The sequence below is a fragment of the Chiloscyllium plagiosum genome, unplaced genomic scaffold (assembly GCF_037043375.1).
Source record: "Chiloscyllium plagiosum isolate Xiang-an unplaced genomic scaffold, Cpla_swu_hap1 HiC_scaffold_27, whole genome shotgun sequence".
NCBI lineage: Eukaryota > Metazoa > Chordata > Chondrichthyes > Orectolobiformes > Hemiscylliidae > Chiloscyllium > Chiloscyllium plagiosum.
Genome location: NW_028270165.1, coordinates 9,485,279 through 9,629,457, shown reverse-complemented (window position 1 = coordinate 9,629,457; position 144,179 = coordinate 9,485,279). Strand labels below are relative to the sequence as shown.

Below are 144,179 nucleotides of genomic sequence, written 5' to 3'. Positions count from 1 at the left end.
TATTTGTTATAGACACTGCCCTGTCTACCTATTTTGTTGGAAATATAGGACCTAATCCAAACTGGATAATCTGGCCGATGGGGCAGGAAACCACTTCCTTTCTTAAGAGAGAAGTCTCCTGGAGAGAACTGGCTGGCTGACTGATCTACTGACCCTCAGTGTCCCACTGCCCTCAGTTATCTGGAGGGGTGTCCACACATTTGCCTAAGGTGGTGCTTGAAACCTTTATCATCTTTGGGATGGATCCCCATTCATTCCGTGCTATGGAGTCATGCAGCCTGGAAACAGACACTTCAGACCAACCAGTCCATGATCCCTAACTAAACTAGTGCCACCCATCTGCTCCTGGCCTGTATCCAGTTTGTTAATAGTTTTGTTCATTTGTTCACCATGAGAGTTGGATAAATAAATTGCTGATTGTTGATTTTAAAGTGTTGGGGATTTATTCTTATCACTAGAGCAGGTTACACCACTTTTCATGCTAATTTTATAGATTATTGGGCGACACTCTCCTCTGTTTGAGAAAGGTGGTGCTGTCAGCCTTCGCTTTATAAGAGTATTGACGTGATGTACTGCTGAATGCAATGGAGTCAACATGAATCCCAGCCTCTCACTGTGGTTGTGGGTGAATCGCTTTAATTTGGCTCTTAACTCAGAAACTGCACACAATTAACTGCTGAAACAATGATTTACACTTGATTGTATGCAGCAACCAAAAATAAAACTCAAGTAACCAAGTTCAACCTCACTCACAACTTGGCTATCACCCAATTGATGGCAGAATTTAACTGAGTTTCCACCAACAGTTTGTCTCTGGAAGTATCCAGGGATTCAGTGCAGCATTCTTCTTCCAAGTACTGCTGCTGCATCTTTCTGGAGTTGCATTCTGGTGGAGATTCCTCGCTTTCAAATCTGTGGTGTGATGCTTCTTTAGATTCTAACACCATCTCCCCACACTTCTGGAGATCTCCGGTCTGTAGCTTACCTTCTTATCCTCGAGGGTTAGTGGTTTGTTTGATACAGCCTTTCCTGCAAAAAACCCCTTTACGTCAGTGCCTTCCTTCCACAGACAAACTTAATTGTCCTTTTGTCATGAGGTTATTAAACACTTAGCTCATCGGTCCCAGGAAACAACTTGTTGTTTTGCGTCCTTCTACCCAGGGATGACTAACTACCAGAAATTAGGCCATTCAGCCCATTGAGTCTGCTCCACTATTCAATCATGGCTGATATGTTTCTCAACCCAATTCTCCCCGTAACCCTTGATACGTAAGAATGATTGAATGGTGGAGCAGACTCAGTGAGCTGAATGGCCTCATTTCTGCTTCTGAGGTCTTCTGATGTAGCAGTTTCTCAGTGGCCCTTTTGTTTCTTGGTCCAGAAAGAGTTACTGCTGACTCAGGGAGTTTGGAAAGTTCTGGAGTTTACAGGACCACACCACATTCCTCTCTGCCTCCTCCCGAGATACTGGCAATTCCCAAGATCCCTTGGTATCCCTGAAAACAATCGAGGTATCTGTAAATCTCTGCTGCTACTCAGGAACAGAAAGATTATGGGGACAGACTATGGAATTCTACTCCAGGATTCTCTCAAGGTAAACTTATAGGTTGAGTCAGTGGTTAGGAAGGCAAATGCAATGCAGGCATTTATTTTGATCAGACTTGAATATAAAAGCAGGGATGTACTTCTGAGGCTCCGGTCAGGCCACAATTAGAGTACTGTATGTAGATTTGGGCCCCATATCTCAGGAAGGATGTACTGGCCCTGGAACATGTTCAGAGGAGGTTCACAAGAATGGTCCAGGAATGAAAAATTTAACATATGAAGAACATTAGAGGACTCTAGGTTTATACTTCATGGAGTTCAGAAGGATGAGAGGGGATCTAATTGAAACCTACAGAATAATAAACGGCGTGGATGTTGGGAAGATGTTTCCATTTGTAGGACAGACTAGAACCTGAGTGCTCAGCTTTCGTGTCAAGGGAAGACCCTTTAGAACAGAGGGGAGAGAAACTTCTTCAACCAGAGTGTGGTGAATCTATGGAATTCACCGCCACAGAAGGCTGCGGAGGCCAAGTTACTGAGTATATTTAAGACTGAGATAGATAGGTTCTTGAGTATCAAGGGGGTTAAGGGTTACGGGGAGAATGGGGTTGAGAAACGTATCAGCCATGATTGAATGGCGAAGCAGACTCAATGGGCTGAATGGCCTAATTTCTGCTCCTATGGTCTTATGATATGCTGATGTGTGGAGGGGTGAGGAGGGGGGAAAAAGAGATGAAGAGAGAAAGACAGTTAAAGTGAACCTCGATAGTGATGAAGGAAATATAAGAATTGTATGATAAATGGCAGAACACATAGGAGCACTGGCATACAGAGGGATCTGGGCATATAGATCCGTGGAAGTGGTAATGCAGGTGGGCACGGTGGTCAAGAAGGCACACAGCACGGTTCCTTGAGTGTAAGAGTTACGTTACAGCTCTTTATTCTGACCACATTCGGAATATTGTGTGCAGTTCTGGTCACTGTGCTACTGGAAGGTTGTGGGTGCTCTGGCAGAGGGTACAGACAAGGTTCACCAGGACATTGCCTAGTCTGGAGGGCTCTCATTACGAGCAGAGGAGGCATAAACCTGGATTGTTTTCTTTGGAAAAACAGAGGCTGAGAGGAGACCTCGACAAAATGATGAGACACACAGATTGGCTGGACAGGGGTGGCAAGGTAGCTCAGTGGTTCGCACTGACGCCTCACAGTGCCAGGGACCTGCATTCGATTTTAGTCTCAGGCAACTATCTGTGTGGAGTTGGCACATTGTCCCTGCACCCCACCTCCCGTGTCTGTGTGGGCTTCCTCCGGGTGCTCCGGCTTCCTCCTACAATCCAAACGTGTATAGGTTAGGGTGGATTAGCGAAGCTAAATTACCCATAGTGTCCAGGGAGAGGCAGGTTAAGTTGGATTGTCTGTATGTAAATTGCCCCAATGTTCAGGGATGTGTAAGTTTGGTGCATTAGTCAGGAGTAAATGTAGATAATAGGGGTAAGGGAACGGGTCTCTATGTGTTAATCTTTGGAGGGCCGGTGTTGACTTGTGGGGCTGAATGGTCTGTTTCCACGCTGGAGGGATTCTGTGATAGTCAGAGGCGTTTTTTCCCTCCAGGGTGGAAAAGTCAACTAAAAGAGGGCACAGGTTCAAGGTGAAAGGGGGACTGTTTGGGGGAGAAGTGGTGGGGGTGGGGAATTTACACAGAGGGGTGGTGGGTTTCTGGAACGCACTGCCAGTGGAGGTAGTGGAAGCAGGCATCTTAACAATGTTTAAGGTGTATCTTGATAGACACATGAAGGGGAGGTGAACAGAGGAACAGAAACCACACATGGGCAATAAATAGCAGGTCTAAGTAAGGATTAAGAATTAGCACAGGCTTGAGGGGGTGTGTATGCCTAAACCAAGTGAGAAGAGCCTGTGACTGTGCTGTATTGATACAGCTTTCCCCCACTATTTGAAAGTAGAGTGTTCCTTTCATAAGCTGAAATGGGCCTAAAGCGAAGAAGCAATTACCATGAATTAATTTATATTATGTCTTTCTTTGTAAAAGCGACAATCCTCTTCCGATTTCTTTCGGTTTGTGAGAACAGGTATTAATGTAGGTCTTTTGTAAAAGTGAAGTAGTGTAAAGTGAACTTTCGAAAAGTGGGGGATACCCTTATGCTGATGGAGGGGAGATGGGAGAGCAATGAAGAGGGGTGGATGGAGGCTCATGTGGAGAATAAACACAGAGACCAATTGTGCCTGGCCATGTGCTGGAGACTCAATGGGACAGAGACAAATGTATCTATTTCAGGTATACCTGCAGTATGCTCCATCCAGGATAAAAAAAAATGTCCTTCATCTGCTTCAGCATACAGGGCAGATGAGCAGTTTCTCCACAATGTGGACCAGGAGGTGATGCGACTGAGTGAAGCCTTTCCTGTGCTGAATGCAGGTGATTGGCCGCTGCCCGGTATATAAATGCTGATGAATATCGGGCAGGCGGGGAAGGGAAACCGTTCCTACACTCCCTGCATTTTCATGATTTCTCCATGGTGCAGGTGTCCTCGTATTTCTCCAGGTTCAACAATCAGTTGAAACTCGCTCACACTTACAGCATAGGTGTGGTGTTACTGGTGAACTGGTAATTGGAGGACTCTCATTCAGTCTGTAAAGCATGTTCCAGTCACTACTCTGGTGTGTGGGTATGTGAGACTCTGAGTTTCCAGTCACACTGACATTTAAAACCTAACTAAGCAGACAGACCTTCTCCCCTTTGTTTTCAAGGCCATCAATATCCAAGTCCTGGTGAATCAAGCGACTGTCAGACTTCGATGTGATGTTTGGTCTGAGATTTCTGCCTCCAAATTCTTCTCTTGTAATATTCCTGTGGAAAGAGGTTGCAAAGGTCATCGCTGTCAGTCCACAATAGAAAATCAAAACACACAATTCTAGTTTCTGTGGAACATTCTTTCCTCTCTTAATACCCAAGATCTTTGTGCTGATCTATATGTAAATGTATACAGCAGGGTAATGTGGTGGATTGCATACTCCATGAAGAGTCCACTCAAGTTGCTGAATGGACATCTATCATGCGGTATTGACATTCTTACTGAAGATACACAATATTCTGCTGTACAATATTACGAGCCCAGCAACAACTGCAAATCAGGCTTTGAGAGCTATAAACATTCCATCAAATATGTAACATATACCCCAGACTTATCTGTCTTATATTAACGCACGGTTGTCTTAAATCTGAGTCTTCTGGAAATGTAAGTTTTAAGTGTGACTTTTTGTAAAAGAAGCCATCGTTTTGGACTCCTTCCATGCCATACTGACTCTATTACTGGAAATACATCCATACTACACCAGGATTCATGGATCAATGATGTGAGGCTAATCTTTACCCTCTTATAATTTTCTGTTACATAAATGTTTCGACGAATGCCAACGCTTTTCACCAGTCATACAGTCAGAGACATAAAGCACAGAAACAGATCCTTCAATCTAACTTGTCCATGCCAATCGGATATCCAAAATTAGTCTAGTTCCATTTGCCATCACTTGGTCCATATCCCTCTAAACCCTTCCTTTTCATATATCCATTCAGATGCCTCCACCACTTCCTCTGGCAGCTCATTCCATACACGCATCACCCTCTGCAAAAAATGGTTGACTGCAAGGTCCCTTTTAAATTTTTCCCCTCTCGCCCTAAACCTATGCCCTCTAGTTCTGCACTCCCCCTATCCCAGGGAAAAGACCTTGCCTATTCACCCTATCCACACCCTTCAAGTTTTTATAAACCTCTTTAAAAAACACACACTCAGCCTGAGATGCTCGAGGGAAAACAGCCCCATCCTATTCAGCCTCTCCTTGTGGTTCAAACCCTCCTACTCTGGCAACAGCCTTGTGAATCTTTTCTGAATCCTTTCAAGTATCACAACATCCTTCCTATAGAAGGGAGACCAGAATTGCACACAATATTCCAGAAGAAGCCGACTGAAACTGACTTTTGCAGAGTTTGCTTCCTGCTTGGATTCATACTCTCTGTCTCCCGTTGTTGCAAGTGAACAGTGCTTCCCCCTTTCTCTCTCCCTCCCAGGATAAGGAATGGAAAGGAGGAGACATTGCTTCACTCCCAGATTTTACCCAGAAGAGTCCCCCTATTGTCTGAATGCGCAAGTTGGACCTTGAGCTTCTGAAGCTACTGCTGCTCCTCTCTTTCTCTGAATGAAGATTGAGCTTCACCCCAGACTGCAACTCCCTTCCTCTGTCCAAACATCTGTGAGCACAGCACATTTTTGTTGAAGTAAGGCATCTTTCCTGAATGTTACAATTAAAGGGGTGTCTTCCCCCTGATATTCAAAGGGACGGTAAGTCAGAGACGGGCCACGCCTTGTGTTGTGTGGCATGTGTGACAATTGCAACAGGATGTCCCAACTCCTATGCTCAATTCAAAATTTGTGAGAAGGTTTGTAGCTCGGGTGCTCGTTGTGGTTCTGTTCGCCGAGCTGGGAATTTTTGTTGCAGACGTTTCATCCCCTGTCTAGGTGACATCCTTAGTGCTTGGGAGCCTCTTGTGAAGCGCTTCTGTGATGTTTCCTCCAGCATTTATAGTGGTTTGTCTCTGCCGCTTCCGGTTGTCAGTTCCAACTGTCCGCTGCATTGGCCGGTATATTGGGTCCATGTCAATGTGTTTGTTGATAGAATCTGTGGATGAGTGCTATGCCAGAGAACGGCCAGGGAATTCCTAAAGGCATGGCCTCTAGGCATTTTTACAGCGCCACATTTTTCAACTCTGGATCTGGGACAAGGTGTGTGGTGTGGGGGTGGGTGGGGTGGGGGGAGGGGAAATAAAGAAACTGATGAAATCTATATTGATCCTATGTAGTTAGTGGGTCCCAAAGCAGAAGACGAGGTGTTCTTCCTACAAGCGGCAGGTAGCTAGAGCTTGGAGGGAGAGGCAGCCGAGGACTTGCATGTCCTTGACGGATTGGGAGGGGGGAGTTAAAGTGTTCAGCCACAAGGTGGTGGGGTCGTTTAGTTTTGGCGTCTCAGAGCTGTTCCCTGAAATGTTCTGCAAGTTGGCGTCCAGTCTCCCCAATATGGCAGAGACCACATCGAGAGCAATGGACTTATAAATAAATCTTATAAACAAATTGTACAAATCTTAGCCTGCTAGAGTTATTTTCTTTAATTAAGTTAAAGAAAATTTTAATTAAATTGGGTGACTACATGAAACGATTTGTTGGTCAGACTCAAATCATCCTCCTCAAATGAGACAATGCCATAAATATCAGTGAACTGTTTTTTTTGTTCGAACCACAAGTTCTTGATTTATTTTCACAATTTATTGGTATTCACATCTGCACATTCAATGTCAAACTCTGACATCAGAAATGACATGACATCATTAATTTTTTCTTACAATAATCCAACAAACAAATTAATAACACAGTGAATACCAAGTCTCATTAATATGAAATTAAATTTGACCAAATAAAATGTAAAATCAAATGGGAGATAACAAATGGGGGAAGGGCAGAAGGCAAGAAATGCAGCATCATAGAAGGTGATCCTCCAGGGAGTGTATTTTACCAACTACAACTGCTCAATATAAACAAACACTCTGACATGACCCTCCGGTTTTAATGTAAACCATAGCCCCATACAGTAGGTACCATTTAAATAAGTTAATAGATACAAGCCTTGAGCAAATCCAGCCTCCAGCCGGGCCCCCCGCTTCTTGGAGCTCGGACCTTCCTCCAGCTCCGGGGGGTTGTTGAGCTCCTGGGCTCCGGCCGCCGCCGAAGAAGCCGCGGGCGCCGGCTCTCTCTCCTCCAACGCCGACATTTTTAATGTGTTTTCTCGTTCACCCGGTAACCGTCACCTCCCCCTTCCCGGGCCCCGGGAATTATACACAAATAAACAATAAACCCCACCGGGGACTGTCTCCTTTTCTTCACAACTTTTGTTTGAAAAGTTCCGGCTTTCATTTGAAATGTATTTTAAAGGTATTTTCTGAGGTAAACGATGCCTGTCTGCCCCCCTCCCTCCGTCAGAAACCGCCCGCTGAGTCGATGAGAAAACCGCAGCCTCGCGCCGCCATCTTTGTTTTTCTTCTTCTTTCCGTCTCCTCCTTCTGTGACGCGCGTCATCTGCGCCTCCTCCAATCAGAGCGCACCTTACTCCACCTGACCAATGGCAGCTGGCATTCCGTGTCGTGTTGGTCCCACCGTCTGCAATATCTCTCTCCGATTAGTCGGTACCGACCACAAGCTTTGGGATTGGTTGGGAATTTCACAATCACGTCAGTGTATCCGCCCTTTTCATTCCTTCAACAGCAGATGACCCAATTTACTGCAACGGGCTCTGGGGCTATAGCGGTAGTGTCACATATTCAGGGAGAAGATGTGATTTTTAACGTTATCAACCAATTCAACTGTGGCACCTCCACATCCATTCATTCAACTGAAGAGGGCTCAATTTAGTGTAATGGGCTCTGAGGGTATAATATTTGTATCCCATGTTGAGAAGAAACCTCTCCCCATTCATTCACTAGAAGAGGGCCTATTTGCTGCAGAGGTTTTTTAAGGCGCAGTGGTAGTGTCCCTATCTTCGAGCCCTGAAATCCCACTGCTATGAGGATGCGTAATAACAAATTTTTTAGTCATAAGTCACATGACACCAGGTTATAGTCCAGCAGGTTTGTTTGGAGGGGATCTTACAGAAATATATTACATTATGAAAGAAATAGAAGTAGGATGTTGCATTGGTAGGTGAGACTAGGATAAGAGCACATGGCCTCAAGATTAGAGGAAGCAGGTTTAAAACTGAACTGAGAAGAAACTTCTTCACCCAGAGGGTTGTTAATCTATGGAATTCCTTGCCCAGGAAGTATTTGACATTACTTCAGCAATCACTAGAAGCAGTAGATACGTTTTTGAAAAATAAAAGAATTAAGGATATGGTGAAAACGCAGATAAGTGCAGCATAGTTCACGAAAAGATTAGTCATGATCTTATTGAGTGGTGGAGCAGACTCGAAGGGCCAGAAGGCCGACTCTTGCTCCTAGTTCTTATGCTCTTATGTTGAAATCACAAGCTTTTGGAGTGTAGTCACTTCAGCAGATGAAGTCATGAAAAAACAAGTGCAGGAAAGAGAATTTAGATAAATGAAAGACAGAGCATCTCAACGGTCAATTACTTACTCCCATTCCTATTTCTGATGATCTTACTACATAGCAAGTTGTGTTTTCCAAACATTAATTTTATTTCCATTGTTTAAAATCAAATATTTAAGATGAACAGTTTGTTTTTCCTCACTTGGACACACTGTGACCCACAACACTGTAAATATCATAAACCCGCTCATGAGATATCATAGGAACAATTCATAAACTAGATTTGTCACTGAGATACTAGAAAGGAGAAAAATTCCCAGCATGTGCAGGATGCTAACGAAAAGTTAGCAACCTGAAATGGTAACAGGAACAAATGAACAGCCCCAGTCAGGAAACTCATATTCTGACATCCACTATAGTACCTTGCTTTCCTTTTCAGTTTAATGATCCATAATTGAATCTGACTCCAACATACTCTCTGGCAGACAGTTCCAGAGGTCAAAGTAATTTCAATCATTAACGAAGTAAGTTTTGGATCCATCCCAAAGACATTGAACATAGAAAAATACAGCGCAGTACAGGCCCTTTGGTCCTCGATGTTGCGCCGATCCAAGCCCACCTAACCTACACTAGCCCACTATCCTCCATATGCCTATCCAATGCCCGTTTAAATGCCCATAAAGGGGGAGAGTCAGGGCAGGGCATTCCATGAACTCACGACTCGCTGAGTAAAGAGTCTACCCCTAACATCTGTCCTATACCTACCACCCCTTAATCTAAAGCTATGCTCCCTCGTAATAGCTGACTCCATACGTGGAAAAAGGTTCTCATGGTCAACCCTATCTAAACCCCTAATCATCTTGTACACCTCTATCAAGTCACCCCTAAACTTTCTTTTCTCCAATGAAAACAGCCCCAAGTGCCTCAGCCTTTCCTCATACGAACTTCCTACCATACCAGGCAACATCCTGGTAAACCTCCTTTGCACCCGTTCCAGTGCCTCCACATCCTTCCTATAGTATGGCGACCAAAACTGCACACAATACTCCAGATGCGGCCGCACCAGAGTCTTATACATCTGCAACATGACCTCAGGACTCCGGAACTCAATTCCTCTACCAATAAAAGCCAGTACGCCATATGCCTTCTTCACAGCACTATTTACCTGGATGGCAACTTTCAGAGATCTGTGTACATGGACACCAAGATCCCTCTGCTCATCCACACTACCAAGTATCCAACCATTAGCCCAGTACCCCATCTTCTTGTTACTCTTACCAAAGTGAATCACTTCACACTTACCTACATTGAACTCCATTTGCCACTTTTCTTCCCAGCTCTGCAGCTTATCGATATCCCGCTGTAACCTGCCACATCCTTCCTCACTGTCAACAACTCCACCGACTTTCGTATCATCCGCAAACTTGCTCACCCAACCTTCTAGCCCCTCCTCCAGGTCATTTATAAAAATGACAAACAGCAATGGTCCCAAAACAGATCCTTGCGGAACACCGCTAGTAACTGCACTCCAAGATGAACCTTTTCCATCAACGACTACCCTCTGTCTTCTTCCAGCCAGCCAATTCCTAATTCAAACCTCCAACTCACCCTCAATGCCATACCTCCGTATTTTTTGCAGTAGCCTAGCATGGGGAACCTTATCAAACGCCTTACTAAAATCCATATACACCACATCTACCGCTTTAGCCTCGTCCACCTCCTTATTCACCTTCTCAAAGAATTCAATAAGGTTTGTGAGGCACGACCTGCCCTTCACAAAACCATGCTGACTATCCTTGATCACGTTATTCCTATCCAGATGTTCATAAATCCTATCCCTTACAATTCTCTCTAAGACTTTTGCCCACAACAGAAGTGAGACTCGCCGGCCTATAGTTACTAGGGTTATCCCTACTCCCCTTCTTGAACAAGGGAACCACATTTGCTATCCTCCAGTCTTCTGGCACTATTCCTGTAGACACTGAGGACATAAAAATCAAGGCCAATGGCTCTGCAATCTCGTCCCTTGCTTCCCAGAGAATCCTAGGATAAATGCCATCAGGCCCAGGGGACTTATCTATTTTCACCCTTTCCAGGATTTCCAACACCTCTTCCCTACATACCTCAAAGCCATTCATTCTAATTAATTGTGACTCAGTATTCACATCGGCAATAATGTCCTATTCCTGAGTGAATACTGACGAAAAGTATTCATTCAGTGTCTTCCCCAATCTCTTCAGCCTCCACACGCAACTTCCCACTACTATCCTTGACTGGACCTATTCCTACCCTAGTCATTCTTTTATTCCTGACATACCTATAGAAAGCCTTTGGGTTTTCCCTAATCCTACCAACTAAGAACTTTTCATGTCCCCTCCTTGCTGCTTTTAGCTCTCTCTTCAGATCCTTCCTGGCTACCTTATAACTATCAATCGCCCCAATTGAACCTTCACACCTCATCTTTACATAGGCCGCCCTCTCCCCTTTACCAAGGGATTCCAATTCCTTATTAAACCACGGTTCCCTCACACGACCCTTTCCTCCCTGCCTGACAGGTACATACTTATCAAGAACACTCAATAGTTGCTCCTTGAACAAGCTCCACATATCAATTGCGCCCTTCCCTTGAAGCCTACTTTTCCAAGCCACGCATCCTAAGTCGTGCCTCACCATATCATAATTTCCCTGTCCTCAGCAAGAACTCTTGCCCTGCAGTGCACACTTATCCCTCTCCATCACTAGAGTAAAAGTCACTGAATTGTGGTCACTGTCTCCAAAGTGCTCACCTACCTCCAATTCTAACACCTGGCCTGGTTCGTTACCCAGAACCAAATCCAGTATGGCCTCACCTCTTGTTGGCCTGTCTACATATTGTGTCAGGAAACCCTCCTGCACACATTGGACAAACACTGACCCATCTAACGAACTCGAGCTATAGCTTTCCCAGTCAATATCTGGAAAGTTAAAGTCCCCCATAACAACCACCCTATTACTTTCACTCTTCTCCTGAATCAATCCTTTCTTCTACGTCTCTAGGACTATTAGGAGGCCTGTAGAAAACTCCTAACAGGGTGGCCTCACCTTTCCTATTCCTAACCTCAGCCCAAACTACCTCAGATGGCGAGTCTTCATCCATCATCCTTTCCACTGCTGTAATACTATCTTTGACAAGCAATGCCACACCTCCCCCTCTTTTACCCCCACCTCTGACCCTACTAAAACATTTAAACCCTGGAACCTGCAACAGCCAATCCTGTCCCTGTTCTACCCATGTCTCCGTAATAGCCACAACATCGAAATCCCAGGTACCAATCCATGCTGCAAATTCACCTACCTTATTTCATATACTTCTTGCATTGAAGTATACACACTTCAAGCCACTTTCCTGTTTACAGGCACCCTCCTTTGAGATTGATGCCATGTTCCTAACCTCCCTATACTCAAGGTCCTGCACCCTAAAGCTACAGTCTAGGTTCCCATGTCCCTGTAGAATTAGTTTAAATCCCCCCGAAGAGCACTAGCAAACCTTCCCCCAAGGATACTGGTGCCCCTCAGGTCCAGGTGTAGACCATCCTGTTTCTCGAAGTCCCACCTTCCCCAGAAAGAACCCCAGTTATCCAGATACCGGAATCCCTCCCTCCTGCACCATCCCTGTAGCCACGCATTTAACTGTTCTCTCTCCTTATTCCTCGACTCTCTATCACGTGGCACGGGTAACAAACCAGAAACAACAACTCTGTTTGTTCTAACTCTGAGCTTCCAACCGAGCTCCCTGAAAGGCTGCCTAACATCCTCAACCCTCTTCCTACCTATGTCGTTTGTGCCAATGTGGACCACGACTTCAGGCTGCTCCCCTTCCCCCTTAAGGATCCGGAAAACACGATCAGAGACGTCACGTACCCTTGCACCTGGGAGGCAACATACCAAACGTGAGTCTCTCTCGCCCCCACAGAACCGCCTATCTGTGCCCCGAACTATTGCTCTGCTCTTCTCCACCCTTCCCTTCTGAGCAACGGGGACAGGCTCCGTGCCAGAGGCCTGAACCCCATTGCTTACCCCTGGTAAGTCGTCCCCCCCACAAGTATCCAAAATGGTATACTTGTTCTTGAGGGGAACGGCCGCAGGGGTCCCTGCACTGGCTGCTTCTTCCCAGTCCCCCTCACTGTCACCCATCTATCTGCCATCTTTGGAGTTACTACTTCCCTAAAGCTCCGATCTATGACCCCCTCTGCCTCCCGAATGATCCTAAGTTCATCCAACTCCAGCTCCAGTTCCCTAACATGGTCTTGGAGGAGCTGGAGATGGGTGCACTTCCTGCACGACCATGGCATCCCTCACCTCAAACATGTTGCAAGAGGAACATTGCACTGCCTTCACTGCCATCCCTCTAAAAGTAACCTTTTAAAAACAAACTAGGTCCAAGAATAGAACAAGCAAAATGCAGCACTTACCTACTTAGCACAACGGGTCTTATTATTAGGTTAGGCACCTCTGTAGTGCCTCGGGTTCCTCTCCTGCATGCTTTTATAGGGAAAGAAACCTACCCAGGTAAGCTTACGCTACACCACCTTCCAGATCCGCTTCGCGCTTTTTAAAAAAAAACTTTCAAATTTAAACCGTTAAACAAACGTCACCGAGCCTTCAAGCAGCCCCTGCCAAACAGCCCTTACTGCTCCGCTGACACTTCTATAAGAGGTGTTGGCTGGACCCAGATACTTCAGCGGGCAGTGTTCATTACTTATGTGTATTCTCTCCCCCACCCGCCTTAAACTAATCACCTGGGTTGTGAGTCGATTGTGCTGGCATTCTGGTGGCCCCAGGCAGTGTCTGTATCTGCTCTGCTGTTTCTCTCCATATTGTGATCCAGCGGCCATCTTGTGTGTCAAGTTGGCCAACTGATGGCTCAGTAGCCATCTTGTGTATCTGTGTGCCTAGTAACACCCTGCCCTTCCCCACCTCTCCGCCATGCCCACTCTCTCTCCCCCACTCAATCTCTCTATCAACCCCACTCATTCTCTCTCTCTACCCCCACCCTCTGACCGCCATTTTCTCTCTCTCTGTCCCCCATCCTTTTGGTCTCTATTCTCCCCAGCCCCCACCACACCCGTCCTTTCTCAAGCCTCGAACCATCTTTGACCGCTGTATCAAGCCCTTCAAAGGACAGAGAGAGAGAGAGATAATGGATAGTAATGACTCTACCTGGGAGTTGGGAGGGGTGAGAAATGGCTGATCTTCAAAATTGAGAATACCTAAAATGAATTTTGCAAGGTTTGTAGCTCAGGTTGAGGTTTAGGGTGTAGGTTTGCTCGCTGGGCTGTAGGTTTGATATCCAGACGTTTCATCACCTGGCTAGGTAACATCATCAGTGGCGACCTCCCAGTGAACCGAAGCTGTGTCTCCTGCTTTCTATTTATATCTTTCGCCTGGATGGGGTTCCTGGGGTATGTGGTGATGTCATTTCCTGTTCGTTTTCTGAGGGGTTGATAGATGGCATCTAGATCTATGTATTTGTTTATGGTGTTGTGCTTGGAGTGCCAGGCCTCGTAGCCCTACACATGGATGAAAAAAAAACACCATTTCGACTGGGACAACACATCTATCCTGGGGCAGGCTAAGCAAAGACTTGCCAGAGAATTCCTAGAGGCCTGGCACTCCAACCTCAACGCCATAAACAAACAAATAGACCGAGATACCATCTATCAGCCTCTCAGAAAACGAACAGGAAATGACATCACCACAAACCCCAGGAACCCCATCCAGGAGAAAGATATAAATAGAAAGCAGGAGACAACAGCTTCGCTTCACTTGGCGTCGCCACTGAAGATGTTACCTAGCCAGGTGATGAAACGTCTGGATATCAAACCTACACCCTAAACCTAAAATGATATCTTCAGAAACATCGTTAAAGCCAGAAAGCATGTTCAAGTTTTTTAAAAGAGCTGCTGAAATCTATCTGATTCTTTCACTGAAATAAACGCAGTCAGGCCACCGCTCAGGACAGGCTGGAAGGGGTGAATGGGCGAAAATGAGCACTGCAGATGCAGGAGATTAGAGTCAAGATTAGAGTGGTGCTGGAAAAGCACAGCCGGTCAAGCAGCATTCGAGGCTTTTGCCTGAAACATTGATTTTCCTGCTCCTTGGATGCTGCCTGACCTGCTGTGATTTCCAACACCACTCTGATCTTGAATGTAAGGGGTGAATGGCCTAGTCCTAGTCTTGTGAAGTTGGTTCCAACTATCTAGAAATAGCGTCACAGAGCACAGAAACATACCCTTCGGTCTATGCCGACCAGATATCCTAAATTAATCTAGTGACCCATTTGCCAGCATTTGGCCCCTTATCCCTCTGAATCTGTCCTATTCATATCCCCATCCAGATGCATTTTAAATATTATCATTGTACTGGCCTCCACCACTTCCTCTGGCTGACACGCACCAGCATTCTGTGCAAAAAGGTTGCCCCTCAGAAATCTTTCCCCTCTCACCCTAAACCCATGCCCTCCAGTTCTGGACTCGCGCAAAGTGGGGAAAAGACATACAAAAGTTGAGCAGCCAGACAGAATGCAAAAACAATACAATGTCGAATCACAGGGAAAAACAAATTGTAGCTCGACCCCTTTTTTGTCGTATTGGCATTTGGACTCTTAAAATCTGACAGGAACACCAGCATCCCTAGTGAGCATACTGCGCATGTTTCCCGGTGTCAGTAACGCAGTGCACATGCCCACCGGTGTCAGCTAAACACTGGGCATGCTCATCGCTTTCCGCAAAAAATGGCGCGCGACCTTCCTTTGATGGTCCAATAGGAAACCGTGGAGGACCAAAACAAAACTGGTCCTCCTGCCAATCAGAGCCACCCCATTGTCTGAATGCAGAAGTTGGACCATGAATTTCTGAAGCTGCTACTCCTGCTCCTCTTTCTGAATCAACATTGAGCTTCACCCAGACTGCAAATTCTTTTCTCTGTCTAAGATCTGTGAGTACAGCACTCTCTTTTCTCACCCCCTTTGCCATTTCTATTTCTTTCCGGAGTTCAATTGTTGACTTACAGCAACTGAAAGGAAAGGGATTGAACCCAGGGAGGGGACGGACTATGGAAAAGTGATCGAGGTCTGTGTCTCAATTGGCAAAATAGACAGACAGGAGGCTGGAAGGACACAGCAAATCAGGCAGCATCACGAGGTGTAGAAGTCGATATTTCGGGTGTAACCCTTCTTCAGGACTGGGGATGGGTGCCGGGACCGGGGGCTAAAGTGGGGATAGGTGAAGAATCGGTCAGATTAATCATTGGGTGGAAGAAATCAGGTTGGTGGCAGGAAGGAGTGGTAGTGAGGGGCATGGGGCTGAGAAGGGAGTCGGGTGATGGAAAGGGAAGTTATTTGAAATTGGAGAACTCGATGTTGGGTCCTGCAGGCTGTAGTCTGCCCGGGCGGAAGATGGGGTGTTGTTCCCTAATTTGCGGTTTGGTTCGTTGCGGCAATAGAGGAAGCCTATGATGTTCTTGTCAGAAAGGGAGTGGGAAGGGGAATTAAAATCGATGGTGACTGGGAGGTCTGGTCAGCCTCTGCGGACCCAGCTGTGATGCTCGCCAATCCGTTCCCCAAGTTTATGCTCAGTCTCCCCGAAGTCGAGAAGACCACAATTTACAAACACGTGGCAAATGCAGTATCTCAATGTGAAGTTATAGTCTTTGCTATGAAACAAAAAAGCAGGAAGGAGATTATTGTTTAAATGGTGATACTGTGGGATGTGGAGAAAGTGAGAACTGCAGATGTTGGAGATGAGAGTCAAAGTGTGGTGCTGAAAAAGGTGGTAAGTCAGGCAGCATCTGAGGACCAGGAGAGTCGACATTTCGGTACCGAGCACTTCATCAGGAATGATGTGTGGATGGACAAAGGGTCTGATTCGGTTCTATATAACTCTAATCATCTTCGGTGAGAGCAGAAGTGTTTCTGAGGACTTTTCAAAGATGTTAATGGGAGTAGAAGGTACAATGAAATCTTGCATTTGTGAGACAGCAACTGAGTGAGTGAGTAAATCCGAGGTTTTGGTGCAAAGTGGGAATTCATTGCACTGTGAGGATGAAACTCTACTTATTGAGTCATTTCTGCTGGTGAATGAAACCAGGCTCAAGATTAGGAGGAGTAAATTTAGGACAGAGATGAGGAGGAACTGCTTTTCATGGAGTGTAGTGTATCTATGGAATTCTCTGCCCCAGGAAGCAGTAGAGGCAGCTTCATTAAGTATATTCAAGACACAATTGGATGGGTTTTTGCAAAGGTAGGGGAATTAAGGGTAGTTGGGACAATGCAGGGAGGAGGATCTCAGATGGTGAATAGATTAGCCATGATCTTAATTGGATTTTTGAACAAGAGGAAGGCATGAAAATGGTTTCAAGACCAGTTTAGAACAGTTACAGAGCCAGAGAGCACAAACAGACCCTTCAATCCAACTAGACCATGCTGACTGTGTTCACAAACTAAACTAGTCCCACCTGCCCCATTCTCCCCGTAACCTTTGATCCCCTTGATACTCAAGAACCTATCTGTCTCAGTTTTAAATATCCTCAGTGACCTGGTCTGCACAGCCTTCTGTGGAAATAGATTCCACAGATTCACCGCTCTCTGGCTGAAGAAGTTTCTCTGTTCTAAAAGGTCTTCCCTTTACTCTAAGGCTGTGCCCTCTGGCCCGAGTCTGTCCTACCAAGGGAAACATCTTTGCAATGTCCACTCTGTCCGGGCTTTGAAGATTATGTATGTTTCAATTAGAACCCCCCCCCGACCTCCTCCTCCTCCTCCTCCTCCTCCTCCTCCTCCTCCTCCTCCTCCTCCTCCTCCCCCCCCCTCCTCCTCCTCCTCCTCCCCCCGAGTGTGCGCCTGTTAATCAGCATGAACCAGACCCTTCAGGATGAGGTACAGCAGGGATTAGGGTCAGCAAAGTGAGAATGAAGGGAGTGTGTGTGTGGGATGGAGATTTTCAGCTTCTAGGGAATGAGAGAGAAAAGTGAGTTCTCTATAAATTAGAATTGATCGGATGAGCCAAAGAGTGGTAGATGGAATTTAATTTGGAGAAATGTGAGTTGTTGCATTTTGGTCAAGCAATCCAGGCAGGACTGACACAGTTAAGAGGAGTGTTGCAGAACAAAGAGTCCTTGGAGTGCAGGTTCCATAGTTCTCAGGTAGACAGGATAGCCTTTGTTGGTCAGAGCATTGAGTAGATGAGTTGGCTGTCCAGGATGTTGGTTAAGCCACTTTTGGAATACTGCAGTTAGTTCTGTCTCCCTGCTGTAGGAAAGATGTTATGAAACTTTGAAAGGGGTCAGAAAAGAATAGGCCAGGGGCATTTTCCATGGAGCATCAGAGGCTGAGGGGTAAACTTATAGACCTTTGTAAGGGCCATGGATAGAGGGGAAACCCTAAGGTCTTTTCCCCAGGGTATGGCAGTCCAAAACTAGAAGGCATATGTTTGAGGTGAGAGTGGAATGATTTAAGAGATTGGAGGGGCAACCACTTCAGAGGGTGGTGCATGTATGGAACGAACTGCCAGAGGAAGTGGTGGAGGCTGGCACAATTACAACATTTAAAAGGCACGTGGATGTCTGTCTGTTCTCAGCTCTGCTGGATGTCTGTTGAAGCTCTGAACCCCCCCTTCTACACCTTCTGGGACAAACAAACATTTAGTCAATCAAGCCTCAATCCACAATCTCCCAGCCAGTCAACAATCCAGGCACAGTGTAGTCACAGCAGGGAATCAGCTGCCCTGAGTGCGGGAAGGACTTTATCCAGGCCTCTGCCCTGCTGAGGCACCGGTGGGTCCACACGCGGGAGAGACCCTTCAGCTGCCCCAAGTGCAGAAGGACATTCCGTGAATCCTCCAACCTGTTGAGGCACCAACGGGTCCACACAGATAGTGGAATTCGAATTTGGTCAGAAATCTAGAGTTCAGAATCTAACGGTGAAACCATTGTTGGTGGGGTGGGGGTGGAAGAAAACCCCCATCTGATTCACTCAGTTCTTTTTTAGGGAAGACTTGAGCAGTTATTAGAGCAGTCGTCCCAGCTACATCCTTTACCCGGTCTGGCCTACACGTGGCTCCAGCCCCACAACAGTCTGGTGGACTCTACGCTGCTCATCCAACTTGATTGGAATACAGGTTGAAATTGCTGAGTGAGGCAATACTTCCTCCAGGTTAAGGCTGTACCAAGGATGCAGTTACAAAGGGACGACTCAGTGGTGACCAATAATGAAGAAAGTGAGGGGTTGCACTTTGACCTTGAGCTATTTTTTAAAAATTGCTACTTTTTCTACGCCTTTCTGCTGGGAGATTCTGAAGCTGTAACAAAGTTGGGTCACAATAAAGATTACCTGAACTTCACACTGAGCTCAGACTCTCACTGAGAGCTTTAAACTGCAACAGGTTTTTGTTTTAAAACTGCTCATTTTACATGTGAAAGTGAGAACTGCTGATGCTGGAGATCAGAGTCAAGATTAGAGTGGTGCTGGCAAAGCACTGCAGGTCAGGCAGCTTGCGAGGAGCAGGGAAATTGACATTTCGGGCAAAAGCCCTTCCTCAGGTTTTTGCCAGAAACGTTGATGTTCCTGCTCCTCAGATGTTGCCTGACCTGCTGTGCTCATTTCTGACAGTCTCCTGTACTATGTTTCCAATGTTGTGTATCGCTTGCAGCAGTGAATGAGTAGCCAGCATTGTTAGAAATTGTAAAATTTTCAGGAGTGCAATGTCATCAGCATTGTAGTTTCCTGGCAGCACTGAGAAGTGTGTGCCTGGTTCACTAGACATGATGTGGAGGTGCCGGTGTTGGACTGGGGTGGATAAAGTTAAAACTCAACACCAGGTTATCGTCCAACTGGCTTATTTGGAAGCACGAGCTTCTTCATTGGGTGTTTGTGGAACAGGATCATAAGACACAACCACCTGATGAAAGAGCAGTGCTCCAAATGCTAGTGCTTACAAATGAGCCTGTTAGAGTATCACCTCATATTGTGTGAAATTTAACTTCGCACACCCCAGTCCAACAGCGGCATCTCCAAATCAGGTACATAGTTCTTTGAAAGTTGCATCATTGGGAGACAGGGTAGTGAAAGAGGCCAGTCAGGAGCCCTGGAGGACCGGAAGGTGACTGGTCCTCCTGCCAATCAGAGCCTTCCTATTGTCTGAATGCAGACGTTGGAACATGAGCTTCGGAAGCTGCTGCTGCTCTCTCCGAATGAAGATTGAGTTTGCTCCAGACTGTAACCTCCTTATTCTGTCAACCATCTGAGTGTATGGTACTCTCTTCACAACTCCTTTTCCATGTTTTTCATTCTGGGCTTCAATTTACGACTTGCAGCAACCGAAAGGAAAGGGAATGAACTCACGGAGTGGACAGAATCAGGAAAAGTTTGTTTCTAAACAGAGTGTTTCACGTGTGGAGTGAATGTAAAGAGGAAGTGGTGGATGCACATTCAGATGCAACGTTTAAAAGACATTTGGATAAGTATATGAAGAGGCACGGTGCGGACGGATATGGGCCAAACACTGGCAAGTGGCACCAGTTTAGTTTGAGAACGTAGACAGCATGGAATAGTTGGACTGAAGGGTCCGTTTCTGTGCTGTCTAACGTAACTGTTCTGTAGTGGTCTTAAAACCATTTTCTTGCCTTCCACTTTCAATGTGGATACTGTACCTGCATCCAACACATAAACCATTCAAAATAAAAAAAAACACCTCCTGCGCACAAAGAAATCCACACTTTATTGTTCAAAAATCAGATGAACTCAGCCTTGAATATATTCAATGACCCCCTAACTGCAGGAAGACATCCCCACTTCTAATCTCAGTTCAGCTTGCCAATATACCACTTGCCTTGCTGCACCTGTCTGACAACTGGCATTGACTGATGTAGAAGGATGCTGCTAATCAAAGCACTGATCACACGGTGGTCTGGTGTCAGCTCGGGTTTGAGGCCCTGATTTCTCTGTCCCGTGTTGATCCTCCTGTTCCCACAGACTAAGATGTCGGTCTGTTCTCAGCTCTGCTGGATTTCTGTTAAAGCTTTGACCCCGCCTTTTATAACTTCTGGAACGATAAAATATTCAATCAAGACCCAACCCACAATCTCCCAGCCTGTCAACCATCCTGATACAAGGTGCAGTCATAGCAGGGAATCATACTTGAGGAATTCTGTCACCCTTACATCTATTAGTACCCAGCTATGAATTACAACAACATTTACACCAACAGAAATAAAGCATCTGTTATCAAATAGACAGAGATATACAGCACGGACATAGACTTTTTCTCTATCTCATGCACACATGATAGATCATCCATGGTGGGAGTTTGTCTTTGTAGCATGATGTTTGCAAATGCATTCTACTTTGCTCAAAGACTGCACAGTCTGCAGGCAGTCAATACATGTAATATATTGTAATTTCCACTTTGAAAATAGATAATGGGCCCACTACCTTTTGGATGTGAGCATAAGTGGTAGAGTAAGTAAGTTTGCTGATGACACCAAAATTGGAGGTGTAGTGGACAACGAAGGAGGTTACCTCAGATTACAATGGGATCTTGATCAGATGGGCCAATGGGCTGAGAAGTGGCAAGTGGAATCTAATTTAGGTAAATGTGAGGTGCTGCATTTTGGGAAAGCAAATCTTAGAAGGACTTGTACACTTAATGGTAAGGTCCGAGGGAGTGTTGCTGAACAAAAAGACCTTGGAGTGCAGGTTCACAGCTCTATGAAAGTGGAGTCGCAGGTCAATAGGATAGTGCAGATGGCATTTGGTATGCTTTCCTTTATTGGTTGGGAGTTGGGAGGTCATGTTACAGCTGTACAGTTGGAATATTGCATGCAATTCTGGTTTCCTTCCTATCAGAAAGCCCTATGCAATGTTTGTTTTTGTTTAGTGGGCGGCACCGTGGCTAGCACTGCTGCCTCACAGCTCCAGAGACCTGGGTTCAATTCCCGCCTCAGGCGACTGACTGTGTGGGTTTCCTCCGGGTGCTCTGGTTTCCTCCCACAGTCCAAAGATGTGCAGGTCAGGTGAATTGGCCATGCTAAATTGCCCGTAGTGTTAGGTAAAGGGTAAATGTAGGGGGTATGGGTGGGTTGCGCTTCAGCGGGGCGGTGTGGACTTGTTGGACCGAAGGGCCTGTTTCCACACTGTAAGTAATCTAATTAATGATGGCTGCAACCTATTCTAAAATATGAAAGACTTAACAATCCAGGTTTGTTCAATATATCAGTTCAGTGGCAGGGCACTGTAATGTTTTCCTATAAATTCTGTGCCATATGATCTTATTGTCCACAATCACCTGATGAAGAAGCAGTGCTCCGAAGCTCGTGTTTCCAAATAAACTGTCGGACTTAGCCTGGTGTTGTGAGATTTTTAACTTTGTCCAGGTTCAGATAGTGCCCAGGGATGTGCAGGTTAGGTGCATTAGTCAGGGGTAAATGTTGAGCAATAGGGGAATTGTGTGGGTGGGTTACCTTTCGGAGGATCGGTGTGTAGTCTTTGGGCCAGTTGGCCTGCTCCCACACTGTGGGGAGTCTCTGAAGGGGAAGGGATTTTTGTAAACTGTGCAAGGCAATGCAGGCGTAGTGTGGGGGCCTGCTGTTGGCCTTGCCCCGCCCTTTGCTCCTTTCCCCTGTTGTGGAGTTGTCTAAAAAACAGCTACTCTTTCTCTGCCCTTTTTGCTGGGGGAGGGGTGGGGGATCTGAAGCTGTAACCATGTTGGGACACAAAATAAAAGGTAACCAGAACGTACTGCTGGGCTCAGGCTCTCATCGAAAGCTCCAAGCGGTTTTTGTTTTAAAGCTGCTCATTTCTTGCAGCCTTCTGCACTAAGTTTCCAATGTTGTGTATTAGATGGAGCAGTGAATGAGTAGCTGGTTTCGTTAGATACTATAAATTTTTCAGGAGTGCATCGTTTCATCGGCAGTTTACTGGCAGCACTGGGAAGTATGGGCTGTGTTCACTAGAAACGAGGTGGAGGTGCTGCTGTTGGACTAGGTTGGACACGGTTTAAAAATCACAACACCAGGTTATCGTCCAACAGGTTTATTTGAAAGCACCAGCTTTCGGAGTGCTGCTCCTTCATCGGGTAACTGTGGAGCAGGATCATAAGACACAGAGTTAAGAGCAAAAGATCAATGTCATGCAACTGATGATATATTGACAAACGTAGATTGTTGTTAAATCTTTCATCTTTTAGAATGGGTTGCAGGTTTTAGTTCATTCATGTGTACATCGCAGTACTACTATTAAATCATATTCTCAAGATCACTTAAGGTCTTTTTAAAAAACAGGTGACATCTCAGTCCAGACAATGCATGAAAGGTGTGAGAGTATCCCAATCTTAAATCGGACTGGTTCTATTTCCAAACTAGGAATTTATAAAATATTACATGGATTGACTACCTGCATATTATGCGTTTTGTGCAAAATTGAATATATCTGCAAATATAATTTTGCAAATGCACCACATTGTTATATGTATGTGTGCAGCATGAGTGCGCGTGTAAGAGAGTATGTGTGCACATGCTTGGTAAAGTGAGTGTGATGGAGGAGAAGCCTGTGAAAGGGTGTGTGTGTTGGGGGGGGGGCGTGTATGTGTGTATGTCTGAGAGAGAACATGTGTATAGATAAAAGGTGAGGGGTTGCATTTTGCCAAAATAAGGAAGGGCCGGGCTTGTACAGAGGGATATGGTGGGGGGCGGGGGGGTTCAGATATATACTTCTTTGAAAGTTGCATCACTGGTTGGAAGGAAGCTTCAGAAGGCATTCAACACACTTACCTTAATTGTTCACACCATTGAATAAAGGAGCTGGGACATAATGTTGAAGTTGTACAGGATGTTGGTGAAGCCACTTGTAGAGTACTGAGAACGCTTCTGGTGGCCCTGTAATAGGAAGAATTCTATTAGAAAGGGTTCAGTAAAGATTTACCAGGATGTTGCCAGGACTGGAGGGTTTGAGTTGTAAGGAGAGGCTGAGACACTCTTCACTGGAGCACAGGAGGTTGAGGGGTGACCTCATTTGAGATTTATAAAATCATGAGGGTGAAAGGGAAGATGAACATCAAACACAGAAAGGAGCATGCGCGGTTATGTCGAGTGACGGGGGAAGAAATTGTGGCATCTGGACACTTTAAATCTGCTAGGAGAGAACACTGCGCATGCCGGAAGACTGGAGGTTGGCTAATGTGGTGCCACTGTTTAAGAAGGGTGGTAAGGACAAGCCAGGGAACGAGAGACCAGTGAGCCTGACATCGGTGGCGGGCACGTTGTTGGAGGGAGTCCTGAGGGACAGGATGTACATGTGTTTGGAAAGGCAAGGACTGATTAGGGATAGTCAACATGGCTTTTTGTGTGGGAAATCATATCTCAAATTTTGAGTTTTTGAGGAAGTGAAGAGGATTGAGGAGGGCAGAGCGGTAGATGTGATCCATATAGACTTCAGTAAGGCGTTCGACAAGGTTCCCCATGGGAGACTGATTAGCAAGATTAGATCTCATGGAATACAGGGAGAACTAGCCATTTGGATACAGAACTGGCTGAAAGGTAGAAGACAGAGGGTGGTGATGGAGGGTTGTTTTTCAGACTGGAGGCCTGTGACCAGTGGAGTGCCAGAAGGATCGGTGCTGGGCCCTCTACATTTTGTCATTTACATTAATGATTTGGATGTGAGCATAAGAGATACAGTTAGTAAGTTTGCAGATGACACCAAAATTGGAGGTACAGTGGACAGTGAAGAGGGTTACCTCAGATTACAACAGGATCTTGACCAGATTGGCCAATGGGCTGAGAAGTGGCAGATGGAGTTTAATTCAGATAAATGTGAGGTGCTGCATTTTGGGAAAGCAAATCTTAGCAGGACTTATACACTTAATGGTAAGGTCCTAGGGAGTGTTGCTGAACGAAGACACCTCACAGTGCAGGTTCATATCTCCTTGAAACTGGCGTCGCAGATAGATAGAACTGTAAAGGTGGTGTTTGGTATGCTTTCCTTTATTGGTCAGAGGATTGAGTACAGAAGTTGGGAGGTCATGTGGCTGTTGTACAGGACATTGGTTAGGCCACTGTTGCAATATTGTGTGCAATTCTGGTCTCCTTCCTATTGGAAAGATTTTGTGAAACTTGAAAGAGTTCAGAAAAGATTCACAAGGATGTTGCCAGGGTTGGAGGATTTGAGGTATAGGGAGAGGCTAAACAGGTTGGGGCTATTTTCCCTGGAGCGTCGGAAGCTGAGGTTTACAAAAGGGGCATGGATAGGATAGATAGACAAAGTCTTTTCCCTGGGGTGGGGGAGTCCAGAAGTCAAGGGTATAGGTTTAGGGTGAGAGGGGAAAGATATAAAAGAGACCTACTGGGAAACTTTTTCACACAGAAAGTGGTACGTGTATGGAATGAGCTGCCAGAGGAAGTGGTGGAGGCTGGTACAATTGTAACATTTAAGAGGCATTTGGATGGGTACATGAATAGGAAGGGTTTGGAGGGATATGGGCCAAATGCTGGCAGGTGGGACTAGATTGGGATGGGATATCTGGTCGGCATGGACGGGTTGGACCGAAGGGTCTGTTTCCATGCTGGTTCAGCAAAAGCCATTCACGCTCTTTGCTGTCTGCAAAAATGGCGCAAATCCTTCTTCAAATGAACCAATGAGAAGCCAATTGTTGACTTGCAGCAACTGAAGAAAGTGAGTGAATCCAGGGAGGGGACAGAGTCGGGAAACGTTGGTCCAGGTCTGTATCTCAATTGGCAAACACATGGCAAATGCAGTCCCACAGCGTGAAATTATAGCCTCAGTTACGAACAAATAACTGCTGAAAGGAGGTGCGTTGTTTAAATGGTGACATATTGGGATGCGGAGAAAGTGAGGACTGCAGATGCTGGAGATGACAGTTGAAAAGTGTGGCACTGGAAAAGCACAGCAGATCAGACAGCATCCGAGAAGCAGGAGAATCAACGTTTCAGGCATGAGCCCTTCCTCAGGAATGATGTGTGGATGTAAAAAGTGGCCTCAGCATCCTTCCACACCAGTCACTGCCAGTTGTCAGACAGGTGCAGCAAGCAATCAGCAAGGCAAGTGGTATATTAGCAAGAGGAAATGAGTTCAGAAGTCTCTGCAGTTAGGGGGTCATTGAATATATTCAAGGCTGAGTTCGTCTGATTTTAGAACAAGAAAGAAGTGGATGTTTCTGGGGGAAGGCAAGTAAAATGATTTTAAGACCAGTACAGAACAGTTAAAGGGTCATACAGCACAGAAACAGACCCTTCAGCCCAACTAGTCCATGCTGACTATATTCACAAACTAAACTAGTCCCACCTACCTGTATTTGGCCCATATCCCCCTGAACCTTTCCTATTCATGTACTTATCCAAATGTCTTTTAAACGTTGTTACACAACCAGCATCCACTATTTCCTCTGGACATTTATTCCACACACAAACCACTCTGTTTACAAAAAAGGTGCTCCTCATCTCTTATTAAAATCTTTCTCCTCTCACCTTAATTTGCGGCCTAATCTTGAAATGACACATGCCGTTCACCTTATCTATGCCCCTCATGGTTTTGGAAACCTCTATAAAGAGAACAAAGAACCTTACAGCACAGGAACAGGCCCTTCAGCCCTCCAAGGCTCTGCTGATCGAGATTCTCTATCTAAACCTGCCGCCTATTTTCTAAGGATCTGTATCCCTTTGCTCCCTGCCGATTCATGTATCTGTCTAGATACATCTTAAATGAAGCTATCGATCCCAGCCCTACTGCCTCCACTGCATGAGGCACCCACCACCCTCTGCGTAAAGAACTTTCCATGTAGATCTCCCTCAAACCTTTCCCCTCTCACTTTGAACTCGTGACTCCTAGTAATTAAGTCTTCCCCTATGGGGAAAAAAAAATTCTTCCTATCCACCCCGGTCTACATGCCTCATGGTTTTATAGGCCTCAATCAAGACCCCTGCTCAACCTCCTTATTTCCAATGAAAATACTCCTAATCTACTCAACCTCTCCTCATAGTTAGCGCTCTCCATAACAGGCAACATCCTGGTGAACCTCCTCTGCACCCTCTCCAAAGCATCCACATCCTTTGGGAAATCTGGCGACCGGAATTGTACAGCAGTATTCCAAATGTGGCCGAACCAAAATCTTATATAACTTCAACATGGCCTGCCAACTCTTGTACTCAATACTCCGTCCGATGATGGAAAGCATGTTGTATGCTGCCTTAACCACTCTACTGACAGACATTGTTCTCTGAAGATGGCAATAGATCTGAACACCCAGATCTCTCTGTACATCAATTTCCCCCCAGGACCTTCCCATTTAATGTATAGTTTGCTCTCGAATTGCACCTTCCAAAATGCATCACCTCGCATTTGTCTGGATCAAACTCCATTTCTCTTCCCAACTCTCCAATCTATATTCTGCAGTATCATCTGACAGTCCCCTTCACTATCTGATATTCCATCAATCTGAGTGCCATCTGCAAACTTGCTAACGAGGCACCCGACACCTTCACCTTTCAACCCCCTATGCTCCAATGAAAAAAGTCCCAGCCTACCCTTCAATCGATGTGAATTCTGTCTGGGTCCCAATGTCGAGTCAGCCTGACATTTTGGATAGAAAAGCTCTGCATTTAAATTACGTTCTTGAGAAAGTTACTGAAAACAGGTTCTGGGATTAACATACCAAAGAACAGAACCCCATTCTAAAAGATGGAAGATTTAATCTAAATTGTTTAATGTATCACATCTCCATGACACTGGACTCCTTTGGCTATAAATTCTGTGATCATGATCTTATTCTCCACAACCACCTGATAAAAGAGCAGAACTCCAAAAGCTAGTGCTTTCATGTTATGGCAGTAGCGGGAGGTGTGGGCTGTATTCACTAGAAACAATGAAGCAGTTAGATACCACACCTTTGAGGGGGAAGGGTGTATTACATGACCTCCCAACTCCTATACTGAATGCTCTGAGCAATGAAGGAAAGCAAACCAAATGCCTTCTTCATTATTCTATCCACCTGAGACTCCACTTTCAAGGAACTATGAACCTGCACTCCAAGGTCTCTTTATTTTGCAACATTCCCCTAACTGCATCAGTCCTGCCTGGATTGCTTGACCAAAATGCAAACCTCAGACTTCTCTAAATTAAACTCCAACTGACACTCCTCGGCTCATCAGCCGATCCCAAAAATTCTAATTTATAGTGAACTCTCTTTCCTCTATTATTCCCTAGAAGCGGAAAATCTCCATCCCACACTCTCTCCGTCCATTTTCACTTTGTTGAAAGTGGAAGAATGGGATTGAGAAACTGATCAGCGATGATTGAATGGAATGAGCAGACCTGGTGGTCTAATTTCTGCTCCTATGTCTTGTGGTCTCTTGCTGTCCTGGACACCGTGAGAGAGAATTGGGACCAGCATTGAACCGATCATGACTGGATATGGATCTACCTGCATCTAGGTGGATGGGCTGGGACTTTTTCACTGGAGCATAGGAGGTGGAGATGTGACCTTATCAAGGTTTATAAAATCATGAGGGGAGAGATGAGGTGAATGACAGGTGTCCTTCCCCTAGGCTGGGGGTTTCAAGATGAGGGAGCAAATTTTGAATGTGAGAGGAGAAAGAGATTTTAAAAAGACTTGAAGGGCACAATATTTTTTCTAAACAGAGTGTGGTTCATGTGTGGACTGAATGTCCAGAGGAAGTGGTGGGTGCAGGTACAGTTACAAGGTTTAAAAGACATTTGGATAATTACATGATTAGGAAATGTTCAGAAGGGTATGGACCAAAACACTGGCAGGTGGGACTGGTTTAGCTGGTGAACATAGTCAGCATGGACTAGTTGGACTGAAGGGTCTGTTTCTGTGCTGTATGGTTCTGTAACTTGGTTCTGTACTTGTCTCAAGATCATTTTCTTGCCTTCCCCATAAACATCCACATAAAAATCAGATGAACTCAACCTTGAATATATTCAATGACCTGAAAATGTGTTGCTGGAACAGCGCAGCAGGTCAGGCAGCATCCTGGGAACAGGAGAATCGACGTTTCGGGCATAAGCCCTTCTTTAGGAATCAAACGTCAATTCTCCTGTTCCCTGGATGCTGCCTGACCTGCTGCGCTGTTCCAGCAACACATTTTCAGCTCTGATCTCCAGCATCGGCAGACCTCACTTTCTCCTCGAATATTCAATGACCCCCCAACTGCAGGAAGACATCCCCGCTTCTGAACTTAATTCCTCTTGCTAATACACCACTTGCCTTGCTCATTGCCTGCTGCACCTGTCTGACAACTGGCACAGAAGGACACTGATGCCCCTCTGAACATCCACGCATCATTCTTGATGAAGGGCTTGCGCCCAAAACCTTGACTGTCCTACTGCTCGGATGCTGCTTGACCTATTGTGCTTTTCCAGCACCACACTTTTTGACTCTAATCTCCAGTCCTCACTTTCTCCACATCCCAATATATCACCATTTAAACAATATACCTTTCTACTTTTTTTCACAGCAAAGGCTGTAACTTTATGTTGGGGTACTGTATTTGCCAACTGTGGCCTTCTCTACGTCGGGGAGCACGAGCATAAACTTGGGGAATGGTTCGCCGAGCATCGCAGCAAGGTCTGCAGAGGCCGACCGGACCTCCCAGTCACCACCCATTTTCATTCCCCTTCCCACTCCCTTTCTGACATGACCATTTTTGGCCCCATCCATTGCCACAACAAACCACAGTGCAAATTGGAGGAACAACATCTCATCTTCCACCTGAGCAGTCCACAGCCCGAAGGACTCAACAGTGAGTTCTCCAATTTCAAATAACCTCCCTTCCGAGCCCCTGCCCCTCCACCAACTAGGTTCCTTCCTCACATTCACCAACCAGGTCGTACCCTCTACCTATTTACACCTATCCCCAGTTCATCACCCTGCCCTCAGCATACCCTTGTTCTGCAGCTCTCCCTATACTCACCCTCAGTCCTGAACAAGGGTTACACCCGAAACGTCGACTTCTCCACCTCCTGATACTGCCTGGCTTGCTGCATTCTTACAGACTCCTGCCTGTCTGTATTGCCAATTGAGACACAGGCATGGACTAACTTTTCCAGAGTCTATCCCCTCGGTGGATTCATTCCCATTCCTTTCAGTTGCTCCAAGTCAACAATGGAACCCCAGAATGAAACGTAAATGGAAAAGGGGGTGAGAAAAGAGAGTGCTGTACTCACAGATGTTGGACAGAGGAAGGAAGTTGCAGTCTGAGGTGAAGCTCAATCTTCATTCAGTGTGAGAGGAGGAGCAGGACCTTAAGAAGCTCATGGTCCACCTTCCGCATTCAGACAATAGGGGAGCTCCAATTGGCATGAGGACAACTCTCCTTCTGGTCCTCCAGTGCTCCTTATTTGTCCATCAAAAGTAGGTCTCGCCCCTTTTCTGCCAACAGCGAGGAACATGCCCAATGTTTTGGTGACACCGGCAAACATTTGCCCTGCTTGTTGACACTGAGGAGTGTACACAATATGCTCTGTAGCAATGCTGATGTTATTGACAGATTAAGTGTCCATATGCCTCAGAGAACAAAAAGGATTAGAGCCATAATTTGTTTTACACTATGTGTCTCGATATTTTATTGCTTTTGCATTTGTCTGGCTGCTCAATGTTTTTATGTCTTTTCCTCAGTGTTGGGTTGAAGTTAACAACTAGAGGGCACAGGTTTAGGGCGAGAGCAGAAAGATATAAAAGGTACCTAAGGGGCAACGTTTCCATGCAGAGGGTGGTGCATGTATGGAATGAACTGCCAGAGGAAGTAGTGGTAGCCGGTATAATTACAGCATTTAAAAGGCATCTGGATGGGTCTATGAATAGGAAGGGTTTAGAGGGATATGAGCCAAGTGCTGACAAATGTGACTAGATTAATTTAGGATATTTGGCTGGCATGGACAGGTTAGACCAAATGGGTCTGTTTCCGTGCTGTACATCTCTATGACTTTAAATAATAAAAAGTATATTTTCCAAGTAACAAACTATACCCAGTTAAAAATCACAACACCAGGTTATAGTCCAACAGGTTTAATTGGAAGCACACTAGCTTTCGGAGTGATGCTACTTCATCAGCTGATTAAACCTGTTGGACTATAACCTGGTGTGGTGTGATTTTTAACTTTGTACATCCTTGTCCAACACTGGCATCTCCAAATCATAACTATACCCATATTAACAAGGTTTAGTACACCACACACTTGACCAACCATTCTCAACAGATCCTGCCCCTTCAATGTCTGAGGAACATATACATGCTGGTGCATAATCTCCTTCACTAGTATTTACACACTACCCTCAGCAATTGCACAAGTAACAGCAAAGGGTAAACAGCACAAGGATTAAACACACAGTGAGGGGCAAACAGCACAAGGATTAAACACACAGTGAGGGGCAAACAGCACAAGGATTAAACACACAGTGAGGGGCAAACAGCACAAGGATTAAACACACAGTGAGGGGTAAACAGCACAAGGATTAAACACACAGTGAGGGGCAAACAGCACAAGGATTAAACAAACAGTGAGAGGCAAACAGCACAAACGCCAGTAAAAGCAGATGGAAAGTGAGTGTAAAATGTCACTATGACAGGACCCACATTCCTTCCCCTCGGTCCCCCCACAACCTGCCTCACCTTTCACCTCCCGGGCCCAGTACCTTCCAGGTGGCCCCATAGTTGACACAGGGGCCGCCCCACGACCAGTAGAACTCCACCACCCAGGCGGCCGACGAGTTCCCAAGCAGGCCCTTAACCCCATCCGCCTCCAGAAGGCTCCCCGGCTCCTGCCTGCTGTACAGCCGGCCGGTGTGGCCGTGACACAGCAGCTGCGCCAGGAAGGCGGCGGTGCCCAGTGACGGGTGTCTGCCCCGGGCCGCACGGCGCCATTTTCCTAACGGCCGCCCTCCCGCCGCTTCCCCGCTCGAGCGACTTCTCCTCCCAACCGCCTTCGCCCCCGCGTGACGTCTGGATGGGCGGGGCCGGGGGAGCCTCACCGTCACCAAGCAACAGCCACCTCGCGCTACAACTGCTCATTCACAAAAACAAACTCTCCTGTCTCGCTCTGCAGCTGCAGGGGGGACACTGCCACGTTTCCAGGAGCCCTGTCGACATTGGGAAAGCTCACGGCTCAATTTAAACAGATATTCCGACAGATAACGGAACGGCGTCATATCTAAAGGGGGCAATCTGCATTTTAAAGGGACGTGGACATTTTAACGGGTATTTCTGCAAATAAAGAGGTTTAAATGGACGAGATTACATTTCAAAGGGATGTGGGCACATTCAAAGGGATATCTTCATATGTAAAGTGAAGCAGTTATATCTAAATGAATCTACATTTCGAAGAGACGTTGCCCTATTTATAAGTAGAGACAATAGGTGTGAATTCTGTCTGTGTCCCAATGTTGAGTCAGACTGACATTTTTCTTAGAAAAGCTCTGCATTTAAATTACATTCTTGAGAAGGTAAGTTATAGATTCGGGTGGTAGGTTAGGGAGAATTGGCTGTGCTAAGTTATCCATAGTGACCAGGGATGTACAGGTTACGGTGGCTTGGCCATGGGAAATACACAGTAAGGGGTTGGGTATGGGTGGGATACTGTTCAGAGGGCCAGAGCGGAATCGATGGGCTGAATGGCCCGCTTCCACATTGTCGGAATTCGATGACCCTCCCCACCAAAGGAGCATTTTATCTGCATCTATCCTGTCAAGCCCCTTTCAGAATTCTACCAGTTTCAATAAAGGTATACAGCACAGAAACAGACACTTCGGTCCAATTCGTCCATGCCGACCAGGATTCCAAACTAAACCAGTCCCACTTGCCTGCATTTGGCCCATATCCCTCTAACCTTTCCATTCACGTACCCATCCAAATGCTGTTTCAATGTTGTCACTGTACCTGCATCTACCACATCCTCAGCAAGTTAATTCCACGTGGAAATCACCCTCTTTCAAAATGTTGCCCCTCCGGTTCCTTTTAAATCTCTCTCCTCACATTAAAAAAAATGCCCCCTAGTTTTGAGCTCGCCGACGCTAAGCAAGAGCCCTTTGTTATTCACCTTACCTCCAATCCTCATGATTTTATCAATCTCAATGAGGTCACCCCCCCCCCAACTTCCTGTGCTCCAGTGAATAAAGTCCCAGCCTCTCCTTATAACCTCAAACCCTCCAGTCCTTACAACATCCTGGTAAATCTTTATTAAACCCTCTCTAATAGTATTCTTCCTATTACAGGGCCAACAGAACTGTACTGAGTACTCTAAAAGTGTTACATATTAATGAACCAAAGCCCGCACCCGTTCTAAGAGATGAAGACTATCTAAGTTTGTTCAATATATTCTATCAGTTGCATGACACTGATGTTTTGATATAAGTTCTGTGTCTTATGATGCTGTTCCATGAGGCTTATGTGTTGATGAAGCAAGATGGAACAGATGAGGCGATGGAGAATTACAAATCACGTAGGAAGGATTTAAAGAGAGAGTTAAGAAGAGCAAAGAGAGGACAGGAGCAGCCTTTAGCAAATAGAATACAGGAAATCGCTCAAGCTTTCTATAGATATGTGAGGAATAATAGGATGATTAGGGTAGGAATAGGGCCAGTCAAAGACAGAAGTGAGAAGTTGAGCATGGACCCTGTATCGGTGTTCACTCAGGAAAAGAATGAGGTACGAGATATTAGACTCGAAAGGATCGAGGTTAGTTACACACAGGTGTTATCAATTTGAGAAGGAGTGAAAGTAGACAAGTCCCCTGGGCTGGATGGGATTTATCCGAGGATTCTCTGGGAAGCTAGGGAGGAGATAGCAGAGCCTTTGGCTTTGATATTTGAGTCGGTTATTGTCTACTGGTTTAGTACCCGAGGACTGGAGGATTGCAAATATTGTGCCCTTGTTCAAGTAGGGCAGCAGAGATGACCCAGGTAATTATAGACCAGTGAGCCTTACATCTATTGTAGAAAAGATTTTGGAAAGGATTATAAGAGAAGATTTAAAATCATCTAGTAAGCAACAATTTGATTTCAGATAGTCAACATGGTTTCGTGGAGGGCAGGTCGCGTCTCACAAATCTGATTGAGTTCTTTGAGGAGGTGACCAAGCATGTAGATGAGGGTAGGGCAGTTGATGTGGTATACTTGGACTTCAGTAAAGCCTTTGATAAGGTTCCACATGGTAGGCTGATGGAGAAAATGCAGAGGCATTGAATTGAGGGTGATTTAGCAGTTTGGATTAGAAACTGGAAGAAGGCAGCGAGTGGTGGTTGATGGAAAATATTAAGTCTGGAATCCAATTACTAGTTTCGGGACCACTGCTGTTTGTCATTTTTATAACTGACTTAGACACAGGCATAGGTGGATGGATTAGTAAATTTGCAGACGACACTAAAGTCGGTGGAGTCCTGGACAGTTTGGAAGAATGTTACAGGTTGCAGGGGGAAATTTGGATAAACTGCAGAATTGGGCCGAGGTGTGGCAAATGGAGTTCAATGCAGCTAAATGTGAGGTGATGCACTTTGGGAAGAATAACAGGATGGCAGAGTACTTGGTCAATGTAAAGATTCTTGGTAGTGTGGATGTGCAGAGGGATCTTGGAGTCCATGTGCGTAGATCCCTGAAAGTTGCCACCCAGGTGGATAGTGCTGTGAAGAAGGCATACGGTGTGTTAGGTTTCATTGGTAGAGGGATCGAGTTCCGGAACCACAATATCATGCTGCAACAATACAAAACGCTGGTGCAGCCACACTTGGAATATTGTGTACAGTTCTGGTCACCCAATTACAGAAAGGATGTGGAAGCATTGGAAAAGCAGAGGAGATTTACCAGGATGTTGCCTGGTCTGGAGGGAAGGTCTTATGAGGAAAGGCTGAGAGACTTGGGCCTTTTCTCATTGGAAAGACGGCGGCTAAGGGGGATTTGATAGAGACATACAAGATGATCAGAGGATTAGATAGGGTAGACAGAGAAAGACGTTTTCTTAGGATGATCACGTCAGCGTGTACGAGGGGGCATAACTACAAATTGAGGGGGGATAGCTTTAAGACAGATGTCAGAGACAAGTTCTTTACACAGAGTGGTAAGGGAGCGGAATGCCCTACCTGCTAAGGTAGTCAACTCAGCCACATTAGGGAGATTTAAACAATCCTTACATAAGTGCATGGATAATTTTGGGATAGTACAGGGGGACGAGAATAGTTCACAGGTCGACGCAACATCGAGGGCTGAAGGGCCTGTTCTGTGCTGGATTGTTCTATGTTCTTTGTTCTAAACTTAGTGCAGGAGGCTGAAAGAAATGAGCAGCTTCAAAACAAAAACTTCTTGGAGCTCAAAGCTTTCAATGAGAGTCTGAGCCCGGTGGTAAGTTCAGGTAACCTTTATTGCAACCCAACTTTGTTACACCTTCAGATCCCCCCAGCAAAAAGACAGAGAAAAAAGTAGTTGCTTTTTGAACAGCTCAAGGTCAAAGTGCACACACCACACCTCCCCTTGTCCCACCCCCCCTCACTGTCTTTACTATTGGCCAGCAGCAAGTTGTCCCTTTGTAATTGGATCCTTGGTTCAGCCGTAACCTGGAGGAAGTATTGCCTCACTCAGCAATTTCAACCCATACCCTGTCTCCAAGTAAGTTTCTCCCCGCTCCTTTGCCAGGAAAGGGCAGTGTAGAGTCAACCAGACTGCTGTGGGTCTGGAGTCACGTGTCGGGCAGATCGGGTAAAGGATGCAGCTGGAACGACTGAGTGAATCCTTTCCCACAATGGCGGTTCCCTTCCCTAACAAGGGAGAGAGTGAATCAGATGGGGGCTTTCTCCCCCGCACCACCCCCTCCCTGAAACACTCTCATCGTTAGATTCCCAACTCCACATTTCTGACCGAATACCAATTCTGCCATCTGTCATGGGGGGATTCGAACCCGGGAGTCCCCGGAACTGGGTTGATGGTCCAATCGATAATGGCACTCAGCTGTCACTCCTTCAATCCCCCTGCGATGGCACGTGAACTCGCTGGTGGCTCCGCAGGTGGGAGGAGCGGGTGAAGCCCTTGCCGCACTGAGAGCAGATGAACGGCCTCTCTCCTGTATGGATCCGCTGGTGGGTCAGCAGGGTGGAGGAATCGCTAAAGGCCTTCCCGCACTCGGGGCAGCTGAAGGGCCTCTCCCCCGTGTGGACCCGCTGGTGGATCAGCAGGGTGGAGGAATAACTGAAGGCCTTCCCACACTCAGGGCAGCTGAAGGGCCTCTCCCCTGTGTGAACCCGCTGGTGCCTCATCAAGGAGGAGACGTGGGTAAAGGCCTTCCCACACTCGGGGCAGCTAAAGGGCCTCTCCCCCGTGTGGACACGCCGGTGGCTCCGCAGGGTGGAGGAATAACTGAAGGCCTTCCCACACTCAAGGCAGCTGAAGGGCCTCTCCCCTGTGTGGACCCGCTGGTGGGTCAGCAGGTGGGAGGATGTGCTGAAGGCCTTCCCGCACTCTGGGCAACTGAAAGGCCTCGCCCCCGTATGGTCCCGCTGGTGGGCCAGCAGGTGAGAGGAATGTCTGAAGGCCTTCCCGCAGTCGGTGCAAGAGAATGGCCTCTCCCCGGTGTGACTGCGCCGATGAGTCTCCAGGGCAGACGGGACACGGAAGCCTTTCCCACAGTGGACACACTTCCACGGTTTCTCCACGGGATGGGATTCCTCAGGTTTCTCCATGGCCACAGCTTCAGCTGCACACAAACACGTGTAGAACTCCTCCCTGCCGTGAAATCCCCTTTCAGGCTCCACAAATAGTGCGCTGCAACAGTGGGGTCTCTCGTCCAGTCCCACTGATGCTGAAAACGTCCTCAAACAGGAACCAAAAAGCGTTGATCCCTCTCACAGAAATCACAGTCAAAAATAGTTGCTGTTCCGATGGATTGAATGACTGTCAGAGATTGACATCAAAGTAAGGACTGCAGACACTGGAGAGTCAGTTGAAAAGCACAGCAGGTCAGGCAGCATCTGGGGAGCAGGAGAGTCAATGTTTCGGGCGTAAGCCCTTCATTCGTTGATTTTGAAACTTCAGTCTTCAGATTTTCAAATACTGTGCAAAAAGGGATTACAAAAGGGATCATCAGTGCAGGGTAGAAATTCAGAAAAACCAATTCTACTTTCTGTGGAATATTCTTTTGTTGTTCCACAAAATTGAAAGCACCATCCCACTCTCTCTCCCCCTCTGTTCTCACTCCACTCTAACTAATTCCCCTGAAGGTGCTGATTCAGGATCTTACAGGGGCAGAAAAAGCAAAAACATCAAGACTGACATCTGTCTGAATTTTGGATAACTCCACCCGAAAGTTAATATCTTTCACAACGCTGGGATCCTGCTGAGAGTGAGCAGGTCTGATTTTGGGAAGCAAAAACAAAAGTGTCAATTCAGGGTGAACCTGCAATGCAGCTTCTTGAGGAAGGACCAGACACGAAATGGTTAATGACCCCGGGAAGGTGGGAGCAAAATGAGACATCAAGGTATCAACACTGACACACTTCAGTCAAACTCTTCTCCTGCTTCCAGTCAGGAGAAAGTGAGGACTGCAGATGCTGGAGATCAGAGCTGAAAATGTGTTGCTGGAAAAACGCAGAAGGGCTCATGCCCGAAATGTCGATTCTCCTGCTCCTTGGATTCTGCCTGACCTGCTGCACTTTTCCAACAACACATTTTCAGCTGCTTCCAGTCAGGGCAAAACATGCTCTGAAAGTCCAGCCTTCACAACCACACTTCTGCGTTCACTGAAGACAATTAGAGTCACACAGCACAGAAATAGACCCATGGCCCAATCTGTCCGAGTTGGCTATCTGGTCAGCAAGGACGAGTTGGACCGAAGGGTCTGTTTCTGTGCTGTACATCTCTATGACTCCAGTTTACCATCACTTGGCCCTGACCCATCTGAACCCTTCATATTCAGATGCCTGTCCAGGAGCCTTTTAACTTGTCATCGTACCAGCACCCACCACTTTCTCTGGCAGCTCACGCCATCGCTCAAGTGACTCCACGTTGAAAGCGCCAGGTCTGGTGCACCAGATGACATCAGGATAATCTTAGATCATTCCAGATCGCATCGATACTCAAGTCAGTGGCTTTCCCGATCAGGATGTTGTACGTGGTCAAACAGGTCAGTGGGTAGGTGATCCCCCACCTCTTAGTTCAAGTATCTCTACGAGAACTCCCTTGCTGGAGGGTCCCTTGGAGACACTTCAACTGGACTTCATCGAGTTGGAGAAATGAGTTGAGTTGCTATAAATGTGTTTTGCTTATTATTGATGTCTTTTCTAAGTGGATTGAAGCCTACCCTCCTCCTAACGCTACTGCTGAGACTGTGGTGAAGATTTTGTTTAAGGAAATAATTCCCTGCTTCAGTATACCTGCGTGCATTAGCTCGGACAATGGACCACACTTTGTAGGTAATATTAACGGAGAACTCTGTTCCCAGCTTTGTATTTGTCGGCATCTGCATGGTGCTTATCATCCTCAGGCAGCTGGCATTGTTGAATGTTTTAACCAGACTCAAAACTAAACTTGCCAAATTAATGGCAGAGTCTGGCCTCTCCTGGTTATGCTAATCCCTGTGGTCTTATTCCAGATGTGATCCATGTCTGCGGGCAAGATGCTACTGTCTCCAGCTGAGAGTCTCTCTGGTCACCCCCTCCGTACCCCTTGGAATGATTCAGCTCCCTTCTCAGTCCACGTCCACATGACCGAAGCAATCATTGGTTATGTTCTTGCTCGAACTAGTGTTATGTGTGCCTTTCACTCCCAAGACCGTGCGGCCTACAGCGATGTTCCCTCACTTTCAGCCTCGTCACGGGTAGAGCCTGGTTCGTTGGTGCTCGTCAAGAACTGGACTGGCAAAGGTCTCCAACCTCGTTGGAATGGCCCCTTCCAGGTTTTACTTCCCACCCCTACAGTGGTCCCAGTCACTGGGCGCTCAGCTTGGGTCGAACTGCACCATTGTAAATTGATTGACCGCACCAATCAAAAGGGGGGGGAAAGAGGAGGAGAGAATCCTGGAATCCCAACAAAAGGAGTGGACCCTGTCCATTTGGGTTTTTGAATTTTGCTGTTGTTCTAATGTTAATCTTATTACAGATACTTGAACTAAGAGGAGGGACATGTGGGGAATGCTTATCTCCTCACCTTTCTGTTCACGTACAGCATCCTGATGGGGAAAGCCACTAAGTATGGATGCGACCAGGAATGATCAGAGATTATCCACCACCCATGCTGAGGAGATGTCATCCAGTGCACCGGACCAGACGCCGTTGACGTGAGGAACATGATGAAGATTGATTATTGCAATGGACTCTTACATCAGAAAGACCAGATGGTCCATCTGGACAGTAGAAATCAGTGGGAGTTATGTCTTTTTGATTTTACCTGCAGACGAAAGCCTAGTGAGGATAAAAGTGATCAACCCCATTATTATGGTAAATATTTTAAGGGCGCCCAGAAACACCATCCCTTTTTGCAGGATGGGCCGACTCGAGAAAAGGGAAACCTGATAGGGGAAACTCCTCAATCCACAAACAACTTATTTATACAGGCCCACAGAACGCTCTTCACCCCAGAGGCAGTAGTATGTTACTCCTCTCTATCGGGAGATGACTTACTTGCCCCATCCCCAGTCCCCGATTCCATTCTATTCATCAGACTCCCTACTGCCGACCCTCCGCAGAGAAATACAGTATCACTTTCCAACACTATATGAGCCTCCTGCTACCAGTTTGCTGACATCTTTTCACTCTACTGCATGGTCGTATGAGAATTGCTTTAATGGAACCGGCTAAGGGTGTGCAATTGTTCATGTTCCACATAACATCACCTGCCTACTTGAGACCTGTCACGCCCACTCATGTAAGACAAAAGGAGCCTTATACCTCCTGCCTATGTACAAAGATGGCTTGCGTTCCACCGGCTGGGGAACAACAGGCCTTATGCGTCCTAAGTAACTATCCCCATCTCTATGTACACTCCCGGAACGGAACTATTCCCTTGCGCATTTATAGGTCTTTTCTCATTTCAGAATGTGATACTGTCACCATGACCATGTGCAATAGAGTTAAGAGTGAGCCTAATGGGAACAGAATTCTGAGGACCATTGTCTACCAGATGTACAGCACAGAAATAGTCCCTTCGGTCCAACTCATCCATGCCGATCAGATATCCTAAATCACTAGTCCCATTTGACAGCACTTGGCCCATATCCCTCTAAACCCTTTCTATTCATATACCCAGTGAGATGCCTTTTAAATGCTGTAATTGTACCAGCCTCCACCACTTCCTCTGGCAGCTCACTCCTTACATGCACCACCCTCTGAATATAAGAGTAGCCCCTTAGGGCCCTTTTAAATCTCCCCCCAACCCTAAACCTATTACCCTCTAGTTCTACTCCTTTCCAGGGAAACACCTTGTCTATTCATCTTATCCATGCCCCTCATGATTTTATAGAAATCTGTAGGGTCACCCCTCAGCCTCTGGTACTCAAGGGAAAACAGCCCCATCCTGATCAGCTCAAACCCTGACAACATCCTTGCCAATCTTTTCTGAACCCTTTCAAGTTTCACAACATCCATGACTCTATGACATCCTTCCTACAGCAGAGAGACCAGTACTGCACACAATATTCCAAATGTGGCCTAACCAATGTCCTGTACAGCTGCAACATAATCTCCCAAATCCTGTACTCAGACGATTGGGAAAGTTTTCAAAGCCCACAAAAGACAACCGGGAAAACATTGAGGTATGAACACCGGGCAGGTGGGGGGAAAGAAAGCCAAAAAAGTGCTGGAGCCAAGGCAGAGGAAGAACAGAGGATGCACAGCCGGCTTGAAGCTGCATGTGCTGTACTTATACCTGTTGCATTTACTTGTGGAAATCGGGCGCATTTTGAAAAGGAAAACAGAAAAGATATCTACTCCTCCCAATCTCTGTCCTCCTCACCTGGTAATTAAGTCCCATACCTGAGGTGACAGGGTCTGCTCCGCCCTGGATTCACTCCCGTTGCTACAAGTGAACAGATTTTCCCGCCCCAGGATTAGCCCAGACGGAGGGATTTTCATTCATTCAGTGTCACTTCCGCGTTGTGACGTCACGAAAGGAGCGGATGGGGGGGCCAAGTCGGGCGCACGCACTGCGCCTGCGCTGTCCTGCAACGTTTGCAAATATCCCTTCGCTTCAGAGAATCCCCACAGTGTGGGAGCAGGCCACTCGGCCCAACGAGTCCACACCGACCCTCTGAAGGGGAACCCACCCAGACCCATTCCCCTACCGCTCTACATTACCCTGACAAATACACCTAACCTGCACATCCCTGGGCACTATGGCCAATCCCAATCAAGGCCAGTGAGCAATGTAGTGATGTGGGAAATGAACCTCACAGAATGATGGAGACAAGGAGAGTAAATGTACCAGCAATTAAAACTGGATTGCAAAGATCATAAAAATGTAAACCGAAAACAGTGTGTCTGCATGTGTGCTGCACTGTTACAAAAGTGAATGAATTGACTGCACACATTGAAGAGAATAATTATGATCTGAGACTCCCTACAGAGACATGGCTTCAGGACGACAAGGATTGGATCTTGAATATCGAGGGGGTAGTCAAACGGGAAGCTAGGTGAAGGTAGAGGGTTGGCATTGCTAATGAAAACACTGATCACAGTAATCCGGTGTCAGGTCGGATTTCAGGTCCTGGTTTCTCTGTCCTCTGTTGATCTCCCTGTTCCCACAGAGTAAGATGTTGGTCTGTTCTCAGCTCTGCTGAAGTTTTGATTCTCCAACACCCCACCCCCACCCCTTTACACCTTCCAGAACAATACAACATTCAGTCAATCGAAACCCAATCCACTATCTCCCAGCCTGACAACCGACCAGACACAGAGTGTAGTCGTACCAGGGAATCAGACAAGAAAAGTGAAACAAAAAAAATAGAAATAAATAGGTGCTCATGCTTAATGTTTGTCAATAGGAAGTAAACCAGAAATAGGGGTCTCCCAGGATTCTGATAGTGCCCTACTTGAGGAATTCTCTTTGCTTTATATCTAACTATTAGTACCCAGCTATGACTTACAACAATAGTTATGCCAACAGAAATAAAGCATCTGTTACCAAATAGACAGAGATACACAGCACGGAAATAAACTTTTTAGCTGTAAGCACACACAAGTCCATGGGGGTGAATTTGCATTTGCAGAATTATATTTTCAAATAAATTCTATTTTGCTCAAAAATACACAATCTGCAAGCTGTCAGAACATGTTGTATTTTATAAATTCCTACTTTAGAAACAGAACTAGTCAGATTCAAGGTGGGGATAGACAGACTCTGACTTTTAACGCAATGTCTGAGCTGAGATTGGATTCAATTCCCTACAGTACGGAAACAGGCCCAACAGGTCCACACCAACCCTCCAAAGAGTAACCCACCAGGCCCCATTCCCCATATTTACCCCTGACCAGTGCATGTAACACACTGGGCAATTTAAGCATGGCCAATTCACCTAACCTGCATACTTTTGGATTGTGGGAGGAAACCGGAGCACCTGGAGAAATCTCATGCAGACACGGGGAGTATGTGCAAACTCCACACAGACTGTGGCCAGTGGCTGGAATTGAACCTGGGTCCCAAGCGCTGTGAGGCAGAATTAAGAACCTCTGAGCCACCATGCCACCCAGATGTTGTTACCTTTTGTGATAAAACCTTATGTTATCGAGATTTACATATGAATGATAGTTGCAACCCACTGTACAAGATGAGAGGTGTAACCATCCAGGTTTGTTCAATATATCAATTCCGTGGCAGGACACTTTAATCTTCTTCCATAAATTCTGTGCCTTATGATCTTGTGCTCCACAACCACCTGATGATGGAGCAGTGCTCCGAAAGCTAGTACTTCTTGGTGTTGTGTGATGTTTAACTTTGTCCAGGTTCGGGTGGATTGACCATGCTAAATTACCCAGTGTTCAGTGTTGTGCGGATTCGGTTGGATTGGCTGTGCTAAATTACCCATGGTGTCCAGGTAGGGTGCAGGTTAGAGTGGATTCGCTATGTTAAATTACCCATAGTGCCCAGTGATGGGTTAGCTGTGGGAAATAGTTTCACAGTAATAAAAGTAGGAGGAGAAAGTGAGGTCTGCAGATGCCGGAGATCAGAGCTGAAAATGTGTTGCTGGAACAGCGCAGCAGGTCAGGCAGCATCCAGGGATCAGGAGAATCGACGTTTTGGGCATAAGCCCTTCTTCAGGAATAAAAGCAGGAGTCAGCCATTTTGCCCATCTAGCCTGCCCCGTTCTTCATTGCGATCATGGCCGGTCTATCCATCGTCTCAGCTCCTCCTAGCAGCATTGCCCCAACTACCCTTAATTCCCCAACCATGCAAAAACCCATTTTGAATATACTTAATGAAGAGAATTCCATAGATTCACTACACTCCAGGAAAAGCAGTAGTCCTCACTTTCTCCTCCTCATCTCTGTCCTAAATCTACTCCCCCTAGTCTTGAGGTCTGGTCTCACCCACCAGCAGAAGTGACTGGATAGGGTTCGGCTTCATCCCCACAGTGCAATGAATTCCCATTTTTCGCCAAAATCGCAGATGTACTCCCTTTACTCAGTCGCTGTCTCACAAATGCAAGATTTCATTGGAACTTCTTCTGCTCCCAGGAAGGACAAAACATCTTTGAAAGCTACTCTGAAAGCCCAGTCTTCACAACCACACTTCTGCTTTCTCCAAAGACGATTAGTGTCATACAGCACTGAAACAAACCCTTTGGTCCAATTCATCTGATCAGATATCCAAAACTAATCTCGTCTCATTTGTCTGCATGTGGCCCATATCCCTCTGAACCCTTCCTATTCATATCCCCATCCAGATGCTTTTCAAATGTTGTAATTTTACCAGCCGCCACCACTCCCTCTGGCAGCTCGTTCCATACATGCACCACTCTCTGCGTGAAGTTTCCCCTCAGGTCCCTTTGAAATCATTCCCCTCTCACCTCAAACAGGGTAGGACTCCCTTACCCTGGGCAAAAGACCTTGGGTATTCACCATATCCATGCCTCTTACAAACATCTATAAGGTCACCCTTCAGACTCTGATCCTTCAGGTGAGGATCTAAAATTTGAATTTAGGTTATTGTCACATGCAACAAGTATATGTAGATTTTTACTAACCACAAAATGGCTTTTCAATTTAAAATAATAGAACAAAATGGCCGAGAATAATGATTGAACTCTGTGAACTTGTCCTGCTGTTTTGCAGAATTAAGCTAAAATCCAAAGAGGACAATGGAGTTTGTTTAAAATGAACACTGACACATTAATTGACCAATTAAACTAACCTTGAGCTGCTACCATGGCATGATGATTTACGTAATTAAGACTCCTTTCCCAGGAAATATCATTGGATTAACCTGCTGTGAATCATGTCACCTTATTATATTTGATTGGTATTTTCTTGAAATTAAGGCTGTACTGTCTCTTAAAAAAACTTAAATAAATAATGTGTAATTTTCAAATGTAATTGCACAACTTCACCATGGAACACAGAAGCTTTAACCGCTGTGTTGCTGGACAGAATTGTGTCAAGATGCCTTATTAAACTGATAACCTTGCTTTGTACAGACTGCATTCCATTGATTCTTTAGACCAATCGCGAACCAAAAGGCCCCTTAAGAGGGGTTTAGATCTTCACTCTGGATAAGTTAGTCTGGCCAATTAACCCTAACTTGCACATTCCTGGGTACTACAGGTAATTTAGCATGACCAATCCGTTCCTGGACACGATGTGTAATTTAGCACAGCCAATTCACACAAACCTGCACCTCCCTGGTCACAGTGAGCACTTTAGCATGGTCAATCCACCCTAACCTGTCCAAAGTTAAAAAAAATCTCACACACCCCGGTTACCGTCCAAAAGGTTTATTTGGAAGGAGCAGCATTTGGAGTGCTGCTCCTTCATCAGGTGGTTGTGGAGAATAACATCATAAGGCACAGAATTTATAGAAAAACATTAGTGTCCTGCCACTGAAATGATATATTGAACAAACTTGGATCGTTAAGCCTTTCAGCTTTCAGAGTGGTCTGCAGGTATCATTAATATGTAAATCCCAGAACTTCCTGAAAGACACTTTATTGAAATAACTTAAGGTTTTATAACAAAAGATATCATCTCAGCTCAGACCATGCATTAAAGGTGTGAGATCAGAGTCTGTCTGTATCCCAATCTGGAATCAGACTGGTTCTATTTCCAAAGCAGGAATTTATAAAATATTACCTGGATTGACTGCCTGCATGAACTGCCGAGTCTCACCCACGAGCTGAAATAACTGGATAGGGTTGAGCTTCATCCCACAGTGCAAAGAATTCCCATTTTCCACCAAAATCCCAGATGTACTCCCTTACTCAGTTGCTCTCTCACAAATGCAAGACTTCATTGTATTCTTCTGCTCCCAGTAAGGGCAAAACACTGGGCGCCTTCTAGCAGAGCGCTTTAGGGAACATCTCCGGGACACCCACACCAATCAACCACACCTCCCCGTGGCCCAACATTTCAACTCCTCCTCCCACTCTGCTGAGGACATGGAGGTCCTGGGCCTCCTTCACCGCCGCTCCCTCACCGCCAGACGCCTGGAGGAAGAACGCCTCATCTTCCGCCTCGGAACACTTCAACCCCAGGGCATCAATGTGGACTTCAACAGCTTCCTCATTTCCCCTTCCCCCACCTCATCCTAGTTTCAAACTTCCAGTCCCCTTGACTTGTCCGGACATGTCCGACCTGCCTAGCTCCTTTTCCACCTATCCACTCCACCCTCTCCTCCCTGACCTATCACCTTCATCCCCTCCCCCACTCACCTATTGTACTCCATGCTACTCTCTCCCCACCCCCACCCTCCTCTAGCTTATCTCTCCACGCTTCAGGCTCTCTGCCTTTATTCCTGATGAAGGGCTTTTGCCCGAAACGTCGATTTGGCTGAAGCTCCTCGGATGCTGCCTGAACTGCTGTGCTCTTCCAGCACCATTGATCCAGGAAAAGGAGATAGGCAGGTCGGACAAGTCCGGACAAGTCATGGGGACAGTGCTGAGCTGGAAGTTTGAAACTAGGATGAGATTTATCAGCTCAGTCGCAGTGCGGAGAGGCAGTTCTTCAAAACATCATTACAACATTATTTCCCAATGACAAAAACAGATTCACGCTGCCTGAACTTATACAAGTGCCCTGTCATCACATCTTTAATCATAGCTTTGAACATTTTCCCTATGGCATATGTTTAGGTAAATGGTGTGCAGTTTCCTGTTCTGGGTCTGCCTTTTTGAAGAAAGGTGTTTTCCAATCTAAAGAAACCTCCCCTGAAACTAATGACATTTGGAAAATTAAAACCAATGCATTAACTATTTCACTAGCTAGTTTTTCTTTAAGGGTCTAGAATGAAATACTTTGGCCAACTGGGACTTGTGAACTCGTAGTTCCAACAGTTTACTCAGTACGACTTCCCTGGTAATTGTAATTGTCTTCAGTTCCTCCTTCCCTTTCAATTCCTGATTTCCAGCTAGTTCTGGGCTGTTACTTGTGTCCTCTCCAGTGAAGACAGATTCAAGCTCTTTTCAATTCATCTACCATCTCTTTATCCTCTGTTATTGAATCCCCAGACTCATTTTCTACAGAACCAACACTTTCTTAACTTTTTTTAAGAAAAGCTGATGAAACTTTCCTTCCTGTTTTTATATTTTTGGCTAACTTTCTAACTCTAATTGCTGTGCTCCTGCCTCCATTATTTCTGATGTTTGCCCCAGCTCTTAACTCTCGCATCAATCTGACTGCATATTCTATGGAACTGACCTTGGTTAAGTGTTGCAAAACACACAAGGGCAAATTTTTCATCTCCAGAAAGTCTTAGTACTGAACACGATAACATTCACTTTGAAATATTGTTGATTCAACCTTCACAAGCACACCCTCCAGATTCAAAATCCCACAATGACACCCAGTTCTGTTATGACCTTTAATTTGAAGAGAAATTTGAATATCCAGTGATTAACTGGAAGAACTGTTCATGAGGTTTTCACATTTTTAAACAAAAACAAATCAACTGGATTAATTTAGCAGAATAGCATGTATGGCTTTAAATTGTAAATCTAGTTTTCTTTTGAGTGACGGAGCAGGTCGACACCAGATGAGGATCTAATACCTGGATTTAGGCTGTTGTCAGGAGCTTTTATTAACCACAAAATAGCATCTCAATATAAAGTAATATAACAACATGGCTTCAGGCTACACATTAACACTGTGTTTAAAATGGCTAAAAGCTGCATTTCTGCATTCCTGAGCTAACTGAATCACAGCAATCCTAAGCAAACAATGCCTTCTTCATAGTATGGATCTAATTAAGCTAGATAGGACATTACTGACCATCCTAGCTATCCTTGAAGCACAGGTATGAGGAGATAATGCGTGTGAAACAACATTATTTCCCAGGAAATATCATTGGGTTAACCTGTTGTCCATAATGTAATTTTATTGGATTTACTCTGTAATTAAGACTGTACTGTCTCTTAAGAAACATATGAAAATTGATCTTTTATTCCAAGTTAATCACGCAGTTTCTCCAAGGAACACAGAATCTTTTAATATCTGTGTTGCTGGACAAATCTTTGCCCGGCCCTTACAAATTAAAGTGTGAAACCTTGCTGAAGCAAACCATAATCCTAGTGTTCTTTTGACCGATCTTGGAACTGAGAGACCCCTCGGGGGGTTGAGATCTTCAACTCTCACTGTGCTTTTGGTGTGACCCATGATTACAGAGACTTGTGGGAACATAGAGGATTTGTAACCCCCACGGGGCAGACGAATAGTAATGCTGTTTTGTCCAAGCAATCTGGCAGCTATCAAGATGTTCAGCTCATGCTGAGGCAATGGATACAGTCTCCAAAGGAATGAGCAGATGGATGCTGCTGCCAAGCAGGCAGCCTGACACCCCAAACTTCTGGTCCCATTGGGTCCCCAGCAAAACCCAGATAGAGACAGTATGGGGACAGGTACGCCAGGCCTGGGTATGGGACTGAAATCACAGGGGAGGCCCCCTGCTGAGCAGCACAAACTATGGCCTCAAATAGGATTCTCCCTCAATTCTCAAACTGAAATGTGGGTGATCCCTGATGGACTACTTTGTGTTCCTTCTTTGCTGCTGCCTTTTTCAATTGATTATGTGCATTATTGTACACACATGGGCAAGGAGGGAATGGTTAGTACTGTATTACAAACCTGGTGTCACCCAGATTTCCAGAAAGCAGATAGGAAAAGAGCTGGAGCATGTTTAATTTGTAAACAAACAGGATGCATGGTTTAAGAGGGATGCCCTGAGGTTGTTAACCACCTCCTTGCCTGGTCAGCCTTTTTACTTGTCTACAACTTGCTTTTAGAGTCATAGAGATGTACAGCATGGAAACAGACCCTTTGGTCCAACCCGTCCATGCCGACCAGATATCCCAATCCAATCAAGTCCCACCTGCCAGCACCTGGCCCATATCCTTCCTATTCATATACCCATCTAAATGCCTCTTAAATGTTGCAATTGTACCAGCCTCCACCACATTCTCTGGCAGCTCATTTCATACACGTACCACCCTCTGCATGAAAATGTTGCCCCTTAGGTATATTTTATATCTTTCCCCTCTCACCCTAAACCTATGCCCTCTAGTTCTGGACTCCCCGACCCCAGGGAAAAGACTTGGTCTATTTATACTATCCATGCCCCTCATAATTTTGTAAACCTCTATAAGGTCACCCTTCAGCCTCCGACGCTCCAGGGAAAACAGCCCCAGCCTGTTCAGCCTCTCCCTGTAACTCAAATCCTCCAACCCTGGCAACATCCTTGTAAATCTTTTCTGAACCCTTTCAAGTTTCACAACATCTTTCTGATAGGAAGGAGACCAGAATTGCATGCAATATTCCAAAAGTGGGCTAACCTGTACAGCCGCAACATGACCTCCCAACTTCTGTACTCAATACTCTGACCAATAAAGGAAAGCATACCAAACACCTTCTTCACTATCCTATCTACCTACAACTCCACTTTCAAGGAGCTATGAACCTGCACTCCAAGGTCTCTTTGTTCAGCAACACTCCCTAGGACCTTACTATTAAGTAAAGAAGTCCTGTTAAGGTTTGCTTTCCCAAAATGCAGCACCTCGCATTTATCTGAATTAAACTTCATTTGTCATTTATCAGCCCATCGGGTCCAGATCCTGTTGTAATCTGAGATAACCCTCTTCACTGTCCAGAACACCTCCAATTTTGGTGTCATCTGCAAACTTACTAACTGTACCTCTTATGCTCACATCCAAATCATTTATGTAAATGACAAAAAGTAGAGAGCCCAGTACCGATCCTTGTGGCACTCCACTGGTCACAGGTCTCCAGTCCGAAAAACAACCCTCCACCACCACCCTCTGTCTTCTACCTTTGAGCCCATTCTGTATCCAAATGGCTAGTTCTCCCTGTATTCTGTGAGATCTAACCTTGCTAATCAGTGTCCCATGGGGAACCTTGTTGAATGTCTTACTGAAGTCCATATAAATCACATCTACTGCTCTGCCCTCATCTATCCTCTCTGTTACTTCTTCAGAAAAACTCAATCAAGTTTGTGAGACATGATTTCCCACGCACAATGTCATTTGACTATCCCTAATCAGTCCTTGCCTTTCCAAATACATATACATCCTGTCCCTCAGGACTCCCTCCAAACAACTTGCCCACCAATGACATCAGGCTTACTGGTCTATCACCCTTCTTAAACAGTAGAACCATGTTAGCCAAGCTCCAGTCTTCCGGCACCTCACCTGTGACTATTGATGATAATATCTCAGCAACAGGCCCAGCAATCACTTCTCTAGCTTCCCATGGAGCTCTAGGCTACACCTGATCAGGTCCTGGGGATTTATCCACCTTTATGTTTCAAGACATCCAATACTTCCTCCTCTGTATTTTAGGGTGTAGGTTAGGGTGGATTAGCCATGCGAAAAATGGAAAAAGGGGTTAGGTATGGGTGCGATGCTCTTCAGAGGGCCAGTGTGGAATAGATGGGCTGAATGGCCTGCTTCCACATTGTTGGGATTCTATGACTCCCACCACAAAGGAGCATTTGATCAGCATCTATCCTGTCAAGCCCCTTTCAGAATTCTACTGGTTTCAATAAGATCACTTCTGGTTCATAGAGGCAGACAACACAGAAATAGACCCTTCGGTCCAACTCGTCCAATTCCCAAAATAACTAGTCCCACTTACTTACATTTGGCCCATATCCCTCTAAACCTTTCTATTCATGTACCCATCTGAATTTCGCTTAAATATTGTAACTGTCCCCGCATCTACCACTTCCTCAGCAAGTTCATTCCATATGCAAACCACCCTGTACCAAAACGTTGTCCCTCAGGCTCCTTTTAAATCTCTCTCCCCTCTCATTTAAAACTATGCCTCCTAGTTTGAGCACCTCTACACCAAGGAAGAGCCGTTTGCTATTCACCTTACCTCCACTCCTCATGATTTTATAAATCTCAATGACATCACCACTCAACCTCTTGCACTTCAGTGAAAAGTGTCCCAGTCTCTCCTTATAACTCAAACCCTCCAGTCCTGGCAATGTCTTGGTAAATCTTTACCAAACCCTCTCTAATAGTATTCTTCCTATTACAGGGCCACCAGAACTGTACTTAGTACTCTAAAAGTGGCCTCACCAACATCCTGTACAACCTCAACATGATGTCCCAACCCCTATACTCAATGGGGTGAACAATGAAGGCAAGTGTGCTAAACACCTTCTTAACCACCCTGTCTCCCAGTGATGCAGCTATGCACCTGAATCCTCCCATGTCTCTGTTCTCCAACAAGGCTCAAGGCCCTACCATCACCTGTATAGGTCCATCCTTCCTTGTTTCAGCAAAATGCAACCCCTTGCTTTTATTCATACTTCTCTCATACATATACACATACATACACCCCCCAACACTCTCACAGGCTTATACTCTTTACCAAGCATGCACACAAACTCACATGCACACACACACAAATAACTCCAAGAAGTGAATTTGAATTGGCAGAATTATTTGCAGATACATTCTACTTTGCTCAAAAAGTGCAGAAACTGCAGGCAGTCAATCCATGTAATATTTTATAAATTCCTACTTTGGAAATAGAACCAGTCTGATCTAAGATTGAGGTATGACAGACTCGAATGTCACACCTTTAATGCATTGTCTGAACTGTCAGCCTTTTTAAAAATAAAACCTTAAGTCATCTCAAGAACGTAACTTAAAAGATGTTCTGGGATTTACAGATTAATGAACCAAAACCTGCAATCCATTCTCAAAGATGGAAGACTTAACAGCAATCTAGGTTTGTTCAGTATATCCTATCAGTTGCATGACACTGTGAGTTTTTCCAAAAATTCTGTGTCTTTTGAACCTGCTCCACAGCTACCCGGTGAAGGAGCAGCGCTCCGAAAGCTAGTGCTTCCAAATAAACCTGTTGGACCATAACCTGGTGTTGTGTGATTTTTCACTTTACCCAGGCCAAATCCACCACCGGCTCCTCCACATCGTTTCCACTGAACACAGCCCACACCTCCCAATGCTGCCAGTAAACTTTACAATGCCGATGAAATGATGCACTCTACAATCCTGAAAAATTCACAATTTCTAATGATACTGGCTCCTCATTCACTGCTCCATCTGATAGACAACATTGGAAGCTTAGTGCAGGAGGCTGAAAGAACTGATCAGCTTTAAAACAAAAACCTCTTGGAGATCAAAGCTTTCAATGAGAATCTGAGCCCGGCGGTAAGTTCAGGTAACCTTTATTGCGACCCAACTTTGTTACAGCTTCAGATCCCCCCCTGCAAAAAGGCAGAGAAAAAGTAGCTGCGTTTTAAACAGCTCAAGGTCAAAGCACATACACTTCCCCCACCTCACATTCTTTACTAATGGTTAGCACCCAGTCGTCCCTTTGTAATTGGATCCTTGGTACAGCTGTAACCCGGAAGAAGTATTGCCTCACTCAGCAATTTCAATCCAAGGATGCAACTTGGCCATCACTGTTTCAATTCCCCTACAGGTGAACTTGCTGGTGCCTCCGCAGGGCAGAGGAGCAGGTGTAAGCCTTCCTGCACTGACAGCAGGTGAACGGCCTCTTCCTGGTGTGAACCTGCCGGTGGGTCAGCACGGTGGAGACCTGGGTAAAGCACTTCCCACACTCTGGGCAGGTGAAGGGCCCCTCACCTGTGTGAACCCATTGGTGGGTCAGCAGGGTGGAGGAATTGCTGAAGGCCTTCCCACACTCGGGGCAGGGGAATGACCTCTCCCCAGTGTGGCTGTGCCAATGAGAGTCCAGGGTAACAGAAACTTTTCCCGCAGTCACCACACTTCCATTGTTTCTCCAAAAGGTGCGATTCCTCTGTTTTCTCCATGGCTGAAGCTTCAGTTACACACAAACACGGATACAGCCCCTCCCTGCCGTCAATTCCTCTTTCCCAGCCGTATAACTGTTTCAGGCTCCACACTCAGTGCGCTGCAACAGTAGGGTGTCTCTTCCAGTCCCACTGATACTGAAAACGTACTCAAACAGGAACCAAAAAGCTTTGCTCCTTCTCACAGAATCATAGTTTAAAATTATTGCGGTCCCGATATTGAGTGACTGTCAGACATTGACTTCAAAGTGAGGACTGCAGACGCTGGACAGTCAGAGTCGAAATGTGTGGCGCTGGAAAAGCACAGCAGGTCAGGCAGCATCCGAGGAGCAGGAGAGTCAATGTTTTGGGCGTAAGCCCTTCATCTGTTGATTTTGAATCTTTCGACTTCAGATCTTCAAATACTGTGCAAAAAGGGATTACAAAAATTATCACTATCGGACCAGGGTAGAAATTCTGAACAAGCAATTCTACTTTCTGTGGAATATTCTTGTCTTTTGTTATTCCACAAAATTGAAAGCACCATCCCACTCTCTCTCCCCCTCTGTTCTCACTCCGCTCTAACTAATTCCCCTGAAGGTGCTGATTCAGGATCTTACAGGGGCAGAAAAAGCAAAAACATCAAGACTGACATCTCTCTGAATTTTGGATACCTCCACCTGAAAGTTAATATCTTTCACAACACTGGGATCGTGCTGAGAGTGAGCAGGTCTGATTTTGGGAAGCAAAAAAAAGTGTCAATTCAGGGTGAACCTGCAATGCAGCTTCTTGAGGAAGAACCAGACACAAAATAGTTAATGACCCCAGGAAGGTGGGAGCAAAATGAGACATCAAGGTATCAACACCGATACACTTCAGTCAAACTCTTCTGCTCCCAGTCAGGGCAAAACATGCTCTGAAAGTCCAGCCTTCACAACCACACTTCTGCATCCACTGAAGACAATTAGAGTCACACAGCACGGAAACTGACCCTTTGGCCCAACCTGCCCAGATTTCCTAAATTAATCTAGTCACGTTTGCCATCACTTGGCCCCTATATGGGCTGGGTGCTGGCAGCTGGGACTAAATTGGGTTGGCTATCTTGTCAGCAAGGACGGGTTGGACCGAAGGGTCTGTTTCTGTGCTGTACATCTCTATGACTCCAGTCGCATTTGCTATCACTTGGCCCTGACCCATCTGAACCCTTCATATTCATATGCCCATCCAGGAGCCTTTTAACTTGTCATCGTATCAGCACCCACCACTTCCTCTGGCAGCTCACGCCATCGCTCAAGCGACTCCATGTTGAAAGCGTCTGATCTGGTGCACCAAATGACACCAGGATAATCTCAGATCATTCCAGATCGCATCGATACTCAGTCAGTGGCTTTCCCGATCAGGATGTTGTACGTGATCAAACAGGTTAGTGGGTAGGCGATCCCCCACATCTTAGTTCAAGTATCTCTATGAGAACTCCCTTACTGGAGGGTCCCTTGGAGACACTTCAACTGGACTTCATTGAGTTGTAGAAATGAGTTGAGTTGCTATAAATGTGTTTTGCTTATTGCTGATGTCTTTTGTAAGTGGATTGAAGCCTAACCTCCTCCTAACGCTACTGCTGAGACTGTGACGAAGATTTTGTTTAAGGAAATAATTCCCTGCTTCAGTATACCTGCGTGCATTGGCTCGGACAATGGACCACATTTTGTAGGTAATATTAACGGAGAACTCTGTTCCCAGCTTTGTATTTGTCGGCAACTGCATGGTGCTTATCCTCAGGCGGCCGGCATTGTTGAATGTTTTAACCAGATGCAAGACTAAACTTGCCAAATTAATGGCAGAGAGTGGCCTCTCCTGGTTATGCTAATCCCTGTGGCGTTATTCCAGATGCGATCCATGTCTGTGGGCAAGACACGACTGTCTCCAGCTGAGAGTTTCTCTGGTCACTGCCTCCGTACCCCTTGGAACGATTCGGCTCCCTTCTGAGTCCACTTCCACCACATGACCAAAGCAATCATTGGTTATGTTCTTGCTCTAACCAATGTTATGTGTGCCTTTGACTCCCAGGAGCGTGCGGCTTACAGCGATGTTCCCTCCCTTTCAGCCTCGTCACGGGTAGAGCCTGGTTCGTTGGTGCTCGTCAAGAACTGGACTGGCAAAGGTCTCCAACCTCGTTGGGATGGCCCCTTCCAGGTTTTACTTCCCACCCCTACGGCGGTCCCAGTCGCTGGGCGCTCAGCTTGGGTCCAACTGCACCATTGTAAATTGATTGACCGCACCAATCAAAAGGGGGGAAGAGGAGGAGAGAATCCTGGAATCTCAAAAAAAGGGTTGGCCCATGTCCAGTTGGGTTTTGAATTTTGCTGTTGTTCTAATGTTAATCTTATTACAGATACTTGAACTAAGAGGAGGGACATGTGGGGGATCGCCTATCTCCTCACCTTTCTGATCACGTACAACATCCTGATGGGGAAAGCCACTAAGTATGGATGCGACCAGGAATGATCAGAGATTATCCACCACCCATGCTGAGGAGATGTCGTCCAGTGCACCGGACCAGACGCCTTTGACGTGTGGAACGTGATGAAGATTCATTATTGCAATGGACTCTTACATCAGAAAGACCAGATGGTCCATCTGGACAGTAGAAATCAGTGAGAGTTATCATGTCGTTACCATGTTTTTTTTGATTTTACATGCAGACGCAAGCCTAGTCAGGATAAAAATGATCAACCCTGTTATTATGGTAAATATGCCCAGGAACATAGTCCCTTTTTGTAGGACGGGCCAACTCGAGAAAAGAGAAGCCTGATAGGGGAAACTCCTCAATCCACAAACAACTTATTTATACAGGCCCACAGAACGCTCTTCACCCCAGAGGCAGTAGTATGTTACTCCTCTCTATCGGGAGATGACTTACCTGCCCCGTCCCCAGTCCCTGATTCCAATCTATTCATCAGATTTCCTACTGTCGACCCCATGAAGAGAAATATCACTTTCCAATACCTCGGGTCTGTGTATACAAACAGCTGGTGTAACACTGGCTGGGGTACAGCAGGCCTTATGCGGCACATGGACGTGGAACGGAACCCTTCCCTTGTGCATTTATAGGCCTTTTCTCTTTTCAGAACCTGATACTGTCACCAAGACCATGTACAATAGAGCTAAAGGAGAGCCCAATGGGAACAGCATTCTGAGGACCATTGTCTCCCATACAGTGCGAGTGCTCGAGTCACTTGGCCCATTTTTACAGCGCTCAAGCGACTCCTCTGTGCCACCGTGGGCGGCACGGTGGCACAGTGGTTAGCACTGCTGCCTCACAGCTCCAGAGACCCGGGTTCAATTCCCGCCTCAGGCGACTGACTGTGTGGAGTTTGCACATTCGCCCCGTGTCTGCGTGGGTTTCCTCCGGGTGCTCCGGTTTCCTCCCACAGTCCAAAGATGTGCAGGTCAGGTGAATTGGCCATGGTAAATTGCCCATAGTGTTAGGTAAGGGGTAGATGTGTAGGGGTATGGGTGGGTTGCGTTTCGGCGGGGCGATGTGGACTGATAGGGGAAACTCCTCAATCCACAAATAACATATTTATACAGGCCCACAGAACGCTATTCACCCCAGAGGCAGTACTATGTTACTCCTCTCTATCGGGAGATGACTTACTTGCCCCGTCCGCAGTCTCCGATTCCAATCTATTCATCACTGTTTCCACACTGTAAGTAACCAAATCTAATCTAATCTAAAAAGTCGACCCTTTGCTCCTGTAGATCTGACCAGACCCCCTGCTGTAACATTTCAGTAACCTACTTTGAAAAACTCTCCCTAATATACACCAAACCAGACTATTATTTCTTAAGGTAAAGGAAAAGCTACCAATTTCCTTGTCCTGGATGGCAAAGATGTCCCTCATAAGGTCACCATCGGAGCCCTTGTTCCCACAACAGTACCTTGTCCTGGCCAGTGGACAAGTCGATGGAACCTCCATCTGAGGAGGATGCAGCGGTCGCTCTCAGCCAACCTTGCTCCAATTGGAAGGATCCCAAGGGACTGGGTGACAATACAGGACACCCGATAGGCTGGGGAATCCAGAGTACCCTGACGTTGGGAGGATCGGCAGGAGTGACAAGTTAAAAGAACCGCAATTCCCTCTTTTGCGGCCTGACCATTCGAGGAAATAAGACTAAAGAGGCTCTGGAACAGAGTAAACTGGGATTATCAGACCTGTGTCTTTACTCTATGCAGAATCGGTATGCCTTAGACTATATACTCACCCGGGAGGGTGAGGTCTGCACCATTGTCCAAGATAAATGCACTATGGGCATTCCCGATCTCACTGGCAATATTAACTAAGATACAAGAAGAGATCCAGAATGACTGAAGGGACCAGTTGGGGAAACTGCAGAACGGGCTGATGGTACAATTGGCTTATCAATTTAGCTATGTCTGTTTGTTGGTATTGGTATTGTTAGGTGTTTAATTGCTAGGCTTATGAGGTCCCTTAGTGATATAGATTTGCCCCAGAAGATGTTCCTTTTGCGATCCGATGGTTCACCCACACGTGTCGATGGCGATGATAAATATGACCAGACGAGCTGCGAGGATGGTGGTGTTGCTCTACAGGATGTTGATGGCTGTACCACCTTGAAGGGCATTTGTTTGGACTAGCCTTCTCTTTCAGTGATCGCGGTGCAATCAAAGGGAGGAATGAGGGTGTGGGCATCTGGGTGAGAAAGCCTATAGCCTTAAAACTTGTCTTTAAACATTCAGACTAAAATGTAATGCTGAATTATTGAATACATTTACTGCACTAGAAAATAAACCGGCAGGTAGGCTCAGAAAGAGGAGAGAACTTAAAGATAGGGACACCTGGGCTCACCAAGCGATAACAGGATGCTGTGAGGCAATTAAGAACGATTGCCTCAGCATCAGTGAACCTGTGTGAACAGGACCCCAAGTGATAACATTCACAGCCGTTCCCTTGTGAGACCATTTTAGTGCTGAGGCTGTTGGAAACTTAACTCTTAGTGCTTATGTGCTATGGATTTAAATGAATTGCATTTTGGGACTTTATGATGATATTGAGTAGCCATTACTGGTTATTAAATACAAACTCTGTAAAAGGAAATATTGATAAAGCTTTACCTTACTTGCTGCAGCCGAAGCTCCAGCGGAGGAAACAGGCCGCGGGCATACTTCCAGCTTTGGGATGGCCACGCCCCCTGGTCCTTGTCCCGCCCCTCCTCCGCCAAAGCGACGCGTAAGCCCCGCCCCTTCTGAACGCAGATCGTAAACCCCGCCCCCAGACTAACCCCGCCCCCAGACTAAACCCGCCCCTCCTGGTAAACCCCGCCCACCCAGGTGTATTTGAAAGCACTGGCTTCTGCAGCGCTGCTCCTTCTGCGGGTAGCTGTGCTGCAGGATCATAAGACACAGAATTAATAGCAAAACATCACAGTGTCATGCAACCGATGCAATATTTGGAACAAACCTGGACCGCTGCTGAGTCCTTCATCTTTTAGAATGGGTTGCAGGTTTCAGTTCATCAATATATAAATTCCGGAACTTTAGATCACATTCCCTACAGTGTGGAAACAGGCCCTTCGGCCCAACAAGTCCACACCGACCCGCCGAAGAGCAAAACACCCAGCCCCATTCCCCGTCACCTAACACTACGGGGCAATTTAGCTTGGCCAATTCACCCTAACCCACACGTCTTTGGACTGTGGGAGGAAACCCACACAGACGCGGCACGGGTGGGGGGAGGGAATTGAACCGGGGGCTCTGGTGCTGTGAGGCAGCAGTGCTAACCACAAAAAAAAGACAGATAGGGATGCAAGGCAGGATTTCAGGGAACGAGGGTGGAAGCTGAGGGTTAGAACAAACAGAGTGATTATCTTTGGTTTGTTGCCTCCTTTCCCAGGTATCTGACCCTTGTATTTCGTGTCCTCCCCTACCCTTCCTGTTATCCCTTGATCCCAGTCTCCTTTTTGTTATTTCTTCTACTGCCTCCACCATCATTTTGGCTTTCTGTTTCTGATTCTCGTCTTCCCTTTTCACATACACTTTCTGTGCCTCACGTAACAGCTCTTCCATCTGTCTTTCACTCCATCCATCGAATTTCTGTAATTTCTTTTGTATGTCCGGCCATGATTTAGTTACTAACTGGACCTTTAAGAGTCCCTGTGTTATCTGATTATCGGGATCCATTCCCAAACACCTCCTTGTGGCCTCCTTGAGCCTTTTAAGAAATGCAGAAGTGGTTCCATCCTTCTCTTGTTGTACTTCAAAGTCGTTAACAAAGTTTTATGATCTTGGTGCCACCTCTTTAATTCCTAATATTCCCATTTCTCATAGATCCCGCATTGACTCCCTATCTTTGTCATTATTTTCCAAATGAGGGTCAACATTTGGGAATTTCTGTTCTGCTGGGGCCCCTTCTTCCCCAACTGCGTGCCTCTTTTCCCATTCCTATAAAGCTGCTTTCCTAATCATACCTCGTTCTTCCCCTGAAAATAACGTTCCTAAAATTGCCATCAGTTCTCCCCAGGTATATAAATTAGGCCCTAGGAATTGCTCTAATTGTTCGGCTAGTCCAACCGGAACCTCTATTAAACTTTTCATTTCCTTTGTAAAGACCCTAACTTCACTGCTCGTTAAGGGAGCGTTTACATATCCGATTTTACCTTCCCCAATCGGAACCTCTCGTAAGGGACATAATTTTACATTTTCCATTATCTCTGCCCCTCCTTTACGTGTGGTGGCTCAAGTGTCTCTGGGGCCCCCCCCCAGGTTCTGCATCTTTTAGTTCAGAGTCCGTTCCCATTTCTGTGTCTGGACTCAGTTCTACTTCGGGAGCTGTAGGCTCGTTCCGGGGAGTAGTATATGGGGGCGGCAAACATGTTAAGGGATCCCATTGTGGCTTCCCTTGTTCATTCTTTTTCTGTTCTTTCCCTGATTCCTCCCTATTCATGGGACATAATTTTACTCCCGCGCTCCCTATCCAACAAACCGCATAATCGGACTCTTTTTGACTGTACGCTTCTTTCCGATTGACATATATATTAAGATCTTGACACAGCCAATCCTCATCGGACCGATATTTGGGCCAAAAAATACCAGGCGCCTTAATACTTTCTCCAGTCCAGACAAAACAACAATAGTAGTTTACCATTATAGCCTTATCTTTCCCCCGTGTCGGGGAGTTGTGTTCCCAATTTCCCAACATTCTCCCCAAAGGACTGTCGGGTGAAATATATTCCCCTTTAACGTTATTTACAGATCAATCATTACCCAGGCAACTTCCCGTGCCTCACATCATTGCTAATTTAATTAATCTTAACGAGGTCCGGTGTCACCTTCTTCCACACCCCCTTCAGGGTCCTGACTAGTGTTAAGACGGACCCGGAGGGTCCCGTCTTTGCGTGTTCTTTTGGAAGGAGAGACTCACACTGGCAACTATGATTAGACGCAGACAGCAGTTTATTCACAGAATCTTAACTGATACAACGAATCTACAGGCATGCATTCGTTGGAGAAGGCGTTCTGCCTTCCCGTTCAAAGTTGACACAATTATACTTCGCGCTGCCTGGAGTCCCCGGTCAGTTCGCCTTCCCCATTGGTCCATTCATCTGCGCGCGCTGGGGATCCGTCGTCCTATTGGCCGCATCGAAGTGCCTGTCCAGCTCCTGCTGTGCTTGACAATGGCTCAGCCATCCCCGGGAGCGGTTCCGATCCCGTATTCAATAGTTCATTGTTTCAAGGAATTACTATGCGTCTGACAGGCTAGCCATTTTCAATAGTTTTAGTTTAACTAAATTGTCAATTACACTTATCATCTTTAGACTTAAATAGAGCCATTCACACTCACTAGTTACAGGTTCTGATAGAGCAATTCACACTTGTCTAACAGTTACAGATTCCGATCAGTTTCTTTATTAATCCCGAGTTTCGATGGGGCAATTGATACTGGCTGGTTTTTACAGGCTCCAAGATTTAATTAACATTATGCATATCCCTTACAAGCTCCAGCAGTCATGCAATCGCCTGCAGCAGCTCGCTTGGCTGTTGTTAACCATTTCAGGGCTGGAAGTGTCACCCTCCCTAGCCCTACATTAAACACCGCAGTGAAATCTCCCCAACATTCCCTCCCTTGGCCTCTACTGAGGCCACACCAACCCATGTAAACAGTAACGAACGTAAGAGGGCCGGAAGGGGGAAAGTAAACCACATAGGGTGCCACGTCTGCTGTCCAAGAAAAGAAGTGCAAATGCCCATCCGCTACGGTGGTGTGTGGTTTGTCTCGTGTTTCCTTGTACAACAAACGAGAAGATGTAAGGGCATACTGCCCACAGTCAGGTATACGCCAGCGACCGGAAACCCAATGGAACAGTGTACTGTGCCCCGGCCTTCCTGCCGGCCAGAATGGCTCACCGGCCTGCAGGCCCGTCCAGGCGTCTGATGTGTGTACTGCAGGCCATGTGGTCGGAGGCAATCTCCTCCCAGTGCACAGCGCAATTGCACCTGTGCCAGGCTGACCCGTGCCCGAGGAGAGTCTTCCGCCACTGGACAACCTCCAGTCAGTAACGGACAGCAACCTCCAGCCAGGTGCCGCTGAGGACAGAGCCGGGCAGTGGCAACCTGGTCAAAACCCACATAGAGCCTCCGATTGCAGGGTAGTAGTTACTGGTGTGACCAGCAGTTGGATCCCGGGGCATACAGTACTTCTCGGCCCCTGACTGCAGCGTACAGTATAGGTTAAAGTGCTGCCAATGTAGGTGGGCAAAACTAACACGGAAGGGGTTTATTATATTCTTCGAACAGCAGATGCTACATTGAGGGAGAAGGAATAGTATTGGGTAAAAGTAGGGGAAAAACGAAAACATAAGCACACCTATTGGAGCCCCGTACCCTACGGAAATAGATGACCCTCAAATAGGTCTGTCACCGTGAGCAGTGTGAATTGCCGTACATTAATGATAATCCCCCGTCTACCGGGAACGGATATGCGCGCAAACTGTAGCATCTGTATCTATCCAAGAGAGAAAAAAAATAATCATTATAAACCGCAAGCATCGAGAAAAATCATTATAAAGCACAGGCAACAGTAGACAAATCATTATAAACCGCAAGCATCGAGAAAAAAAATCATTATAAAGCACAGGCAACAGTAGACAAATCATTACAAACCGCAAGCATCGAGAAAAATCATTATAAAGCACAGGCAACAGTAGACAAATCATTATAAACCGCAAGCATCGAGAAAAATCATTATAAAGCACAGGCAACAGTAGACAAATCATAAACCGCAAGCATCGAGAAAAAAAATCATTATAAACCACAGGGAGGCAATCCGGCTGTCAGCTGGGTAAGCTTTCTAGGATTTAAGTACTCGAATCAGCAGGAGATCCCCCCCAGCCCGCCAGCTGTGTAAATATATTAAAGGTACTTGAAAAGTGATTACCTAGAACTCTAGCAATTTCACCACAGGCCGTTGGCTGTGTAAACAGCAAGGACCCTTTGAGGTAAAAGCTGGGTGAGTTTCCGATTTAAACGGACAGATGACCCAGCGCTGGGTCTGTGGAAGACAGCACCCACATCCGGATGAAAGTGAGGGAATCGGGCACTAGGGTTAACTGTACATCTGAGCGGCTGGAGGCACCAGCTCCAGCGCGGCGGTCTTTGCCCCCACCTGCTCTAGAATCTTCCCAAACTGTTCCAAGATATGTGTAGCCGTCTTGGAGGCCTGCCCTTCGACTTTCATCTTTAGGGAACCAGTTCTTAACCCGCCACAGCTTGAGACTATTCTCTAGGTTTCGGACCTTTCGTTTAGCCTCCATAGCAGTATTATTCTCCCTTAACTGGGTCCTGATCTCCCCCAATATCTCCCCTGTTGGTGGCCGCGAGTCGGGGGTTTTCGGGACTGGGTGGACTCGTCAGTGTACGCATCAGTGGGTAAAGTAACAGTCGCGGCTAAATAGTCTAGCTCGGGGGTGCCCACCCCGCGGGGGGCTTGCCTAGCACAATTGTTTGGAGAGCCGAATAATGTGGCGACCTGTAGAGACCGTCCAGAATCGTGATCATTAATGTGGGATTTTTAAATGTTTCTCTCAATCTTGTCAGGATAATTCCCTTTTGTTCTGGTGCTTGGGCAATCACCAGGTCCAACTTTTCCTTATGCAGGGCTATGCTATCCAGCAGTAACTGACTGTGAATAGGCATGTCCCCACTGTCCCTGCAGTGCCACCAGGGCACTCCGGGACGTGCTGTCCTGAGGTGAGTCAACTTAGGTGGTCCGAAATTCAGGTCCCCCATGTCGGATCTCCCCTGAAGGGAACCGCTTCAAAAACAGTACGTCTTTCAAAACCTGACCTTCGCGTGGTAGATCTCTGCTCTTAACAACCGGTCTAAGGCAGACGTCTGTACGGTTACACCCTCTTCATAAGAAGAGCTCCGACCTCTGTCACCCCGGGTATGTTTGGTGGTCACAACAAATATACAAACCAAAAGTCCGTCAGGTTTAAGTGCTCAGTAACATGGATCCAGGAAGTCGAATATGGTCAGCGCTCAGGTAGGAAACGTCAGGTAATCGTCAGGCAGAACTATCTGCAAAATCGGGCAAAACAGATATGCGCTCTGGCTCCGAAAGCCACGCTAGAGATTCAGGGGAAAAAACACACGGGAAAAAACACATGCGCTCCGGCTCCGAAAGCCACGCTAGTGATTCACACTCTGGGTAAAAATATATATGCGCTCCGGCTCCGAAAGCCACGCTAGAAATTCACACACTGGGTACAAATATATATGCGCTCCGGCTCCGAAAGCCACGCTAGAAATTCACACACTGGGTACAAATATATATGCGCTCCGGCTCCGAAAGCCACGCTAGAAATTCACACACTGGGTACAAATATATATGCGCTCCGGCTCCGAAAGCCACGCTAGAAATTCACACACTGGGTACAAATATATATGCGCTCCGGCTCCGAAAGCCACGCTAGAAATTCACACTCTGGGTACAAATATATATGCGCTCCGGCTCCGAAAGCCACGCTAGAAATTCACACTCTGGGTACAAGTATATATGCGCTCCGGCTCCGAAAGCCACGCTAGAAATTCACACACTGGGTACAAATATATATGCGCTCCGGCTCCGAAAGCCACGCTAGAAATTCACACACTGGGTACGTCAAAAGGTTAGTAAAAGCTTACCAGTCAGGACTCTGCGATGCTGCTGTCAAATTGATCAGGTTTTTTTTTTGGGTTGGTGAGGGTCGGAGAGCAGACAAGAAACTAACTGAGAGTAAATCTAACTACTGGAAGCCTTGGATTTAACAGGCGCTTCCCCACCTTTAGAAAACTTCGGCCGAAGGTTGTCTGCTCCCTGATCCGCCAACGTTGCCAACTTGCCGTTGTCTCTTTCCCTTCCCGCGTCAGGCTCACCAAATGTTAAGACGGACCCGGAGGGTTCCGTCTTTGCGTGTTCTTTTGGAAGGAGAGACTCACACTGGCAACTATGATTAGACGCAGACAGCAGTTTATTCACAGAATCTTAACTGATACAACGAATCTACAGGCATGCATTCGTTGGAGAAGGCGTTCTGCCTTCCCGTTCAAAGTTGACACAATTATACTTCGCGCTGCCTGGAGTCCCCGGTCAGTTCGCCTTCCCCATTGGTCCATTCATCTGCGCGCGCTGGGGATCCGTCGTCCTATTGGCCGCATCGAAGTGCCTGTCCAGCTCCTGCTGTGCTTGACAATGGCTCAGCCATCCCCGGGAGCGGTTCCGATCCCGTATTCAATAGTTCATTGTTTCAAGGAATTACTATGCGTCTGACAGGCTAGCCATTTTCAATAGTTTTAGTTTAACTAAATTGTCAATTACACTTATCATCTTTAGACTTAAATAGAGCCATTCACACTCACTAGTTACAGGTTCTGATAGAGCAATTCACACTTGTCTAACAGTTACAGATTCCGATCAGTTTCTTTATTAATCCCGAGTTTCGATGGGGCAATTGATACTGGCTGGTTTTTACAGGCTCCAAGATTTAATTAACATTATGCATATCCCTTACAAGCTCCAGCAGTCATGCAATCGCCTGCAGCAGCTCGCTTGGCTGTTGTTAACCATTTCAGGGCTGGAAGTGTCACCCTCCCTAGCCCTACATTAAACACCGCAGTGAAATCTCCCCAACACTAGACACCTTACTCATCCGATTAATCTGACCAACTATATGCTTTTTGAGACTTCAACTGTTCTCCATAAATCACTTTTATGTAAGGATAAAAGAGATTAGTTAGAAACTGATTAGCACTGATTAGTGGTTAGCACTGCTGCCTCACAGCGCCAGAGACCTGGGTTCAATTCCCACCTCAGGCGACTGACTGTGTGGAGTTTGCACGTTCTCCCCGTGTCTGCGTGGGTTTGCTCCGGTTTCCTCCCACAGTCCAAAGATGTGCAGGTTAGGTGAATTGACCATGCTAAATTGCCCCTCGTGTTAGGTAAGGGGTAAACGTAGGGGTATGGGTGGGTTGCGCTTCGGCGGGGCGGTGTGGACTTGTTGGGCCGAAGGGCCTGTTTCCACACTGTAAGTAATCTAATCTAATCTAATCTAATCTGATAGTAAGGCAGTCATGACCTGTAAAAAGAACAGGAGTTAACATTTTATTTCATAATCTGTAAAATCCTTAACCTGAAAAGAAATCATGTTAAAATTTCCATAGAAGAAATCAGATTCAAAACAGTCCTGGATCTCAAGCTCCAGGGAACAAAGCAGAAACATTCAATCACCAACAAACAAATGTGCATTCAAACCAAATCACAAAGGGTTAAACTTGCTAGTTGCTGTACAGCTCTTTCTCTCTCTCTCTCTCTCTCACGCACACACACACACACACACACACACACACACAGACACCGTGTCTCACAGACACTTTGAGCTTTCCGCAACGACTCCCCTAGCTTTTGAATATTCAGCTGGACGTCTGGCCATAAGTTAGTTATGAAGGGCATCCTCAGTAGCCCTTCTGACACGGGCTGTTTTCCATTGACATATGCTTAATTTTATATATCACCAATTCCCCATACTTTTATATGTCCCGACCACCAAGGGAAGACATAAAAGGTCTCTCTTCTTACCTTGGTCTGTGCACAGAGTTACCTGGTCATTTCAGTGCACCCCGTCCCGCAGCAATTCTTGCAGCAAATACCGCTGCCCCCGGTCACCCGGATATATCCTTTAAGACCTTTCCCTACCCGGGTCTTGTGCACAAGAGCTGCCCGACAGAACCCACCGCGTCTGCCCGCCTTGTTTCCAGGGTCTCCCAGTCTGGATCGTACTCGCCCAAACCGCGAATGACAAGCAAGGGAGTCGGAGATCACCGAAATCGGCGAGGTGCACCTCCACGGTCATCCCAAGAGTGTCGAGCGGTCTGAGTCCTGGATCCCGGAACGAGGCCCCCAATTGTGAGAAACAGAACTCACTCACAAATCAATCAGCCTGAGACAAAGCCTTGGAAACAAGAACAATTTATTACAGTCTTCTAAGTACTGGACGCTTCTGCAATCAAGCAGAAATGTGTGTCAAAACAGAGCCTGTTCGCTTTCTTATTCAGTTTACAAGTTGCGGAATCACTTTACTTCAGGTTTATTGTGAAATACCCCTGCTGCTTCTTTTTGTGGTCAACTACAACACTTTAAAGTTATTCCCTAGCTTAAAACTATTTTCTTTAAAAGACCCTCTATATTCATTAAAGTCTTAGCCTTATGTATGCTACATGCTACAAGAATTCCGCTTCCCTTCCCCCTACTACACCCCCTCACCCATCCGCAAAAACATTTCTAATCTCCCACAGAAAGAGGGATAGGGATGTAAGGCAGGATTTCAGGGAGCTAGGGTGGAAGCTGAGGGCTAGAACAAACAGAGTGGTTATCTCTGGTTTGTTACCCGTGCCACGTGATAGCAAGGCAAGGAATAGGGAGATATATCAGCTGAACACCTGGCTGCAAGGATGGTGCAGGAGGGAGGGTTTCAGGTTTTTGGATAATTGGGACTCATTCTGGGGAAGGTGGGACTTGTACAAACAGGACAGTCTTCACTTGAACCAGAGGGGTACTAATATCCTGGGTGGGAAATTTGCTGGTGCTATTCGGGTGGGTTTAAACTAGCTCAGCAGGGGGATGGGAACCGGGGTGTGTAGCTGCAATGCACAGGAGGATGAGAGTAGGAAGGACAGGGACAGGATTTCAGGGTCACAGGAATGTGCTGGCAGACAGTGAAGTGATTTGAAGTGTGTCTACTTCCATGCCAGAGTATCCACAATAAGGAAGGTGAGCTTGCAGCACAGATAGGTACCTGCGACTTGGATGTTGTGGCCATTTCGGAGACATGGAGAGAGCAGGGTGAGGAATGGATGTTGCAGGTTCCAGGGTTTTGATCTTTCATTAAGAACAGCCAAGGCGGTAAAAGAGGGAGAGGCGTGGCCTTGTTAGTCAAGGATAGTATAACGGTGGCTGACAGAACTTTTGATGAGGACTCGTCTACTCAGGTAATGTGGGCTGAGGTTAGAAACAGGAGAGGAGAGGTCACACTGCTTGGAGTTTTTTATAGGCCTCCGCAGAGTTCCAGGGAGGTGGAAGAGGGGATTAGCAAAATTATTCTGGGTAGGAGTGAAAGGAACAGGGTGGTCATTATGGGGGACTTTAACTTGCCCAACATTGACTGGAAATGCTTTCATTCCAGTACGTCGTATGGATCAATTTTTGTCCAGTGTGTGCAGGAGGGCTTTCTGACACAGTATGACGAAGGGCCAACAGGAGGGGAGGTCACACTGGATCTGGTGCTTGGTAATGAACCAGGCCAGGTGTTTGATTTAGTGGAAGGTGAGCACTTTGGAGAGAGTGACCATAATTCAGTTAGGTTTCATTTAGCAATGTAAAGGGATAGGAACATGCCACAGGTCAAGAGTTATCGATGGGGCAAGGGCAATTATAATGCAATTAGGCAAGACTTAGGATGCATAGAATAGGATAGCAAAATACAGGGGATGGGGACAATGGAAGTGTGGAGCTGGTTTAAGGAACAGATGTGTCCTTGATAGGTATGTCCCTGTCAGGCAGGGAGGAAGTGATAAGGGAAGGGAACCGTGGTTTACAACAGACATTGCATCTCTTGTTACAAAGAAGGAGGAGGCTTATGTGATGATGAGGCAAGATGGTTCAGATGAGGCGATGGAGAGTTACAGATCAGCTAGGAAGGATTTAAAGAGAGAGTTAACAGCAAAGAGGGTCATGAGCAGTCTTTAACACATAAATGAGAACCCTAAAGCTTTCTATAGGTATGTGAGGAATAAAAGGATGATTAGGGTAGGAATAGGGCCAATCAAAGACAGAAGTGGGAAATTGAGTGTGGGCCCTGTGGAGATTGGAGAGGTGTTAATGAATATCTCTCATCGGTCTTCACTCAGGAAAAAGAGAATATTGCAGAGGAGAAGAATGAGGTACAAGATATTAGACTCGAAAAGATCAAGGTTAGTTGCACACAGGTGTTATCAATTCTAGAAGGAGTGAAAGTAGACAAGTGCTCTGGGCCGGATGGGATTTATCCAAGGATTCTCTGGGAAGCGAGGGAGGAGATAGCAGAGCCTTTGGCTTTGATATTTGAGTTGTCATTGTCTACAGGTTTAGTACCAGAGTGGAGGATTGCAAATGTTGTGCCCTTGTTCAAGAAGGGCAGCAGAGATGACCCAGGTAATTATAGACCAGTGAGCCTTACTTCTGTTGAAGGAAAGCTTTTGGAAAGGAACATTAGAGATAGGATTTATAATCATTCAGCAAGCAACAATTTATTTTCAGATAGTCAACATGGTTTCATCAAGAGCAGGTCGTGTCTCACAAACCTCAGAGTTTTTTGAGAAGGTTACCAAGCATGTAGATGAGGGTAGGGCAGTTGACGTGGTGTACGTGGACCTCTGTAAAGCCTTTGATAAAGTTCCACATGGTAGGCTGTTGGAGTAAATGCAGAGGCATGGGATTGAGGGTGATTTAGCAGTTTGGATTACAAACTGGCTTTCTGAAAGAAGGCAGCGAGTGGTGGTTTATGGAAAATATTCAGCCTGAAGTCCGGTTACTAGTGGTGTGCCACAAGGATCTGTTTTGGGACGACTGCGGTTTGTCATTTTTTAATTGGCTTAGACACAGGCATAGGTGGATGGATTAGTAAATTTGCAGACGACACTGAAGTCGGTGGAGTGCTGGACAGTTTGGAAGAATGTTACAGGTTGCAGGGGGACTTGGATAAACTGCAGAATTTGGCTGAGAGGTGGCAAATGGAGTTCAATGCAGCTAAATGTGAGGTGATTCACTTTGGGAAGAATAACAGGAAGGCAGTGATCTTGCAGTCCAGGTGCATAGATCCCTGAAAGTTGCCACTCAGGTGGATAGTGCTGTTAAGAAGGCAAACAGTGTATTAGGTTTCATTGGTAGAGGAATTGAGTTCCGGAACTGCAATATCATGCTGCAACTATACAAAACGCTGGTGCAGCCACACTTGGAATATTGTATATAGTTCTGGTCCCCATATTTCAGGAAGGATGTGGGAAGCATTGGAAAAGGTGCAGAGGAGATTTACCAGGTTGTTGCCTGGTCTGGAGGGAGGGTCTTATGAGGAAAGGCTGAGAGACTTGGGTCTGTTCTCATTGGAAAGAAGAAGGCTAAGAGGGGATTTGATAGAGATATATAAGATGATCAGAGGATTAGATAGGGGAGACAGTGAAAGACTTTTTCTTAGGATGGTGACGTCAGTTTCCCAAAGTGAATCACCTCACATTTAGCTGCATTGAACTCCATTTGCCACCTCTCAGCCCAATTCTGCAGTTTATCCAAGTCCCCCTACAACCTGTACAAATTGAGGGGTAATAGATTTAAGACAGATGTCAGAGGCAAGTTCTTTATGCAGAGAGTGGTAAGGGCGTGGAATGCCCTACCTGCTAAAGTAGTCAACTCAGCCACATTAGGGAGATTTAAACATTCCTTAGATAAGCGCATGGTTGATTTTGGGATAGTGTAGGGGAACGAACTGAGAATAGTTCACAGGTCAGCGCAACATCGAGGGCCGAAGGGCCTGTTCTGCGCTGTATTGTTCTATGTTCTTTGTTCTATGTTCTAAACTTATTGCAGGAGGCGGAAAGAAATGAGCAGCTTTAAAACAAAAACCTCTTGGAGCTCAAAGCTTTCAATGAGAGTCTGAGCCCGGTGGTAAGTTCAGGTAACCTTTATTGCAACCCAACTTTGTTACAGTTTCAGATTCCCCTGCAAAAAGCCAGAGAAAAAGCAGTTGCTTTTTGAACAGCTCAAGGTGAAAGTGCACACACCACACCTCCCCTGTCCCACCCCCCTCACTGTCTTTACTGCCAGCACCAAGTTGTCCCTTTGTAATTGGATCCTTGGTACAGCCGTAACCCGGAGGAAGTATTGCCTCACTCAGCAATTTCAACCCATACCCTGTCTCCAAGTAAGTTTCTCCCCACTCCTTTGTCAGGAAGGGGCAGTGTAGAGTCAACCAGACTGCTGTGGGTGTGGGGTCACGTGTAGGCCAGACCGGGTAAAGGATGCAGCTGGAACGACTGAGTGAATCCTTTCCCACAATGGCGGTTCCCTTCCCTAACAAGTGAGAGAGGGAATCAGATGGGGGCTTTCTCCCCCGCACCACCCCCTCCCTCTGCCATCTGTCGTGGCAGGATTCGAACCCGGGAGTCCCCGGAACCGGGTTGATATTCCAATCGATAATGGCACTCGGCCGTCACTCCTTCAATCCCCCTGTGATGGCACGTGAACTCGCTGGTGCTTCCGCAGGTTGCAGGAGCGGGTGAAGCCCTTCCCGCACTGAGAGCAGATGAACGGCCTCTCCCCAGTGTGGACCTGCTGGTGGGTCAGCAGGTGGGAGGCCTGGTTAAAGGCCTTCCCGCATTCGGCGCAGCTGAAGGGCCTCTCCCCGGTGTGGACCCGCTGATGGGTCTGGAGGTTGGAGGAGCAGGTGAAGCCCTTCCCGCACTGAGAGCAGGTGAACGGCCTCTCCCCCGTGTGGACACGCTGGTGGGTCAGCAGGTTGGAGGAAGTGCTGAAGGCCTTCCCACACTCGATGCAGCTGAAGGGCTTCTCCCCTGTGTGGACACGCTGGTGCCTCAGCAGTGTGGAGACCCGGGTAAAGGCCTTCCCGCACTCTGGGCAGCTGAAGGGCCTCTCCCCTGTGTGGACATGCTGGTGGGACAGCAGGTTGGAGGAAGTGCTGAAGGCTTTCCCACACTCGGTGCAGCTGAAGGGCCTCTTCCCCGTGTGGACCCGCTGATGGGTCAGCAGTGTGGAGACCTGGGTAAAGGCCTTCCTGCACTCTGGGCAGCTGAAGGGCCTCTCCCCCGTGTGGACCCGCTGGTGGCTCTTCAGGGTGGAGGAGCAGGTGAAGCCCTTGCCGCACTGAGAGCAGGTGAATGGCCTCTCCCCCGTGTGGACATGCTGGTGGGTCAGCAAGTTGGAGGAAGTGCTGAAGGCCTTCCCACACTCGGGGCAGCTGAAGGGCCTCTCCCCGGTGTGGACCCGCTCGTGGCTCCGCAGGTGAGAGGAGCAGGTGAAGCCCTTCCCGCACTGAGAGCAGGTGAACGGCCTCTCCCTCGTGTGGATGCGCTGGTGGGTCAGCAGGGTGGAGGAATTGCTGAAGGCCTTCCCACACTCAGGGCAGGTGAACGGCCTCTCCCCGGTGTGGGTGCGCTGGTGGGTCAGCAGGGTGGAGGAATTGCTGAAGGCCTTCCCACACTCAGGGCAGGTGAAGGGCCTCTCCCCCGTGTGGTTCTGCTGGTGGGCCAACAGGTGGGAGGAATGTCTGAAGGCCTTCCCGCAGTCGGTGCAGGGGAATGGCCTCTCCCCGGTGTGACTGCGCTGATGAGTCTCCAGGGCAGACGGGAAACAGAAGCCTTTCCCACAGTCGCCACACTTCCACGGTTCCTCCACAGGGCGGGATTCCTCAGGTTTCTCCATGGCCACAGCTTCAGCTGCACACAAACAAGTGTAGAGCCCTTCCCTGCCGTGAAATCCCCTTTCCAGGCCGTATAACTGTTTCAGGCTCCACGCACAGTGCGCTGCAACAGTGGGGTCTCTCGTCAAGTCCCACTGATGCTGAAAACGTCCTCAAACAGGAACCAAAAAGCGTTGATCCCTCTCTCAGAAATCACAGTCAAAAATCGTTGTGGTCCCGATGGATTGTGTGACTGTCAGACATTGACATCAAAGTGAGGACTGCACACACTGGAGAGTCAGTCGAAAAATGTGGCGCTGGAAAAGCACAGCAGGTCAGGCAGCATCCGAGGAGCAGGAGAGTCAATGTTTCGGGCATAAGCCCTTCATCCGTTGATTTTGAAACTTCCCTCTTCAGATTTTCAAATACTCTGCAAAAAGAGATTACAAAAGTCATCACTGACAGTGCAGGGTAGAAATTCAGAACAAGCAATTATACTTGCTGTGGAATATTCTTTTGTTGTTCCACAAAATTGAAAGTACCATCCCACACTCTCTTCCCCCTCTGTTCTCACTCCGCTCTAACTAATTCCCCTGTAGGTGCTGATTCAGGATCTTACAGGGGCAGAAAAAGCAAAAACATCAAGACTGACTTCTCTCTGAATTTTGGATACCTCCACCTGAAAGTTAATATCTTTCACAACACTGGGATCCTGCTGAGAGTGAGCAGGTCTGATTTTGGGAAGCAAAAAAAAAGTGTCAATTCAGGGTAAACCTGCAACGCAGCTTCTTGAGGAAGGACCAGACACAAAATGGTTAATGACCCAGAGAAGGTGGGAGCAAAATGAGACATCAAGGCATTAACACTGACACACATCAGTCAAACTCTTCTGCTCCCAGTCAGGGCAAAACATGCTCTGAAAGTCCAGCCTTCACAACCACACTTCTGCTTTCACTGAAGACAATTAGAATTACACAGCACGGAAACTGACCCTTTGGCCCAACCTGACCAGATTTACTAAATTAATCTAGTCACGTTTGCCATCACTTGGCCCCTATATGGGCCGGGTGCTGGCAGCTGGGACTAAATTAGGTTGGCTATCTTGTCAGCAAGGACGGGTTGGACCGAAGGGTCTGTTTCTGTGCTGTACATCTCTATGACTCCAGTCACATTTGCTATCACTTGGCCCTGACCCATCTGAACCCTTCATATTCATATGCCCATCCAGGAGCCTTTTAACTTGTCATCGTATCAGCACCCACCACTTCCTCTGGCAGCTCACGCCATCGCTCAAGCGACTCCATGTTGAAAGCGCCTGATCTGGTGCACCAAATGACACCAGGATAATCTCAGATCATTCCAGATCGCATCGATACTCAGTCAGTGGCTTTCCCGATCAGGATGTTGTACGTGATCAAACAGGTCAGTGGGTAGGCGATCCCCCACATCTTAGTTCAAGTATCTCTACGAGAACTCCCTTGCTGGAGGGTCCCTTGGAGACACTTCAACTGGACTTCATTGAGTTGGAGAAATGAGTTGAGTTGCTATAAATGTGTTTTGCTTATTGCTGATGTCTTTTGTAAGTGGATTGAAGCCTAACCTCCTCCTAACGCTACTGCTGAGAGTGTGGCGAAGATTTTGTTTAAGGAAATAATTCCCTGCTTCAGTATACCTGCGTGCATTGGCTCGGACAATGGACCACATTTTGTAGGTAATATTAACGGAGAACTCTGTTCCCAGCTTTGTATTTGTCGGCAACTGCATGGTGCTTATCATCCTCAGGCGGCCGGCATTGTTGAATGTTTTAACCAGATGCAAGACTAAACTTGCCAAATTAATGGCAGAGTGTGGCGTCTCCTGGTTATGCTAATCCCTGTGGCCTTATTTCAGATGCGATCCATGTCTGTGGGCAAGACACGACTGTCTCCAGCTGAGAGTTTCTCTGGTCACTGCCTCCGTACCCCTTGGAACGATTCGGCTCCCTTCTGAGTCCACTTCCACCACATGACCAAAGCAATCATTGGTTATGTTCTTGCTCTAACCAATGTTGTGTGTGCCTTTGACTCCCAGGAGCGTGCGGCCTACAGCAATGTTCCCTTCCTTTCAGCCTCGTCACGGGTAGAGCCTGGTTCATTGGTGCTCGTCAAGAACTGGACTGGCAAAGGTTTCCAACCTCGTTGCGATGGCCCCTTCCAGGTTTTACTTCCCACCCCTATGGCGGTCACAGTCACTGGGCGCTCAGCTTGGGTGCAACTGCACCATTGTAAATTGATTGACCGCACCAAATCAAAAGTGGAGAAGAGGAGGAGAGAATCCTGGAATCCCAACAAAAGGAGTGGACCCTGTCCGGTTGGGTTTTTGAATCTTGCTGCTGTTCTAATGTTAATCTTATTACAGATACTTGAACTAGGAGGAGGGACATGTAGGGGATCGCCTATCTCCTCACCTTTCTGATCACGTACAACATCCTGATGGGGAAAGCCACTAAGTATGGATGCGACCAGGAATGATCAGAGATTATCCACCACCCATGCTGAGGAGATGTCATCCAGTGCACCGGACCAGACGCCTTTGACGTGTGGAACGTGATGACGATTGATTATTGCAATGGACTCTTACATCAGAAAGACCAGATGGTCCATCTGGCCAGTAGAAATCAGTGGGAGTTACCATGTCGTTACCATGTTTTTTTTTATTTTACATGCAGACGCAAGCCTAGTGAGGATAAAAATGATCAACCCCGTTATTATGGTAAATATTTTAAGGACGCCCAGGAACACCATCCCTTTTTGCAGGACGGGCCAACTCGAGAAAAGGGAAGCCTGATAGGGGAAACTCCTCAATCCACAAACAACTTATTTATACAGGCCCACAGAACGCTCTTCACCCCAGAGGCAGTAGTATGTTACTCCTCTCTATCGGGAGATGACTTACTTGCCCCGTCCCCAGTCCCCGATTCCATTCTATTCGTCAGACTTCCTACTGTCGACCCTGCGAAGAGAAATATCACTTTCCAATACCTTGGGTCTGTGTATACAAACAGCTGGTGTAACACTGGCTGGGGTACAGCAGGCCTTATGCGGCACATGGACCTGGAACGGAACCCTTCCCTTGTGCATTTATAGGCCTTTTCTCTTTTCAGAACCTGATACTGTCACCAAGACCATGTACAATAGAGCTGAGGGAGAGCCCAATGGGAACAGCATTCTGAGGACCATTGTCTCCTATACAGTGCGAGTGCTCGAGTCACTTGGCCCATTTTTACAGCGCTCAAGCAACTCCTCTTGCAAAATGTCGACCCTTTACTCCTGTAGACCTGACCAGACCCCCTGCTGTAACATTTCAGTAATCTAGTTTGACAAACTCTCCCTAATATACACCAAACCAGACTATTATTTCTTCAGCTAAGGTAAAGCTACCAATTTCCTTGTCCTGGATGGCAAAGATGTCCCTCATAAGGTCACTATCGGAGTCCTTGTTCCCACAACAGTACCTTGTCCTGGCCAGTGGACAAGTCGATGGAACCTCCATCTGAGGAGGATGCAGCGGTCGGTCTCAGCCAACCTTGCTCCAACTGGAAGGATCCCAAGGGACTGGGTGACAATACAGGACACCCGATAGGCTGGGGAATCCAGAGTACCCTGGGGTTGGAAGGATCAGCAGGGGTGACAAGTCAACAGAACCGCAATTCCCTCTTTTGCGGCCTGACCATTCAAGGAAATAAGATTAAAGAGGCTCTGGAACAGAGTAAACTGGGATTATCAGACCTGTGTCTTTACTCTATGCAGAATCGGTATGCCTTAGACTATATACTCGTCCGGGAGGGTGAGGTCTGCACCATTGTCCAAGATAAATGCACTATGGGCATTCCCGATCTCACTGGCAATATTAACTAAGATAAAAGAAGAGATCCAGGTATTCCTTGACAGAATGACTGAAGGGATCAGTTGGGGAAACTGCAGATCGGGCTCATGGTACAATTGGCTTAGCAATTTAGCTATGTCTGTTTGTCGGTATTGGTATTGTTAGGTGTTTAATTGCTAGGCTTATGAGGTCCCTTAGTGATATAGATTTGCCCCAGAAGATCCTGCTTTTGCGATCAGATGGTTCACCCACACGTGTCGATGGCGATGATAAATATGACCAGATGAGCTGCGAAGATGGTGGTGTTGCTCTGCAGGATGTTGATGGCTGGACCACCTTGAAGGGCATTTGTTTGGACGAGCCTTCTCTTTCAGTGATCGCGGTGCAATCAAAGGGAGGAATGAGGGTGTGTGCATCTGGGTGATAAAGTCTATAGCCTTAAAACTTGTCTTTAAACATTCAGACTAAAATGTAATGCTGAATTATTGAATACATTTACTGCACTAGAAAATAAACAGGCAGGAAGGCTCAGAAAGAGGAGAGAACTTAAAGAGAGGGACACCTGGGCTCACCAAGCGATAACAAGATGCTGTAAGGCAATTAAGAACGTTTACTTTATCATCGGTGAATCTGTGTGAACAGGACACCAAGTGATAACATTCACAGCCGTTCCCTTGTGAAATGAATGATAGTATTTGAATCTGACCCTGAAACAAGACTCGGTACTATCCATAGCTGTGTAATTAATGGGTGGATCTTGTCCATTATAATGGATTCTTACTACCTCTTGCAAGCGGGGCATTCACAAAATAAATCTTTGCTGTCTTGAGAGTTCAGAAGGACACGAGAGAGAGAGAGACCATTTTAGGGCTGAGGCTGTTGAATCCCATAGAGAATTAACTCTTAGTGCTTATCTACTATGGATTGAATTGAATTGCATTTTGGGACTTTATGATGAGAGATTTTTATTCCAGGCTTCCAAAGAGTATGATCTCCAGGACAAACCAAGAGAGAGGCTTTACAGGTCTGAGTTCTCAAAGGATTCCTGAGGGCCACCTCAAATCTCCACTTTAACATGGGAGGTCGGACAAAATGGCTTCTGCTTGGCTAACTCGGTGGGACTGAGTCAGGCAGATACTCACGACTCAGAACAAACAAGAAACCACAGACTGATGTCAATCCAGTGAAAAAAAATTGCAAATTTGAACCTAACCATCAATCGCAGAAGTAACAGTTTAATCCTAACCACCTGACACGACAAATACGATTCCAAGAACAAGTTGTCTACAAGAAATTATGATAGATTAGATTAGATTCCCTACAGTTTGAAACAGGCCCTTTGGCCCAACCAGTCCACACTGACCCTCCAAAGAGTAACCCACCCAGAACCATTTTCCCTCTGACTAATGCACCTAACACCATGGGCAATTTAGCATGGCCAATACACCTGACCTGCACATCTTTGGACTCTGGGAGGAAACCGGAGCACCCAGAGGAAACCCACGCAGACACGGGGAGAATGTGCAAACTTCACACAGACGGTCACCCAAGGCTGGAATCGAACCTGGGACCCTGGTATTGTGAGGCAGCTGTGCTAACCACTGAGCCACCGTGACGCCCTAGGCTAAGTCAAAAATGCATGAGGACCTTGCGGGATCTGATTGGTTGTTACTATGTGATCATGCTCAATGTCTGACTCTAAACAATGTACATAAGTTCTATACAAACTCTGTAAAAGTTGGCGGATTCTTTTGGCACTCTGGGAATACTCATCGGTGGCCCAGTGATTAGCGCTGCTGCCTCACAGCACCAGGGTCCCAGGTTCGATTCCAGCCTCAGGGGGCTGGCTGTGTGGAGTATGCACATTCTCCCCATGTCTGCGTGGGTTTCCTCCCACAATCCAAAGATGTGCAGGTTTGGTGAATTGCCCATGCTAAACTGCCCATAATGTTAGGTGCATTAGTTAGAGGGAGATGGGTCTGGCTGGGCTACTCTTCAGAGGATCGGTGTGGACTGGTTGGGCCGAAGGGCCTGTTTCCACATTGTTGGGAATTAATCTAATCCTTCTGGGCTGATCAGAGTCTACCGACCCAGCAATATCAAAGAATAAACTATTGCTTGTATGATTGACAAAGTGTGTTTATTGACCAATCCCAGAAATCTGAAGATCCGGACGGCAGTCCAGATCAGAACAACCAGATAGGAAATCGTTAATGTCCCCAGGATGTGGGGAGCAAAATAAGACAACAAGGCGTTAACACCAACACCAGGGAGAAACTGAACATACAGATGTGACAAACATTCATGGCAAGCCAGAATCACAGATGTACAGCACAGAAACAGTCCCTTCAGTCCATGCTGACCAGATATCCTAAATCAATCTAGTCCCATTTGCCAGCACTTGGCCCATGTCCCTCTAAATGCTTCCCAATATATACCCATTCATATACCTTTTAGAGGTTGTAATTGTACCAGCAGCCACCACTTCCTCTGGCAGCTCATTCTTTACACACACCACCCTCTGTATTTAGGAGTTGCCCCTTCGGTTTCTTTTAAATCTCACCCTAAACCTATGAGCAATCCCAGATCAAAGATCTTGTCTATTTACCCTTGCCATGCCCCATATTATTTTATACAAAGTTGTAGGGTCACCCCTGTGGGATATAGGTAAAGCAGTGTTACTTCTGCAACCATAATTGCTTCTGCAAGGTAAATGAACTAACGCCAGGGTATAATTGTTTCAGCCAAGAGTGGAGTTAACAAGAATGAAAGCTATGTGAAGGAAATATATAATTGCTTTTGTATTAGCTAAAATGTGCATACATGAAATGTGCCTGCCAACAATGGTAGATGTTACAGACAAACAGATAAGGTGCTGTGAGGGGAGGGGGTGTAGGTTAAGCTAGATATGCTCGTACAAAGTTATAATCATCTGTTTCCTGCTTCTGCAAAAACAAAAAAAACACACAATCAAGGAGGTCAGAAGGCTCAGTGTCGGCGAAAAATGGGAGGAAATGTTGCTTTCGGAAACAAGGAAGCAGCTGGCAGTGAAAAAGGATATACGCTAACACTTTGTTCACGCACAAGGCTGGATAAGGCAAGAAATCGACAAGAGTAATGGGCGCCACCGGGAAAGAATGGAGGGACAAACCGATCTTTTGCGGGTCAGCTTGGAGTATCAGGGCGGGGGGGGGGGGGGGAGGAATGTGGATGAGGGAAAGAAGCTGAATGTGCGGAGCCAAAGTGGAGGAAGAACAGAGGATGCAAAACTTGCTTGAAGCTGCAATGAGGAATATTGCATGTGCTGTACTTGCACCTGTTGCAGTTATTGGTGGGAATCGGGTGCATTTTAAAAATAAAAACAGAAAAGATATCCAGCCCTCCCACTTCCCAATCTCTATCCTTCAGTCCCTCCCCACCTGGCTAACTAAGACACATACCTGAGTTTGCGGAGTCTGCTCCCTCTCTGCATTCACTCTCGTTGCTACAAGTGACCAATTTACCCTCCACCCATCTCTGTCTCCCTCCCAGGATGAAGAGTCGTCAGGAGGGCGGGAGATTCACTTTGAAACTGACAGGGCAACTTCCGCGTTGTGATGTCACAAAGAAACTAGGGGCGGGGCGAGGAAAAGTGACAGCTGAAGGGGCGGGGCATGGCCAACAGCGGGCCGCCGCACCGCGCATGCGCTACGCCTGCAGCAGACGAGGACGAGAAAACACTTTCCAAAAAAACCCCTCCCTTCAGAGAATCCCCACAGTGTGGAAGCAGGCCACTCGGCCTCACCGAACCTCCCAAGGGTCACCCACCCACACCCACTCCCCTACATTTAACCCTGAATCATGCACCTTACCTGCACATTATGCCTAATTTAGCATGGCCAATCCACCCTAACCTGCACATCCCTGGGCACTACAGGTAATTTAGGCATGGCCAATCCACCCTAACCTGCACATCCCTGGGCGCTTATGGGTAGTTTAGCACAGCCAATTCACCCTAACCTCCACATCCCTAGGCACTATGGATAATATAGCATGGCCAATTCACTCTCACGTGCACATCCCTAGGCACTATGGGTATTTCAGCATGGCCAATCCACTTTAGATTAGAGTGGTACTGGAAAAGCACAGCAGTTCAGGTAGCATACGAGGAGCAGGAAAATTGACGTTTCGCACAAAAGTCCTTCATCAGGAATAGAGGCAGAGTGCCTGCAGGGTGGAGAAATAAATGAGAGGGGCGCGGGGTTGGGGTTGGGGTTGAGAGAGATAAATTTCAGGTTGTCAGGTGTACGTTGATTTTAAAGAATGTAAAGGGTCTTTTAAGAAATAGTTTTAAGCAAGGAAATTACTTGTAGCTGACCACAAAAAAAAGGGCAGCAGGGGCATTTCGCAATAAGCTCATAGTTTGTAGGTCCGCTGTTTGGACTATCAAGGTATTAAAGGATGATCTCAGAAGTCAGACGGTTCGATAAGATGAGAGGAACTGGACAAAATAACAGGAAGGCTGTAACGAACAAGGACAGCCAAATAAGGCAGATTTAAAGAAAAACAAGCGAGGTAATTAATAAGTATGATAGGCTTAGGCTTGGGTGCAGGGAATTACCAAATGAAGGAATAACGGGCGCAAGGAATCACCAAATAAATGGATAGAATGAAATAGACACTCATAATAGGTTTATTGCTTAGTGTTGGGGTGTCGAGAGAGCCCTCAGAAAAGTATAAAACACTCTGTATTTTACTGTCGGGTATGTCTCTCTTCATACAGCCACCCATCTTGCAAGATGTTTGAATAAATGTGCTGCTTCAGAACTCTTTGACTCGGACTGAAAATTATTGATTAAGTGGGGTTCGTTTCTCACAGCACTATGGGTAATTTAGCATGGCCAATCCACCCTAACATGCACATCCCTGGGCACTAATGGGTAATTCAACATGGCCAATCCACTTTTGATTAGAGTGGTACTGGAAAAGCACAGCAGTTCAGGCAGCATCCGAGGAGCAGGAAAATCGATGTTTCAGGAAAACGTCCTTCATCAGGAATAGAGCCTGCAGGGTGGAGAGATAAATGAGAGGAGGGTGGGGGTGGGGAGAAAGTAGCGTAGAGTACAATAGGTGAATGGGAGTGGGGATGGAGGGGATAGGTCAGGGAGGAGGGTGGGGGAAGGTAGCAAAGAGTACAATGGATGAATAGGGGTGGGGATGAAGGTGATAGGTCAGACAGGAGGATGGAGTGGCCTGTTCGGATCCGAACTCTGCTGGTTTAAAGGTGGTCCGGAATCTGTGTAGGATGAGTTGGTTACGGAGACAAGCACTGAGGAAGCAAATGTGGCTGTGGTAGCAAGTCTGTTTCAGGACATGGTTGAAGAGCTTCAGGGCAGAGGAAATGACCTGGAAGTTGCAGTGGGAGAGGGATTCCTTGAGATTCTTGTAGAGAGAGGAGGAAAACTTCTTCAAGGCAGGCATCCTTGCAAGAGGATTCGCTGTAGGGTTAAAATCAACTCGGTAAAAACAAGGACTGCAGATACTAGAAACCAGATTCTAGAATCACACAACTCCAGGTTGTAGTCCAACAGGCTTCTTTGGAAGCAGTAACTTTTGGAGTGCTGCCTCTTCATCAGGTGGTTGTGGAGGATAAGATCCTAAGACACAATTTAGATCAAAACATTCCAGTGTCCTGCCACTGAAATGGTATATTGAACAAACCTGGATTGTTAAGTCTTCCACCTTTTCAAATAGGTTGCAGATATCATTCCAATGTAAACCCCAGAACTTCTTGTTGTCACCTTCTCGAGATAACAAGGTTTTATAGCAAAAGCTCACATCTCAGCTCAGACAATGCATTAAAGGTGTGAGGTCAGAGTCTGCCTGTATCCCAATCTTGAGTCAGACTGATTCTGTTTCCAAAGTCGAATTTACAAACTATTACATGTATTGACTGCCTGCAGATTTTTCCTTAAAAAAAATGCACATAGAATGTATCTGCAAATATACATTCTCTCTCCCACCCCCATACACACACACACGCACAAATTTGTTGGGTGAATTCGTACTTGCAGAATTATGTCTTACTTTGCTCAAAAACTGCATGACTCCATGTAAGATTCTGTAAATCAGTTTAACCATTGTGGCACAGACAGTCTCACACAGGGGAGCTCACACCTTCAATACATTATCTGGACTGACACGACACCAATTGGTAAAGTTCACTTGAGGATTTAACTATTTTAAAAGGTTTTGTGATTTACATTTGAAAGAACTGAAACTATCATGGTCATTCGAACAGATGAGAGACTTAACAAACAATCCACGTCTTTTTCAATATATAGTTTCAGTTACATCACACTATAAACTGTTGCTATAAATTCTGTGTCTTACAATTTTATATTCCACAATCCCCTGATGAAGGAGCTGCACTCTGAAAGCTACTGCTTCCAATTAAACTTGTTGGACAGAATTTCTCAAGTAGGGCACCATACGAATCCTGGGAGACTTGTATTTCTTGTTTACTTTGTAATGAACCAACATTAAGCATGATCCCCTACTTATTTCTAATTTTGTTTCATTTTTCTTGTTTTATTCCCTGCGATGATGTGGGAGAATTGTTAGATTTGGTCAGCCATTTTGTCACATATTAAAGCCTGGAAACCATTTTGAATCTCAGCTTAGTGTCTGCTTGCTAAAGCTTGTGTTTCCCAGGCTCAGCGGAGATGGTTGGCCTTGCAGCTGTACTGCTTCCTGATAAACAAATTCTTTCCTGACATGAGCCTTTATTTCCATCCCCCACAGTTGGCGAGTCAGGCAGGAGATACCCGGGTCCTGCCAGGTCACCGGCCGATATCCTTTGAGAGATGAAATATAGAGGGTGGTTGCTGCTTTTGTTGTGTCCAAAATAAAGGGGAAAGCTGGCCAGGGACAAAAATGCTGTTAGAAATGATGATACAATTCTCCCTACTCAGTCACAAGATACTAGTGAGAGAACTCAACAGGGTCCTCGTGTCCTGATGTTATGTTGCTGAGAGCACTTGTGCTTTACAAAGTTAGTAATAATGAATTTGCTTACCCCAGGGTTACGAGAGGTGAAACCCTATTTGATAAGCCCAGGACCCACACTGAGGTCCGTGGCATGCTTCAAGGTGCCCCCGATCTGTTTGAGTGCCCAATGTTAGTTTTAATTGGCGAGTAGAAATCTGAAGTATAATTGCTCGTTTCAGGATGTCCAGACATGAATGAATTTGGCATATAGGACACATTGGGCAACTATTAACTGAGACATGTAGAAAGCTGAAGAGTGTTACAGAGAGAGAGACGCGCAGACAGGCAGAGAGAGAGGCGCGCAGGCAGAGGGGGGCATAGGCGGGCAGAGAGAGAGGGACGCAGCTAGGCAGAGAGAGAGGGGCGCAGGCAGAGAGAGAGAGAGAAAGAGAAAGAGAGAGAGAGGCACGCAGGCAGAGGGGGGCATAGGCGGGCAGAGAGAGAGAGGGGCGCAGACAGGCAGAGAGAGAGAGAGGCGCAGGCAGGCAGAGAGAGAGAGAGAGAGAGGGGCGCAGGCAGGCAGAGAGAGAGAGAGAGAGAGAGGGGCGCAGGCAGGCAGAGAGAGAGAGAGAGAGAGGCGCAGGCAGGCAGAGAGAGAGAGAGAGAGAGAGAGGCGCAGGCAGGCAGAGAGAGAGAGAGAGGCGCAGGCAGGCAGAGAGAGAGAGAGAGGCGCAGGCAGGCAGAGAGAGAGAGAGAGGCGCAGGCAGGCAGAGAGAGAGAGAGAGGCGCAGGCAGGCAGAGAGAGAGAGAGAGGCGCAGGCAGGCAGAGAGAGAGAGAGAGAGGCGCAGGCAGGCAGAGAGAGAGAGAGAGAGGCGCAGGCAGGCAGAGAGAGAGAGAGAGGCGCAGGCAGGCAGAGAGAGAGAGAGAGAGGCGCAGGCAGGCAGAGAGAGAGAGAGAGGCGCAGGCAGGCAGAGAGAGAGAGAGAGGCGCAGGCAGGCAGAGAGAGAGAGAGAGGCGCAGGCAGGCAGAGAGAGAGAGAGAGGCGCAGGCAGGCAGAGAGAGAGAGAGAGGCGCAGGCAGGCAGAGAGAGAGAGAGAGAGGCGCAGGCAGGCAGAGACAGAGAGAGAGGCGCAGGCAGGCAGAGACAGAGAGAGAGGCGCAGGCAGGCAGAGACAGAGAGAGAGGCGCAGGCAGGCAGAGACAGAGAGAGAGGCGCAGGCAGGCAGAGACAGAGAGAGAGGCGCAGGCAGGCAGAGACAGAGAGAGAGGCGCAGGCAGGCAGAGACAGAGAGAGAGGCGCAGGCAGGCAGAGACAGAGAGAGAGGCGCAGGCAGGCAGAGACAGAGAGAGAGGCGCAGGCAGGCAGAGACAGAGAGAGAGGCGCAGGCAGGCAGAGACAGAGAGAGAGGCGCAGGCAGGCAGAGACAGAGAGAGAGGCGCAGGCAGGCAGAGACAGAGAGAGAGGCGCAGGCAGGCAGAGACAGAGAGAGAGGCGCAGGCAGGCAGAGACAGAGAGAGAGGCGCAGGCAGGCAGAGACAGAGAGAGAGGCGCAGGCAGGCAGAGACAGAGAGAGAGGCGCAGGCAGGCAGAGACAGAGAGAGAGGCGCAGGCAGGCAGAGACAGAGAGAGAGGCGCAGGCAGGCAGAGACAGAGAGAGAGGCGCAGGCAGGCAGAGAGAGAGAGAGAGGCGCAGCCAGGCAGAGACAGAGAGAGAGGCGCAGGCAGGCAGAGACAGAGAGAGAGGCGCAGGCAGGCAGAGACAGAGAGAGAGGCGCAGGCAGGCAGAGACAGAGAGAGAGGCGCAGGCAGGCAGAGACAGAGAGAGAGGCGCAGGCAGGCAGAGACAGAGAGAGAGGCGCAGGCAGGCAGAGACAGAGAGAGAGGCGCAGGCAGGCAGAGACAGAGAGAGAGGCGCAGGCAGGCAGAGACAGAGAGAGAGGCGCAGGCAGGCAGAGACAGAGAGAGAGGCGCAGGCAGGCAGAGACAGAGAGAGAGGCGCAGGCAGGCAGAGACAGAGAGAGGGGCGCAGGCAGGCAGAGACAGAGAGAGAGGCGCAGGCAGGCAGAGACAGAGAGAGAGGCGCAGGCAGGCAGAGACAGAGAGAGAGGCGCAGGCAGGCAGAGACAGAGAGAGAGGCGCAGGCAGGCAGAGACAGAGAGAGAGGCGCAGGCAGGCAGAGACAGAGAGAGAGGCGCAGGCAGGCAGAGACAGAGAGAGAGGCGCAGGCAGGCAGAGACAGAGAGAGAGGCGCAGGCAGGCAGAGACAGAGAGAGAGGCGCAGGCAGGCAGAGACAGAGAGAGAGGCGCAGGCAGGCAGAGACAGAGAGAGAGGCGCAGGCAGGCAGAGACAGAGAGAGAGGCGCAGGCAGGCAGAGACAGAGAGAGAGGCGCAGGCAGGCAGAGACAGAGAGAGAGGCGCAGGCAGGCAGAGACAGAGAGAGAGGCGCAGGCAGGCAGAGACAGAGAGAGAGGCGCAGGCAGGCAGAGAGAGAGAGAGAGAGAGGCGCAGGCAGGCAGAGAGAGAGAGAGAGGCGCAGGCAGGCAGAGAGAGAGAGAGAGGCGCAGGCAGGCAGAGAGAGAGAGAGAGGCGCAGGCAGGCAGAGAGAGAGAGAGAGGCGCAGGCAGGCAGAGAGAGAGAGAGAGGCGCAGGCAGGCAGAGAGAGAGAGAGGCGCAGGCAGGCAGAGAGAGAGAGAGAGAGAGGCGCAGCCAGGCAGAGAGAGAGAGAGAGAGAGGCGCAGGCAGGCAGAGAGAGAGAGAGAGAGAGAGGCGCAGGCAGGCAGAGAGAGAGAGAGAGAGGCGCAGGCAGGCAGAGAGAGAGAGAGAGAGGCGCAGGCAGGCAGAGAGAGAAAGAGGCGCAGCCAGGCAGAGAGAGAGAGAGGCGCAGGCAGGCAGAGAGAGAGAGAGGCGCAGGCAGGCAGAGAGAGAGAGAGAGGCGCAGGCAGGCAGAGAGAGAGAGAGGGGCGCAGGCAGGCAGAGAGAGAGAGAGGCGCAGGCAGGCAGAGAGAGAGAGAGGCGCAGGCAGGCAGAGAGAGAGAGAGGCGCAGGCAGGCAGAGAGAGAGAGAGGCGCAGGCAGGCAGAGAGAGAGAGAGGCGCAGGCAGGCAGAGAGAGAGAGAGGCGCAGGCAGGCAGAGAGAGAGAGAGGCGCAGGCAGGCAGAGAGAGAGAGAGGCGCAGGCAGGCAGAGAGAGAGAGAGGCGCAGGCAGGCAGAGAGAGAGAGAGGCGCAGGCAGGCAGAGAGAGAGAGAGGCGCAGGCAGGCAGAGAGAGAGAGAGGCGCAGGCAGGCAGAGAGAGAGAGAGGCGCAGGCAGGCAGAGAGAGAGAGAGGCGCAGGCAGGCAGAGAGAGAGAGAGGCGCAGGCAGGCAGAGAGAGAGAGAGGCGCAGGCAGGCAGAGAGAGAGAGAGGCGCAGGCAGGCAGAGAGAGAGAGAGGCGCAGGCAGGCAGAGAGAGAGAGAGGCGCAGGCAGGCAGAGAGAGAGAGAGGCGCAGGCAGGCAGAGAGAGAGAGAGGCGCAGGCAGGCAGAGAGAGAGAGAGGCGCAGGCAGGCAGAGAGAGAGAGAGGCGCAGGCAGGCAGAGAGAGAGAGAGGCGCAGGCAGGCAGAGAGAGAGAGAGGCGCAGGCAGGCAGAGAGAGAGAGAGAGGCGCAGGCAGGCAGAGAGAGAGAGAGGCGCAGGCAGGCAGAGAGAGAGAGAGGCGCGCAGGCAGGCAGAGAGAGAGAGAGAGGCGCAGGCAGGCAGAGAGAGAGAGAGAGGCGCAGGCAGGCAGAGAGAGAGAGAGAGGCGCAGGCAGGCAGAGAGAGAGAGAGAGGCGCAGGCAGGCAGAGAGAGAGAGGCGCAGGCAGGCAGAGAGAGAGAGAGAGGCGCAGGCAGGCAGAGAGAGAGGCGCAGGCAGGCAGAGAGAGAGAGAGAGGCGCAGGCAGGCAGAGAGAGAGAGAGAGGCGCAGGCAGGCAGAGAGAGAGAGAGAGGCGCAGGCAGGCAGAGAGAGAGAGAGAGGCGCAGGCAGGCAGAGAGAGAGAGAGAGGCGCAGGCAGGCAGAGAGAGAGAGAGAGGCGCAGGCAGGCAGAGAGAGAGAGAGAGGCGCAGGCAGGCAGAGAGAGAGAGAGAGGCGCAGGCAGGCAGAGAGAGAGAGAGAGAGGCGCAGGCAGGCAGAGAGAGAGAGAGAGAGGCGCAGGCAGGCAGAGACAGAGAGAGGCGCGCAGGCAGGCAGAGACAGAGAGAGGTGCAGGCAGGCAGAGACAGAGAGAGGCGCAGGCAGGTAGAGAGAGAGGCGCAGGCAGGCAGAGAGAAGAGGCGCAGGCAGGCAGAGAGAGAGAGAGGCCAGGCAGGCAGAGAGAGGCGCAGGCATGGAAATAGACACAGAAAAAAAAAGAGACAGAGAGCCGCAGGCAGGCAGAGAGAGTGTGTTTGTTAACCACCTCCTTGCCTGGTCAGCCTTTTTCCCTGTCTACAACTTGCTTTCATAGAATCACCTCACGTACATTGTTATGAATATTGTCTAATAAGAGTAGATGTATTTAGTAGATTAATCAAACCATCCCAATGACTGAAACAGCTGACACTCTAATATTGGACAAGTGGTAAATATTTGCATCAGTTAACCAAAACTCTTCAGAATTTACATTTATGGGTACGCCAAGCCTCAGCATTAGGACTGGGGCATATTGGAGCTGAGATGGAAAGGCCCGTTCCGAGTCCTGCTGGTTACCGGTCAGGTATCAAGGTCAAGGGGAGGCCGCATGGACACACACAACACAATGCAAACGAGCGCCACCTCCTGGAGGAACACCAGAAGACCCCCGTCAGAGACACATCTTCAGCCTTCATCCGTTAATGGCTCAGCCTGATCATTCTGCCTTTCACTGCACTATTCCTTATCTTTCTTTCACTAACTATGTTTGATTGGGCCTGATAACCTCTAGTAAACAGGAATTACAGTTTAATACTTTTTTTTAATGCTTTTTTTTAGGTCAACCACTCTAGCTGCTAGGTATGTGCCCATATCCCTATCCATCCTGAACTCGTACCAAGCGAGCCCTTATGGAGTTTGAGCAACTTGCTGCTTTCTTTTCCCCTGCCTTTGGAACTCCTCGACTGGAAATCAAAGTCACCCCGCAGACAATCCTGTGCTCGTCTCTGATGTGGCCCTCCTCTCCAGCGATCTCCCAATTGCTGAGATTTCCCATTCCTGATGATGATTCCCAATCCCTGGAGCCTTCTGCCCCTGTCCTTACTGAACCCGAGGACTATCAGTCCGATCTCCAAGCACCAACCCCTGACAATCCCCCTGGCTCTGGGTATAATCCCCCTTTTTGCTGACACCCACAATCTCTTCTTTTTAATAAAAAGGAGGGATTGTGGGAGAATTTGATCAAAATTGACAAAACTGCATGGAAGCCATTTTGTCACAAAGCAATGTTTGCAGTAAAATGTAGCCTGTTAACATAATGCTATCTGAGCCCTGGCTAAGGAATTCTGGTTTGATAGCCTGACCTTGCAGCTGCAGGCTGTCTCTGCTCTTCAGGCCATTAGACTGTGCTGCTTCATAGAATGATGGATTGGTTCTCTCTGTCCCTTATCGGTAATTCGAGCCGAGCTGAACCTGCAGCATAAGATAACATTCAGTTTTGTAGACATTAAGAAATGTAGGTCTCGACAATGTATGTGAACCTTACGACTGCCCCTCAGTTGCATAATTAATGGAGAGTGGGGCTTGTGTTTTACCATAAAACTTGTAACATTCTGTATTTTATTGGAATACGTCGGACTTTGTTTTAAACTAAGAGGTATTCCCCAATGGCAATGAATAAAGCTAGTTAATTGCTCAAGGTCTCCTCTCCTGACTACTTTGCTTTAAACGATTTGACACACGAGTTACTTTGCCCCAATACTAATAGTTACATTGAAGGGAGAGAGAATTCCTCAAGTAGGACCCTATCAGAATCCTGGGTGAGCCCTATTTCTGGTAGATTGTGGTGTGGCTTTCGATTGGCTGAATGTTGTCTTGTTCTGGAAGCTGTAAAAGAGGCGTGAAAGCTTCTGCAGAAGTCCAGCAAAGCTGAGAACAGACCGACATCTTACTCTGTGGGAACAGGGAGATCAGAGGACAGAGAAATCAGGCCCTGAAACCCGAGCTGACACCAGACTACCGTGTGATCAGTGCTTTGATGAGCAGTGCCAACCCTCTGCCTTTACCTCGCTTCCTATCTGACTACACCTCAATATTCAGGATCCAATCCTTGCCATCCTGAAGCCATGTCTCTGTGAGGAGTCTAAGACCATAATTATTCACTTCAATGTGTGCAGTTAATTCATTCACTTTTGTTACAATGCAGCACACATTCAGACTCACCATGTATCGTTTCAGTTTTTGTGACATTAGTATCCAGGTTCGATTGCTGATACATTTACTCTCCTTGTCCCTTTCTATTGTTCTCCGATGTTCATTTTCCACATCACTACATTGCTCACTGGCCTCGATTTGGATTGGCCATACGAAATTGGCCACAGTGTCCAGGGATGTGCAGGTTTGGTGGGTTAGCCATGGGAAATGCAGGGTTACAGTTTCATAGTAATAGAAGCAGGAGTAGGCCATTTGACCAATCCAGCCTGCTCTGCCATTCATTAAGATCAGGGCTGATCTATCCATTGTCCCAGCTACCCTTAATTCCCAGACTCAACAGAGACAGTCTGCCTTGCAGCTGTACTGCTACCTGATAAACAAATTCTTTCCTTGCATGGGAATATCTTTCTCTTTGCAAGGACCTATTGTACACATCAGCTACTAACCAACACTGTCCAGACACTACGTCGCTGGGTAAAGTGTCTCAGTTTGCTCAATTTCCTGCAATTAACAGTTTGCTAATTGTTAAATGATTGTAACCTATAGAATCACACAACTCGGTTTCTCGTCGGAGTGACTTGAGACTATTAGGTTGACTTGGCTCTCCCCGTGAGTTCCAAATAAACAGTCAATAACTCACGGTTTGTGTGTCATGATTACTTATCCAATACTTATTGGACTACTACGAGCAAGTCACCCACAGCATAATCCACTTCCATCCCCAACATGGATTAAGAGGCCATCCTTTTTTGCCAGACAAGTAAATGTGTCATGCTCAGGAAACAAAGCCTGTCAAAGATTAACAGGCACAGATCTAGACCAACCTTTTCCAGAGTCTGTCCCTTCACCTCAATTGATTTTCTTTTTCCCTCAGCTCCTACAAACCAACAGCTGAACCCAAGGATGAGAAAAGAAATGGGAAAGAGGGCGAGAAAAGAGAGTGCGGTACTCCCAGATGTTAAACAGAGAAAGGAAGTTGCAGTCTGGACTGAAGCTCAATCTTCATTCAGAGAGAGAGGAGCAACAGCAACTTCAGAAGCTCATGGTCGAACTTCCGCATTCAGACAATGGCTGGGGTTCTGATTGGCAGGAGGACCAGGCCCGTTCCGGACAGATTCAACTGGCCAAAGCCAAAAGGAGGAAAAAAGGGGAGAGCCACAATTTTGTTTCACTTCCCCACCCCTGACTCTACATAACCGCGCATGTTCCTCGCTATTCTCCTTACCCTCACCCCTCATGATTTTTTAAATCTCAGTAAGGTCATCCCTCAACCTCCTCCATTCCAGTGAAAAAATCCCAGCCTCTCCCTATAACTCAAACCCTCCATTCCTGGCAACGTCAAAGTAAATCTTTACCGAACCGTCTCTAATAATATTCTTCCTATTACAGGGTGACCAGAACTGTACTCAGTACTCTAAACAAAATGGCCTCACCAACATCCTGTACAACCTCAACATAGAACAAAGAAAATTTACAACCCAGGAACAGGCCCTTCAGCCCTTCAAGCCTAAGCCGATCCAAATCCCCTGTCTAAACCTATTGCACAATTCCTGAATCTGTATCCCTCTGCTCTCCCCCTACTCATGCATCTGTACAGATGCACGTTTTTTAAAAAAAATATATTTTTATTGAAAATTTAACATGTTTTACCAGTTTACAAGTAAAAAAAGCACAAGTACGAACACTAATATACAATTAAATCTTAAATAAATAGCCAAAACTTGTGAAACAAAAAGAGATATAAAAAAGAAAAAGACAAAACTCAACTAACTACGAATCTAACCTATAACTAACCAGAGTGTATGATCAAATATCTTACATTAGTCAAAAGAAACAAGGATAACATGGTAATGAAGTAGTGAAATACATGCTCGTAATGAGTTAACATAAGTTGTAATAAAACCCGTATTCATGCGGGATTCCTCTCCCAAGGGACCAGCCAGAACTGTTACCTCAACTAAATGAAAGCCCTTGAAAGAATGGCCGAAATATCTGTATCTATGTAATTCAAAAAGGGCTGCCACATTTTATACAATAATTCAGTTTTTTGGTGCACCATATTTGTAAGGAAGTCAAGAGGAATACATTCCATGATTAATCTGTGCCAATTTGGAAGGCCAAGAGGGCCCTCAGTCACCCAGTTTACCAAGATATTTTTCCTTTCATAGAAGGAGAGAATGGAAAATAATTTCCTCCCGTGCACATCCACAGAAGATAAGCTTGAGAAGCCCAGAAGAGGAGATACTGGATCTACTGTAATTTCCATTCCCAAGATTTCTGTCAGGGCGTTTACTACTTCGGTCCAGTATTTGAGGATCTTATGGCATGTCCATAAGCGGTGTGTAAGAATGCCGACCTCTATTTTACATTTGGGACGCATTGCAGATGCTCCTAAATTTTGCCAATCATTCCGGGGCCATATGGGCCCTATGAAGTATCATTAACTGAATGGCCTGGGTTCTGTTACAAACGGAGATTTTTTTTTGGCATTTTCCCAGATGTCATTCCACATTTCTGTAGAAATTTCCAGCCCCAAATCCTGATCCCATGTTCTAAGCAGACGGTCCATGTCTTCCGACACATCATCACGTAATAAATGATAAAGAGTGCTGACCGAGGGTACACCCATTGGCCACAACAATCTACGTTGTCTATCTGATTTATAAAGAACATCTAATAACGCAGTCATCTTCTGTATGTAGTCTCGAATGTAGAAGTATCGAAAGAGGTCTCCGTTAGGTAATCCAAATTTCTGATGCAGCTGTTCAAAAGACATCAGGACCCCCTTCTCAAACAGATCCCCTAAACAGGAGATACTGCTGGATCTCCAGGATTTGAATGTGGCATCTATAAGCCCCGATTGAAAACCCCATGCCCCCACTATAGGAGTATAGGGGGATGTTTTTTGTGAATTACCCTCGTTTTGCTGCATTATATTCCAAGCTTTAATTGTGTCGAGTATTGTAGGGTTTCTACAGTGGCTCGTAATGATTTTCATCTGATCTAAAAATAAGAGGTTAATAAGAGGGCACTGTACTTGAGAAGCCTCGATGTCCATCCAGATTGGGTCATGTCTGACCCGCAATCAATCAGCTATGTAGCTTAACTGAGACTTCCTAAAGTCTGAAAAATCCAGCCCTCCCCCCTTGCCTGTGGAAGTTGTAGCTTCCTTAACTTAATGAGGGGCCGTCTAGGATTCCAGATGAAAGAACCCAGCCAACCATACAATTTGCGGAGTGCCGTCCTCGGCAGCATCACCGGAAGCATTCTCATAGGGTATAAGAGACGGGGCAAGACATTCTTTTTAATTAGGGCTATTCTACCTAGCCAGGAAATTGGAAGGTCTCCCCAACGTTAAAGGTCCTGTCTTACCCTTTCCAATAGATGCACAAAATTGGCCTTGGATAGCTGGCCAAATACTGGGGTAATAAAAATGCCCAAGTATAAGAAACCCTCCAGAAACCAACGAAAGGGGAAGTGGGATCGGTCCAATAAGTGGGACATACTAGTGAGGCATGCCTCTGATTTTGAAAAATTAATTTTGTAGCCTGAAAATGCATTAATAACTTGGATGGAGAGGGGCTCGGACATCAGATGATTACTAAGAAAAAGGAGATCATTTACATATAGGGTAATTTTATGTTTACCTGTACCAACCCTCGGGGCCGTTATATTAGAGTCAGCCCCTATCGCTTCCGCCAGTGGTTCAATTATTAGCGTGAATAGCAACGGAGAGAGAGGACATCCCGGACAGCAGCCCCTACCCACACTGAAGCTACCTGAGCCTAATCCATTGATGATCACAACTGCTTTGGGATCATTGTACAGTGTTGAGACCCATTTGGCAAATACATTTCCAACACCAAACCTTTCTAATGTATAGAACAGGTATGACCATTCAACTCTGTCGAATGCCTTCTCCGCGTCCAATGAGACTATATTCCTGGTATTTTTTCCTGATGACAGACTTGATTCACATTCAAGACCCTTCTAATATTAGATGATCTACGGCCCTTAATAAACCTAGTCTGCTCCTCTTTTCTGGCCCTCTCTAGCCTCAATGCTAATGTTTTAGAGAGAATTTTAAAATCTACAGTTAGCAAGGATATTGGTCTGTATCATGCACAATCTTCTGGATCCTTTCCTTTTTTGAGAATAAGGGAGATATTCATCTTTTTTAGTAAAGGCAGGAGGCAGCCCTGACTTATATGAGTAGTTATACATGTCCATAAGTGGGCCAGCTAATACTCCTGTGAACTCTTTGTAAAATTCAACCTGAATGCCCTCTGGGCCAGGTGCCTTACTGCTCTGAAGTTGCCTGATTGTGTCAAGTATTTCCTGGGTTGTTGGGGGAGCATTCAGGACCGATACCTGTTCCGGGATTAAGTCCGGAAAGGCCAGGCTTTTAAAAAAGGACTGCTTCCTCCTGGCTCTATCTTCACAATCCTGCGATCAGAATAAAACTTTCTGAAGATTGTGTTGATCCCTTTATGATGTGAGTCAGAGTACCAGCACTTCCCTGATAGCTGTGATAGCTTGAGGGGCCCTTTTTTTTCCTTGCAAGAAATGCGAAGTATCTACCAGGTTTATCGCTAAATTCATATAATCTTTGTTTTGCAAATAATATTTCCCTCTTTGCCATTTGGGTGAAGTCGGTATTCAGAGCTGTCCTAAGGGTCATAACCCTTTGTAATTTGGCAATAGAAGGTCTGTCAGCGTATGCTGTTTCAGCTGCTTTTAAGCGAGCAGCAAGTAGATGCTGTTGTTCTCCCTTTAATTTTTTCTGGGTCACCGAGTATGAAATGATCAGACCTCGCGCATAAGCTTCAATAGTCTCCCACATCATTGACGGGTTACTAGCCGTACCTGAATTAATTTCCAAGAAAGCTTTAAATTCTTGAGAAAAATATTTTGCAAATTTACTATAATCCATACGCCAATGTCAGGGGGATGCCTCATTGTTCCTAGCCTTGATTTCCATGTACACAGCAGCGTGATCAGAAATTATCATATCACCTATTTTACAGGATGATATGGAATTTAAAAAAGTCGAGGGGGCAAAAAACATGTCAATTCTAGTGTGACATTTATGTCGATTAGAGTGAAAAGAGAAATCTCTGCCGTGCGGGTGGAGGCACCTCCACACATCTATTAATCCTAATTCTTGATTCAAATCCGCCAATTGTCTAGATCTGGGGGATACACCCGCAGTACTCTTGGGTATCCTGTCTATTTCCAGCTCCATAATGCAATTCAAGTCTCCCCCTATAATTGTATGACGAGCACCAAGAACCATCAGTTTGGAGAAGGCTTCCGTTATAAATTTGAAAGGATGTGCCGGGGGACAAAACTGGTTTAAAATCCCATATTCCTCTCCATTTATAAGGGCTTTAATTAGTATTTATCGTCCAGATTCATCTTTTATCTGACTTAGGATTTCGAAAGGGAGATTCTTCCAAATAAGAATGACTACTCCCCTACATTTTGAGCTGAAGGAAGAAAAGAAGGCCTGATCAAATCCACCCTGTTGTAATTTCAAGTGTTCTTTATCCAATAAATGGGTCTCCTGTAGAAGAGCTATATCAACCCTTTCTTTTTTGAGGTTTGGTAATATTTTCTTCCTTTTGACTGGAGAATTACTCCCCTTGACATTCCAGGTGCACCATTTAAGCGAATGACACACCATAATCGTCCAGGCAAGTCCGAGACCCCCGGGAGGAGAAACCCCATCCAAAACACCCTGAGCTTGGACCATAGAAAATTCACAAAAAGAGAGATTCTTTATAACACTCACACTAATATAATAAAAAACGATTTCTAAATAAAAAAAATAACATGTTTAAACAGAGATTTTTCCCCACGTTTCCGGGGGAATCACTTCCTTTCCGAAAACCCATCATATCCTCTCCCGACCAGTGCCCCACCCTCGACCCAGGCACTCCATAATAAAGTGAAGAAAATTCAAGTGTATGACCAAGCTAAAGTTAACAATGAGTACCCTACCCTCCTCCCCCTCCCCACACACCCACATCAAAACCTACATATATTTGGTGATGTTAATACCACGTATAAACATAAAACTATAAAATTACAGTCTCAGCAGATAATAATTAATTAGGGTAATACAAAATAACAGGGGGAAAACAACCCAGCTTTAAAAGAAAGAAAAAAAATAAGACAAAGCAGAGACCCCTCCTCACCTAAATCTACTAGACCACCCAGTCTATATATATTTACAAAAAAGAGAGGAGAAAATCGCAGAGTGGAGAACAGATAAGCCCGCCCCTCCCTACTCCCTGGAGATAATATTAAGCAATAAAGTAATAAAAGAGAAAAAAAAAGGTGAACCAGAGAAGGGGGAGGGCAGAACAACATCATTCATCACACGAGTGAACTCTTACAATTTATCTAAGAGAGTCCAAACATTCTTTGGCCTTCTCCGGCGATCCAAAGTTATATACGGACCCTTCGTGGCTAAAACATAGCGCTGCTGGGTAGCACTGAATGTTTAAATCCCTTAAACGCCCTCCTCTTTTGGACCAGAGCTGGGGAAAGTCCTGAAATAGCATAATCTTGGATCCTTTGTAAATCATGGCTTGGGGATCTTTCCCAAGATTTCTGGAAGCTTCCAGGAGCATCGGCTTCTCCAAAAAGCACTGCAGCCAGAACAGGACCGGGTGGGGGCGCTGGTCCAAGCCAGGCCTGTGTATTGCAACCCGGTGGGCCCATTCTACCCTGACCTGGCCTGATCCAGCCTCCAGATTCAATAACTGTGGAAGCCACTGCTCCAGAAACGTCGTAAACTGGCCTTCCTCTTCCCGTTTGGGAAGGGCCAGCAAACAAATATTTTCTCGACGACCTCGATTTTTGAGGTTGTTGATGTGATCTTCTAAGGCCCGGATTCGCTGTTCGAGAGTCCAGACCCGACCCACGGCTGATTCTGCAGCAGCCTCGGAGGTCGCGACCTTTAGCTCCGCCCCTCCGACTCGATGTTCGATTCTTGCAATATCTCGCTTGTGCTTCTGCAGCGTGACCGAGAGCGACTCCCACCTGCTCCTGGACTCTATGAAGATGGCGATCTCCTCTTCAAGCTTAGAAATCACTGCAACGAGGCTCACCACCATAGTTAAGTCCCCGGGGGCAGCTGCGGACGCCTCTGCTGCAGCTGGGGTGGGGTTCCTATGTGCTGCGAGCATTCTTTCCTTTAGTCATTTTAATGAGGCACTAAATTGCTCAAGTTTGGTGCAAAATAACTAGCTGTATTCAAATAAAAGCTATTTAAATGATTTGGCAGGTGTGGTGGAGGCAGGCAGCCCACTTTGCCTGAGTCTTGGGCAGAGCACGACAGACTCAGACTTGCTGGGTCGCCACCATCTTGGATCTCCCCTGCCCAGATGCACCTTAAATGAATCTACCGTCCCTGCCTCTACTTCTGTTGGCAATGCATTCCAGACATCTATCACCCTCTGAGTAAAGTACTTTCTGTGTGCATCTCCAACATAATGTCCCAACTCCTGTACTCAGCATGTGAACAATGAATTCTGGATTAGTGGTGCTGGAAGAGCACAGCAGTTCAGCCAGCATCCGAGGAGCAGTAAAATCGACGTTTCGGGCAAAAGCTCTTCATCAGGAATAAAGGCAGAGAGCCTGAAGCATGGAGAGATAAGCTAGAGGAGGGTGGGGGTGGGGAGAAAGTAGCATAGAGTACAATAGGTGAGTGGGGGAGGGGATGAAGCCGATAGGTCGGGGGCGGGGGGGGGGGGGGGGGGGTGGAGTGGATAGGTGGAAAAGAAGATAGGCAGGTAGGACAAGTCATGGAGACTGTGCTGAGCTGGAAGTTTGGAACTCGGGTGAGGTGGGGGAAGGGGAAATGAGGAAACTGTTGAAGTCCACATTGATGCCCTGGGGTAGAAGTGTTCCAAGGCAGAAGATGAGGCGTTCTTCCTCCAGGCGTCTGGTGGTGAGGGAGCGGCAGTGAAAGACGCCCAGGACCTCCATGTCCTCGGCAGAGTGGGAGGGGGAGTTGAAATGTTGGGCCACGGGGGGTGAGGGTAATTGGTACGGGTGTCCCGGAGATGTTCCCTAAAGCACTCTGCTAGGAGGCGTCCAGTCTCCCTAATGTAGAGGAGACTGCATCGGGAGCAACGGATACAATAAATGATATTAGGGGATGTGCAGGTAAAACTTTGATGGATGTGGAAGGCTCCTTTAGGGCCTTGAATGGTGAGGGAGGTGGTGTGGGCACAGGTTTTGCAGTTCCTGCGGTGGCAGAAGAAGGTGCCAGGATCGGAGGGTGGGTTGTAGGGGGCGCGTGGACCTGACCAGGTAGTCACGGAGGGAACGAACTTTGCGGAAGGCCGAAAGGGGTGGGGAGGGAAATATATCCCTGGTGGTGGGGTCTTTTTGGAGGTGGCGGAAATGTCGGCGGATGATTTGGTTTATGCAAAGGTTGGTAGGGTGGAAGGTGAGCACCAGGGGCGTTCTGTCCTTGTTACGGTTGGAGGGGTGGGGGCGGAGGTGCGGGATGTGGACGAGATGCGTTGGAGGGCATCTTTAACCATGTGGGAAGGGAAATTGCGGTTTCTAAAGAAGGAGGCCGTCTGGTGTGTTCTGTGGTGGAACTGGTCCTCCTGGGAGCAGATACGGCGGAAGCGGAGGAATTGGGAATAAGGGATGGCATTTTTGCAAGAGGTAGGTTTTACCTATGTGAACAATGAAGGCTCAGTAGAGCAAAAATGGCAGGAGTTTGTAGGTATAATTGAGGACACTGTACAGAGGTTCATTCCCAAGAAAAGAAAGATTAACCGGGGAGGGATTAGACAACCTTGGCTGACAAAGGAAGTCAGGAAATGTATTAAAGAAAAAGAGAGATCCTATAAAGTGGCTAAGAACAGTGGGAAATCAGAAGATTGGGAAGGATACAAAAGCAAACAGAGGATAACAAAGAGTGTAATAAGAAATGAGAGGATCAAATATGAATGTAGGCTAGCCAGTAATATTAGAAATAATAGTAAAAGTTTCTTTCAGTACATAAGAAACAAACGACAGGCAAAAGTAGACATTGGGCCACTTCAAACTGATGCAGGAAGCCTAGTGATGGGAGATAAGGAAATAGCAGGAGAACTTAACAAGTACTTTGCGTCAGTATTCACAGTGGAAGACATGAGTAATATCCCAAAAATTAAAGGGTGTCACGGGGCTGAGTTGAGTATGGTTGCCATTACGAAAGAGATAGTGCTAGAAAAGTTAAAAAGTCTTAAAATTGATAAATCTCCTGGCCCCGATGGGATACCCCTAGAGTTCTGAGAGAGGTGGCTGAGGAAATAGCAGAGGCATTGGTTGAGATCTTTCAAGAGTCACTGGAGTCAGGAAAGGTCCCGGATGATTGGAAGATGGCTGTTGTAATCCCCTTGTTCAAGAAAGGATCAAGGCAAAAGATGGAAAATTATAGGCCAATCAGCTTAACCTTGGTTGTTGGTAAAATTCTAGAATCCATCATTAAGGATGGGGTTTCTAAATTCTTGGAAGAGCAGAGTCTGATTAGAACAAGTCAACATGGATTTAGTAAAGGGAGGTCATGCCTGACAAACCTGTTGGAATTTTTTGAAGAGGTAACAAGTAGGTTAGACCAGGGAAACCCAGTGGATGTGGTCTATCTAGACTTTCAAAAGGCCTTTGATAAGGTGCCACACGGGAGGCTGCTGAGCAAGGTGAGGGCCCATGGTGTTCGAGGTGAGCTGCTGGGATGGATTGAGGATTGGCTGTCTAACAGAAGGCAGAGAGTTGGGATAAAAGGTTCTTTTTCAGAATGGCAACCGGTGACGAGCGGTGTCCCGCAGGGTTCGGTGCTGGGGCCAAAGCTGTTCGCATTATATATTAATGATTTGGATGAGGGAACCGGGGGCATTCTAGCGAAGTTTGCCGATGATACGAAGTTAGGTGGACAGGCAGGTAGTACTGAGGAAGTGGGGAGGCTACAGAAGGATCTAGACAGGTTGGGAGAGTGGTCCAGGAAATGGCTGATGGAATTTAACGTGAGCAAGTGCGAGGTCTTGCACTTTGGCAAAAAGAATAAAAGCATAGACTACTTTCTAAATGGTGAGAAAATTAATAAAGCCAAAGCACAAGGGATCTGGGAGTGCTAGTCGAGGATTCTCTAAAGGTAAACATGCAGGTTGAGTCCGTGATTAAGAAAGCGAATGCAATGTTGTCTCTTATCTCAAGAGGGTTGGAATACAAAAGCAGAGATGTACTACTAAGACTTTATAAAGCTCTGGTTAGGCCCCATTTGGAGTACTGTGTCCAGTTTTGGTCCCCACACCCCAGGAAGGACATACTGGCACTGGAACGTGTCCAGCAGAGATTCACACGGATGATCCCTGGAATGACAGGTCTAACATATGAGGAACGGCTGAGGATACTGGGATTGTATTCATTGGAGTTTAGAAGATTGAGGGGAGACTTAATAGAGACGTACAAAATAATACATGGCTTGGAAAAGGTGGATGCTAGGAAATTGTTTCAGTTAGACGAGGAGACAAGGACCCGTGGACACAGCCTTAGAATTAGAGGGGGTCATTTCAGAACAGAAATGCGGAGACATTTCTTCAGCCAGAGAGTGGTGGGCCTGTGGAATTCATTGCCACGGAGTGCAGTGGAAGCCGGGACGCTAAATGTCTTCAAGGCCGAGATTGATAGATTCTTGTTGTCTAGAGGAATTAAGGGCTACGGGGAGAACGCTGGTAAGTGGAGGTGAAATGCGCATCAGCCATGATTGAATGGCGGAGTGGACTCGATGGGCCGAATGGCCTTACTTCCACTCCTATGTCTTATGGTCTAAGTGTGCGGAACACCTTCTTCACCCCCGTCTACCAATGATGGAACTTTCAAGATCAATGAACCCGAACACCCCCGGGTCTCTGTTCTACAACACAACCCAGGCCCTAACATTACCTGTACAAGTCCTGCCCTCCTTTATTTTAGTAAAATGCAACCCCTCACTTATATCCATACCTCTCTCATACACACGCTCTCTCTCAGACATACACATACAGCACCCTCTCAACACACACACCCTCTCGCAGGCTCATTCTCCATCACAATCACACTTTATCAAGCATGCACACATGCAAATACACACTCACTGATGCACAGTCTTATACACAAACTCACATACAAAGGCATTTTGCCCAAAACATCGATTTTCCTGCTCCTCGGATGCTGCCTGACTTGCTGTGCTTTTCCAGCACCACTCTAATCTAGACTATTCCATAGATTCACAACCCTGTGGGAAAAGCACTTCCTCATCTGTCTGAAAGCTCCTCCCTCTAAACTTGAGGCCTAGTCTCTCACACCAGCAGAAATTACCGGACAGGGTAGGGCTTCATCCCCACAATGCAATGAAATTGGAAGATGTTTCCATTGGTAGGAGAGACTAGGACCAGAGGACACAGCTTTAAAAATAAAAGGAAGACCTTTAGGAACAGAGACAAGCGATGTCACCTTTTCTGCCGACAACGAGGAGCATGGACAATGTGTTGGGTGACACCAGCGAGCAGGTGCGCGGAACAGACACAATACGCTGTGGCGATGCTGGTGTTTTTGACAGATTTTAAGTGTTCAAATGCCAAGAGGAGAACTAAAGGGTAGAGCCACAGTTCTTTTTCCCCATGTGGCTCTTATAGCTATTGCATTTTCTCTGGCTGCTCAACTTTTTTTTAAAATGTCTTTTCATCAGTGTAGGGGTGAGGTTCACAACTAGAGGGCATAGGTTTAGGTTTAGGGTGAGAGCAGAAAGATATTAAAGGTACCTGAGGGGCAACTTTTCCATGCAGAGGGTGGTGCATGTATGGAATGAACTGCTGGAGGAAGTAGTGGTAGCCGGTATAATTACAGCATTTAAAACACATCTAGATGGGTATATGAATAGGAAGGGATTAGAGAGATATGAGCAAAGTGCTGGCAAATGGGACTAGATTAATTTAGGATATCTGGTTGGCATGGACAGGTTGGACCGAATGGGTCTGTTTCCGTGCTGTACATCTCTGTGACTCTAAATAATAAAGTCTACTTCTCCAAATAACAAACTATATCCATGTTAACAAGGCTTCGTGCACCACATACTTTACTAACCATTCTCAACAGATCCTGCCCCTTCAATGTCTGAGGAACATAGACATGCTGGTGCATAATCTCCTTCACTAGTATTTACACACTACCCTCAGCAATTGCACAAGTAACAGCAATGGGTAAACAGCACAAGGAATAAACACACAGTGAGGGGGAAACAGCACAAGGATTAAACAAACAGTGAGGGGGAAACAGCACAAGGATTAAAACAAACAGTGAGGGGGAAACAGCACAAGGATTAAACAAACAGTGAGGGGGTAAACAGCACAAGGATTAAACAAACAGTGAGGGGCAAACAGCACAAGGATTAAACACACAGTGAGGGGTAAACAGCACAAGCGCCAGTAAAAGCAGATGGAAAGTGAGTGTAAAATGTCACTATGACAGGACAGTCCCCACATTCCTTCCCCTCCGTCCCCCCCACAACCTGCCTCACCTTTCACCTCCCGGGCCCAGTACCTTCCAGGTGGCCCCATAGTTGACACAGGGGCCGCCCCACGACCAGTAGAACTCCACCACCCAGGCGGCCGACGAGTTCCCAAGCAGGCCCTTAACCCCATCCGCCTCCAGAATGCTCACCGGCTCCTGCCTGCTGTACAGCCGGCCGGTGTGGCCGTGACACAGCAGCTGCGCCAGGAAGGCGGCGGTGCCCAGTGACGGGTGTCTGCCCCGGGCCGCACGGCGCCATTTTCCTAACGGCCGCCCTCCCGCCGCTTCCCCGCTCGAGCGACTTCTCCTCCCAACCGCCTTCGCCCCCGCGTGACGTCTGCACGGGGGGATGGGCGGGGCCGGGGGAGCCTCACCGTCACCAAGCAACAGCCACCTCGCGCTACAACTGCTCATTCACAAAAACAAACTCTCCTGTCTCGCTCTGCAGCTGCAGGGGGGACACTGCCACGTTTCCAGGAGCCCTGTCGACATTGGGAAAGCTCACGGCTCAATTTAAACAGATATTCCGACATCTAACGGAACGGCATCATATCTAAAGGGGCATTCTGCATTTTAAAGGGACATGAATATTTGCGGAAATACCCCGTTAAAATGAAGAGATGTAAATGGACGAGATTATATTTCAAAGGGATGTGGCACATTCAAAGGGATATCTTCATATGTAAAGTCACGCAGTTATATCTAAACGAATCTACATTTCGAAGAGACGTTGCCCTAATTATAAGTAGAGACAATAGGTGTGAATTCTGTCTGTGTCGCAACGTTGAGTCAGACTGACATTTTTCTTAGAAAAGCTCTTCATTTAAATTACATTCTTGAGAAGGTAATTTATAGATTCGGGTGTAGGTTAGGGAGGATTGGCCGTGCTAAGTTACCCATAGTGACCAGGGATGTACAGGTTAGGGTGGCTTGGCCATGGAAATATGGAGTAAGGGGTTGGATATGGCTGGGATACTGTTCAGAGGGCCAGAGAGGAATAGATGGGCTGAATGGCCTGCATCCACATTGTTGGGATTGTATGACCCTCCTCATATAGTATCCATTTTATCTACATCTATCCTGTCAAGCCCCTTTCAGAATTCTACTGGTTTCAATAAAGGTATGCAGCACAGAAACAGACCCTTCGGTCCAATTCGTCCATGCCGACCAGGATTCCAAACGAAACCAGTCCCACTTGCCTGCATTTGGCCCATATCCCTCTAAACCTTTCTATTCATGTACCTATCCAAATGCTGTTTAAACGTTGTAAATGTGCCGGCAACTACCACATCGTCAGTAAGTTCATTCCACATACAAAGCCACCCTCTTTCAAAATGATGCCCCTCCGGTTCCTTTTAAATCTCTCTCCCCACCTTAAGTAATATGCCCCCAAGTTTTGAGCTCCCCGATGCTAAGTAAGAACCCTTTGCTATTCAGCTTACCTCCACACCTTATTTTATCAATCTTAATGATGTCACCCCCTCATCTCCTCTCCTCCAGTGAATAAAGTCCCAGCCTCTCCCTATAACTCAAACCCTCCTGTCCTGGAACTTCCTGGTAAATCTTTACCGAACCCTCTGTGATAAGAATACTTCAGATTACAGGGCCATCAGAATTGTACTCAGTACTCTGAAAGTGGCCTCACCAACATCCTATACAACCTCAAATGATGTCCCAACCCCTGTACTCAATGGTGTGAACAATGAATGTTCTGCTGCTAAATACCTTCTTAACTGCCCTGTCTATCAGTGATGCAACTTCTAACGAACTATGTACCTGAACACCACTCCCCCATGTCTGTCTGTTCTATACCATGACCCAGGGCCCTACCATTATCTGTACAAGTCCTGCCCTTTCTTGTTTTAGCAAAATGCAACCCCTTGCTTGTATTAATACCTCTCTCACACATGCTCCCCCTCACACACACACCCCAATACTCTCTCAGGCTTATACTCCATCACACTCACACTTTACCAAGCATGTACACACTCTCACGCACAAATTCACATGCACCCACACACAATTCTATGGGGTGAATTTGTATTGGCAGAATTATATTTGCAGATGTATTCAATTTTGCTCAAAAAGCACACAATTTCCAGGCAGTCAATCCATGTAATATTTTATGAATTTGGAAATAGAACCAGTCTGACTCAAGATTAGAATACTGTCAGACTCAATTCTCAGGAAGAAAGTGAGGACTGCAGATGCTGGAGATCAGAGCTGAAAAGGTGTTGCTGTAAAAGCGCAGCAGGTCAGGCAGCATCCAAGTAGCAGTAGAATCGACGTTTCGGGCATGAGCCCTTCTTCAGACCTTTCCTGAAGAAGGGCTCATGCCCGAAACGTCGATTCTCCTGCTCCTTGGATGTTGCCTGACCTGCTGTGCTTTTCCAGCAACACATTTTCAGACTCAATTCTCACACCTTTAAATGCATTGTCTGAGCGGAGATGTCATCTTTTTTATAAAACCTTAAGTCATCTCAAGAATGTGACTTAAGAGATGTTCTGGCAGTTACACATTAATGAACCAAAACCTACACCCATTCTAAGAGATGAAAGACTTGACAGCAATCTAGGCTTGTTCAATATATTCCATCAGTTGCATGATACTGATCTTTTGATATACGTTCTGTGTCTTACAATGCTGCTCCACAGCTACCCGATGAAGGAGCAGCACTCAGAAAGCTAGTGCTTCCAAATAAACCTGTTGGACAACAACCTGGTATTGGGTGATTTCTTTTTAACTTTATCAACCCAGACTAATACCGACACCTCCACATCATTTCTAGTGAACACAACATACACCTCCTGGTGCTGTCAGTAAACTTTACAATGCTGATGAAACAACGCAGTACCTGAAAGATTTACAATTTCTCACGATACTAGCTTCTCATTCACTGCTCCATCTGATACATGACATTGGAAACTCAATGCAGGAGGCTGAAACAAAGGAGCAGCTTTAAACTAAAAAACTCTTGGAGCTCAAAGCTTTCAATAAGAGTCTCAGCCCGGCGGTAAGTTCAGGTAACCTTTATTGTGACTCAACTTAGTTACATCTTCAGATTCCCCCCTGCAAAAAGGCATAGACAAAGTAGCTGCTTTTTAAACAGCTCAAGATCAAAGCCCACACACACCCCACTGTCTTTACTATTGGGCAGCACCAGGTTGTAATTGGATCCTTGTTACAGCCGTAATCCGGAGGAAGTATTGCCTCACTCAGCAATTTCAACCCATACCCTGTATCCTGGTAAGTTTCTCCCTGCTCATTTGCCAGTGGGGAGAGGGCAGTGTAGAGTCAACCAAACTGCTGTGGGTCTGGAGTCATGTGTAGGCCAGACCGAGTGAAGGATGCAGATGGAACGACTGAATGAATATTCTCCCACAATGGCGGTTCCCTTTCCTAACAAGGGAGAGAGTGAATCAGATGGGGGCTTTCTCCCCCACACCACCCACTGCCATCTGTCGTGGTGGGATTCAAACCCGGGAGTCGCCGGAACCGGATTGATAGTCCAATCGATAATGGCACTTGACCGTTCCTCCTTCAATCCCCCTGCGATGGCACGTGAACTCGCTGGTGCTTCCGCAGGTGGGAGGAGCGGGTGAAGCCCTTCCCGCACTGAGAGCAGGTGAACGGGCTCTCCCCGGTGTGGACCCGCTGGTGCCTCAGCAGGGTGGAAGATGTGCTGAAGGCCTTCCCACACTCGGGGCAGCTGAAGGGCCTTTCCCCCGTGTGGACCCACTGGTGGGTCAGCAGGGTGGAGACCTGAGTAAAGGCCTTCCCGCACTCGGGGCAGCTGAAGGGCCTCTCCCCCGTGTGGACCCGCTGGTGGGTCAGCAGGGGGGAGACCCGAGTAAAGGCCTTCCCGCACTCAGGGCAGTTGAAGAGCCTCTCCCCCATGTGGATCCGCTGGTGGGTCTGGAGGCTGGAGTAATTGCTGAAGGCCTTCCAGCACTCAGAGCAGCTGAAGGGCCTCTCCCCGTGTGGACCCGCTGGTGGGCCAACAGGGCAGAGAAAAACATGAAGGCCTTCCCACAATCGGGACAGCTGAAGGGCCTTTCCCCTGTGTGGTCCTGCTGGTGGACCAGCAGGTGGGAGGAATGTCTGAAGGCCTTCCCGCAGACAGGGCAGGGGAATGGCCTCTCCCCGGTGTGACTGCGCCGATGAGTCTCCAGGGCAGACGGGAAACGGAAGCCTTTCCCACAGTCGCCACACTTCCACATTTTCTCCACGGGGCGGGATTCCTCAGGTTTCTCCATGGATGATGCTTCAGCCGCACACAATCAAATTTCCAGCCCCTTCCTGTCGTGAATTCCTCTTTCCAGGTCGTATAGCTGCTACACGCTCCACGCACAGTGCGCTGCAACAGTGGGGTCTCTCGTCCAGTCCCAGTGATGCTGAAAACATACTCACTCAGTCAGGAACCAAAAAGCTTTGATCCCTCTCACAGAAATCAGTCGAAAATCGTTGCGGTCCTGGTGGACTGAAAGACTGTCAGACATTCACGGCGAAGTGAGGATCGCAAATGCTGGAGAGTCAGTCGAAAAATGTGGCACTGGAAAAGCACAGGGATGTCAGACAGCATCCGAGGAGCAGGAGGGTCAATGTTTTGGGCATAAGCCCTTCATCTGTTGATTGAGAAACTTCCGCCATCAGATCTTCAAATACGCTGTAAAAAGAGATTACAAAAGTCATCACTGCCAGTGCAGGGTAGAAATTCTGAACAAGGAATTCTACTTTCTGCCGAATATTCTTTTCTTTTATTATTCCACAAAATTGAAAGCACCATCCCACTCTCTCTCCCCCTCTGTTCTCACTCCGCTCTAACCAATTCCCCTGAAGGTGCTGATTCAGGATCTTACAGGGGCAGAAAAGCAAAAACATCAAGACTGACATCTCTCTGAATTTTGGATACCACCACCTGAAAGTTAATATCTTTCATAACACTGGGATCCTGCTGAGAGTGAGCAGGTCTGATTTTGGGAAGCAAACACAATGTGTGTCAATTCAGGGTGAACCTGCCACACAGCTTCTTTAGGAACAACCAGACACAAAATGGTTAACATCCCCGGGAAGGGGAAGCAAAATGACACCAGAGAGAAATTGAATATACTGACATGGCAAACATTAGTGGAAAGCCAGAGTCATAGAGGTATACAGTACAGAAACAGACCCTTCGGTCCAACTCGTCTGTACCGATCAGATATCGTAAATCAATCTGGAACCGTTTGCTCATACGTGGCCCATAGCTGGGGTCATCCCCACCCCCCTGTCCTGAGACCTTGATGCCTCCAAGCTGACCTTCAAAGGTTTGGTTTTTCCCTCCATTCTTTCCCGGTTGTCTTTTGTAAGTTTTGAAAACTTTCCCAATCCTCTGAGTATAGGATTTGGGAAGTTGTGTTGTCGCAGTACAGGACATTGGTTAGGCCACATTTGGAACATTGCGCACAATTCTGGTTTCCTTCCTATCAGTAAGATGTTGTGAAACTTGAAAGGGCTCAGAAACATTTACAAGGATATTGCCAGGGTTGGAGGATTTGAGCTAAAGGGAGGCTAGGGCTGTTTTCCCTGGAGCGTTGGAGGCTAAGGGGTGACCTTATAGAGGTTTATAAAATCATGAAGCGCATGGATAGGATAAATAGGCAAAATCTTTTCCCTGCTGTGGGGGGAGGGGGAGGTCCAGAACAAGAGAGCACAGGTTTAAGGTGAGGGCGGAAAAAAACCCAAAAGAGATCTGAGGGGCAACCTTTTCACACAGAGGGTAGTAAATGTATAGAATGAGCTGCAGGAAGAAGTGGTGGAGGCTGGTCCAAATACAACATTCAAAAGGCAGCTGGATGGGTACATGAATGGGTAGGGTTTAGAGGGATATGGGCCAAGTGCTGGTAAATAGGATAGATTAATTTCAGATATCTAGTCAGCATGGACGAGATGGACTGTTTCTGTCCTGTACAGCTCTATGGCCATCTACTTCATTTTGAAATTTTTGCACTACCACTTGGAACACCCTGTTAGGGTTCGGAGAGTGCCAGGTCCTGACATCTCCTTCCTCACGTCTCCGGTGTATTTTAAATCAATAGTACCATTTGTACGTTACTGGGTTAGTACTTTAAACACAGACACATACAATATAATCAGAATTTCTATTCGGTACAGACAGGGATGACTTGTTTCAACTTTGCTAACAGGGTATCAGAAGGGGAGGATCTGCAGACAGAAATCTTGGAAGAAATTCCATAACAAGATCTGACAGGGTCACTCAATATCATTGGGGGGGGGTGAGTCTGGAAAGAGAAATCCGTTCGACCTGCTTCAAAAGGTACTGGACATCAGTGTGAGCAGAGGAGCATTCAGAGAGGAACACACCAGTGAACTGAGCTTTAACTGTTTACACAGAATGAGTGTATGTGTCCCAGTGAACTGACTTTGGAAAAGAGCTTTAACCAGTTACACAGACTGAGAGGGGGGCTGGGGCATTTATTTTACCCCGGAGCATCAGAGCCTGTGGGGTGACCTTAGAGAGGTTTATAAAATCGTGAGGGGCATAGATAGGGCAAATAGCCTAGGTCTTTACCCGCCAGTGTGGGGGAGTCAAAAACCAGAAGGCATAGGTTTAAGGTGAGAAGGGAAAGATTTAAAAGGAGCCTAAGGGACAACTTTTCATGCAGAGGGTTGTGCATGTATGGAATGAACTGCCAGAGGAAGTGGTGGAGGTGGGTACAATTGCAATGTTTAAGAGGCATTTGGTTGGGTATATGAATAGGAAGGGTTTGGAGGGATATGGGCCGGGTGCAGCCAGGGGGGATAAGATTGGGTTGGAATATCTGGTCAGCATGGATGAGTTGGGCCGAAGGGTCTGTTTCCGTGCTGTACAGCTTTATGACTCTATGACTAGCACTCGGAGCATGGCTCCTTCATCAGGTAATTGTGGAGAATAAAATCATAAGGCACAGAATGGATGGAAAAACATTACAGTGCACTGAAATGATAGGTAGAAAAACACTGGATTGTTAAGTCTTTCATCGTTTAGTATGGGCTGCTCATATCATTCATTTGTAAATCCCAGAATTTCCTGAAAGACATCTTCTTGAGATAACTCAAGGTTTTATAACAAAACGTGACATCTCAGATCTGACAATGCATTAAAGGTGTGAATTCAGAGTCTGTCTGTATCCCAATCTTGAGTCAGACTGGTTCTATTTCCAAAGTGGAACTTACAAAATATTACATGGATTGAACAGCCTGCAGATTGTGCATTTTTGAGAAAAATAGAATGTCTCTGCAAATATAATTCTGCAAATACAAATTCACCCCCATGGATGTGTGTGTGTGAATGAGACAGAGAAAAGTCTATTTTGTGCTGTATATCCCTATGTCTACTTGATAACAGATGCTTTATTTCTGTTGGTGTAAATATTGTTGTAAATCATAGCGGGGTATGAATAGTTAGATGTTAGGGTGAGAGAATGCCTCAAGAGGGGCACTATAAGAATCCTGGGAGAGCCCTATTTCTGGTTTACTTCCTCATGAACAAACATTAAGCATGAGCATTTATTTATTTCTAATTTTGTTCTGTTTCTCTTGTTTGATTCCCAGCTAGGACTACACTCTGTGTCTGGATGGTTGACAGGCTGAGAGATTGTGGCTTGAGTCTTGAATAACTGAATGTTTTATTGTTCCAGAAGGTGTGGGGGTGGGGATCAAGGCTTCAGCAGAAATCCAGCAGAGCAGAGAACAGACCAATATCTTACTCTGTGGGAAACTGAAATCCGAGCTGATCGTGGCTGATATATCCATTGGCTCAGCTCTTCCTCCCTGCATTATCCCAACTACCCTTAATTCCCTGACCATGAAAACCCATCCAATTGTGTCTTGAATATACTTAATGAAGATGCCTCTACTGATTCCTTTGGCAGAGAACTCCATAGATTGACTACTCTCAAGGAAAAGCAGTTCCTCCTCATCTGTCCTAAATGGCACGGTGGCACAATGAGTAGCACTGCTGCCTCACAGCGCCAGAGACCCGGATTCAATTCCTGCCTCGGGCAACTGTCTGTGTGGGTTTCCTCCGGGTGCTCTGGTTTCTTCCCACAGTCCAAAGATGTGCGGGTTAGGTGAATTGGCCATGCTAAATTGCCTGTAGTGTCAGGTGTAGGGGAGTGGATCTGGGTGGGTTGCTCTTCTGAGGGTTGGTGAGGTCTTGTTGGAGTAGTGCATCCACCACTACCACTGGACATTCATTCCATATATGAACCACTCTCTGTTTATGAAAACCTTTTCCCGAATCGGTCCACGCCGTGCATTCATTTGCAGCAACCGAAAGGAAAGGGAAGAAAAAAGATTGAATCCAAGAATGAAAAAAAAGGAAAAGGAGTTGAGAAGAGAGTGCCATACTCACAGATGGTTGACAGAGTAAGGAGGTTGCAGTCTGGAACAAACTCACTCTCCATTCAGAGACAGAGCAGCAGCAGCTTCCGAAGCTCGTATTCCAACTTCTGCAGTCAGACAATAGGAAGGCACTGATTGGCAGGAGGACCAGTCACCTTCCGGTCCTCCAAGACTTCCGATTGGCCCACCAAAAGAAAGTCGCGAGGCGGGCTTTGCGTGCTGTGAGGAGCATGCGCAGTTTCATCCAGACGCTGGCGAGCATGCGCAGTCTGCTTTCTGGCGATGCTGCTGTTACTGACAGAATTGAAGTGTCTGAATGCCAAGAGAAGTTAAAAAAGGGAGATCCACCCTTTCTTCCCCCTGTGATTCCTACCTTTCCTACACGCTCCATGACTTTATAAATCGAAATAAGGTCACCCGACAACTTGTGGTCGTCGATAGGGCGAACAGAAGTGTACTCAGTCCTCTCCACGTGGTCTCACCAATATCCTGTACAACCTCAACGTGATGTCCCAACTCCTGCACTGAACGGTGTGAACAATGAAGGAAACTGTGCTAAACGCCTCTTTCACAACCCTGTCTACCAATGATGCAACTTCCAAAGAACTATGTCCCCGATTTGAAGATGCCAATGTTGGACTGGGGTGTACGAAGTTAAAATTCACACCACACCAGGTGATACTCCAACAGGCTCATTTGTAAGCACAGCTTTTGGAGCGTTGCTCCTTCATCAGGTGATTGTGTCTTATGTTCCTGCTCCACAAACACCCCATGAAGGAGCAGCTTGTGCTTCCAAATAAACCAGTTGGACGATAACCTGGTGTTGAGAAATGTTTAACTTTATGTACCTGAACCCCTCCCCCACCATGTCTCTCTGTTCTCCAACATAAAAGAGGGCCCAACCATTAACTGGACAAGTTCTGCCCTTGTTTTAGCAAAATGCAACGTCTTCCCTTCATCTGTCACGCTCTCTCGGACACTCTCACACACACCCTAACACTCACACCGTCTCACAAGCTTATACTCCATCAAACACACACTTCATTAGCATGCATGCACAAACTCGCATGCACGCACACTCTCGTGCGCACACAGTCTCACATAAGTCTATGGGGTGAATTTGCAGAATTATATTTGCAGATATATTCAATTTTGCTCAAAGGCCACACAAACTGCATGTAATATTTTATAAATTCCCACTTTGGTTAATAGAACAAATCGGATTCAAGATTGGGATACAGACTCGAACATCACACCTTTTATGCAGTATCTGAGCTGAGATGTCACCTATTTTTATAAAACCTTAAACCATCTCGACAAGGTGAATTAAAAGTAATTCTGGGGTTTACATATTAATGAACTAAAACCTGCAACCAATGGTAAAAGATGAAAGACTAATCCGCAATCTAGATTTATTCAATATCTTATCAGTTGCATGACATCGTCAGCTTTTGCTATAAATTCTGTGTCTTATGATTCTGCTCCACAGCTACCTGATGAAGGAGCAGCGCTCCAAAAGCCAGTGCTTCCAAATAAACCATTTGGAAGATAACCTGGTGTTGTGTGATTTTTAACTTTATCCACCTCAGTCCAACACCGGCACCTCCACATCGTTTCCAGTGGACACAACCACACCTCCCAGTGCTGCCAGGAAACTGTACAATGACAATGGGATGATTTAGTACCTGCACTCCTGAAAAATTCACAATTTCTAACAATACTGGCTACTCATTCACTGCTGCAACTGATACACAACATTGGAAACATCGTCCAGGAAGCTGTCAGAAATGAGCACAGCAGGTCAGGCAGCATCTGAGGAGCAGGAAAATCAATATTGCCCGAAATGTCGATTTTCCTGCTCCTCGGATGCTGCCTGACATGCTGTGCTTTGCCAGCACCACTCATCTTGACTCTGATCTCCAGCATCAGCAGTTCTCACTTTCACCTGTACGAAACGCGCAGTTTTAAAACAAAAATCTGTTGCAATTCAAAGCTCTCAATGAGAGTCTGAGCTCGGCGTGAAGTTCAGGTAATCTTTATTGCAACCCAACTTTGTTACAGCTTCAGAATCTCCCAGCAGAAAGGCATAGAAAAAGTAGCAATGTTTTAAAAACAGCACACAGTCAAAGTGCACACACTCCCTCCAACCCCTCACTTTCTTCATTATTGGTCACCACCAAGTTGCCCTTTGTAATTGGATCCTTGGTACATCCTTAACCCGGAGAAAGTATTGCCTCACTCAGCTTTTTCAACCCTTATCCTGTATCCAAGTAAGTTGGATGGGCAGTTCAGAGTCAACCATACTGCTGTGGGTCTGGAGTCACGTGTAGGCCAGACCGGGTAAAGGATGCAGCTGGGACGACTGAGTGAATCCTCTCCCACAACGACAGTTTATTTCCCTAAAAAAGAACTGAGTGAATCAGGTGGGGGTTTTCTTCCACCCCGACCTCACCGACAATGGTTTCACCGTTAGATTCTGAACTCCAGATTTCTGACTAAATTCCAATTCCACCATCTACCGCGATAGGAATCAAACCCGGGAGTCCCCGGAACCGAGTTGATAGTCCAGTCGATAATGGCACTCGGCCATCCTTCCTTCAATACCCCTGCGATGGCACACGAACTCGCTGGTGGCTCCCCAGGTAGGAGGAGCGGGTGAAGGCGTTCCTGCACTCGAGGCAGCTGAAGGGCCTCTCCCCCATGTGGACCCGCCGGTGGGTCTGGAGGTTGGAGGCCTGGGAAAAGGCCTTTCCACACTAGTGGCAGCTGAAGGGCCTCTCCCCCATGTGGACCCGCTGGTGGGTGTAGAGGTTGGTGGAATCACTGAAGCCCTTCCCACAGACAGGGCAGGGGAATCGCCTCTCCAAAGTGTGGCTGTGCCGATGAGTCTCCAGGGCAGATGGGAAATGGAAGCCTTTTTTGCAGTTGCCACACTTCCACGGTTTCTCCACAGGGTGGGATTCCTCTGGTTTCTCCATGGCCGGAGCGTCAGCCACACACAAACGTGTGCAGAGCCTATCCCCACTGTGAATTCCTCTTTCCAGGCCATATAACTGCTTCAGGCTCCACACTCAGTGCACTGCAACGGTAGGGTCTCTCATCCAGTCCCACTGATGCTGAAAACGTCCCCAAACAGGAACCAAAACGCTTTGCTCCTTCTCACAGAATCATAGTTGAAAACTGTTGCAATCCCGATGGATTGAGTGACTGTCAAAGTGAGGACTGCAGACACTGGAGAGTCAGATTTGAAAAGTGCAGTGCTGGAAAAGCACAGCAGGTCAGGCAGCATCTGAGGAGCAGGAGAGTCAACAGTTTGGGCATAAGGCCTTCATCTGTTGGTTTTGAAACTTCCGTCTTCAGATCTTCAAATACTCTGTAAAGAGAGATTACAAAAGCCATCACTGTCAGTGCAGGGTAGAAATTCTGAACAAGGAATTCTACTTTCTGTGGAATATTCTTTTCTTTTGTTATTCCACAAAATTGAAAGCACCATCCCACTCTCCCTTCCCCTCTGTTCTCACTCTGCTCTAACTAATTCCCTGAAGGTGCTGATTCAGGATCTTAAAGGGGCAGAAGAGCAAAAACCTAAAGACTGACATCTCTCTGCATTTTTGAGAACTCCACAACACTGGGATACAGTTGGCAGTGAGCAGGTCTGATTCTGGGAAGCAAACATAAGTGTGTCAATTCATGGGGTAACCTGCAATGCAGCTATTTGTGGAACAAAATGGTTAACGTCCCCAGGAAGGTGGGAGCAAATTGAGACATCAAGGCATTAACACCGACATACGTCAGTGAAACTCTTCTGCTCCCAGTCAGGGCAAAACATCTTTGAAAGCTGCTCTGAAAGTCCAGCCTTCACAACCACACTTCTGCTTTCACCAAAGATAATTAGAGTCATACAGCACGGAAACAGATCCTTAGGCCCAACTTGTCCGAGCTGACCAGGTATCGTAAATTAATCTAGTCACATTTGCCATCACTTGGCCCCTATATGGGCCGGGTGCTGGCAGCTGGGACTACATTGGGTTGGCTATCTGTTCGGCAAGAATGAGTTGGACAAAAGGGTCTGTTTCCGTGCTGTACATCTCTGTGACTCCAGTCGCATTTGCCATCACTTGGTCCCGATCCACTGAACCCTTCGTATTCATATACCTATCCACATGCCTTTTAACTGTTGGAATTGTACCAGACCCCACCACCTCGTCTGGCAGCTCATTCCATAACTGCACCACCCTCTCCATCAAAAACGTTGCCCCTGAGATCTCTTTTACATCTCCCCCACGCCCACCCCCCTCCCCGGGCACTATGGGTAATTTAGAACCGCCAATCCACCCTAACCTGCACATCCCTATACACTATGGATAATTTAGCATAGCAAATCCCCCCTAAAATGGATAAAGTTACAAATCATACAACACCAGGTTGGAGACCAATAGGTTTCTTTTAAAACACTAGCATTTGGAGCACTGCTCCTTCATTAGGTGGTTGTGGAGAATAAGGTCATAAGACATAGAATTTATGGAAAAACATGACAGTGATCTGCCACTGAAATGACAGTGTCCATGTCATTGAAATGACATGTTGAACAAACCTGGATTGTTCAGTCTTTCATCTTTTCGATTGGGTCATTAACATGCAAATCCCAGAACTACCTGTAAGGCACCTTCTCAAGAGAACTTAAAGTTTTATAACAAAAAGTGACATTTCAGCCCAGCTCTGAAAATATAATTCTGCAAACATACACAAACAAGTCCACGGGAGTGAATGTGTGTGTGTGGTGTGTGCGCACATGAGAGAGAGAAAATGTCTATATCCATCCTGTATGTCTCTGTCTATTTGAGAACAGATGCCTTACTTCTGTTGGGGTAAGTATTGTTGTAAATCATAGCTGGGTACTGATAGTTAGATATAAGGGGGAAGAGAATTCCTCAAATAGGGCAGTATAAGAATCCTGGGAGAGCCCTATTTCTGGTTTACTTCCTAATGAACAAACATTAAACACAAGCACCTATTTATTTCAAATTTGGTATCATTTTTCTTGTGTGATTCCCTGCTGTGACTACACTGTGCCTGGATGGTTGACAGGCTGGGAGATTGTGAGCTGGGACTTGATTGACTGAATGTTTTATTGTTCCAGAAGGTGCAGAAGGGAACAGGGAGATCAACAGAGGACAGAGAAATCAGGACCTGAAATCTGAGCTGACACCAGACTACCCTGTGATCAGTGCTTTGATTAGCAGTGCCAACCCTCCACCTTTACCTAGCTTCCCATTTGAGGACACCCTCAATATTCAGGATCCAATCCTTGTCATCCTGAAGCCATGTCTCTGTAGGGAGTGTCAGATCGCAATTATTCACTTCAATATGTGTAGTCAATTCATTCAATTTTGTCACAACGCAGCACACATACAGACACACCATTTTTAGTTTCAATTTTTGTGACGTTTGGTATCCAGTTTTGATCGCTAGTACATTTACTCTCCTTGTCCCTCTCTATCATTCTCTTATGTTCATTTTCCACATCACTACATTACTCACTGGCCTTGATTTGGATTGGCCATGCTAAATTGCCCAGAATGTCCAGGGATGTGCAGGTTAGGTGGGTTAGCCATGGAAATGCAGGGTTAAAGTTTCGGAGTAATAGAAGCAGGAGTAGGCTATTTGGCCCATCCAGCCTGCTCCACCATGCATTAAGATTATGGCTGATCTATCCATTGTCTCAGCTCCTCCTCCCTGCATTGTCCCAACTACCCTTCATTCCCCTATCATGCAAAAACCCATCCAACTGTGTCTTGAATATACTTAATGAAGCTGCCTCTACTGCTTCCTTGGACAGAGAATTCCATAGATTCACAACATTCCAGGAAAAGCAGTTCCTCCTCATCTCTGTCCTAAATTTACTCCTCCTAATCTTGAGCCTGGTTTCATTCACCAGCAGAAATGACTGGATAGGGTAAAGTTTCATCCCCACAGTGCAATGAATTCCCATTTTCTACCAAAACCTCAGATGTACTCACTCACTCAGTTGCTGTCTCACAAATGCAAGATTTCATTGTAACTTCTGCTCCCATTAAGTGCAAAACATCTTTGAAAGCTGCTCTGAAACTCCAGCCTTCACAATCACACTTCTGCTTTCATCGAAGAAGATTAGAGTCATACAGCACGGAAACAGGCCCTTTGGTGTGTGTGTGTGTGTGGGGGGGGGGGGGGGGGGGGGGGGGGGAGGAACCTAATTGAAACAAGGAATACTGAACAGCCTGGACAGAGTGGAATTTGGAAAAGGTGTTTCCATTGGTTGGAGGGATTAGAACCAGTGGGCACAGCCTTAGAGTAAAGGGAAGACCTTTCAGAATGGAGGTAAGGAGAAACCTCTTCAGCCAGAGAGTGGTGAATCTATGGAATTCACTGCCACAGAAGGCTGTGGAGGCCAGGTCACCGAGGATATTTAAGATTGAGATGGAGACGTTCTTGAGGTGACCTGACAGAGGTTTATAAAATCAAGTGGGGCAGAGATGAGGTGACCGCTGGATATCCTTTCCCTAAGGTGGGGGTGGGGGTTTCAAGATTAGGCAGCAAATTTGAAGGTGAGTGGAGAAAAGATTTTAAAAAGGCAGTGGGGGGCACTTTTCTTTTTACACAGAGTGGTTTGTACGTGGAATGAATGTGGATGCAGGTTGAGTAACAACATTGAAAAGACATTTGGATAAGTATATGAATAGGAAAGGTTCGGAGGAATATGTGCCAATCACAGGTAGGTGGAATTAGTTTAGTTTGTGAATATAGTCGGCCTTAGACTAGTTTGACTAAAGGGTCTGGTTCTGTTGGTGTCTGACTCTGTAACTGTTCTATACTGGTGTTAAATCATTTACTTGCCTTCCCCCAGAAACATCCCCTTCTTTGATGTTCAAAAATCAGATGAACTCAGCCTTGAATAATGTTCAATGACCCCCTAACGCAGGAAGACATCCCCACTTCTGAACTCAATTCCTCTTGTTAATATACGCCTTGCCTTGCTGATTGCTTGCTGCACCTGTCCAGGCAAAAGTGAGGACTGTAGATGCTGGAAATCAGAGTCGAGATTAGAGTGATGCTGGAAAAGCACAGCCGATCAGGCAGCATCTGAGGAACAGGAAAAATCGACATTTCAGGCAAAAGCTCTTCACCTGCACCTGTCTGACAACTGGCAGTGACTGGTGTAGAAGGATGCAGAGGCCCCTTTACACATCCACACATCATTCCTGATGAAGGACTCGGGATCGAAATGTCGACTCTCCTGGTCCTCGGATGCTGCCTGACCTACTGCCTTTTTCCAGCCCCACACTTTGACTCTAATCTCCAGCATCTGCAGTTCTCACTTGCTCCACATCCCAATATATCACCATTTAAACAATACATCTCCTTTCTGCTTTTTTTTCACAGCAATGGCTACAACATTACATTGAGATACTGCATTTGCCACGTGTTTGTAAATTGTGGTCTTCTCTACATTGGGAAGACCGAGCGTAAACTTGGGGAACAGATTGGCGAGCATCACAGCTGGGTCTGCAGATGCTGACCAGACCTCCCAGTCACCACTCATTTTAATTCCCCTTGCCACTTCCTTTCTGACAAGAACATCTTAGCCTTCCTCTATTGCCACAACGAACCAACCTGCAAATTGGGGGAACAACACCCCATCTTCCGCCCGGGCAGCCTACAGCCTGTAGGACTCAACATCAAGTTCTCCAATTTCAAATAACCTCCCTTTCCATCCCCCGACTCCCTTCTCAGCCCCGTGCCCCTCATTTCCACTTCTCCCTTTCACTAACCCGATTTCTTCCACCCATTCACTCATCAGGCCGTACCCTCTCCCTGTCTTCACTTATCCCCACTTTAGCCCCCGGCCCGGGCCCCAGCACCCATCCCCAGTCCTGAGGAAGGGTTACACCCGAAACATCGACTTCTCCACTTCCTGATGCTGCCTTGTTTGCTGTGTCCTTCCATCCTCCTGCCTGTCTATTTTGCCAATTGAGACACAAACCTGAACCACGTTTCCAGAGCCTGTTCCCTCCCTGGGTTCACCCCCTTTCCTTTCAGTTGCTGAAAACCAACAATTGAATTCCGGATAGAAATAGAAATGGAAAAGGGGGTGAGAAAAGAGAGTGCCGTACTCACAGATCTTAGACAGAGGAAAGAATTTGCAGTCTGGGTGAAGCTCAATGTTGATTCAGAAAGAGAGGAGCAGGAGTCGCAGCTTCAAAAACTCATGGTCCAACTTTCGCATTCAGACAATGCAGTGACTCTGATTGGCAGGAGGACCAGTATCCTCCCGGTCCTCCAGGGTTTCCTGTTGGGCCATCAAAGGAAGGTCGCGGGCCTTTTTTTGCGGAAAGCGATGAGCATGCCGTGAATTTGGCTGACACCGGTGGGCATGTGCACTGCATTACTGACACTGGAAAACATGCGCAGTATGATCATTGGGGATGCTGCTGTTCCTGTCAGATTTTAAGAGTCCAAATGCCAATAGGACAAAAAAGGGGTCGAGCTACAATTTGTTTTTTCGCTGTGGTTCGACACTTCATTGCTTTTGCATTCTATCTGGATGCTCAACTTTTGTATGTCTTTTCACCACGTTGGGGGGTGAGTCCAGAACTGGAGGGCATGGGTTTAGGGTGAGAGGGGAAAGGTTTCTGAGGGGTAACCTTTTTGAACAGACGGTGGTGCGTATCAGCCACAGGAAGTGGTGGAGGCTAGTACAATGATAGTATTTAAAATGTATCTGGATGGGGATATGAATCGGACAGATTCAGAGGGATAAGGGGCAAATACTGGCAAATGGGTCACAAGATTAATTCAGGATATCTGGTCGGCATAGACCAAAGGGTATGTTTCTGTGCTCTGTGACGCTATTTCTAGATAGTTGGAACAACTTAACCATTCACCCTTTACAGTCAAGATCAGAGTGGTGCTGGAAATGCACAGCAGGTCAGGCAGCATCCAAGGGAGCAGGGAAATCGACATTTCAGACAAAAGCCTTGAATGCTGCCTGACCTGCTGTGCTTTTCCAGCACCACTCTAATCTCCAGCACCTGCAGTCCTCACTTTCGCCCATTCACACCTCCCAGCCTCTCCTGAGCTGTGGCCTGACTGTGCTTATTTCAGTGAAAGTTTTAGAAAAATTTCAGCAGCTCTTTGAAAAACTTAAACGTGCTTTCGGACTTTAACGATGTTTCTGAAGATATCATTTTAGGTCTTCTCAATTTTGAAGATCAGCCATTTCTCACCACTCCCAACTCCCAGGTCGAGTCATCACCATCCATTTTCTGTGTGTGTGTGTCCTTTTGAAGGGCTTAATACAGCGGTCAAAGCTGGTTCGAGGCATGAGAAAGGACGGGTGTGGTGGGGGCTGTGGAGAAAAGAGACAGAATGGATGGAGGACAGAGAGGGAGAAAATGGAGGGGATAGAGAGAAACTGTGGGGAGGGGAACAGAGAGAGAGAGAATAAGTGGGGTTGATAGAGAGATTGGGCGGGGGAGAGAGAATGGGCGTGGCGGAGAAGTGGGAGATGGCACAGGGCAGGGTGATACTAGGCACACGGATACACAAGATGACCACTGAGCCATCAGTTGGTCAACTTGACACACAAGATGGCCACCGGATCACAATACGGAGAGAAACAGCAGAGCTGATACAGACACTGCCTGGGGCCACCAGAATGCCAGCACAATGGACTCACAACCCAGGTGATTAGTTTAAGGCGGGTGGGGGAGAGAATACTCATGAGTAATGAACACTGCCCGCCGAAGTGTCTGGGTCCGGCCAACACCCATTATAGAAGTGCTAACAGCTTGATACAGACTCAATACCAAATGCTAATAGCCAGGGCTGCAAGAATCCTCCTTCTCAGGAAGAGCAATTAGCGCCCATTACTACAACAATGGATTTCCATGCAGACATTGAAATGGACAATGTCTGCACTGAAACTGACAACGACTGTGCGGAAATTAACAAAAGCTGTGCCTGAACTGACAAAGACTGTACCGAAACTATCAACGATTCTACAATGATTACCATAAACAAATCATGTTGCAAAGACAATAATCTCATCCCTGACCGATTGTATCACAAGATGTATACAAGTTTCTTGACCTGTGCTCCGGGTCGAGAGAAGTCTTGCAGCTGACACTGTGCTGTTGGGTGTCTTTCTCTCCCCGGAGCCCCGGTATTTTCTCGTGCAATAAACTCTGTCATTGAACCTCAATTCTGAATCCGAGCCTGGTGTTTTTCCCCACAACAGGGGAGAGAGAAGGGGCGGGGGTGGCAGATGGTGGGGGGAGCGAGAGAGAATGGATGGAGAGGAGATGGTGGGGGCCTGGAAGAATAGAAATGGGACAGAGGGTGTGGTGAGAGAGAATAGATGGGGGCAGAGGGTGTGTAGAAAGACTGGTCAGAAGGCAGAGGGTGAGGAATGAAATGACAGGGTTGCAGAGAGTTACGTGAGAGAGAATGGACAGGGTGTTTGGAGTATAGAGGGAGAATGGACAAGAAGCTGCAGATGGAGAGAGAATGGACAAGGGGCGCTGTGGATGGCGGGGGAGAATAGACAGTGGGAGCTGTGGGTGATGGGGGGGAATAGACAGGGGGAGCTGTGGCTGGCCAACATCAAAAAGGTTGATGACAGTCAACACTTAGTTTTTCTGTTCCAGAAACAACCTTTCACTGGAGTTTCCCGGAAGAGGGGTGTCTCGTATGTATTCCTTCAATTTGTTTTAAAATAATTGTTGTGTATCTTAATTGTTAAGGTATATCTGGCACATAGAGAGATGGCTGTGGTTGTTGGAGGTCAGTCATCTCAGTTCCAGGACGTCTCTGCAGGAATTCATAGGGTAGTGTCTTAGGCTCAATCATCTTCATCAATGACCTTCCTCCATCATAAGGTCAGAGGTGGAAATATTCGCCAATAATTGCACAATGTTCAGCACGGTTCACAACTCCTCACAAACTGAAGCATTTCAGTTTGAAATGCAACAAGATCTTAACAATATCCAATGGGCTCAGGAGTGACAAGTAACATGTATGCCATGCCAATGCCAAACAATGACTCATCCCCAAAAGAGATAACCTGACCACGGCCCGTGATATTCAACAGTGTTACTGTCACTAAACACCCCACTATCAACATTTTTGGGGTTTACCATTGACCAGAAACTCAACTTGACTAACAACAGACACAATGGCAACAAAGAGCAGGCAACAGGTCAGGAATATTGAGGCGAGAAACTCCCCAAACCCTGCCCATCTTCTACAAGGCACAAGTCAGCAGTGTAATGGAATACTCTCCCACCAGCTTGGATGGGGGCAGCTTCAACAACATTCAAAAAGCTTGATACCATCCAGGACAAAGTCGCCTGCTTGATTGGCACCATCTCCACATACATCCACTCCCTCTGCCCCACTGTTCAGAAGCAGTAGTGTGTATAATCTACAAGACACAACACTGAAATTCACCAAAGATCCTTAAAAAATACCTTCCAAACCAACAACCACTTCCATCTAGAAGGATCAGGCAACAGATACTTGGGAACACAACTTCTTGCAAGTACCCCTCCAAGCCACAGTAAATATATTGCTGTTCCTTCAGTGTTTCTGGGTCTAAATCCTGGAATACCCTCCGTAAGGACATTATGTGTCACCGTACAGCGTGTGGACCACAGCAGTTGAAGAAGGCAGGTCAGCATTACCTTTTCAAGCGGAACTAAATGCTGGCCAGCCAGCAATGCTCATGTACTATGAATAACTTTTAATAAATGGTTGGAATCTGCAAACTAAAAAAAAATCGACGTTCAGGTGGAACAGACGTCGGGCTTTGATTTGGTCCTGACTTGAGGACGGATAAAGAGCGATATACTGACACTGAATTGGAAATAGAGTTTCGAGTTAAACACCTGTAGTGTTTCACTCAGTGGATCAATTGAAAATCGATTAAAGATTGGCTCCTGGCGTGTACGTCAGGAACACATGAAAAAGGACGGTTAAGAAGGCATGTGGGACTCTTGATTTCATCTCTTTCATGGCTGATGTACTACCCAAAATCCCATGCGACCCAGATACTGCTCTAACGGCTGTGGGCAATGTTCAGGGTGCGCATGTGTGAGATCGGAATGGGGCCCCGCTCCTCGTCGTTCTGATGGACGGTGCGACCAACCTTTGGGAATCCCAGGAGGACCGGAAGGAGTCTGGTCCTCCTGCCAATTAAAACCCCCGCCATTGGCTGAATGTGGAAGTTCGACCATGAGCTTCTGAAGTTGTTGTTGCTCCTCTCTCTCTGAATGAAGATTGAGCTTCAGTCCAGACTGCAACTTCTTTCCTCTGTTTAACATCTGGGAGTACCGCACTCTCTTTTCTCGTCCCCTTTCCCATTTCTTTTCTCATCCTTGGGTTCAGCTGTTGGTTTGTAGGAGCTGAGGGAAAAAGAAAGTCAATCGAGGTGAAGGGACAGACTCTGGAAAAGGTTGGTTTAGATCTGTGTCTGTTAATGTTTGTCAGGCTTTGTTTCCTGAGCTTGACACATTTACTTGTCTGGCAAAAAAGGATGGTGTCTTGATCCATATTGGGGATGGAAGTGGATTATGCTGTGGGTGACTTGCTCGTAGTAGTCCAATAAGTATTGGATAAGTAATCATGACACACAAACCTTGAGTTATTGACTGTTTATTCGGGAGCTCACGGGGAGAGCCAAGTCGACCTAATACTCACAAGTCACTCCGATGAGAAACAGAGAGTTATGTGATTATATAGGGTACAGTCATTTAACACTTAGCAAACTGGTAATTGCAGGATATTGAGCAACGAAGTCACTTTGCCCAGCGACGTAGTGTCTGGACAGTGTTGGTTAGTAGCTGATGTGTACAATAGGTCCTTGCAAAGAGAAGGATATTCCCATGCAAGGACAGAATTTGTTTATCAAGTAGCAGTACAGCTGCAAGGCCGAGTGTCTCTGTTGAGTCTGGGAATCAAGGGTAGCTGGGACAATGCAGGGAGGAGGAGCTCAGATAATGGATAGATCAGCCCTGATCTTAATGAATGGCGGAGCAGGCTGGAAGGGCCAAATGGCCTATTCCTGCTTCTATTACTATGAAACTATAACCCTGCATTTCCCATGGCTAACCCACCGAACCTGCAGGAGGTATATGGCCCCTTTGTCTTACAGGAGTGGGTGAGACAAGTCTCAAATAGGCAGGAGATGTTATGTGGAACATGCACACCCATAGCTGGTTCCATTAAAGCAATTCTCATACGACCCTGCAGTTCAGGACTTCAGCAAACAGGTGGCAGGAGGAAAACCTATCCTTAAACATTTTGACTAAAATGTTTAATTTTGAATTATATAACACATTTGCTGCACAATAGAAAATAGACAGGGAGAGTAAGACAATTAAGAAAGTTTGCCTGAACATCGGTGAATCTGTATAAACAGGACACCAAGTGATAACATTCATGGCTGTTCCTTTGTGAAATTAATAACAATGTTTGATTCTGACCTCAAAATGAAACTCGCTACAAATTGACTTCTCCCTTGAATTATTGTCCTTCACTATTATCTGTCTAGTTCAGAACATGCAGTGCTTTTGTTAACTTTTTGTGTTTGTGACAGTATAGCCTTTGTAAACTTGTGTATAAAGGTAGTCTTCGAGGAGAAAGTGAGGACTGGAGATCAGAGCTGAAAATGTGTTGCTGGAAAAGCGCAGGATGTCAGGCTGCATCCAAGGAGCAGGAGCTCATGCCCGAAACATCGATTCTCCTGCTCCTTGGATGCTGCCTAACCTGCTGCGCTTTTCCAGCAACACTTTTTCAGCTATAAAGGTAGTCTGTTTGTGATAGTACAACAGAGTAGCCTGCCAGGGCTCTTGAAGGGAGAACAATGTCCTACTCTCCTGGGTTATTAGAATCCAGTGAGCCTGGCTTATAGGTATCAGTGTTAAGTTGTACTAATAGCATCACTGTTACATGAAGGGGATGATTAAAATTAAACTAAAAGGTACGATCTCCGGGATGAACTAAGAGAGGCTTACAAGTTGAGTTCATAAGGAATTCCTTGGGCCGTCTCAAATCTGTACTTCATCAAGAGTTCTTCATTACTATTACCAACTAGTGCGATCCATTGTCCAAGCTAATGCACGCAGGTATACCAAAGCAGGGAATAATTTCCTTCAGCAAAATCTTCACCATAGTCTCAGCAGCAGTGTTAGGGGAAGGGTAGGCTTCAATCCACTTAGAAAAAACATCAACAATAAGCTAAACATATTTATAACACTGACATTTCTGCAACTCAATGAAGTCCAGTTGAAGTGTCTCAAAGGGACCCTCCGCCAAGGGAGTTCTACCCGGAGTGCAAGGCAAGCCTTTTCCAGGGTTTTATTCCTGACAAATAAGACACTGGCCGCTAACCCTTTGACCTCGTTGTTGGAGGCGGGGATGCCACCAAGCCATCAGGAGAAAGTCGGCGACTGAACAGGCACCACCGTGAGTTGTATAATGTACACAGTCAATAACCCATAGAGCAAGATCATCAGACATACAAGTTTAACCCATGGGAGGAGTCCAGAGTTGGAATTGTCCTCCTGCCTGTCAGACCCCCCCCCCCCCCATTGTCTAAATGTAGAAGTTGGACCATGAGCTTCTGAAGCTGCTATTGCTCCCCTCTCTCTCTCTGAATGAAGATTGAGCTTCACCCCACACTGCAATGCCCTTCCCCTGTCCAACATCTCTGAGCACGCTACTCTCTTTTCTCACCCCCTTTTTCCAGAGTGGTGAAGGGAGGTGATTTGAAATTGGAGAACTCAATGTTGATCCTCAGGGCTGCAGGCTGCCCAGGCACAAGATGAGATGTTGTTCCTCCAATTTGCAGTTTGCTTTGTTGTGGCAATGGAAGAGGCCAAAGATGATCATATTGGGAAGGGGAATTAAAATGGGTGGTGACTGGGAGGTTCAGTCGGCTTCTGCGGACCCAGCTGTGATGCTCGGCGAACCATTCCCCAAGTTTATGCTCAGTCTCCACGATGTAGAGAAGATCACAGTTGGCAAACACATGGCAAATGGAGTGCCACAATGTAAAGTTACAGCCTTTGCTATGGCAAAAAAAAGCAGAAAGGAGGTGAATTTCCGATGCTGTAGATCAGAGTCGAAAAGTGTGGTGCTGGAAAAGCACCGCAGGTCAGACAGCATCCGAGGAGCAGGAGAGTTGATGTTTCAGGTACCAGCCCTTCATCAGGAATGATGTGTGGATGTGCAAAGGGGCCTCAGTGTCCTCCTACACCAGTCACTGCCAGTTGTCAGACAGGTGCAGCAGCAATCAGCAAGGCAAGTGGTATATCAGCAAGAGGAATTGAGTTCAGAAGTAGGAATGTCTCCCTGCAGTTAGAGGGTCATTGAATATATTCAAGGCTGAACTCATCTGATTTTGGAACAACGAAGAAGTGGATGTTTGTGGGGGAAGGCAAGAAAATGGTTTCAACACCAGTCCAGAATAGTTAGTCAGACAGCACAGAAACAGACCCTTCAGTCCAACTAGTCCATGCTGACTATATTCAGAAACTAAGCTAGTCCCACCTAGATTGGGCCATATCCCTCCGAACCTTTCCTATTCACGTACTTATACAAATGTTAAGTTGTAGAACGAAGAGATCTTGGAGTGTAGATTCATACTTCCTTGAGAGCAGAGTCTCAGGAACATAGTGAAGAAAGCGTTTGGGATGCTTTTCTTTATTGATCAGGGCATTGAGTACAGGGGTTGGGAGGTCATGTTGCAGCTGTACAGGACATTGGTGAGACCACTTTTGGAATACTGCATTCAGTTCTGGTCTCTCTGCTAGAGGAAAGATGTTGTGAAACTTTGACAGGAGTTGGAAAAGATTTACAAGGCTGTTGCTAGGTTGGAGGGTTTGAGCTACAGGGGGAGGCTGAATAGGCCAGAGATATTTTCCCTGGAGCATGAGAGGCTGATGTTTAGTGGTAAGGATAAATTATACAAGAGGGACAGGTTGCAACTTAATAGGTGGGGGACCAGCATTCTGGCAGGTAGGTTTGCCACTGCAACACAGCTGCGTTTAAATTAGCGGGGGGGGGGGGGGGGGGGGGTAGAGGGGACAAACTGGAAGTTTAAGAAGAAAGTTAGAACAAGAGAAGTCAAGGAAGACAATGGAATCAATGGAGCAGAAAACTCAAAAGAAAATGATCATGCCGTAAGGTCAAGTGAAATAGGGATTGATAGGAAGGGTGGGGGGAGTAACAAATTAAAAATATTAAATATGAATGCACGAAGCATTAGAAATAAAGTGGATGAGCTTGAGGCTCATTTGGAAATTGGCAGTTACGATGATGTGGGGATAACTGAGATGTGGCTTCAAGTGGACAGAGCCTGGGAAATGAATATTCAAGAGTATACGTGCTATCATAAGGACAGACTAACTGGCAGAGGGGGTGGGGTAGCCCTGTTGGTAAGGAATGATATTCAGTCCCTCGCATGGGGGGACCTAGAATCAGGGGATGTAGAGTCAGTATGGCGAGAACTGAGAAATTCTAAGGGTAGAAAGACCCTAATGGGAGTTATCTACAGGCCCCCAAACAGTAGCCTGGATGTAGTGTGTAAGTTGAATAAGGAGCTGAAATTGGCCTGTCGCAAAGATATTAGTACAGTTGTTATGGGGGATTTTAACATGCAGGTAGACTGGGAGAAATCGTGGATGCATTAGTGATCATTTTCCAATGTTCTATAAATTCAGGATCAGTTCCTGCAGATTGGAGGGTGGCTAATGTTGTCCCACTTTTTAAGAAGGGAGGGAGAGAGAAAACAGAATTATAGACCAGTTAGTCTGACCTCAGTGGTGGGAAAAATGCTGAAGTCAATTATAAAGGATGAAATTACAACACATCTGGATAGCAGTAACAGGATAGGTCAGGGTTGGTGTGGATTTATGAAGGAGAAATCATGCTTGACTAATCTTCTGGAATTTTTTGAAGATGTAACTCTGAAGACGGACAAGGGAGATCGAGTGGATGTAGTATACCTGGACTTTCAGAAAGTCTTTGACAAAGTCCCACATAGGAGGTTAGTGAGCAAAATTAGGGCACATGGTATTAAGGGCAAAATACTGACATGGATTGAAAATTGGTTGGCTGACAGGAAACAAAGAATAGTGATAATGAAAGTAAGAATAATGGCAGGCAGTGACCAGTGGTGTGCCGCAGGGATCAGTGCTGGGACTGCAGCTTTTTACAATGTACATTAATGATATAGATGAAGGTATTAAAAGTAATATTAGCAAATTTGCTGATGACACAAAGCTGGGTGGCAGGGTGAAATATGAGGAGGATGTTAGGAGAATACAGGGTGACCTGGATAGGCTAGGTGGGTGGACGGATGCATGGCAGATGGTGTTTAATGTGGATAAATGTGTAGTTATCCACTGTGGTGGCAAGTACAGGAAGGCAGATTACTACCTAAATGGAGTCAAGTTAGGTAAAGGAGATCTAGGTGTACTTGTACATCAGTCAATGAAAGTAAGCATGCAGGTACAGCAGGCAGTGAAGTAAGCTAATAGCATGCTGGCCTTCATAACAAGAGGAATTGAGTATAGAAACAAAGAGGTCCTTCTGCAGCTGTACAGGGCCCTGGTGAGACTGCACCTGGAATATTGTGCGCAGTTTTGGTCTCCAAATTTGAGGAAAGACATTCTGGCTATTGAGGGAATGCAGCATAGGTTCACGAGGTCAATTCCCAGAATGGCGGGACTATCTTACGCTGAAAGATTGTAGTGACTGGGCTTGTGTACGCTTGCGTTTGGAAGGCTGAGAGGGGATCTGATTGAGATGTACAAGATTATTAAAGGATTGGACACTCTGGAGACAGGAAGCATGTTTCCACTGATGGGTGAGTCCTGAACCAGAGGACACAGTTTAAAAACAAGGGGTAGGCCACTTAGAACGGAGTTGAAGAGAAACTTCTTCACCCAGAGAGTGGTGGGTGTATGGAATGCTCTGCCCCAGAAGGCTGTGGAGGCCAATTCTCTGGATACTTTCAAGAAAGAGTTGGATAGAGCTCTTAAGGACAGTGGAATCCAAGGTTATGGGGATAAGGCAGGAACAGGATACTGATTGCGGATGATCAGCCATGATGGTGCTGGCTCGAAGGGCAGAATGGCCTACTTCTGCACCTATTGTCTATTGTCTGATGGATGTTCATAAGGGGCATGGATTGGGTGAATATCCAAGGTCTTTTCCCCTGGGTTTGGGAGTCCAGAACTAGAGGGCATATATTTGTGGGCGGCATGGTGGCACAGTGGTTAGCACTGCTGCCTCACAGCGACAGAGACCCGGGTTCAATTCCTGCCTCAGGCGACTGACTGTGTGGAGTTTGCACGTTCTTCCCGTGTCTGCGTGGGTTTCCTCCGGGTGCTCCGGTTTCCTCCCACAGTCCAAAGATGTGCAGGTCAGGTGAATTGGCCATGCTAAATTGGCTGTAGTGTTAGGTAAGGGGTAAATGTAGGGGTATGGGTGGGTTTCGCTTCGGCAGGTCGGTGTGGACTTGTTGGGCCGAAGGGCCTGTTTCCACACTGTAATCTAATCTAAATCTAAATTTGAGCTGAGAGGGGAATGATTTAATAGGGACCTGAGGGGCAGACCTGCTCGCTCTCAGCAGTATCCCAGTGTTGTGAAAGATATTCACTTTCAGGTGGATTTATCTTGACGTTAGTCTTGACATTTTTGCTTTTCTGCCCCTGTAAGATCCTGAATCAGCATCTTCAGGGGAATTAGTTAGAGCGGAGTGAGAACAGACGGGGAGAGAGAGAGTGGGATGGTGCTTTCAATTTTGTGGAATAACAAAAGAAAAGAATATTCCACAGAAAGTAGAATTCCTTGTTCTGAATTTCTACCCTGCACTGACAATGATGACTTTTGTAATCTCTTTTTAACAGAGTATTGCACGATCTGAAGACAGAAGTTTCAAAATCAACAGATGAAGGACTCTCCATTGTCTGCAATCCTCACTTTGACATCAATGTCTGACAGTCACTGACTCCATCGGGACGACAACAATTTTCCAACTATGATTCTGTGAGAAGGAGCAAAGCTTTTTGGTTCCAGTTTGAGTACGTTTTCAGCATCAGTAGGACTGGATGAGGGACTCTACTGTTGCAGTGCACTGAGTGTGGAGCCTGAAGCAGTTATACGGCCTGGAAAGAGAAATTCACGGTGGGGAGGGGCTCCACACGCGTTTGTGTGTGGCTGAAGCGTTGGCCATGGAGAAACCCGAGGAATCCTGCCTCGTAGAGAAACCGTGGAAGTGTGGCGACTGTGGAAAAGGTTTCCATGTCCCGTCTGTCCTGGAGACTCATCGGCGCAGCCACACTGGGGAGAAGCCGTTCTTCTGCTATGTCTGCGGGAAAGGCTTCAGCGATTCCTCCAACCTGCTGACCCACCAGCGAGTCCACACAGGTGAGAGGCCCTTCAGCTGCCCCGATTGCTGGAAGGCTTTTCGTGATTCCTCTGCCCTGCTGACCCACCGGCGGATCCACACAGGGGAGAGGCCCTTCAGCTGCTCCGAGTGCAGGAAGGCCTTCAGTAATTCCTCCACCCTGCTGAGGCACCGGCAGATCCACACGGGGGAGAGGCCCTTCAACTGCCCCGACTGCGGGAAGGCCTTCAGCAATTCCTCCAACCTTCAGACCCACCGGCGGATTCACACGGGGGAGAGGCCCTTCATCTGCCCTCTGTACGGGAAGGCTTTTCGTGATTCCTCAGCCCTGCTGACCCACCGGCGGATCCACTTGGGGCAGTTGAAGGGCCTCTCCCCCAAGTGGACCCGCCGGTGGGTCAGCAGGGCTGAGGAATCACGAAAAGCCTTCCCACACACGGGGCAGTTGAAGGGCCTCTCCCCCGTGTGTGGGAAGGCTTTTCGTGATTCCTCAGCCCTGCTGACCCACCGGCGAGTCCACACCGGGGAGAGGCCCTTCAGCTGCCCCGAGTGCAAGAAGGCCTTCAGTAATTCCTCCAACCTGCTGACCCACCAGCGGGTCCACACGGGGGAGAGGCCCTTCAGCTGCTCCGAGTGCGGGAAGGCCTTCAGCAATTCCTCCAACCTACTGACCCACCAGCAGGTCCACATGGGGGAGAGGCCGTTCAGCTGCCCCCAGTGCAGGAAGGCCTTTACCCAGGCCTCCACCCTCCTGAGGCACCGGCGGATCCACTTGGGGGAGAGGCCGTTCCCCTGCACAGAGTGCGGGAAGGCCTTTAGCAATTCCTCCAACCTACTGACACACCGGCGGGTCCACACGGGGGAGAGGCCATTCAGCTGCCCCCAGTGCAGGAAGGCCTTTACCCAGGCCTCTACCCTGCTGAGGCACCGGCAGATCCACACGGGGGAGAGGCCCTTCAGCTGCCCCGAGTGCGGGAAGACCTTTACCCAGGCCTCCACCCTGCTGACCCACCGGCAGATCCACACGGGGGAGAAGCCTTTCAGCTGCTCAGAGTGTTGGGGAGGGGTTCAGTCAGGTGAGCCACCTGCAGAGGCACTAGCGGCTCCACTAGGGGGAAGAGGCCCTTCAGGGGCCCCGAGTGCAGGACGGGGTTCACCTGCTCGATTTAAGCTGCTGACCCACCAGTGTCTCCACACCAGGGAGAGGCCGTTCACCTGCTCCTCCCAACTGTGGACGTACTGAAGCGGCGACGGCCGAGTGTCATTATCGACTGGACTGTCAAACCAGTTTCGGGGCTGCTGGGTTCGAATCCGACCGCGGCAGATGGCGGAATTGGAATTTGGTCAGAAACTGGAGTTCAGAATCTAACGATGAAACCATTTTTGGTGGGGGTGGGTGGAGAAAACCCCCATCTGATTCACTCACATCCTTTTTAGGGGAGGAAACTGCTGTTGTGGGAAAGGATTCACTCAGTTGTTCCATCTCCATTCTTTACCCAGGCTGGCCTACATGTGACTGCAGACCCACAGCAGTGTGGTTGACTCGACACTGCCCATCCAACTTACTTGGAATTCAGGATACGGGTTGAAATTACTGAGTGAGGCAATACTTCCCACAGGTTAAGGCTGTACCAAGGATCCAATTACAAAGGGACAACTTGGTGGTGACCAATAGTAAGGAAAGTGTAGTTGTGGGGGGATGTGTGCGTACTTCGGTCTTGAGCTGTTTGAAAAGTAGCTACATTTTCTCTGCCTTTTTTGCTGGGGGGATTTGAAGCTGTAACAAAGCTGGATTGCAATAAAGGTTACCTGAACTTACTGAGTTTCCAATGTTGTGTTTCAGATCGAGCAGTGAATGAGTAGCTAGTATCGTTAGAAATTGTAAATTTTTCAGGAGTGCAGGTATTGCGTCATTTCATCAGCATTGTAAAGTTTCCTGGCAGCACTGGGATGTTTGGGCTGTGTTCACTCGATGTGGAGGTGCCAGTTTTGGACTGGGGTGGATAAAATTTAAAAACTCACACAACACCAGGTTTATTTGAAAGCACCAGCTTTTGGAGTGCTGCTCCTTCATTGGATAGCTGTGAAGCAGGATCAAAGACATTACATTTTATAGCAAAAGATCACCGTGTCATGCAACTGATAGGATATATTGAACAAACCTAGACTGCTGTGATTGTGTGCATGTGAGTTTGTGCGTGAGTGTGCGTGTAAGAGTGTGTGCATGCTTAGTAAAGTGAAAGTGTGTTGGAGTATAAGTCTGTGAGAGTGTGGGAGTATAAGTCTGTGAGAGTGTGGGAGTATGTGTGCTTTACGTTTTACTAAAACAAGAAAGGGCAGGATGTGTACAGTTAATTGTAGGACCATGGGTCATGTTGTAAAAGAGAGAGACATAGAGTCATAGAGATATACAGCATGGAAACAGACCCTTCGGTCCAACCTATCCACGCCGACCAGATATCCCAACCCAATCTAGTCCCACCTGCCAGTATCTCTCCAAACCCGAGATATCGGGAGGTGGGGTTTAGGTACGTAGTTCTTTGAAAGTTGTATCACTGGTAGACAGGGTGGTTTAGAGTACTGGGTACAGTTCGGGTGGCCCTGTAATACGAAGAAGACTATTAGAGAGGGTTCTGTAAAGATTTACTAGGACGTTGCCGGGACTGGAAGGTTTGAGTTATAAGGAGAGGGCGGGACATCTTTCACTGAGCACAAGGAGGTTGAGGGGTGACCTCATCGAGATTTATAAAATCATGAGGAGTGAAGTTCGGTGAATAGCAAAGGGCTCTCCCTTCGTGCAGGGGAGCTCAAAACTAGGGGGCATATTCTTTCAAGATGAGAGGAGATTTAAAAGGAACCGGAGGGGCACTGTTTTGACAGAGGGTGGTTTGTGTGTGGAATGAACTTGCTGAGGAAGTGGGAGATGCAGGTACAGTTACAACATTTAAACGACATTACAACATTTACAACATTACAGTTACAACATTCAGATGGGTACATGAATAGAAACGTTTAGAGGAATATGGGCCAAATGCAGGCAAGTGGGACTGGTTTAGTTTGGGAATCCTGGTCGGCATGGACACGTTGGACCGAAGGGTCTGTTTCTGTGCTGTATACCTCTATGAACTGGAGGTGATCTTATTGAAACCAATAGAATTCTGAAAAGGGCTTGATAAGATAGATGCCGATAAAATGCTCCTTTTTGGGGAGAGTCAATAGAATCCCAACAATGTGGAAACAGGCCATTCGGCCTATCTATTCCACACTGGCCCTCTGAAGTGTCCCACCCATATCCATCCCCTCACTCTGTATTTCCCCTTCCCCCACCTCACCCCAGCTCCAAACTTCCAGCTCAGCACTGTCCCCATGACTTGTCCTACCTGCCTATCTTCCTTTCCACCTATGCACTCCACCCTTCTCTCTGACCTATCACCTTCATCCCCACCCCCATTCACCCATCATACTCTTTGCTACCTTCTCTCCACCCTCCTCGCTGACCTATCCCCTCCATCCCCACCCCTATTCACCTTGTACTCTATGCTACTTTCTCCCCACCCCCACCCCCACCCTCCTCTTAATTGTCTCTCCACCCTGCAGGCACTCTGCCTCTATTCCTGATGAAGGGCATTTGCCTGAAACGTCCATTTTCCTGCTCCTTGGATGCTGCCTGCACTGCTGTGCTTTTCCAGCACCACTCTAATCAAGAATCTGGTTTCCAGCATCTGCAGTCCTTGGTTTTACCCTGTATTTCCCATGGTCATCCACCCTAACCTGCACATCCCAGGGCACTATGGATTGGTCATGCTAAATTATCCACCACAACCTGCCCATCCCGGGGCACTATGGGGAATTTAGCATGGCCAATCCACCATAACCTACACCTTAATCTATAAATTAGATTAGTCCGCAAGGGTGAAAACAATCAGTGACGGTAAAAAGCACAAGTACAAGGTTAGTGACAGGTGTCTGCCTCGGGCCGCGCGGCGCCATTTTCCAAACGGCCGCCGCTTCCTCGCTCGAGCGAATTCTCCTCCCAAACGCCTTAGCCCCCGCGTGACGTCTGCACGGGGGGGATGGGCGGGGCCGGGGGAGCCTCACCGTCACCAAGCAACAGCGTCACCAATGGACCAACAATCGAAACTGGATACTAATGTCACAAAAACTGAAACGATACATGGTGAGTCTGAATGTGTGCCGCATTGTAACAAAAGTGAATGAATAAACTGCACACATTGGAAGTGAATAATTATGGTCTGAGACTCCTTACAGAGACTTGGCTTCAAGATGGCAAGGATTGGATGCTGAATATTGAGGGGGGAGTCAGATGGGAAGTGAGGTAAAGGCAGAGGGTTGGCACTGCTCATCAAAGCACTGAGCACACGGTAGTCTGGTATCAGCTCGGGTTTCAGGTCCTGATTTCTCTGTCCTCTGATCTCCCTGTTCCCACAGAGTAAGATGTCGGTCTGTCCTCAGCTTTGCTGGACTTCTGCAGAAGCTTTCACGCCTCTTTTACAGCTTCCAGAACAAGTAAACATTCAGCCAATCGAAAGCAAACCTACAATCTCAGCCTGTCACCCATCCAGACACAGAGTGTAGTCACAGCAGGGAATCAAACAAGAAAAATGAAACAAAATCAGAAATAAATAAATGCTTAATGTTTGTTCATTAGGAAGTAAACCAGAAATAGGGCTGTCCCAGGATTCTGAGAGTGCCCTACTTGAGGAATTCTCTCTCCCTTCGATGTAACTATTATACTGTTGGGGCAAAGTAACTCGTGTGTCAAATCGTTTAAAGCTAAGTAGTCAGGAGAGGAGACCTTGAGCAATTAACTAGCTTTATTCGTTGCCATGGGGAGTCAAACAAAGTCTGACGTATTCTAATGTAATACAGAATGTTACAAGTTTTATGGTAAATCACAAGCACAATCTCCATTAATTATGCAACTGAGGGGCAGTCGTAAGTTTCACATACGTTGTCCAGACCTACGTTTCTTAATGTCTACAAATCTGAATGTTATCTTATACTGCAGGTTCAGTTAGGCTCGAATTACCGATAAGGGACAGAGAGAACCAATCCATCATTCTATGGATCAGCACAGTCTAATGGCCAGAGGAGCAGAGACATCCTGCAGCTGCAACTACCATATCAACAGTCAAGGAATGAGAAAAACAATTCCATACATGAAAAGGACCTCAAATGTTCCAGGCTCCTGGCCTTGAGCTGTTGATAAGGAGAAGTGAATCCAGCCAGGACTGACACAGTTAAGGCGAGTGTTGTAGAGCAAAGAGACCTTGGACTGCAGGTTCATAATTCCTTGAAATTGGAGACGCAGGTAGGCAGGATAGTGAAGAAGGCGTTTGGTATGCTGGCCTTTATTGGCCAGAGCAGAGAGCACAGGAGTTGGGAGGTTAAGTTGTGGATGTGCAGGGCATTGGTCAGGCCACTTTTGGAATACTGTGTTCAGTTCTGGTCTCCCTGCTGTAGGAAACATGTGTGATACTTCGAAAGATTGACAAGGCTGTTGCCAGAATTTGAGGGTTTGAGCTACATGGAGAGGCTGAATAGGCTGAGAATATTTATTCTGGAGCATCGGAGGCTGCATGGTGATCTTATAGACGTTTGTGAGGGGCATGGATAGGGTGAGTACTTAAAGTCTTTTCCCCAGGGAAGGGGAGTCTGTGGCACAGCAAGGAACCGTAATGACCTCCTCAGGAGACAGACACATGCTGCAACTGACAGGGTACCCTTCGTTGTTCTGTACTTCCCAGGGGCTGAAAAATTATGCCATGTTCTTCGTGACCTGCAACACATTATCAGTGAGGATGAGCACCTCACCAAGACCTTCCCCACACCTCCACTACTTGCCTTTAAACAACCGCTAAACCTCAAACAGATCATTGTTTGTAGCAAACTGCCCGGCTCTCAGGACAACTCCATGCAACCCTGTCACGGTGGACGCTGCAAGACGTGTCAGATTGTGGGCATAGATACCACTATTATGCGTTGGAACACCTCCCACCTTGTACATGGCAGATACTCATGTGACTCAGCCAACGTTGTCTATCTTATACGTTGCAGGCAAGGATGCCTGGAGGCATGGTACATTGGGGAAACCGAGCAAAGGCTACGACAACGGATGAATAGGCACTGCACAACGATCAACAGACAGGAGGGTTCCCTCCCAGTTGGGGAACACTTCAGTGGTCCAGGACATTCAGCCTCGGACCTTCGGGTGACCATCCTCCAAGGTGGACTTCCGGACAGGCAGCAGAGGAAAGTGGCCGAGCAGAGGCTGATAGCTAAGTTTGGTACCCATAGGGAGGGCCTCAACCGGGACCATGGGTTCTTGTCACATTACAGGTGATCACCATTGCACTACACACACACACACACATATATTCCTACACAAACACACACGGACACAGGTACACACAGACGTGCACACAGGCGCCCACACACACCCTTATAGACACACACACTCCCACACTCACACATGCACCCCCTCACAGACCTAAGACACTCTGCACTCACTACACGTGCACACACACATACATAAACACACATTCTCACACTCTCAACTCCCAACCCCGACAGACACACACACAGACAGACAAAGACCCACATGCACACATATATTTTGTGTGCTGAATTTGTACTTGCAGAGTTGCATTGCACTTTGCTCAAAAACTGCATACATTCATGTAGAACTCTGAGCTCAAAAACTGCATGAATTTATGTAAAACTCTGTTATATCACTTTTTAGATTAGAATCAATCTAAACATCAGGTCATAGACAGAGAACACAGGGGGCTAACTCCTTCAAAATATTGTCTAGCTATCACCACTGTTAACAGCTAACCCAAGAATGCAACTTTAAAAAAAGGGTTTTGTGATTTACACATGAAAGAAGTGAAACTATCAATGTATTCTGACAGATGAAAGGCTTAACAGACAATCAATTTTTCAATGTATAATTTCAGTTACATCACACTGCAAATTTTTGCTATAAATTCTGTGTTACGATCGAGCCCTCCACTATCACCTGATGAAGGAGCGTCGCTCCGAAAGCTAGTGTGCTTCCAATTGTTGGACTACAACCTGGTGTTGTGTGATTTTTAACTTTGTACACCCCAGTCCGACAGCGGCATCTCTAAATCAAGGCAATCGGAGTTTTTTTAAAACCCGAAAAGTAACGAAGTTTAACGACGCGAACCCGAAAATTAACGAAGGTAATCGGAGTTTCTTTAAACCGAAAAGTAACGACGTTTAAATGTCGCGACCCCAAAATAAACGAAGCAAAAACCCGAAAAATAACGAAGTTCAAATGAAACGAACCCGAAAATAAACAAAGTTTAGGCAATCGGAGTTTTTTTAAACCGAAAACTAACAAAGTTAACACAACCCGAACCGAAAATAAATGAATTTTAAGCGATCGAATTTTTTTCTATTAAAAAGATAACACCAGAAAATAACCAATCTCTGGAGATTTATTTTGTTTTGTTTCTGAAAGCAACGAAGCTCGGGAGAAATATTTTTTTTTAAAAAACCAAAAATTAACAAAGCTCGGGAATTCAGATTTCAACCCTCCCCTCAGAGTTCAGCATTTTTCGAAGACCACTGTCCGTAAGTACCAAAGCACCCTCAACTCCAATTAATCTCTCCCCCCCTTTTTAAACATTTAACAGGTCCCCCAGACTCAACCATTGCTAAGACCGATCCTTTCGGGCTGGACTGGTCACGTCAGACACCACTTGACTGACAGGAAAACCAAACGTTCTAAAAATAATCACGTCTGGCAGGCCGAATTCCTCAACACCCAATCGTGAAGGACATTTAACTCGTACACTGCTGTTCACAATCTGTCCGAGCCGAAACGTGTCCGAGCACCAAAATGAAGATCTGCGTCTCCTCAAGAGGGGCCTCTTGGTTCGAGATCGGTCAAAGGAATCGACAAATGCGGTGTATTCGAAAAGCAAGGTTCAGTAGTTTATTGAATTAAGGTATCTTAACGCAATTCTATCCAGCAACACAGAGATTGAAGCTTCTGTGTTCCGTGATGAAGTTGCGCAATTACATTTGAAAATTGCACATGATTTATATGGTTTTTAAGAAATAGTAGTCTTAATTACGAGAAAGACCAATCACATATAATAAGGTGACATGATTCACAGCAAAATAATCCAATGATATTTTCTTTAAGAAGGATATCTAATTTACATAAATTGTCATGCCATGTATTAGTTCAAGGTTAGTTCAAATGGTCAAATAATGTGTCAGTATTCATCTTATGAAAATTCTATTGTCCTCTTATCTTTGAACTGCAAGTTCATTCTGCGAATCAGCAGTTTGTTCAGCAGTATGGTTCACAGGCCATTTTGTAGTATTCTTTTAAATCGAGAACCCATCTTGTTGAAATAAAAATGTACATATTTTGTTGCCTAAATTCCAACTTTAGATCCTCACACCCACCTCCCAATTCAATCTATCACGACCAGACTAGGCAACAGTTTCTTCCCCCAAGCCATCAGGTTCCTTACCACTACATGATTGGACTCTTTCCCGTCTGACTATTTTTGCACATTTTCGAATTTCTGCTAGAAAAATGTCTATTATTTATCATTCTTTTATTATGCTGTAACTTGCGTGTTTTGCACTCTGGTCCCTCGAAGTAGAGGAGATGACAGAAACATTGGAAGCTGGTGAGAGAGCGTTCACAAAATGAATCCCGGGAATTGACGTGTTTGCTAATTTTGCAATGTTGCGGAGCTTAGCTGAGCATTCGTTCGAGTTTGGAAGAATGAGAGGAGATCTGAATGAATAAATATCAGAATTTTAGTGGGCCTGAAAGGTTAGTTGCCAAAAAGGTAGTGTTCATTTGTGGGAGAGTCTCAGACCAGAAGGAATAGCCTCCAATCTTAAGTGTTTGCATATTTATGATGGAGATGAGGTGGATATCTTCTCTCCGAGAGTAATGAATGACAGGGCTATTGAAGTTTAATCACGAAGTATAGTCAAGGCAGATGTTGGGCAGAATTTTAATCAATGGGGAATCAATAATAAGGCATGAATGTGGATTTTTGGATTATAATATTAATCATTATGGTAATAAATGGTGGAGCAGATTCGATGGGGTGAATGGATTATTTTGGCCGAAGGGCTTATAAACATCCCGTGGGACCTTGACAGGGGAGATATGGATAAAATGCTTCAACTTATGTATGATATTCAGACCTAGGGTTCCACAGGATCTGTTAGTCAACATTTTTCAGCATTTTTAGGAGAACGGGAATGAGGGTGATAATAGCCACAGTAGAGTAAGAATGGAGGGAGACTGTAGCATTGCGATTCACATTTTTGAGGGAAGGAGAAAAGAAAGAATGTTCCACAGAAACCAGAATTGTCTGTTTTGAATTTCTATACTGTGTAGACAGCAATGTCTTCTGTAATCTCCTTTTACAGGATATGAGAAAGGGAGGATTTACAGCCAGAAACAAGATCTGATAGAGACAATCAATTCATTGGCACCGGAATATCATCGGCCTTTGAATCTATTGGAATTTTTTTTATTTCTCTCCTGTCCTGTCTGCTTCACAAGGTTTCAAACATCAGTGAGACTGAGGTATGCATACCTGAGTGAGAGTGTTCCAATGAACTGACTGTGGGAAGAGCTTTAAGCGGGTACACAGCCTGAAATAGCAACACCCATTCGCAGCAGCAATAGATGGAACACTTTCCATACATGAGTGGTCTTTCAACCGATTATCAAAGCTGGAGAGAGACAAGGATTCCCACATCATGGAGAAATCGTGGGAGCAAAGCAATATCTTCGCCCTTTCCATTCCTCATCCTGGGAGGGGGAGAGAGGAAGGAAACATTATTCACTTGTAGCAACTGAAGTGAATCCAGGGAGGGAGCTGACTCTGCAAAGGTGTCAGATGCTCTCTGTCCTTCTTAACGGTATATTATTTTTTTTCCCCTCAGTTTGATACGTTTATTTATATACAATTTGCATTGTGGAAAAAGATCGCTTCTTTCCTCATGTTCAGAATTAAAAGGGTAGTTACTCATGGGATGGAGCAGAATCTAAGGGATTGGCACGTTGATATAAAATGTAGACATATGTTGCTTCATATGGTGTATATCTGATATTATTCGCTGTTATAAAAGCCTTGTGGCTATTATTTTTCACATTCTAATCTAGCACTGAAGTTATATTCTGTATTTCTTGTCATCTTTTTTATTGAATAGGACAGCAGAAAGTCATTCAGCAACTTTACTGGTTTGTTTTTCTCAAGTAGCCTTGACATTTCAATTTCATTGTCCTTGATTCAGCTCCATTTCCAGTGCCTTTGTCGGCAGCTTGTTCTAGGTTATTGTCACCGAAATGAAGATTTCCTCCATACACACTTAAGGCTATCTGGCTGCATGAGGGTTTTCAGGTTTCTGTGTCCTGGATAATATGTGATCAGGCATCTGGCAAACTACAGGAATTGTCACCTATGTTATGTTCATTTAACAGTATTGACTGTGATCACGTATTTTGTGAATTTATTTTTGCAGGAAGACATGTAGAAAGAAATCTGAAAGCAAATGATACATCAATTTCTGACAGAGCCACTTGATTCATTGGGACTTGAATATCAGCAACCATTCCAATTGAGAAGAAATGTTTGCTTTTGTCTGCTTGAGAGATTTTGGACACTTTGGCAGGAAGAATACGGAGACACCCAAGTGAGGGAGATTCAGTGCACTGACTGTGAAAAGTGCTTGAAACCAGTTACTCAGTTTGGGGAATCAAAGTCTCACCCCTCACGGTGGAGAGAGACTGTGTACCCATTCTGTTGGTAATTTCAAACCCAGAGCGACACAAGGAAAGCTCTCCCCATGGGGAAACTGTGGAAATGTGGGGACTGTGGGAAAGGGTTCCCTTCCCCGTCAGTGCTGGAGCCTCATAGAAGCATTCACACAGGGGAGAGGCCATTCTCCTGCTCTGTGTGTGGGAAGGGATTCAGTTGGCTGTGCAACCAGCTGATGCACTGGCATGTTCACACCGGGGAGAAGTCATTCACTTGCTCCAAGTCCAGGAATACATTCGTCAATTCTCCTGGCCTGCTGAAACATCCTGGGGAGAGGCCGTTCACCTACTGTCACTGCAGGAAGAGGTTCATGAGTTCATCCACCCTGCTGACATACCAGTGGGTCCACACTGGGAGAGGCTGTTCTCCTGCCCTGAGGGCAGGAAGGGATTTGGTTGGGTGGACAACTTCCAGAGGCATTAGTGAGTTCATGTGCCATCACTGGGATCGAAGGAGCAATGGCCAAGTGGTATTATCAACTGGATTACTACCTCAACTCTGGGAATTCCCGGTTTTGAATCCCGCCATGGCAAATTGGAATTTGGTCAGAAATCTGGAGTTCAGAATCTAATGATGAAACCATTTTCAGGGGGAAAACATCCTCATCTGATTCACTCATGATTTTTTTAGGGAAGGAAACTGCTGTTGTGGGAAAGGATTCACTCAGTCGTCCCGGTCTGGCCTACACATGACTCCAGACTCTCAGCAATACGGTCGACTTTAACCCCTGTCCCCACCCCTGCCCCTGGAAAATGAGTGGGGAGAAACTTACTTGGATACAGTATATGGGTTGAAATTGCTGAGTGAGGCATTACTTCCTCCAGGTTAAGACTGTATCAAGGATTCAGTTACAAAGGGACACCTCAGTGCTTACCAATAATAAAGCAACTGGGGTGTCAGGGGAGGTCAGGGGTGTGTGTGTGTGTGTGTGCTATGAGCTTCAGCTGTTGAAGAAAAGGAAAGCTACTTTTTTGTAATTTTTTTGCTGGGAGATAATGAAGCTGTAACAAAGTTGGGTCGCAATAAAGGTTACCTAAATTCGGATTCAGACATTGAAAGATTTAAAATCCAACAGTTTCTGTTTTAAAGCTGCTCACTCAGCTTCCAGCACTACGTTACCAAAGTCGTGTATCAGAAGGAGCAGTGAATCAGTAGCAAGTATCGTTAGAAACTGTTAAGATTTTCATCTCTGCAGGTACTGCATCGTTTCATCAGCATTGTAATGTTTACTGGCAGCAGCAGGAAGTGTTGTGGCTGTGTTCATGAGAAACAAAGTTAAAAATCACATAACACCAGGATATAGTCCAACAGGTTTATTTGGGAGCATTAGCTTTCGGAGCGCTGCTCCTTCATCAGGTAGCTGTGGAGCAGGATCATAAGACACAGAATTTATAGCAAAAGATCAGTGTCATGCAACTGAAATGATATATTGAACAAACCAAGATTAAGTCTTTCATCTTTTAGAATGGGTTGCAGGTTTCAGTTCATTAATATGCAAATCCTAGAACTTCTTTTTAGTCATATCCTCGAGATAACTTAAGGTAGATAGGATAGTGAAGAAGGCGTTTGGTATGCTTTCCTTTATTGGTCAGAGTATTGAGTACAGGAATTGGGAGATCATGCTGCAGCTGTTCAGGACATTGGTTAGGCAATTTAGCATAGCCAATTCACTGTTGGAATATTGCATGGTCTCCTTCCTATCGGAAAGATTACAGATTACATTACAATGTGGAAACAGGCCCTTCGGCCCAACAAATCCAAACCAACCTGCTGAAGCACAACCCACCCATACCCCTACCTTTACCCCTTACCTAACACTATGGGCAATTTAACATAGCCAATTCACCTGACCTGCACATCTTTGGACTGTGGGAGGAAATCGGAGGAAACCCACGCAGACACGGGGAGAACATGCAAACTCCACACAGTCAGTCGCCTGAGGTGGGAATTGAACCCGGGTTTCTGGTGCTGTGAGGCAGCAGTGCTAACCACTGTGCCACCGTGCCGCCCATAAGATGTTGTGAAACTTGAAAGGGTTCAGAAAAGATTTACAAGGATGTTGTCAGGGTTGGAGGATTTGAGTTATGGGGAGAGGCTGAACAGGCTGGGGCTGTTTTCCCTGGAGCGTCGGAGGCTGAGGGGTGACCTTATAGAGGTTTACAAAATTATGAGGGGCATGAATACGATAAATAGAGAAAGTATTTTCCCTGGGATCGGGGAGTGCAGAACGAGAGGGTATTCCTTTTGGGTGAGAGGGGAAAGATATAAAAGAGACCTAAGGGGCAACTTTTTCACGCAGAGGGTGGTACGTGTTGAATGAGCTGCCAGAGGATGTCCTGGAGGCTGGTACAATTGTAACATTTAAGAGGCATTTGGATAGGTATATGAATGGGAAGGGTTTGGAGGGATATGGGCTGGGTGCTGGCAGGTGGGATTAGATTAGGTTGGGATGTCTGGTCGGCGTAGACGGATTGGACTGAAGGGTCTGTTTCCATGCTGTACATCTCTAAGACTCTATGACTCTATTTTATAAAAAGAAGTGACAGCTCAGATAATGCATGGAAGGTGTGAGGTTCAAGTCTGTCAGTATCCCAATCTTGAGTCAGACTGGTTCTATTTCCAAAGTAGGAATTTATAAAATTATTACATGCATTGACTGCCTGCAGATTGTGCACTTTTTGAGCAAAATACAATGTATTTGCAAATATAATTCTGCAAATTCACCCTATTGATTTACGTGCATGCGTGTGTGTATGAGTGTGTGTGTGTCTGTGTGTGTGAGAGAGAGAGACTGTATAGTGTAGTGGAGTCACATGTAGTGTGACGCCAACCCAAGGTCCATTTGAAGCCATCCTTATGGCTATTGATACCCAAGTTTGGAATCCAAGTTGAACTTAGCCACTGCTCGGCCACCAGAAATGATTAAGCAGTTACACAACACACTTTGGAGAGTGTAAGGTGGGACTTGTCTTTTGATTTGCAGAAGGTGGGAGGCTCTGGATGCTGTGATCCAGGGCAAACACATGCTGGTGGACATTCGGCTCAGAGAGATGGAGCTGAAAGCCAGGCTGCAGACCTTTGATGAAAAAAATAACCAGACATTTTATTCCAGGAGTTGGTCATTCCTCTCCGGACAGACCCTTCTGATTGAGTCAGTGGACAGGGTCAGGAGGTGTGAGCGTGGATCAGGCAGGTAAAGGGGATCTGAGAGAAGGCTGCAAGGGAGTGGAGGAGCGAACTGGCTGGGTGCCGGGAGTACGAACAACATTGGGGAGATGGTGGTAAGGGACAGAATAGTGACAGGGATTGTCTCCAGTCTCCGCAGTTGGTAGCAGGAGGCCAGATGACATCGGTGTCTATCTGATGCCAGGATTCGGAAACCAATGTGCTCAGGGCTGAAGATGTGGGAAATGGAGGTTACAGCAGGTGTGGTCCACAAATGTCAGGAGAGAGCCTCTGCTGAGGGTGCGTGAAAAGTTAGAAGCTAACTCTGGACGGCACAGTGGCTCAGTGGTTAGTACCACTGCCTCACAGTGTCAGGGGTCCATGTTTGATTCCATCCTTGGGCAACTGTCTGTGTGGACTTTGGCACGTCCTCCTCCTTGTGTCTGTGTAGGTTACCTGCGAGTGATCTGGTTTCCTCCCACAGTCCAAAGATCTGCAGTTTAGGGTGGATTGGCCATGCTGAAGTGTGCAGATTAGAGTGGGTTAGCCATGAGGAACTGCAGGGCTGTAGGGTCAGCAGATGGGTCTGGATGGGATGCTATTTGGAATGTCAGTGTGAATTCGATGGGCCGAATGGCCTGTCAGAATTATGATTCTACTGCTTTCGCCACGTATATATTGAGAAATGATTGACCCAAGTCTGCTGTGAGAGGAGTGGGTTCCAGTTCGTGAGATATCAACACCGGTCCTGGGGAAGGTGGGATTTGGGCAGTCTCTCCCCCCCACCCTCTGCCCCCCTGTCCAATCTCTCCCCCACCCACTGTCCCCGTCCATTCTCTCTCAACCCCCACCCTCTGCCCTGCATTCTCTTCCTCCCCACCTCTGCCCACCAGTCTTTCTCTTTCCCTCACCATCGGTCCCCACAATCTTCTCCATCCCCATCACGCTCTGTTCCCCCCAGTGTTCTCATCCTCCCACCCTCTGTCCCCCTGTCAATTATCTCTCTCACCCCCTGACAATCTGCCCCTCCGTCCATTCTCTCTCCTTCTCTTCCACCCACTCCCTGTCCTTGCGGATGCCTCAAGCCCTCTTCGATCGCTGTATCAAACCCTTCTAGGAAGAGAGAAAGAGAATGGATGTTGATGACTCTACCTGGTAGACACGGCTGCACGAGAAATGACTGATCTTTAAAATTGAGAATAGCTAAAATGATATATTCAGAAATATCATGAAAGCATGTTCAACTTTATAGAAAAGCTGCAGACATCTTTCTGAAACTTGCATTCAAATATGTCCAGTTAGTCCACAGTTGAGGACAGAGTGTAATTTGTGGATGGCCTAGTCTTGTGAAATTGATTCTGACTATGCAGAAATAAAACCATAGAGTTGTACAAACCCGTCGGTCCATGCTGACCAGGTATCCTAAATTAATCTTGGCCCATATACCCATCCAAATGTCTT

The 144,179-nt window shown here is 46.7% G+C and overlaps 3 protein-coding genes and 1 long non-coding RNA gene across 5 annotated transcripts; 1 reads left to right on the top strand and 3 right to left on the bottom strand.

The window, feature by feature from the left end:
• Positions 1–6,844: 6,844 nt before the first annotated feature.
• Positions 6,845–31,586, bottom strand: LOC148143046 (uncharacterized). 2 transcript variants are annotated; one of them, XR_015751740.1, is made up of 3 exons: positions 31,325–31,586; positions 23,450–23,554; positions 6,845–7,905 (listed from the first exon to the last, which is right to left on the bottom strand). It is a non-coding gene; the product is annotated as an uncharacterized LOC148143046 (long non-coding RNA). The 2 variants fall into 2 exon arrangements; XR_015751741.1 differs by lacking the exon at positions 6,845–7,905 and adding an exon at positions 20,562–20,724.
• Positions 31,587–35,240: 3,654 nt separating this feature from the next.
• Positions 35,241–36,735, bottom strand: LOC148143045 (uncharacterized). The gene has a single exon (XM_087973972.1). It carries the CDS (start codon positions 36,369–36,371, stop codon positions 35,655–35,657), a length of 717 nt encoding a protein of 238 aa, XP_087830098.1. The 5' UTR covers positions 36,372–36,735; the 3' UTR covers positions 35,241–35,654.
• Positions 36,736–69,375: 32,640 nt separating this feature from the next.
• On the bottom strand, positions 69,376–106,089 carry LOC148143044 (uncharacterized). The gene is made up of 3 exons (XM_087975777.1): positions 106,050–106,089; positions 104,418–105,097; positions 69,376–71,132 (listed from the first exon to the last, which is right to left on the bottom strand). Exons 1-3 carry the CDS (start codon positions 106,087–106,089, stop codon positions 69,927–69,929), a joined length of 1,926 nt encoding a protein of 641 aa, XP_087831903.1. The 3' UTR covers positions 69,376–69,926.
• Positions 106,090–128,521: 22,432 nt separating this feature from the next.
• Positions 128,522–130,041, top strand: LOC148143043 (uncharacterized). Its single transcript, XM_087975694.1, has one exon. The coding sequence runs from the start codon at positions 128,522–128,524 to the stop codon at positions 129,938–129,940; it is 1,419 nt and encodes a 472-aa protein (XP_087831820.1). The 3' UTR covers positions 129,941–130,041.
• Positions 130,042–144,179: the final 14,138 nt, after the last annotated feature.

Bases quoted from the DNA above. Each gene is read 5' to 3' on its own strand.
- LOC148143045 (XM_087973972.1), bottom strand. From the start codon at position 36,371: ATGGAGAAACCTGAGGAATCCCATCCCGTGGAGAAACCGTGGAAGTGT.
- LOC148143044 (XM_087975777.1), bottom strand. From the start codon at position 106,089: ATGAGCAAACGGTTCCAGATTGATTTACGATATCTGATCG. The intron at 105,098-106,049 runs GTACAGACGAGT...GAGAAACCTGAG, and splicing joins TGATTTACGATATCTGATCG to GAATCCCGCCCCGTGGAGAA. The intron at 71,133-104,417 runs GTGCCATCGCAG...GAGAAACCTGAG, and splicing joins GGAAGCACCAGCGAGTTCAC to GAATCCCGCCCTGTGGAGGA.
- LOC148143043 (XM_087975694.1), top strand. From the start codon at position 128,522: ATGGAGAAACCCGAGGAATCCTGCCTCGTAGAGAAACCGTGGAAGTGT.